This window comes from Eubalaena glacialis, chromosome 5, assembly GCF_028564815.1.
Source record: "Eubalaena glacialis isolate mEubGla1 chromosome 5, mEubGla1.1.hap2.+ XY, whole genome shotgun sequence".
Classification (NCBI taxonomy): Eukaryota; Metazoa; Chordata; class Mammalia; order Artiodactyla; family Balaenidae; genus Eubalaena; species Eubalaena glacialis.
In genome coordinates this window covers 121,253,312-121,397,490 of record NC_083720.1, presented here as the reverse complement: position 1 = coordinate 121,397,490, position 144,179 = coordinate 121,253,312, and the positions used below count along the sequence as shown (strand labels likewise).

At 40.3% G+C, this 144,179-nt stretch overlaps 1 protein-coding gene across 7 annotated transcripts; it reads left to right on the top strand.

Annotated features, from left to right (window-relative positions):
* Positions 1–33,278: 33,278 nt before the first annotated feature.
* SMAD1 (SMAD family member 1) lies at positions 33,279–120,356 on the top strand. Of its 7 annotated transcripts, none has more exons than XM_061192561.1 (7): positions 33,279–33,572; positions 63,976–64,553; positions 98,436–98,693; positions 101,325–101,441; positions 108,285–108,506; positions 114,319–114,575; positions 119,020–120,356. In XM_061192561.1, the coding sequence occupies exons 2-7, from the start codon at positions 64,154–64,156 to the stop codon at positions 119,161–119,163; spliced, it is 1,398 nt and encodes a 465-aa protein (XP_061048544.1). In that variant the 5' UTR covers positions 33,279–33,572; positions 63,976–64,153; the 3' UTR covers positions 119,164–120,356. The 7 variants fall into 7 exon arrangements, with proteins under 7 accessions (XP_061048544.1, XP_061048547.1, XP_061048548.1 ...); XM_061192564.1 differs by lacking the exon at positions 33,279–33,572 and adding an exon at positions 34,313–34,382; XM_061192565.1 differs by lacking the exon at positions 33,279–33,572 and adding an exon at positions 34,423–34,742.
* Positions 120,357–144,179: the final 23,823 nt, after the last annotated feature.

The following is a 144,179-nucleotide window of genomic DNA, read 5'->3' as shown; positions in this document are numbered from 1 at the left end:
CCCATTATGGCCCTGAGTCCCCCCACAGTGATGGAGGCTGTAGTTCATCTCACTAACCAATCACTTCTATGTTTGCCCCAGAAAGAAAGGCTCGTGGAAACCCTGGAGGAATTTCTTTCTGAACCTGCACAGAGAGGTAGATCTGTGTGGCACAAGGGGTGACTGTGGCCGTCTGAGAATTTTGCTGCAGGGAGCATCAGTGACGGACACCCCAGCTCCTGCCCCTCTGGACTCAGCACTATGTGCTGAGGCAACACTACTGCAGACCATTCACAGCCAATGACTGAGCACAGTGAGCCCTAATATGGACTAATTCTGGTGAGATATGGGACTCTTCCAGTGGGTCGCTCGGCTTAAGGGCTCCCCATCAGCCTGGCTGAACCTCCTTGGAACTGCACTGGAGTCTGAGAATCTTTCTATCTTCCTTCCTTCCCTCTCTTCTCCCAGAACTACATCACAATCGAAGGCTCTCCCCTCCTTCTCCTGCTCCCCCACCCCCAAATAAATCTTTTCACATCTACCTGGCATCTGTTTCTCAGTGGACCTCAACTACACACAATGGAATAAAACTGATCAGAATTCCTATCTTTGTAAGCGATGCCACAAACTATACAACTATGTGAAGCTGTACATTTTATGCATCCCATCTTCCTGACACATCTGGTCTTGTTGCCGATCTAGAAGTTACAGATGAAAATTGCCACTACCCTGGTAAAATGGCCTGAAGATGTAAGTATTCCAATGATGAAACAGTTTCTCATATTCATAATAGTCAATGTACATATTGTAAAATTAATTTGATTATATATTGTAAAAGTAAAAAGCAATTATAGCCCACCATATTATGGTAGCAATTTTAAAATACATTAAAAATTCTCTTATGTATGCCTTAATTTCTGATTATTTACACTTTCCAGAAATATTGATCATGCCAAAATACGAATATGATGGGAAGTACCCTAGAGAAAACCCAAAATAATTATTTTATTATTCTCTTATAAATATCATAGCAAAACTAAAATCTTTGGTAATCAAAATCACATGGAGAAAGAAAAGTAACACGATAGACAAGAAAATATAAGTAATGAAAATGACAACAAAAAAGATAAAGATGACTGGGAGAATGATAATCCAGACACTCCTAAAGGGAAAAAAAATTGGAAAGAAGATAAAAGTAGTAGTAAAGAAAAAACAATTTCTTAGTTAACAGGGAACACGCAAAGATCAGCAACAGCTTTATTTTGTTGAGAACCATGATCTTTCAATTTGGTGATATAGCCATTAGTTAATCAATAGTGAATGAAATTATTAGAGACACTCCCCCCCCCCAAAAAAATCAAGATCCCAATAATATTTGTAGACAGTCATATAGGACATACAATGAACAAAAGGAATGCTTCTCAAACAGGTATTTGAAAAAATTTTAGAAGTGATAAAACTGTTGTGAGATCCTGGCTTACTCCAAGACTAAAAATTAAATATTTTGTTTTGTTCACAAACATTTTTCAACAATATGGATATACTTACATCTGACACATTTTTCTGACTGAATGTTATATTGAGAATCCGCTCAAAAGTCATTTGGGTTCCACAGAGCAAAAGAAAGCAAGTTCACCTGGATTGCACATAAATCAAATAAAGATGTACTGAACAGATGAACAGACCAGGAAGAATAGCCAGTTCTATTTTAAAATAAAAAGAGTAGTTGTGGTTATTTAATTTTAAGTGAAAGAAGTTTGCCTTTCAGACATCATAAAGTAACATGGTGTACTTTGAACAATGGAAATTTCATGGACTACATTAAACATTGCTAAATTCGATCTTTTTTCCCCATGGTCACATGGAAACGTCAAAATTAAAAACTCAAGTGATCTACTTATCCAAAATAATTTATGGAGAATTAGTAAAAACAGTGTGGAAACACGTACAAAATGAAACAGCAAATTCAATAAATTAACCAGACAACAGATACTATTCCATTCTTGTAGATGTCACAACAGATGTGACAAATACCAATCAGATGGTAATTGTGTGACACAATTATGATGGGAAACCCTAAAAACTATTTTTAATCTTTTTTGCCAACTGAAAATCATCTTTCTGTTATTTTATTCAACAAGGTAGAATTCTGGACGATTATAACCTGCCGTTGAACAACAGCCATTGTCAGTCTTAGGACAACACTTCTATTAAGCACGACTTAAAACATTAATATGTTTGCATATATGTCGTGTAAGGCTCATTCCTTTCACATCATTTGTGTTTTGCAAAGTTATGTCTTTCCAATTTGCCCCACAGATGGACTGTTTTAAATATGTAGGCTGCTATGGAACTGTGTCCCCCACCCCCCAAATTCATATGTTGAGCTCCTAACCCTCAGAATGAGGCTGTATTTGGAAATAGGGTCTTTAAAGAGGTGATTAAGTTAAAATGAGACTGTTAGGGTGGGCCCTAATCCAACTGACTAACGTCTGTATAAGAAGAAGTGATTAGGACACACACACACACACAGGAGGATGATCACATGAGGACACAAGGAGAAGACACCATCTGCAAGAAAGGAGAGAGGCCTTGTCAGAAACCATCTCTGCCAACACCTTGGTCTTGGACTCCAATACTGTGAGAAAATAAATTCTGTTGTTTCAGCTACCTAGTCTGTGGTATTTTGTTATGGCACCCCTAACAAACTAATGTATATGCTAACCTGGATTTTTCTTTAAAGAAACTAAATGTAGTCATATGGTCTATCTCATATAGGGTTGTTCAAGTCTTGCATTTTAAGGATAACCTATATTTTCAGAGATTTGGAAGAGAAACCTGTATCCAAGTCCATTTTCCTTTTTGAAAAATCTTTATTCAAAAAATTGATACAGCCAGTTATGCCATTTTAATTGCAATTTGTATAGCCACTTGGAACATTAAAAATGCTTGATTTGGACATATACGAAGGGTATTTTCTTTTGTCATCTATAAATTTATATATTTAACAACAGAAGTAAAACTCATTTAAAATTACTAGAATCTTAAAGTGATAAAGATGATTGATGAAATCAATAGGAATTATTTTGACATAAAGCAAATTGTAACCAAAAACTTTTAAGCTCATACCAAAAACCATAATGCATTAAGAATTATAGATCCATTTGTATGTCTCCTTTGGGAAAATGTCTATTCAGCTTCTCTGCCCATTTTTAAACAAGGTTGTTGGTGGGGGGGCGAGGGGGGGGTTGAATTGGATGAATTCTTTAAATATTTTGGATATTAACCTCTTATCAGACTTTTTCCAAAGAAGACATACAGATGGCCAACAGGCACATGAAAAGATGTTCAACATCACTAATTATCAGGGAAATGCAAATCAAATCCACAATGAGATATCACCTCATGCCGGTTACAATGGCTATTATCAAAAAGGCAAGGCATAACAAGTGTTGGCAAGGATGTGGAGAAAAGCGAATCTTCATACACCATTGGTGGGAATGTAACTTGGTGCAGCCACTATGAAAGATGGTATGGAGATTTATCAAAAAATTAAGAATAGAATTACCATATGATCCAGCTATCCCACTTCTGGGTATTTATCCAAAGAATATGAAAACACTAATTCAAAAAGAGATATGTACCTCTATGTTCATTGCAGCATTATTTACAATAGCTGTGATATGGAAACAACCAAAGTGCTCATTAACAGATGAATGGATAAAGAAGATATGATGTATATAATATATACTATATAAGGTATGATATATATTATATATGCACACACACTGGAATATTACTCAGCCATAAAAAAGAATGAAATCTTGCCATTTGCAACAACATATATAGCTCTTGAGGGTGTTAGGCTAAGTGAGATAAGTCAGACAGAGAAAGACAAATACCATATGATTTCACTTATACATGGAATATAAAAAAACGAACAAAATAAATGAACAAACCAAACAAAAAACAGGCACACAGATACAGAGAACAGAGTAGTGGTTACCAAGGGGTAAGGGATAGGGGGTGAGGAAGGCCCAAATGGGTAAAGGGGATCAACTGTATGGTGACAGGTGGAAACTAAATTTTTGGTGGTGAGTACACTGTAGTTTATACAGAAGTAGAAATATAATGTACTTACATAATGAAACTTACTTACATGAAACTTACATAATGTTATAAAACAGTTACCTCAATAAAAGATAAATTTTAAAAAATAAAAGTTTTTTTTAAAGAAAGAAAAATAGATTCATTTCAAACAGAAATAATGAATAGGTTCTTTGATTGTTTGATAACACAATTAATGAAGACAATGAGACATAAAAATACATGGGAAAAATATAAATTCCTGCTGATTTAACAAAATTCTGATATCATCCAAGATACTATATAAAATTCATATTACTCTGCCTAAACAAGTACATCACTTTTCAGTGACAAACTACCTACTGAGTGTTGTCAGTTCAAAGATTATTTAAAATTTGCCCTGCACTAGAAATCTTGAAATGCTCTGATGTCTTATAGCCCATACATGAGAGAAACTGGATTGTGGTTTTCCCAAATTAGTCAACAATAAAAATAGATGAGACAGTGTTGATAATGAAAAGATGAATAAAATCCACATACACTTAGAAATTAAAAACAGACTATTAAATCATAGTTCAAATATCAAAATTAAATTTTAAAACACTTAGAAATGAATAAAACAAACACAACTTGCGGAGTGAGGTAAAAATGACCCTTCAAATGAGGGAGTGTTGTAGAAAAGAAGAGTGATTGAAAATGAATGTGTTAAATGTCCAACTAACAAGTTAGAAAAAACAGGATAAGCCTGCAGGAAGGAGATAATAATGATAAGAGCAGAAATGAACAAATTAGAAAACAATTACAAAAGAGAAAATCAATAAAACCAAAGTTGGTTCTTTAAAAATATTTATTAAAAGGTCAACCTCTTGTAAAATTGAGCAAGGGAGAGAAAGAGAAGGCGTGCCCAAGTGATCAATACTAACATTGAAAAGATTGTATCTCTGTTGTATGCATGGTTATAATATTAAAAGTACTATGAACAAGCTTATATTAATATAAACTTGAAAATAAAGACAAAATGCAGAAATCCTTAAAAAAAAATCCCAAAAAGTGACTCAAAATAAGTATGTACCTATTATATATGCAATAGGCAAGTTATACCAAACTTTATGAAATAAATAATTCTAGTCTCATACAAACTTAGACAGAAATGTAAAACGGGGGGAAACTTAGGAATGCATTCTATGGGGCATTTTAACTTTGATACTAAAACTAGAAAAGAATGGTATAAGAAAATTATAGGTCAATCTTACTTGGGAACATGACTCTAAATTTTTAAATAAAACATTAGCAAACTGAATCTAGCATGTACAGAAAAACAAAATATACCATGACCAAGTTGTATGTTTATCCCAAGAATGCAAGAGTGCTTCAATATTATAAAATCTATATATGTCAGTTACCACATAAAATATATTAAAGGAAAAAAACCATGTGATCATTTCAACAGATGTAGAATAAAAATTGTATAACTGTATCACTCATTTTTATTAAAATCCCTATCAGATTAGAAACAGAAGAGAATTTTCTCACACTAATAAAGGATAACTACCAAAATTTTGTATAAACTATCAGTTTAAGTGGGGAACATTGAAAATATTCCCTTTAAAATCAGGAACAACACAAAAAGTTCCACTGCTATTCAACATTGTGCTAGAAAACCAAGCCAGTACAATAAATTGAGAGAAAAAAAATGGGATACAAGGAATAGAAAGAAAGGAAGAAAAACAGTCATTTTTCACAGATGCTATACAGACATAGAAAACCCAAAAGAATCTATAGATAAATTATTGGAATTATGAGTTTGATGAGGTAGCTGGCCAAAAGATCAATACATGAAAATCAATTGCATTTATATATACCAGCCCACAAAGGGCAAATGGACTCTAAATACCCATTTACCATGGCAACAACAAGAACCAAAAATACTTAAGAACAAATCTCACTCCAAAAAATGTTTACAATCCTTATGGACAAACTATAAAATGTTATTGAACGACATTAAAGACCTAAAAAAATAAGATCCCGTATTCATGAACAGGAAGCTTCAAATATTCTAAATATGTAAATATGTCCCCAAATTGATCTATAGGTTCCATTTTTAGCACAATTAAAATCCCTATATTGCTTTTGGTGGAACTTGACGATCTGATTCTAAAATGCATACAGAAGAGCAACATGATAGGAATCATCAATACTTCTGATGAAGAGGAATGAGGTGGATGTACTTGCCCACCAGATATTAAGACATCATCAAACTTTAATAATTAACACAGTAACGTCTTGGTGCAAGAATAGACCAATTGACCAGTGGAACAGAATAGAGAGTTCAAAAACAGGACATCTGCTACATGGCAGAGGTTCTAAAGCAGTTCTGTGGGGAGAAGATGTGACTGTCAATAAACACGTTATCTGGTTATCTGTAAGTAAGGCTGGTCATCTATAAATAAAGTTAGATCCCTACTGTCTTTGTCTGCTAGGGCTGCCACAAAAAAATACCACAAACTGGGTGGCTTAAACAACAGAAATGTGTTTTCTCACAATTTGGAGTGCAAGATCAAGGGGTCAGCAGGTTTGGTTTCTGATGAGACCCACCCCCCCCCCCCTTGGCTTGCAGGTGACACCTTGTCCCTGTGTCCTCACATGGCCTTTCTTCTGTGTGTGCATGCTCTCCTGGTGTCCCTTCCTCATCTTATAAGGACACCAGTCCTATTGGATTAGGGCTCCACCCTTATGACCTCATTTAACCTTAATTACCTCCTGAAAGGCCCCATCTCCAACACAGTCACATGGTGTGGGGGGGGGAGGCATTAGGGCTTCAACATATGAATTTGGAGGGGACACAATTCAGTCCATAACACCTACTATGTACCAAAGAAAAATCTGTTCCAGATTGATTGAGGACTTAAATGTGAAAAACAAAACTTTAAAACTTATTAAAAGTGAACATAGGTGTGAAGTAACAGTTTTCAGACATTGGACATCAGGCGACACAGGTCCACCATCCCTGAGAAAATGGAAATTAACAAAGTAAGCCCTGGAACTGTTCCAATTTAGTGCCTAAAGAAAGTTTCCAGGTCACAGTGCAGGAAGGAGGAACCCAAACAGAGCTCCTAGAGTTAAGGAGACAGCATTGAGGATTGAGGGAGGCCAAGGCAGCTGGGATTTATGGGTAGAGTGCCAGAAAGATGGCTGCAAAGAGAGCTCTGGAGATGCACAGAGGTTTCGCCTTGAACATTCAGCTGATTATTGATCAGCTCATGTATGTGCTGAGAACCAGGGATAGAATACCAGAAAGGAGCAGTTGGAATAATTCCCGAGATCACACAGGGCAAATGCAGCCCAAATGGAAAAACCTCGTACTACACAGGACAACAGAGTACTCAGAAAGGTACTGCTCCAGTAATGGGGCTAAATTAACCATAGACTAAAGGCTGCTTTGGTTCCATCTAGACAAGCTTAAACGCAAGCTTTGAAAAGACAAAACTATTTCCAAGTAGCTTAACTGCATCCCAGAATAAAGTTCAAGACTACTTAAAGGAATATAAAGATATAATATATCCGGCATGCACAATATGAAATTCACAATGTCTGGCATCTAATAGCAAATTTCCAGGCATGCAAAGAAGAAAAATATGCCAAAGAAGAAGGAAAATATGATCTGTAGTGAGAAGAAAAACCAATTAATAAAAACAGATCCAATGAAACGAAATACAGAATTAGTGGATAAGGATGTTAAAACAGCTATCATAATATACTCCAAATATTCTAGAAAGTAGAGGAAATCATGAGATGTTAAGAAAAGACATGAAAGAGATTTTTTTGAAAGACCCAAATAAAACTGCTGCAGATGAAAAATACAAAATCTGAGATGAAAAATACACTGGATGGGATTTTAAAAGAATAGATGTATTTTAAGAAAAGATTAGTAAATTTGAAGACATGGCAATAAAAACTATCCAAAATGCAACACAGAGACAAAAAAGGCAAAAACCAAAAACAAACAAACAAAAAACAAAAAACAAAAACCCACAGAACATCACAGGTGTGTGACAATACGTAATCAGAGTCCTGCAGGAGAGGAGAGAGGAAGGAAAGGGGACCATCAACAGGAATTGAAGAAATAATGGCTGAAATTATCCCAGATTTCATGAACTGTATCAAAAAATTATTCCAAATTTAATCCAAATACCTTCAATTTAAGAAACTCATTCAGTGTCCATGAATGAATGAATGGATAAAGAAAATGTGATGCATTAATACAGTGGAATATTATTCAGCCATGAGAAAGAAGGAAATCCTGCCATTTGTGACAACATGGACAAAACTTGAGGATATTATGCTAAGTGAAATATGACAGAGAAAGACAAATACTGCACGGTATCACTTGTATGTGGAATCTAAAAGAAACCAAAAAACAAAAACGAACTCACAAATATAGAAAATAGATTGGTGGAGGTGGGTAGTGGGCAGAATGGGTGAAGGTGGTCAAAAGGTACAAAGCCTTGTTTGTTTTAGAAGCACAAAAGTAGATATTTCAAAATTTAAGTCCTGGGAATATAATGTATAGCACAGTGACAGCATAGTTAATAATACTGTATTGTATATTTGAAAGTTGCTAAGAGTAAATCTTAAAAGTTCTCATCATAAGAAAAAAAATTTGTAATTATGTGTGGTGATGGATGGTAACTAGACTTATTGTGATGATCATTTTGCAACATATACAAATATTGAATCATGTTGTACACCTGCAGCTAGTATAATGTTATCTGTCAATTATATCTTAATATTAAAAAAGGAAAAATTTAACAAAGGTTCCAGTGGGTTCTTTCTTGAAGCCCTTCAAGACAATCATTAGAAACTGCAAACACAGAGAACCTGATTTTTTTATGCATTCATAAAAAGACAGCAGTTTGTAGTTAACTAAGGGCAGGGATATACAGAAGATTGGAAATGGCAGTGTTTCCTACTTCTTCAGGATAGACTGCAGGTGATTTAATTCCAGATCATTGATGATTTCAGACTTGGAACAACTCCCAGACATTATTTTATCTATGTCCTCTGGTTACACATACAAGAACTGAGAACCAAGGCGTTAACCAAGTTAAATGACTTGTCCAAGGTGATGTAAAATGTTAGTTACAGAATTGCCACTAGCATTTAAGTTCCTTGATTCCCAGTCTTGAGTACTTTCCAGTAAGTCAGAGAAAAAATCTTTTTCTTTTTTTTTTTTTCACTAAATCCCGGTACCCTGGAAAACCATAGGGTACTCCCAATAAACAAACAAATATTTTTGGCTGAAATACTTTCAGAGAAGAGCCATGAAAATGTGAATATGTTTGGGGGTAAAGAATAGTTTAACTGGAGTGTGAGGTTGATTGAGGAGACATGAGGGAGAAGACATAGCGTGGTTCTCAATGCATGTTCTGGGGACCTGGGGCACTTTCATAGGGTCTGTGAGGTCAAAACTATTCCCCATTCATACCGACATGTTATTTCCCTTCTCACTCTCCTTCTCTCTAAGTATACAGTAGAATTTTCCAGGGGCTACATGACCTGTGATATCACAATAGATTGAACACAGAAGCAGGTAGGAGAATACAGCTGTCTGCTATTAAGTCAGACACTCGAGAGATTTACAAAAATGTGAAACAATGCCACTTTTCTCACTATTTTTTTTAAAAAGTTATTTTTTTCACAATACGTGTTATGTTAACATTATGTTAACATGTTTGTTACTATTATTTTTACATATATAAGTAAATATTTAAAATTTTTTTCAGTCTTAACTTCCAATAACAATAAATAGTGACAGATGTAGCCCGTGTAAATAAAAGCTTTTTGGGGTTCTCAAGAATTTTTAAGAGTGAAAAGGGATCCTAAAACAAAAAAAGCTTGAGAATCACTGTTATAGAGGATTTCTAAAACTACATTGAAGAATTTGTCTTTCACTCACAGGCAGTGGCTTTCACTGAAGGGTTTTGAACAGGGAAGTACAAGGTTAGAGTCAGGCTTTGGGGAAGACGTATCTGACTTATCTGTGGGTAGATGGACAATAAAGGCGGGGGGGGTGAAGATAAAACAATCAGGAGGCCATAAAGATGCAGTTGAGAAGCAGTGAGATGGTGGGATTAGGTAGAAGAAGCAGGCAAAGGGATATAGCAGTAGGATTCATGAGCGAGACAACTGATGGGACGCCAGGGGCACTGGAGAGGAAAATGACCAATGTGTCCCCTAGTTGACCAAGAGAGTGGTGGTGCCATTAACAGAAGCAAGGAAGTGGGGAAGAGGCTGTGTTTTTAGGTGGTGTGAGTTTAAGCTCTGACACTTTAGCCCTGGGGCAAAATTGTGAATCTGACGAGCAGATAGCTGGAAATGTGGAACTGGTATTTGAGAGAGGTCAATTCACGTTGGACATGTGGAGTTGAGTGGTGTTTGAGATTATGAAGACATTCCCCAGGGAGACGCTGGGAGAGATAGAGATCGGGAGCAAAAGACCCAGAGGGGCAGTAATAAGGTGAGGGAAGCTCAGATCCTAAACGCAGAGGAAGAACTTGGATTTTGCAATGTCTCAGAAGCCAGGAAGGGAGTGCTTCCAAAAGAGAGTAAATGGCACCCAGAAGCCTATAGGGTGGGGGCCTAAGGGAATTTCTCTGATTAAGAGATGTCTCCGGAAATTTGAAATGTAATTTTATTGGAGTGGTGGATGTGAATCAGATCACAAGAGGATGCCTGTGGGCTGAGAAAGTCTAAAAAGAAGTTTAGCAGCAAGAGAACAGAGTGAGAGAAGATGGTAGCCCACTCAGAGAATGGAGAAACTCTCTGAGGATGAAGATATTCAGAGAAAGAGCAGAGATCCCAGATAAGCTCACTCTTCGGAGTCGGAAAGCAGTCTACAAAAGAGGAAAAGTATTGATTCGTGTCTAGAAAATGAGTGGCTAGGATGTGGGAAAAAAAAAGAATGCATGACAGTGTCAAAGGCAGCAGAAATCTAGGGACACCTGGACTGGGGGTGATCAGAGTCACAGCACATGCCGGGATTCTATTCCTGCCAACAACAAAAACAAAACACAAAAAGCGTCTAGGTAGAGAAAAACTTCTGGAGCTTTCACAGTAGTAAACTTTCAAGAGCAGTTTCCTCTGAAAAGTAGGACTTAGGGAGATTTTATTTTTGCATATTCTTCTGTACAGTTGGAAAGCTTTCAATTTTTAAATTATGAGTTTGTATTTCTTTTTTTTAATTAATTAATTTATTTATTTTTGGCTGTGTTGGGTCTTCGTCTCTGCGCGAGGGCCTTCTCCAGTTGCAGCGAGCGGGGGCCACTCTTCATCGCGGTGCACGGGCCTCTCACCATCGTGGCCTCTCCCGCTGCGGAGCACAGGCTCCAGACGCGCAGGCTCAGTAGTTGTGGCTCACGGGCCCAGCTGCTCCGCGGCATGTGGGATCCTCCCAGACCAGGGCTCGAACCCGTGTCCCCTGCACCAGCAGGCAGATTCTCAACCACTGCGCCACCAGGGAAGCCCTGTATTTCTTTTATAATTAAAAATATTCATAATTTTTAACAATCGGTGTCAAGGCCACAATTTTAAACACTCTATCCCTGAGGAATAGGAAGGAAAAGAAGGTGGCTCTCACTTATTTCTCTAAATTTATACTTTAGAATTTCAAATGTGCATAAACTTCTTTTATAATTAAAATTTTTTAGGACTTTCAAAATATTGTCACAAAGAGGAAAAACAAACAGTTGGTGTTCTATGATGTTCAGTGTTTAGTACCAGACACAAGGATATAAAGTCCCTGCACTTGGAGTGTAAAGAGATGGGACACAATGCAAAATAGCTAAGTTCTAATCCAGTGTGCAAAATAAAAATGTCATGGCTCAAGTTATAAGGCCATTGGAACTGATAAGAAAAAAAGTAATTTGACACTTTCAAGAGCAGTGTCAGTGGGCTACTGGGGACACCTTGTTTCAGAAGTTAGGGAAAGGCTGAATGATAGTAAAAAGAAGGCATCAAGTGTAAACCACACATCTGAAATCACTGCTGGGACAAAAAGCACTTTAAAGTGACGTGGTTAGGAATGTGTGCTTTAGAGCCATAATGCTTGGGTATGACTCCTGGCTCCATCTCTTCACGTTGTATAGTCTTGGACAAAGCACTTAACCTTAAACAGGGACGATTGCAGTATTTGCTACATAAAGTTTCATGAGAATTAACTATGATGCTGCATGGAAAACATTTAGCCAGGTGCCTGGTGTATGGTCAGCATTCAATAAATATTAGTTATTTTTATTTTGTCAAGTTGCATTTATATCTATTATATTATAAAATATAAATGTAGTAAACCTGGGCATTTAAGAATTCAATTAATATTTACAGTCTACTCCTAATTGTTTATGCTAATGGTAAAATAATATAACATGAAAATAAAAATTCATTACCAATAAATGCTTTTGAGAACACAATACCTGCAGATATGCCACAAAATGAATGAGATATTATCCTTGCCTTAAATGCTAATTGGCAAACAAAATAGAAAAAGATATGTAACCATATAGATCCAACTCCGTGTTTCAAATATGTGATTTGGACCAAAGTGGTTCTGGAGTTTGAAGGTTAGAGAAATCATTCAGGAGAGAAGGAATTAGGAAAGATATTGCAGAGATAAGATTTGAATGGATTTGAAGATTAGGTAGGACTTAAGTAAGTCAGGAGAGGAAAGGGCACCCTGGAGAGGGAAACTGTGATGAGCAGGGGCTAGAAATAAAAAATGTGCCTCATCTAAATGAATGTGGTGTCCTGGATTGTATACTGGGACAGCCAGAGGACATTAGCAGGAAAACTGGTATTTAGTTAAGCGTAACATATTGATGTTGTTTTCTTAATTTGGAAAAATGGACCGTGATAATGTAAGATGTTAACATTAAGGGAAACTAGGTGAGGAGTGTAGTCGTTCATCAGTATCCCAGGGAGATTGGTTCCAGAACACCTGTGGATACCAAAATCTGCAGATGCTCAAGTTCCTTATATAAAATGACGTAATATTTGCACATAACATGTGCACATCCTCCCATATACTTTAAATCATTTCTAGGTTACTTGTAAAACCTCATCTAATGGAAGTACTATGTAAATAGTTGCCAGCTTGTGACAAATTCAAGTTTTGCTTTCGGGAAGTTTTTGGAATTTTTTAAAAAAATACTTCCATCCACGGGTGGTTGAATCCAAGGTTGCAGAACCCCCGGATTCAATGGGCAAACCATATTATAGGAACTCTCTCTACCATCTCTGCAGCTTTTCTGTAAATCTAAAATTATCCCAAATGAAAGTTTATCTTTCAAAATGAGTTCATGAAACCATGAGTAAACAAATATAACCAAAGCACAGAATTCTGTTAGGAAAATAGTGACGAATTAAGATGAATGGGTGGGAAAGGGGCCAAATCGTAGAAGACGTTGCATGCCCGGCTAGAGATTTTGGACTTGGATTCTGCGATCCATGTAATGTCACTGAATGTAGGAGGATGGTGAGGGGTTTGAAGGAGAAAGGAGCAGAGCAGAGCCTTGAAATGGGTGCTCTGTCCCCAGAGAGGCTTGAATGTCATCATTCGTTTGTGCTTGTTCAACATCAGGCTCCCTGAAAAGCAATTCAAATAACACAGTAACATTTTCCCTATCATATTTTCCTCAGTTATTAAAATGCGAATGCTGGGTTAAAGGGAACCAGAGAGCACAGAACCTTCCAGAGTCCATGGAGCAAACTCTAAGTTAAATGGAACCAGAACTCACAGAACCTTCCGGAGTCCATGGAACAAACTCTGAATTAAATGGAACCAGAACACATAGAACCTTCTGGAGTACACTGAGGATACTCTGAATAAAACAAAACCAGAACTGACAGAACCTTCCAGAGTCCATGGGACAAATGCTGAATTAAATGGAATCAGAACACATAGAACCTTCTGGAGTCCACTGAGCAAACTCTGAATTAAATGGAGCCCGAACTCACAGAACCTTCCGGAGTCCATGGAACAAACTCTGAATAAAACAAAACCAGAACCGACAGAACCTTCCAGAGTCCATGGGACAAATGCTGAATTAAATGGAACCAGAACACATAGAACCTTCTGGAGTCCACTGAGCAAACTCTGAATTAAATGGAACCAGCACTCACCGGCAGGCTCCAGGCTCAAAGAACCTTCAGGAGTCCACCAGGCATCTTTCCCTCGCCAGGCTGGGCCCTCGGGTTGGTCACCGCAGTTGCGCTGGGCTGTGCTCGCCCGTCCCCGCAGCCTGGCTGCGCTGGCCCCTCCTGCACCCCTGGGGCTGCTGCCTCTGCGCTGGTTTGTGTTGCCGCCTCTGACCGCTGTGGGGGCGGGAGCCGAATCCTCCTCCTCACCGTGGACCACGTGCTGGGCCACTGGCATCACCTGGATCTTGTTAAGGCGCCGAATCCTAGCCTCCGGCAGTGGATGGTTAGAGAATCTGCATTTGACAAGGTTTCTCAACAATCTGTAGCTACATAACCCATCACTCTAGACTGTAGGTGCTAAAAACAGTAAACATTTATGATCTCACGCCCTTTCTTGTTTTTTTAATTAATTTTTTGACTGAAGTATAGTTGATTTACAGTGTTGTGCCTATCTCTGCTGTATGGCAAATGACTCAGTTATACACATACAGAAATTCTTTTTTTTACTCTTCTTTTCCATTACGGTTTATCCCAGGATATTGAACATAACTGCCTGTGCTCTACAGTAGGACCATGTCGTTTACCCATCCTATATGTCCGAGTTTACATCTGCTAATCCCACACTCCCGGTCCTTCCTTCCCGCACCGCCCACCCCTCCACGCCGTTTCCGAGGGTCAGGGAGCAGCTTCACTGGATGACTCCGGCTCAGTCCTTCCTAAGGCTGCAGGAAGACTTGGCCAAGGCCTGCCTGGGCCCGGAGGGCCCACTCACTGCCCGGCCAGTGAATGCAGATGTGGCCAGAGGTGACAGCTCCTCGTCATGGGGCCTCTCCACCCCACGGGACAACTCGAGTGTCCTGACAACATGGCAGCTGGGGTCCCACAGCAAGTGGTCCAGGAGAAGCAGGAGGAAGTCCCGGTGCCTCCAAAGTCACCTGTGTCATTACGCAGGTTGGCCTCACTCAGACTGGGAGGGACAACTGAGGTCCTGACTGCCAACGGGCAGGCTCACTGGGACGGACGTGAGGCTGCCCACCATGCCCGTTACAGTTGGGGAAGCACTAGCTTCTTCCCAAGCTCACATGCATGGGGGCTGGGAAGGTTTTTGAGATTCATTGGTGTTGGTGGCACTGGGCCTCCTTCAGGGCAGTGGGCTGCTCACTCCGGCCAGTCCTGGAAAGGCCTCGCTGGTCCCCCGCTGCAGACGCCTGTTGGATGAATGCACCGCAGCTCACTGACCCACTGACACTTGGGGCTAATTGAACACCATGGTGCCTCGTGAGCGCCACTGTCTTCCCAAGGAGTTGAAGCGACTCCCTCTCCCACCAGCATCTCCATTCCTCCACATGCCATCAGCACTTGGTTTTGTCCAATTTCTATTTTTTACCCCTTTGGTGGGTGTGAAATGGATCTCATAGTTTTCATGTGAATTTCCAAGGTTACTAATAAAGGCTTATTAGCCATTTAGATTCCATTTGTGTGAAATGCCCATTTTTCTACTACACTGTTTCTTTCTTGACCATTGGTGTCCTTTGTATATTTTGGATATTAATCCTTTGCAGTTACATGTGTTAGAAAAAAATTCTAATGCTTGGTAAAACTACCAGATGCTGGGGGAGATGCAAATGGCTGATTAACTCTCCCCCAATGAGCATTCAAGCCCTGAATGATGATTACTTGGCATCACTCAATAGCCATAGTCTTGGAGCAGACTTTTCTTTATGAAAAATTAGTATTGGAATGGGGTGCCACTTCTACTGTATAGCCAAGAACAGTCCCTTGGAGGTTATTGCTTCATTGTAGAGAAGGATTTAAAAGACCCGCAAAGTTATGAAAATGTAAGCAAACAGGCAATCCTTGCCAGTGAAAGGTTGGGTGTAGGTGTAGGTGTAGGTGTGGTTATGTAAAATAGGTGTGTATTTGTTGCTTAGCAACATTTGCCTTTCTCCTTTAGGTGCAAGGGGGAGATCCCTTGTTGGGATGTGTTGAGGTGGTCCCATGCAGGGGGAGCAAACCAGGCACCGCAGGGAAGACTTATTCCAGCACCTCAGGAGGCTGGCACTGGGCTCTTCTCCAGCGTGGCCCACCTGGCACTCTTCTAAGCATTAGGGGGAAATGGCTGAGCGTGTGAATGCAATCTAAAAGAGAAGTGTCCTCAGAGCTCAGGGGGACGCTGCTGGGGTGATGGGAAGAAAAGAGCTGAATCAATAGGAGTATCTTAGCAACCATGAACAAATTTCCTACCATCTGAATGTGCAGGACCACCTGTAACCTCACGTGGCAGAGTCCCAAGCCACGGCATTAGTGAACTGGTCACGCTTCCTGGTTTTCTCTCTCTTCCTGGCTTCTTGCAGTAGCACCGATCTTCTTTGAACTAAGTCCCTAGTATTCCTGCCCAAGGAGGGTGGTTGGGGGAAGCCTTGGGGAATAAGAGGACCTCCCGTCACTGAGGGCAGGTGAGTGCTTGAGCAATACACTGAATAAATAAAAGTGAGGTGACTGTGTTTGTACTCCAAGCTAGTAGCTGTGGATCATTCCAGATACACCGTTGACATGGATTTTTAGCAAGTGAGTCATTTCCCTTACGGTCTTTCTCTAAATTTCTTAAATGTATTCCCACAACACCTGCAGTTAAGCCCAATGTTTCTGGGAATATAAGAAGCAAAGCACACAGCCTATCTCTGAGAAAAATGGACCCAGAGGGTAATAGTGAGGGCTTTGAGAAAGGAAATCTGCATGTGCTAGTCTGGTTCTTTATGCTTCGTCTTCCTTACATCCCAGCATGCTGCCTGTTTGAAGCCATCTCACAAGGACGTTTGCAGGATCTGCTAGGTTGGCCATTCCACAAAAGCAAGAGTTGTGCTTTGCTTATTGACCTATAAGAGAGACAGGTAGAAGCTCAGTAAATATTTATTGAACAAACAAATGAATCTAGTGAGCTAAGGGGCATGAAAGTATCTAAACACTACTATGCACGATTTAAGATGGATGAGGGTTAATTTCTGTCCATTGAAAACACTACTAGGGAGGGAGAAGTTTCCTCAGGGAGGATTGGTGAGAGGAAGGAACACATTAATACAAACACACTGGGGAGAAAGCTTGTGTGATAGGGGGCTTCAGTCTATGTCCCTCAGAGCTAAATTGAGCCAGAGAACATTTGCTTACAGATGAGTATCCCTACCAAGAGGAAATAGAGAGCTTCAAAGAAGGGGAAGTAAATCTCAATACTCTGGGCCTGATGCCAGATATTCCAGCACATTAAAGATGACAGACAAAGGAGACAACACCTTAAGACCTATTCCAGACTGTATATTTTCCTCCCTTTGTGGGTTAGCCGGCGTTGAGTAATGTGTGTCCAGGAAGTAATAGAGAATGTGGGGAAAGATGTTTTCTGCTGTTCTCTCTATAATTCTAGGAGCCACACTGTGAGGCTTGAGGTCTAAGTCATGTTGTGATGTCTAGACTATGCGAGAAGAAATGGAACGATGGTAAGATGTAACTTATCCAAGGATGCTTGGGGCTGAACGTGTACACGTACGTGTACTAATGGTTTGATTCCCCCCAGAGTGACTGAAAAGGTCAGGGTAGCCTCTACTTACTGGGAAAGAAGAATATTTTATCTTTGATTTTTTTAAAAATTTGTTACTTAGTTAGGAAACTCTATTGTTGCAGGTTTCCTGGGACCTTGTACCAGGCTTTTTTCGTTATGCTAATGTAGAAAATGATCTAGTAAATCATCTGTGTCTTGCTACTTGTAGCATGGGAAGAGTTTTGAAAAATGTAGAATTTTGAAAAGGCACAAGGTTTCTCTGGCCTGAAAAGCTTATACTTAATTCAGACAAAAGGGCTTTCTGCAAAAGTTAGAATTTCAAAGCATGACACTTTGAAAGACTGAAACAGCTACAGGTTCCAGAAATCTTGAGTGGAAAAACAAACACATTTAGAAAACTTACTCACGCAGGGCTGGGTTCTCATTACTGTAAAAGTAGAGGTAAGACGGTGGGCAACAAAGTTTTACAATTTATATGCATTTCCTTGTTATCGAAAGGACCATTTAAATGTGTGAAAAGCAATTTTGCCAAAAGAAAAAACTGGCAGTGAGATCGTGTTACACAATTAGCATTATTGACATTTAGGAAACTTAAGTAGAATTGAGTCAACTAAATGATAACATGTATTTGTCATATTTTTCAGTTTTGATTCTGTGTATTGCTTTATTAATAAATGTTTCACCATAAATAGTATATTGATCATTTAGCAACAGAGACTTAGAGACCAGCTATTGAGTTTTCTATCTGAATTGAAAGTAACACTTGGGAAATTACTTCATTTACAAATGTGTACTGAGTGCCGGTTATGTGGCAGATCCTGTAGTAGGTATTTCTAACATGTTGCTGAATAACACCAAGGCATTGCCTTGTTAGCAGGTCATAATCTAGCGAGGAGATGCTCGCACAAAGGTAATTCACAAAAGAGGTGACACTGAGCTCTTACCAAGTGCCAGCCAGCACTATACATAATCTCACAATCTTACCATGGAGGGCCTATTAATCCATTTCATAGATGAAGCAAGGAGCATGAGTTTCTGACCCAAATTCACATGGCTAATCTGGCTCCAGAGCCCTTGAAGCTTTCCTCTGCTTCTGTGTAGCATATACAATGATGGACACACACACAGTATTATAAAAACGCAGAAGTAGGGCTTTTGACTGGGGTGGTGGTAACCATGAGTGAAAGCTTCCTAGAGGAAGCCAGGCCAGAAGGAAGCCCTAAAAGATGAATGAGCATTAAGTTGGTGGTTGAGACGAGGTAGGCAGGAAGCAGATCATGGAGAGCCCTGTGTACCTTCCCATGGAGTTTGGGCTTTTCTCTGTATTCGGGGAGATTCTACTGAAAGGTTTTAAGCTGGGAAACAACATGGCCAGACTTATGTTTTAGATACATCTTTTCTGATGGCTTTTCACAGCAGCGCATCTCAAACTTCAGCGTGTGTACCAGCATCACCCTGCGGACTTTTAAAACAGATGGCTGGGGACTTCCCTGGCAATGCAGTGGTTAGGACCTCGCCTTCCAATGCAGGGGGTGAGCACATGCCTCACGGACAAAAGTAAGTACTTTAAAAATGGTCCACATCAAAAAAATCTTTAAAAATAAAATAAAATAAAACAGATGGCTGGGCCACATTCCCTGAGTTTCTCATCAAGTAGGCTTGGTGTGAGGCCTGAGAATTTGTATTCCTAGCAAGTTCCGGGTGATGCTGTGGCTGCTGGCACCACACGTTGAGGCCTCCACTACTGTTATAGAGGATGTATTTGAAGGGGGCAAGGCTGGAGACCACTCGGAAGACTAATATCAGTAATTTGGAAAGTGCTTTCAAAGGAACATTTAAAGCAAAATCTAGAACTAAAGTATAAGCTCTGTGAGAGCAGGAATTTTGTCTGTCTTATTTAATTCTGTATTTCCACCACCTAGATTAGGTGTAGCACATAGTAAGTGCTCAGTAAACATTCACCGAATGAATAAGTAAATAATAAATTCAAGAAATACTCAGGAGATAAAATCGACATTACCTGATGATGTAGACATGAGATAGAAAAAAGACTGAGTTCCAGGTTTCTAGCTTGGATAACTATGAGTGATACCATGAATAGTGGTAGATACTACAGGATGAAGGGCAGCTTTGGGGTAGAGATGGTGATTTGTTTTGGATATATTGCATTTGAAGAATGTGTGAGAGTCCCAGGAGAATAAAATCATTTGACAGTTGGATATGAGAATCTAAAGCCCAGAGCGTGAGAGCTCTGGGCCAGAGATACCAGTTTGGATTCTAAACTGGAATCCAAGTGGATAGGTGGTAGTTAGAGCCAGGATAGGGCCAGGAGTTTGCTGAATGAAATTGCTCAAGGGGAGCAGGTAGCGGGAGAAGAGCAGTGAGCTAGGAGTGAAGCACCATGTTTTATGGAACAGGTAAGGAAGAAAGAGGACAAAGGTAATGGTCAGAGAGGTAGGAGAGAGCTGGGGGAGTGCACTGTCATGGGAATCAGGGGTTTTTATTGTTTGTTTGTTTTACTTTTTATTATATAAAATTTCAAACATAAAAAAAAGAGTGGAAAGAATAACATGGTGATTTCCCATAGAGCCATCAACAACGGTCAGCTCATGGCCAATCTTATTTTACTTACATCTCCACCCACTCCCTCCCGCCAATTAAATCGTATTGTTTTTTAAACGAATAATAGACATCTTATTGGTCATTGGCAAATATTTCAGTATACATCTTTAAAAGATAAGACCTCTTTTGAAAAATAGCACAATAATATCATTATCTCACCGAAGGAAATCAACAATTCCATAATATCATCAAATTTTCAGTCAATATCCAAAATTTCCCAATTGTCTTATAATTTTTTTTTTGGTTTTTCATTTTTTTTTTTTTGATTGATGCAGGGCCAAATAAGGTCGAAACAATGCAATTAGTTGACATGTCTCTTAGCTCCCTTTTAACCTACAAGTTTTCACCCTACCCACTTACTCTTTTTCTTGGCTACTTATTTATTGAAAAAAACTGGGTCCTGTAGAATTTTCCACATTCTGGATTTTGCAGATTCTACTTTATTTCCTGTGTATTCGTAATTTAGATCTAGAGGTGAGGCTTGACTGATTTAAGTTCCATTTTTTGTGAAGAATAGCTTCACAGGAGATATTGTACACTTCTGGTTATCTCTCTTTTTGTGATATAGCAATCATTGATAGTCATGATCTACATACATAATTTTATTAGAAATTACAATATTCTGATTCTATCATTCTTTTTCCTTTATTCCTCTTTTCATTTATTAATTGAAATACTTTTATAGGGAGAAACTTTCCCCTATCAACTATTTGGTTACCCATGGTGAAGTTATACAAGAAAGGCAGGATAATTGCTTCATCCTTTCTTTTTAGTAACCATTTTTTAATATAATAAGTTGGTTTCCTAGCGTTTAACAAGGACTATTTCAAAGTATCAAAGTATCATGACTATCATAAAGTCATTTATTTAAATTTTTTGTTTCAGTGTATTGCAATTATTATAAACGTACAAATTGTCCCATTTTTAGCTCATAGGAACTTTAAAAATTTGGTTCCTGAGTTTTCTGAGATAACTCCAGTAGCATTTGCTCACTCTTGCTTTCTGGTATGACAAGATGTTCCATAGTCATTTCATGCATTTGTTGTTCCAGATCTGGATTTCCTTATTTCTCCAAAAAGTTCTGTTTTCTTTTAATGGGGAATGGTATTTAGAGACCACAATCTGGATGATGAAGGTGCTCATTGCTATTGCGTTGGTAATTATTTCTAGGATTTTTTTCCTCAAAAGAGCCAGGAATATGTATTTTTAGACAAAATTCATCATGAGTTCATACTGATATTCCCAATTCCAAACTAAGATTAAGCATTTTTAGTTAAATTAGTATTTGTATTGCTTTTTTCTATCATATATTTTATATATTTCAGAATCACATATTTTATAATTTCAGAATAAAAATGCCCAATATTATTACTAATAACAAGACTACTGAAAATAGTTTAAGATTTTGTTTAGTTCTTTTTGTCCTTAAATTATATCCCAGTAGGGATTTATAGTTAAATTACTGTTTGTTTGTTTGTTTTTTTGTCATTTGAAATAATTCACCTCTGTGTGTTTAGGTCACAGTTTTGATTTATACTTAGGTTCATTTGTTTCATTTTGATTTTAATTTTCATTGATTCTTTTTAAAAAATTACTTTTGCTTTATAACTAGGTAAAACATTTCCATGGTTCCAAAACCAAATTCACAAATAGGGTATTTTCAGAGAAATCTAATTTCTATCCCTGTTTTTACCACCTTAGTCTTTCTCTCCCTTATATGTAACTTAAAAAAACCAAAAAAACCCCAAACTTTTGGTTTATCCTTGCATTATTGCTTTGTTATGAGCAAATATCTATAAATATATATTCATAGCTTTCCACTTTCTTGAAATAGATATAACATACTATACATAATTTTCTCCACCTTACTATTTATTTACTTATTTATTTTTAAATTTTATTATTTTTTTGGCCACACTGTGTGGCATGCAGGATCTTACTTCCCCGACCTGGGATCGAACCCATGCCCTCTGCAGTGGAAGCGCAGAATGCTAACCACTGGACCACCAGGGAATTCCCTCCACCTTACTTTTTCACTTAACCAGATATCCTGGAGATTACCCCATGTAGCATATAAAAAATAGTCCTGATTCCTTATTTCAGCTCCAAAGTATTCCATTATGTTAATTCAACTAGGCCTTGAGGAACAGATATTTGGGTTGTTTGCGATCTTTTACAAAGCCAAAGTTTTTGAGAATGAAGGAATGACTAGTTGTGTCCAATGAATCTGAGCCATCCAATAGAAGACATTATTCACTGGATTTGGCAATATGAAGGTCAATGAAATCTTAACCAGGGCTAAGATGTATACACACAACCTACCCAGCAGTATGCAGAACCTAGCTTAGCAAGGATAGTTTCAATGTCATGGTGCAAACTGAAATCAGATTATAGTGGGTCACTGGGTGAAGGTAAAAAAAAGGAGACAACAGGAAGTATAAACTACTCTTTGAGGAAGTTGGACAAGAAGGGACACAGAAGTGTAACTAGATAAGTATTTGGAAACAAGAGGGGTTTTATTTGGGGGGCTCTATTTTATATGTTTATGAATGTTTGTGCAAATGTGTTTGTAGAATAGAAGATATCACAGCATGTTTATTGTTTGGGGAAGGAGCCATAAAGAGAAAGAGTTAAAATGAGAGGAAAAGAAGGTGTTGATTGCAGAGAGATGCTGTAATTCTTCATTTTTGAAGAGAAGACTCTTAAGGTTGTTGAAAGTATGGTTAGAAAATATAACATGTAACAAGCATCTTTTTTAAAATACATTTCCTGAAATTTATAGGAACTCAAGTCACCATGAAAAGACAACTTTCACTGGCCTCATACTTGTCCCCTTGAAGCTTATAGTATAAGAGGCATTTATCCTTATTACAGCATTCTATCCTTTTTGGTCCATCACTACCACTACTGCCTAGTCCAAGCCACCATCTTCTCTTGGGACCACTGTAGTAGCCTCCAAACTGGCCTACCTGCTTTCACTCGTGACGTTTCTGTGGTTCCCACTTTTCTACAGAGAAGCCAGGAAAATATAACTCAGATCCTGTCTCTCCCCTGCTTTAAACCATTCAATGACTCCTTATGGCAGTTAGAAAAGACTCCAAAGTCCTTATGAGGGTCTGCAAATGATGATCTGTAACTTCTTCAGCCTCCTCCTCATTGTTCATAACTTGGCTCAAAGGCACCTTCTCTGGCTGCCCTACCTAAAACAGAACACTGCCTGCTCCTTAAAGTCACTGTCTGTCACAGCACCCTGTTTGATTGTCCTCATAGCTTAAATGATCACATCTTCACTTATCTTGTGCTCCTTAGTTCATTGTCTCCCCAATTAAAATATGTGCCAACTGAAAGGAAAACTTCTTGTTCACTGTAGTAAACCCAATGCCTTAAACAATGCCCAGCACACAGTAGCCACTCAATATACATTTGGTAACTGTATTAATATTGTTCTTTGACTTTTGCAAGGACCTGCTACAGTAATCTTCACATCCTTTTACCTCTAGTTTTCTCTCCTTTTATTTTACACAAAGCATTTCAATTTAACAGCTATGACTTTGGGGAATAAATACAACTGCAGAAACTTTGAAACGGACAAAATTTGAGTTTGAACTCCTTAACAACAAAATGCAAATTTCAGGAGCTTTATATAGGCAAAGTGGAGTATCCCCGAGTTAACTGGAAAAAAACCTGATCACCTTGTCAAGTGGAAAAGTGCAACATTAGCCTCTCTTTTGAAAGATGAGATAACTCAGTGTATATGCTGATGCAGAGTGGAAGAATCCTTTAGGAAACCAGAAGAAGGGTATTCTTTGTGAGGGAGTGACCCCTTCTATCCAGTCGTACAAATAAATTGCAGCCTATGGCTGTCCCACTATGCTAGTGCCTAAGACTGTCTAATTTGGAGGTAAAGTATTAGCAAGCCAATTTGGCCACAGATCTATGGCTAAATATTCCAAGCTACTTTATAGATAATAAAGATGGTGTTTTGAATTCCATCTGCCTGACTTTGGGGTTTGGTTATTATTTGTCTCCATACTCAGGAGACAAAGGAAGTGTTATTTGTCAACCATCCTCCAAAAACCCCTGGACAGACAGTGGCTCAAATGTGGTTGATTCAGTTGGATACCCAAGCCTTATAGATAGATCACTACTGATCACTGTTTTTATTTTCAAATAAGATTCTTCATCATAACCGCTACAGTCAGATAACATTAGCTAAAGCAAATCATAAAAAGCAAGATTTTTAAAAGAAAAATCTCTTGTACAAGAAAAAACTTTACTATGTTTATACAATGGACTCTAAAGGTGATAAAACAACACTAAAAATTCCAGTCATAAAAGATATCATCCAAAGAAATAAAAAGTTAAAGGAAAGTTTAATGCAAAATTTCAAAGGCTTCTCTTTGTCAGTCTTGTTAGTTTATCACAAGAAAAAGATAAAGAAAAATCTAAAGGTACATTTGGCAACTCTAATTTATATGTGACTTTGTTTCTGGTTCTCATTTCTAAATACCCTAAGTTGTATTTTGGAGGTGAAACCCCTTAGATGGGGTCATGTTCACAAGCCCTTGAGATTTACGTTTCAGTTTCTGGCTCAACTCCTGAAATCATTCTTCTTATTTTATCCCTCCAGAGGGAAGGCACTCTTTGTCCCTTCAGTGCTGTGTTTTCAAGCATCTGGTTGTGTTCAAAAGAAAAGCAAAAACAAAACAAACCAAAACAAAACCTACCAAGGAGTCTCCTCCTTAAGAGTGAAAAACTATCAATTCCTCCTTATAATCAGGAGAAGAAAATGTTCCACTGTACACTTTTTCCAGGAATACATTTTGGAAGAAGAAATTATTTTAAAGAAATTTTTTATATCTCAGGAAAGTTATACCTTAACTTAGAAAAGCTGGTCAGTCTTAGCGACAGCTCGATATGACAATTGCCTCAAATACAAAATGCAGGGGCTGCTTCTGCACATGTATGAGTCTTACCAGAACAGAATATTTTTACATAAAACTTTTTGAAGTTCCGGGACAGAAATTTGATTGTTTTATGACATCCCTAGCTTAATACTGAAGAACAACTTTTACAATCTCTGGGAAAATACTAAAACCCAATATAAATGGATATGCCTAACATCTTTACAGAACAAAAAGAGGAAGATTGTTAATATACCAAGTACTTCAAAAGATTACCTGCCTAAGTGTTCACAAGCCTCAACCATTATGGTCAGAGATAAATGACAAATGTAGTAAGGAAGATGAAAAGCCTTCTGTAGCACGGTCTTCTAGCTACTTATCCAATATTCAGTGGTATGGTATATGTCTAACAACAGGCTCTAGAAAAAAAAAAAAAGAAAGCCTTAACTTTTTGGTGTTTGCCAATTTTTGTGCTGTAAGTGCTCCCATTGTGACAAATTTCAGGCTACCAATGTGTTTAACAACCACCCTGTAAAAAAAAACCCTGAAAATTTAACCATTGGCTCTCACAAACCAGAGTGAGCCATTTGGAACACATCACTGCATTCATCCTCCTCTTCTTCGTCACTAGCAGAAATTCCATTTTGTTGCACTGGCAATTTTCTATGATTAAAAAGAAAGAAAGGCATTTCCTAGTCATTCTTGCAAATAGGCCATAAGAGAGCATGTGCTGATGAGAAGTAGGCACATGTCATGGTGGGAGTGGTGCTAGTGATGCATTCCTTAAAGGAGCTTCAGACTCAGCTCACCCTTTTTACCCTTATCTTTTCTTTTTCCTGCCTGGAATGCATACATGATGACTGGAGCTGCAGCAGCCATTTTATGATCAACAATTAGGGAGAGAAGACAAGGAACTCACAGAGATCTTGGCCCTGACATCTTTGAGGTGCCTTACCACCTCTGGAGTTCTTATTTCTGATCTTTCTTAAAATAAGAAATAAAATATATTCTTATATTGCTTAAACCACTGTCATTTAGGTTTTGTGTCAAAGGCAGCCAAAGCCAGCCTTTCACCTTGGGCAAACTCACCAATAGATGCAGACCTAGTAAAGAGAAATTGCAACCAGAAGCAAAACTGTTTAAAATTTTTTTTTTCTGGAAATCACATAGTCATTAAAACTTTTAAAAACTGACCAATCAGGGCTTCCCTGGTGGCGCAGTGGTTAAGAATCTGCCTGCCAATGCAAGGAACATGGGTTCGAGCCCTGGCCCAGGAAGATCCCACATGCCGCGGAGCAACTAAGCCCATGCACCACAACTACTGAGCCTGTGCTCAAGAGCCTGCAAGCCACAACTACTGAGCCCATATGCCACAATTACTGAAGCCTGTGCACCTACAGCCTGTGCTCTGCTACAAGAGAAGCCACCGCAATGAGAAGCCCGCGTACCTCAACAAAGAGTAGCCCCCGCTCGCCACTAGAGAAAGCCTGCATGCAGCAATGAAGACCCAACACAGCCAAAAACAAAAACAAACAAATAAATAAATAAATGTATTAAAAAAAAAAAACACTGACCAATCTACTAAATATTTTGTTGGAATGAGTCTACCTAAAATACTTGACTCTAGAGGCAGAAATTGTATTCTCAGGACAGCACCATGAACCACCAGTGAAGAGAATTTTGGCCACTGTTGTTGAACACATGCAATGTACCAGATACTGTGCTAAGCACTGTAGAGGCATCAGCATACTTGCTGTGTAACACTGAGCAACTCAACATCTTGGTGCTTCATCTCATTTATAAGACGGAGATAACATAATAGTTATATAATAGAGGGGTTTTGAAAAATAAAGGAGTTAATAGTATATGTGTAAGGTGCTCAAAACAATGCCTGGCAAATAGGAAACACTAAGTGTTAGTTATTATTACCATGATTATTATTCCCCACAAACCCTATTGGTTAGGCACTGTTATTACCAGCAGATGAGGGTAAGAGCATCTATCTCATAGGGAGGTTCTGAGACTATGAGGAGATGATTCCTCTCAAGTGTTTAGCATTGTGCCAGGTAAATGCTCAGTAAACTCTGGCTATTATGAGTTCGATACAGAACAGCAGTCAGATGAGGCCCTTTAGTGAGATCTGTGTCACTAATTTAGCAAAATATTGTGTCAGTGTGGAGAAAAAACTAGCTTTTTTTGTGGGAGAGAAGGCTAGTATTATTCATCCATCCCTATAATGTACTTATGGGGCCTTGTGATATATAATTAATATGTCAAAGGATGAGTGATATTTGACATGCAATAGATACAAACCAAGTATATGGGGCACAGCAAGAGCTAAGGAACAGAGAAGGCCTCGGGATGGGGCTTTGGTGTAGAGAAGAGAGAACTCTGGCCCAGGAGACATGGAGTTGGACCTGATTCTGCCATTTACTAGTTTTTTGACCTTGGGCAAATTACTTAACTTTTCATTTCCCTCATTTGTTAAAATGAGAATTCTGAGCTCAATACATCATCTACCCCAACTTTAAAAAGTAATTTTGTTTGTTTGTTTAACATCTAAGAGATGATGTTGGACCTTAAAGAATAGGTCAGATTTTGAAAACTGGAGCTTCTGGTTCATACACCAAAGTATGAACACAGGATATACTATTTAGATGCTTTGGGGGAATACCATTGAAAATTTGCCCACGACTGTGTGAGAGTATGTGTGAGACCAGGCAGGAAATGTGAGTCAGGGTCATACTTTGAGAACCTTGGGTACCAGGCCTTGAAGTTAGAAGTTTATTGGGAGGCACTGCTAAGCCACTGAACTTTTCTGAGCAGGGGAATGACATGCGCAAACCACTCCCCTTGGGAAATTATTTCAGCAACGAGAATGATATAAGTGTTACCTGAGGCATGGAGGAGGGTTGGGGGACCACACTAGAGGTCTAGGCATGAGATCAAAGTAACAAGGAGCATGGGAAAGGAAGGACATGAGAGGGTTTCAAGAGGGAAGTGAATATCTCATGGAAGGGATGAACCTGTGGAAATTCTCCCATATGATTTAATTGGCAAGGAATAGATGTGACAGTTCAGCAGTTTAGTGCAGAGCCATTCATTCCTGGCAGAAACTGGGGGTCTGAACATTTGTTAGGTGAATTTGGAAACAGTTTGAATGATAGGTAGTAAGCTCACAAAATTGGGGATCAGCCTTGTTAATAATGGTTGAATTAATAGAGGTCAGATAAGCAAAAAGAATGCTGTCGATTTATTACAGTTTAGGAGTTCAGTAGCTTGAATATTCACTGTGAGTTTTGGGGAATAACAACATTGAAGTTCTGTGTGGCAGGAAAATGGAGGAGGGAACAGTCCTCAAAGGCTTGTGTCTACATGCTGCAAATACTACCTGACCCTGACTGGAAATGTGGTCTCAGAGAATAATTCTAAGCAAGGATTATAGAATGCCCCACAGACTTCAGAAACTGTTGAAATTCATCTAAAATTCTACTGTCACCATGATATTTACCATCAAATGTTCACATAGAACTTTTACATAGTATACAGACTGTTTTGAAACTCTTAGAAAAAAGGCTAACAACTTTTTGCAAGTTCTTAGAATTATAATTAGATCTGAAATTTAGACTTGAGGGTAAGGACAATAATGAGAAAGAAGCATTACTGTGAAGTATGCTCTACTTTAAGAAAGACACCAGTTGGAATTTTCACAGCCATTCTATTAGAGATTTATTCCTTCAGCAAATATTTGAGTGTCTACTGTGATAGGTCTGTGCAAACTTTGGGGATGTAGTGGGAAACAAACTAGATAGCGCTCCCACCTACACACAACTTAGAAGGCTGATAGGGTCTTCCCACGAATAATCAACAACATGCCTAAATACGTCTATAATTACAAACAGTTCAAAGTTCTCTGGAGGAAAGGGTGTGAGAGAATAAAGGGATTTCAACATCAAAAATATATAATTCCCCCCACCACAGTTATCCCAGGAACACCCCCCCCCCTTTTTTTTGCCTCCTGCCTTTTTTTTTCTTTCTAGTTTTAATGAGATGTAATTGACATCCAACACTGTATAAGTTTCAGATGTACAGCATAATGACTTGACCTACATACATCATGAAATGATGACCATGATAAGTTTAGTGAACATCTGTCCTCTCACCTAGATACAAAAGAAAAGGAGTATCCCTTTTTAATGTGAAGAATACCACACCAGTGATCCTTGGCAGGCTTGTTCCAGGGAAACTAATTCACTTAAATTCATTTAAGGAGCTGATACACAAACTCTACATTGCATTTATTTTTCTGAGTAGAACCATCTCTTTAAATAAGTTTTTGGGTTCACAGTTTGTGTATATAAAATTTGCAGCCAATTTTAAGGGCTCACCTTATTGTAAATGATTAGTAATTGATTTGGGGCAGGGGGAGACAAACTGCTTAAATAGCATCATTAACTTGCTTTCGGTCCCTTGATATCTCCTTTTCCCTGAGGATCCTGTCCTCCTCCCTAGCTCAGCCCATCTACTTTCTCTGATCACACTGCTAGATCTTGGCATTATCCCGCACTGTCCCAGCTCCATGATTTTAATCTCCAGCATCCCATTCTCAGACTGTTCCCCAGCTTTTGGGGGTGGTTCCCTGCTCCAGCAATTCTTGGATTCCCCTCCTCCCACCTTCATTCCTTTGATCTTCTCATCTTTCCATCATCAGCACACTCTCCCGTGTCCTCACCTCTCTGCTTATCACAGTTCCCCAGAGTCACTCCCCTGCCTACACCCTCTGCTCTCTGACCCTCTTTGCCTCCATCACACCCACCTGCAAAACCCCAGCTCTGTCCCTTCAGGCCGACTGAGGCTGGAGGAAAAGCCACAGCCATGCTGACTGGCCTTGCTTTAAATTCATGACCACTAACCTCAAATGGGCACTTAATAGTGCTGCCTGGCAAGCCTACCACATTTCCATGGTTCATTTGCTCTCAAACTCTCCCAAAAGATAACCGTTTCATATGTGCTCTTCTCTTTTCCAACCTCCAGCACCTCTTCCACCCTCACCATTTCTCCGGAAGTAGGGTCTGTGGCTATTTCACCAAGAAAAGAGAAGCAGAGAGAAGAGAAGGTCCCTGTGTTCCCAGCTCCGCAGCCACCAGCCCTTGTGCATCTGGGCCCACACACTGCCTTCCTTTCTGTGCTAGTTTCTCCCTGCTTCAGGGCTCCGGCCCCTGGCTCTTCTGTGAAAGGGGGAAGAAGACTCAGCCTCAGGGTCTTTGCACTTGGCAACCCTCCCTGCAGATCATGTGATATGCTCCATCTTCCTCTAGGACCTCTTGTGAATAAGGTTTTCCCTACCCGCATGGACACAGCAACTGTCCCCATTCTCCATCCCTGTTACCCTTTGGCTTCCATCCCATGTACAGCCACCTGGCATATTTGTGTATTTATTCATTATTTGTCCCCACTGAGGGATTTGTATCTGTTTGCACCATATCCCCTGTGACTTGAACAGTGCTAGATTGATTCATTCACTCATTCCTTTATTCAGCAGGTGCCGGACTCTGCTCCAGGCACTGAGGGTACAGCAATGCACAGAACAGACCAAAAAATCCTGCTGTTTTGGTGAAGGAAGTACTTAGGTAGTGATAAGCGAAACATCCACACCAGGCAGGGAAAGAGGACATAAAGTGTGTGTATTTGGGCGGGATATGGTGGGCGGGGGTGGGGGTGGGGGTGGTGGGGTGAGATTTTAGATAGAGTGGCCAGGGTGGGCCTCGTTGAGAGAGGAATGTTTGAGTGAAGACCCGAGGGAAGAGGCCCACGTGGGCGTCTGCGGAAAGGGCTTTCCAGGGAGGAAACAGCCGGTGTGCACAGGTCCTGAGGTGGGAGTGTGCCCCAGTGGTCCCAGGACTTGTGAGGAGGCCACAGAGACTCGAGGAAAGAGCAAGGGAGAGAGTAGACCAGGTCAGAGAGGTAAAGAAAGACGGGAAGGAAAGTTCATGTAGGCTCTTGTACACATTGTGAGAACTTCTATTTTGAGTGAAATGGGGAGCCAAGGGAGGATTTTTTTGGATACAATGATATTAATATGCAACCCACATTCAAGTTTTCACAACTGTCCCAATAATGTCCTTTTGAAAACAGTCCAATGTTCTATTACCATTGACAGAAATAACTGGCACAAGTGGCAAGATCAAATTTCACAGCATGTGTAGTATTAGTAATTATCATTTGGGGCTACTAGGCTGTGCTGGGAAAGGTCATCTATAGATTTAAAAAAATGAACAGTTCTACGTCTTTTTATAGCTTTTCCCCCAATCCAGAATTCAAACAAGGATTAGTTGTCATGTCTTTTTTTTTTTTTAAACTGCTTTATTGAAATAAAATTCACGTCATACAATTTGCCCACTTAAAGTATACAATTCGGTGGGCTTTAGTATATCCACGGAGTTGGGCAACCATCACCACAAATTAATTTCAGAACATTTTTGTCACCCCCAAAAGAAACCCCATAACCATTAGCTATCACCACCCCCCCCCCCCCAGCCTTTCCAATTCCCCCAAACAAAGGCAACCACCATTCTCCTTTCTGTCTCTATAGGTTTGCCTATTCTGGATATTTTGTATAAATGGAAGCTTACAACTTGTGGTCTTTGGTGTCTGGCTTCTTTCACTTAGCACAGTGTTTTCAAGTTTCATCCATGTAGCATGTGTCAGTACTTCATTCCTTTTTATGGCTGAATAATGTTCCATTGTATGGATATAGCACATTCTATTTATCAAAGGAGGGTTTGAGCAGAGGAGTGATCTGATGGGAGTGGCATTTAACAAGGCTCACTCCAACTGCTGTTTTGAGGAGTAGAGAATGAATAACTGTATCAAAAGTTGATTTTTTGGGAAAATAAGATGAGGCCCAAGAATTGACCTGTAAGTGCTCAAATCATTTAATGAAGAAATTAGCAGAATATTCTGACCTATACATAAACACTATTTTATGTGTTTTGGGGGACTTGTTGCATTTCCTTAGAATAATTAAACATGGAATGCAGAAATTAAAAAATAGTTAATAAATAAGAATTTTAAATGGAATGTGCACGTGTAAAAGTACATGAACAATTGGAGAGTACCATTAATTGGATTTTTAAAAAAATATTGCTGGTAATGGTTCTTTTGGTACATGTGAAATTTATTCCTCAGAATAATTATTCGCCTCTAAACATAACTCAACATTATGGTAATTATCCAAGATTTCATGCCAGCTTCCAAGAGAGCTGGCCAAGAGAAAAATGAAATCTTATAAAAAAATATTTTCAATGTCTACGCAGATCAGGTATCTGGGAGCTAGTTCCTTTTTATTTTGGGAGGTTGGTGTCATCTAAAAGATTGTAGAAACTGGATCAAAAAAATTTAAAGTTCTATTGTGGCATCTGTCATTATTTGGAGCAGCGAGGTAACCAGCTGGAATCATTAGATCCCGAATTGGCATAAAACACACGTACTGATTCAGGGTTTGTTACAAGCACATGCAATAGTTATTAGGTTATCCATTTTTGGGTACTTGCAACTTCTGGGGCTTGAAAATCGTTAAGGAGTAAGCGAGGGGCAAGGAAACTAGACACAAAAAGGCGAGGCTCGAAAGGTAATTGTCAAAACGCACTCCACGTTTATAGAGCGGTTCGGTGGGCCCGGTGGACGTGTTCGAGGAACATTTCAAAAAAATAAAAATTGAACTCGGAACTTCACCGGCAGGTAAGGTACCGAGTCCGCTCCCCCGGGACTAAAGGAGGCAGGGGCTGTGGTGTTTTCTCCTTAGAACCAGCGGGGCGTGGGGCTGGAGGCGCGGGAGGCGGCGCGGGCCCAGCGCTCGCGCCGGCGGGGACGGGAATTTGGAGAGGATCCCTGGTCGCGCAGCCGCGGCGGGAGCGGCGGCGCGCGCGAGTGCGCGTGTGAGCGAGCTAGAGAGCAGGCGGGCGGGCGAGTGCGCCGGGTATTGGCAGCTGAGGAGTGGAGGCTGGGCGGCTCCGACTCCCTGACGCCAGCGCGACCAGATCAATCCAGGCTCCGGGAGCGAGCGAGTGTGCGAGAGGGCGGGCGGGAGGAGGAAGGAGAGGCCGAGACGCTGAGCCCGGGCCGAGGCGCGGGGAGGGACCCTGCGAGCGCAGCGCCCGGCCGGCCTGACCCGGGCCGCGGGGGACCCCGCTCGCCCGGCCAACTCGTGCGCCCGCGTGGACAGGCGCGCAGCCAACCCGGTAAAACGAAACAGACCCGAACCCAACTTTCCCCTCCATCGCGTCCCCGCCCTCCCCTCGGCGCCCCCGGCTTCCCAGCGCCGCCGCTGCTGCCGCCGCGGGCTGGGGCGGGCGCGGGCCGGCCGGGTGGCCACGATTGCGCGCGGGGCTGGCGGCGCGGGCGGCGGCGGGGAGGGGGCTCTTCCCCGCGTGGGGCGGACCGGGGATTTCCCCCCCCCCCATGATGGCGCCTCCCGGCCGCTCGGAGGAGCAAGCCTGCCACCTCCTCCTCTCCTCGCGCCTGGCCAGCCGGGCAAGGCTCGGGCCCGTGTGCCCCCCGCGTCTTTGTTGGGTCTGCGGTGGGGAAGCCGCGTTCCTCGGCCCCCGGCCCTGCCCGCGGCCGGCCCTCCGCGGCCACCCTCCCCCTCCGCCCGTTTCCTTTCCCCTTCCTGCAGCCGAGCCTGGGCCGTCGGCGCGGCCCGCGGGTCCATTGTGTCCCGCGCCGGCCCGGGCGACCCCTGCGGGAGTCGGAGGGCGGCCGCCGGCGCTGCCTTTTCCGCGGAGCGGGCCTGGCGTAAGGGGGACACCCGGTGCCCTGGGTCCTTCTGCGTCCGGGGCGGGCTCCTTCCTGTGCCCCACCAGCGTCTTGGGGGTCGAGGTCAAGGAAAGTTCGCACTGAAATTCCCTCTCATTTATTCAAAGGTTTGGCGGCGGCGGAGGCGCGCGTAGTTTTTTTTTTTTTTCTCTTCCGCCTACACCCCCCGGAGTCTCCGAGTGTCGTCTCATTCCTTTCCCTTTCCCGGATTCGATTGCCTCACTGCATGTGTATTTGTGAGTTCGCTGTGCAGCAACTGTTCATTTACTCTGCGCCCGGTCTTTGTTAGTGTTTCTCGGGGTTGTTTCTGCAGGAAGGGGGGTGGTAGTGTAGGGTGTGAGAGAGACAGACGTGAGCTTGTTTTTCTCGTTGCTTAATATATTTGAAGGTTTCCAGGGAGAGCGTTTCCCTGATGTACTTTGGGAAGGGAGGGGGAACAGATGCCTGCCGGATTTTACAACTACAGTAGCTGCGGCTTTTGTTTATTTTGCGGCGCGGACGATGTTTCAATGCACTTGCAAGATCCCCGGCCGGGCGCTTCCCTTCTGAAAATCGAGGCGCGTCTCCGAACCCTCTCCCGAGAAAACATCGTCGTCGTGAGTGCTGTGACAGCCGGCCTCTTTCTTTCCCCTGAGGTTCTCTTGCCATTGTAGCTGAAATTTCAGAGTAGGTGGAATGATACAGAAGTTGCCTGATCTCTGTATGTGCTTCCTCTTACTGAAACTCCTAGCAAGCAGCTCAATCGCAAAATGCCTTTATTTCAGAACGTTTCTCGCTTTCATTACCTGCCGTGGATAACATGCCTGCATTCAGTAGCACAATGAGAAAACTGTTCTCTGCCCATGTTGATTTTTCATCTTGTTTCTCATTACCACTTGACGCTTTATTGGAGGTAGCTGAGCTGTATTGGAACCACGATTGAAAAAGAATCAGGGCAGAATCAATGTGCACTGCCGCGGGATTTTCAATTAGTATAAATATTTTGCATCAGTGTTAATTCTCATGGAGGTGCCAGGCCTAAATATGCTGTAACTGATTTAAATGTTTGTCCTCCCCTCTCCCTTCCTCTTTCCCATTTGTAGTTATTTGATATTTCTGTGCAGGTGGTGTACATTTGTGTAATATTGCAGTTCTTAGGAAACTGTAACCAGGGTCGTGGGAGATGATTTTCTAGAGGTGGGTGATGTCTGAGCCTCTGGAGGATCCAGGCAGGATCGGGTTTCTTCTGAGGGTAGGGATTTGTCCTTGATTTAGTTTTGACCCCTCCAACCGTAGGTATGTAACCAAATACATTTTTCCTTTTTGCAGTATCCTTTGGTTTTATACCCTTGAAGAGCTGATGACCTTTGCATTTTAGAGAAATGACAGTTTTTAGGCAATATAAAATATTAACTTCTTACACCTCTTGGAATTTAATTTTTTTTTCCTACTAAGTTCATTAAAGCATTAAGAGGAAGTCTCATTTTTCCAAATACATTTATTAGTTGAAAACTAAATTGCAGTTTGTAATTTTGAGTTCTAGTAATTCTGGGTTTAGTAACTTGGTTAGAGTGGAAAAAGAATAAACTTGAATGTAATTAGATGAGTATATTTAAGCTGCAGTCGCCTACATAATCAAGGCCAAGTTGTGTGTGTATAAAAGATCTCATTTGTGTAGTCTTACAAGGCTAATGGAAGCATCATTGAGGCTTTATAAATAATGTAAGTTGTGTATAATGTAGAGTCTCCAGAGACGGCAGAGAAAGCATCATTACCAGCCTTTTCAACCTGCTTGAGATCTTAAATTGATTTACAGCACTGAACTGGTGCAAAATGATACATCAGGATGACATGGGGTCAGCCTGTAAAAGTCTATGATGTCAGCCTATTAGTTCAGTCATCATAATTAAACCATATTACAGGGGCAGCTAAGCAGGAGTCTGGCGTTATCCTTCAGATATGGGTGGTACATGGATTTTGTTTATAGTGGAAAGGCCAAACTGGCAAGGAACGCTAGTGTTTCTGAAAAGGGGGAAAGGCTTACAGAACTCTGAATTTCTGAAAAAATTGAAGCTAAATTAAGGGATGTTCAGTCTGCATTGTCTAAGTAGCTTTGCATTTGGTAGTGGAGAAACAGATGCTTTGAGGGTGCCGATCAGGACCTTTGCAGCTCTGATCCATGCACTGAATCATGCTTCATGTGAGCTTGAATTTAACTTGGCCTTAGGGACCTTATAAAATATCAGAGGACCACATATTTCACATCTCTGATCCTTTTATTAACACCGAGTTGCACTGTATTGATGCAAACGCTGATACGTTATTTCTTTAATCATAGTTACCAGGTCTCCACTGGAAACAGAGATATTTGAATTGAACACATAAACAATTCAGGAAAAGAAGATTCTTATTTTTTGCTGAAATTTCTGGCAATCCTTATTCAATTTATGGGTCATCTAGGGCTGTGCTGTCCAATTAGGTAGCCATAACCATGTGTGGGTATTTAAGTTGAAATTAATTAAAATTAAATTAAAATTAAAATTCATCTCAGTAGCACTAGCCACAGTTTGCGTGCTCAGTAGCTAATGTGGCTAGTGGCTACCACCTTGGAGAATGTATACATAGAAGATTCCCATCATCACAGAAGGTTCCGTTGGACAATGCTGTTCTAGACCCTTCGCCTCTCCTCATCCTCACTTTCTACTCACCTTTCAGCTGCTTCTCTTACTTGTTACCTCTGTGGATGAGTTTGTGGGGTCGAAGGGAGAAAGAGATATGTCAATTAATTTTGCTACTTCCTAGTTGCTCTTGTTAAAAGAGTTTGGAAGTGACAGTTGAAGCTACTGCATAAAATGAGGTTGACTCTTCTGTCAATCATATTTATCATTGGTGTCATGGCTTCTAATTTGATTTAGAGTTTTGGGTAGGAGAAATAATTGTAGCTGATTTTTTTTCTGAGTTTTTACTGTGTCCTTGTCTTTAATACTCGTATCTCATTTAAGCGTCAAAACTTCCCTCAGTACTGTTGTTGTCACGTTTTACAGGTAAGGAAACTGAGTTCTGAGTGATTCATTGTCTTGCCTCAGGCTGCATAACTAGTGATTATATTCTTAGCCATGAAGTGAACAAGGCAAGCTCGCTCTAGAATCTCACTTTTCTAAAAAATTAATTAATTAATTTTTGGCTGTGTTGGGTCTCTGTTGCTGCGCGCGGGCTTTTCTCTAGTTGTGGTGAGCGGGGGCTACTCTTCGTTGCGGTGCGCGTGCTTCTCATTGTGGTGGCTTCTCTTGTTGTGGGGCATGGGCTCTAGGCGCACGGGCTTCAGTAGTCGCGGTGCATGGGCTCAGTAGTTGTGGCTCGTGGGCTCTAGAGCTCAGGCTCAGTAGTTGTGGTGCACGGGCTTAGTTGCTCTGCGGCATGTGGGATCTTCCCAGACCTGGGCTCGAACCCGTGTTCGCTGCATTGGCAGGCGGATTCTTAACCACTGCACCACCAGGGAAGTCCCCTCTCTTTTATATATATATATATATATATATATCTAGAATACCTGAATAATCATTGTTCTGCTGGGCTTTATTATTCTGGTATAGACATGACTTTGCTTTTATTTGTTTAGGCTTTTAGACAACTTTGCCTTCTATTGTGCTTTTCTGGGCCATCTTCTGTTGTCTTCCTTTAAGTGTTTAAGAAAGGAAACATAATGTTAACACTTCTCTAAGCAGAACATAATTGGAAGACTAAATCTGACATAAAAGTAATGCATTTCAAAGCCAAATTGGTTTTATCTCTGCTTTTCTGGATAATTCCTGTCACTTTCCCCTTGCTTTTTTCTTGTATAATCACAAGCTGATGGTACTAAAAAAGAAAGTTCTAGTAGTTCAGTTTATCTCATTAAAATTAGTCTTCTTTAGCTGGTAAACACTGCACCTTGAGATACAAATAGTTCATTGAAAATTCCTTGGAATTTTTTTTTTCTCTTTTTACATGTATGTCTACTTTTGTATAGTCTTGCAGTTTCAGTCATTTTTATTTTTATTTTTTTTGGTCAGGGCTATTTAAGAATTTGATGAAACCCTGGATCCCCTATCACACTCCCATCGTCTAATCCAAAAATGCTTATATGCCCTGGTAAGCTTGTGCGTGCACAGAAGTACCCAAATTTCAGGTGAAGGACATCCATGGGACTGCCTTGCCAAGTGTGTTCATAAACACTGATTTGTAATTTCCTTTACAAAGAATAGAGATATTGAGTGTTAAAAGCTACTTTGATGTTCCTATCAAGTTGAGCAGTCCGAGGCCCAGGGAAGACAGCGGACTTGCCTGAAGTCACCCATCCAGTGATTGGAGGAGGGAAAGCCTGCACCTGGATCACTGTCATTGTCAAGTTCCCATTTGTTTGTTTTTTCCTTCCTCACTCGCTGTGCTCCTGGGCCTTTGGTCTGAGCATATCCAGTGTTAATTGGGGAGGGGAGGAAAGAAGAATTTTTTGGCATGATATTAACTTTTTGTACCCAACATTGTTTGAGCTGAGTATGAATCAAAAAGTCTGACAGCCTCAGAGAGATGTTTTTTACAGATTAAAATTGATTTTTTTTTTTTTTAATTTTAGAGATGGAAAAGAAACGCCTTATGCCTGATTTAGTCAATGGGACCTTACTAGAAAATGGTAGATCCAAGATTCTACGAAGTTCAGATTAAATCAGGCAAGTCTGCTGTACAAATCTCCTCTTTTGGCTATCAAAAACAAATCATATTCCTAACCAAAAGTCAGAGATTGGGGTATTTAGGGAAGGAGTTAGGAGGTACTAGGGAGAGAATTGGAAAGGTCTAAGGAGAAAAGGGATAATTTAAATATAAAAATTTAGAAATGAATATAAAGTTATAAAATGACATTGAGGCTGATGAAGTATTCTGTGTAATTGTACTTCTGTATGTGGTTTTTCTTTTCTTTTTTAAAAACTTACTATTACCGGTTTATTATGAAAGGATATAACTCAGGAACAGCCAGATGGAAGAGATGAACGGGGCAAGGTATGGGGGAAGGGCGCCGTGAGCTCCATGCCCTCTCCAGGCTCCCCATCCCCATAGCACCTTGATGTGTTCACCAGCCTGGAGGCTCTGGTCTTCATTTTTGGTACCAAGATTAGCAGGAAGTGCTTTGATAACAAATAGAGGCATCTCCATTTTGCCTCGAATTGAAAACTCTTGACTCTTTATCCCCCTTTTCTGCTATTACGTCGTATTGCAACTATTTAGGCTAATCTGGTGACCTGTCATCTGATTTGCTGCAAAAATACCTGAAGTATTTTTAACACTTCTGGAGTTACTGCCTTTAAAAAAAAAAAAAAAAAAAAAGCTAAGTTGCATGAATGTATTTACTTAAAATCTAAGTCAAAATCTTCACTATGGTGTTCATTATTAAAATAATGTCAGTTTTAGAGATGTACTACTAGTCCTAGGCAAAAAAGTAACATTTACAGCTATTGCTTGCTGACTTGCAGAAATGAGCGGGCCCTGTAGAACCTTCATTTGCATAAGGAAAGCTGTCTTTCAGATGGGAAAAGCCAATCTTTCAAAAACAGTTCAACTCCAATGACTGCATCGGGTTTTTAGGCTGATACTGGGAACTGCAGTGTTTGAGCAGTTTAATCTAACATCTTTGTGATTTTTAAAAAATTATTATTTTATTTTTGGCTGCGTTGGGTCTCCGTTGCTGCGCGCCGGCTTTGTCTAGTTTTGGCGAGCGGGGGTTCCTCTTTGTTGCGGTGCGCGGGCTTCTCATTGCGGTGGCTTCTCTTGTTGTGGAGCACGGGCTCTAGGCACGAGGGCTTCAGTAGTTGTGGCACGCAGACTCAGTAGTTGTGGCGCATGGGCTTAGTTGCTCCGCGGCATGTGGGATCTTCCTGGACGAGGGCTCAAACCCGTGTCCCCTGCATTGGCAGGCGGATTCTTAACCACTGCGCCACTAGGGAAGCCCTGTGATTTTTTAATAAGCTAAAATCAGAACTTTAGAGAACATTCCCTCTTGAAGATAAAGCATCAAACTCTCTAAGGTTTGAGGGAATCTATACCTGGCAATTCTCCCAAATCTCTCTGCTTGGTTCCTAGTGTTCACATAGGAGCCTTATATAGAACCCAGGTCTATGGTTGGTGGATTGATTTCTTAACTAATTTTCTTGAGACAGACAAGCCTGGATTTCAAGGAACACATACAGCATACACAGCAATTACTTATGCATCTATATGCTTTTGAGCTCACGATGAAAATAAATATTCACTATGTCATGTTTGTGAAAAGGAGGATAGAGGGGTCTAGCTTTTGATTCAAAAATATATTTATATGTGTAATTTTTTAATGCTTTATTTGTAGTTTCCCCTTAATTTTAGGGCAGCTGTACTATATTTTTTCCTACGATTCCAGATAGTTAGGGTATAGTTACTCAAACTATTCATTCATTTTCCTCTCCATGTCTATCTTTTGTGGTTTCTTTGCGGTGTGCTTATGCAAAGTGGAAGTATTTCAGACCTTTATAGTTTTTTTTCTTTCAGTTTCGAATACCACAAGAAGAAAAGGGAACTAATTATCTTTCAAGTATTATAATTAGGCATTAAATTAAGTCATTATTTAGTTAGCTAAATGCAAGATCTTTTGTTTAGATTGAAGGAAAACATGTCTTTTTAATGGAGGAGAGGGGTATTAAATATCTCCTTATTTGATAATTTTGATGCAGTGTGGTAATGAGCATATACTTCACTTAGTGAGTCTGTTAGTTCAGAGTGGCTCAGTAATTAGGAGACCCACAAAAATGAAAAATTAAATGCAACATCACAAGAGTTGTTGCAGGGTAATACAGGGGTAGGTTGTACAGACAGTTCACATGAGGCCCACTGTGGTGTGGAAGGACGTGTGGGTTTGCATAGGGAGAAGGAAGAGACATTTGGGCAGAGTAGCGGTGTGGAAGACTCAAGGTAACAGGAGTGTTGGGAGCAGCGCTGTCCGATAGAACTTTCTGGAGTGATGGAAATGTGCTGTATCTGTGCTGTCCAGCACTATAGCCACTAGCCACAAGTGGCTGTTGTGCATTTAAAATGTGGCTAGTGCAACTGAGGACTGCATTTTAAATTTTCATTAATTTATGTTTAAATAGACACCTGTTTAACAATGAGCTATCACATTGGACAGCACAGATCTGGAGGCCAGTCTGCAGCTCTGCCTGACCACAGAGGGTGTTCCTGATGGGGTCCCGTATGGTGAGCTGGGAGAGGTGTTTGGAAAGGTTGAGTTGAGGATGAGGATTTGAGGACCTCAGCGTGCCAGAATAAGGAAGCATTGGGAGGTCACAGAAGGTGTTTGAACTTGCAGTTTGGGTTGGAGAGGGTACAGCCCATATGCCAGGAGATTGATAAGAAAGCTTTGAGCTTTGAGTTCTCTCTCTCTGATGGGGTGGGTTTTGTGAGTGAAAAGACACCTGGTGGTTATTTGGCTATAGAGTAATGGGAAAGAGGGGTGTCAGATTATTCTTAAGTTTCCAACCTGAGTGGCTGGAAAATTAATAAAGCCTTTACTTAAGAATAGAGAAGAACTGGTTGTGGAAGGAATAAAAATTGTGTGAATGATAAATTAGAATTGACAGGTTGAATTTAAGGTGGGGTATCTAAGTATTCTACGGGCAAGTTGGAGATACATAACTAAGCTAAAGCCTAGGGAAGGGCTCGGAGCTTTACGTAGATGCCAAGTAGTGATCTGTTGGGAATGATGGTGGAACGTCCAGGAATGGATCGGTATTTGGAGAGGATCATGAACAGAGAAACAGAGAGCTGGTGGGTTGAATCTTCCATTGATGCCCACAATTAGGAAGTGGTAGAAAGGAGAGGCATGTTTGAAGTAGACAAAAGAAGGAACTGGAAGAAAGGTGTGGGGTCAGAGGAGAAGTTAAACCAGGAAGCCAAGGGAAGAGAGATTCCAGAGGAAGGTTCAAAGGGGCACATGTTGTATGGTTCAGGGTGAAGGAGAGAAGGTCAGGGTAATCAAGTGAATGCAGCTGAGGTGAAGAGACTGAGTATATTAAGAAATGAGAAACAGAGTCTTCTATGCCCTCGAGTGACTTATGTTTCAAAATTGATGAGATGACTTCTTATTTGAAGGTTGAGGGAAAGAAGTTAATGGACAGAAAGCAATCAAAGATGATGGAGTTAGTGATCTGGAGCGCAGGTGACAAAATATGAGTCATGGTAAGGAGGGAGATTGTCTGAGAAGGAAGCAGAATGGGGTCCGAGAGAGGAAAGCAGATGGCACAGAGCTCCTGTCAACTTGCGCTGGTTTTCCCAGTAGTGTCGGAGGCAAGTCAGTCCCTTCATTGGGATGGTGAGCCGGGAGAATCAGAAAATGGTACTGGAAGTTTAAGAATAATGGACAAGTTTTGGAAGAACCATTGTAGGTGATGTGCCAGGAAATCTATGGTGAATTCAGAGGCTGAACAGTCGGAGGAAGCCTGGGGTGAGGTTTGATGTGGCTGTAGACTAGTAATTGTTGCTTTTTAGTGTAACTTGGTGGCCTGAAAGTAAGATTGGAGAGGAATGTTGACAGAGATGATTCTGGCTGAGGGATAGAAAATAGGCTAAGAAATGAGGTTCTAGAGTCAGGTTGCCTGGGTTTAAGTCCCGGCCCCCAACACTGACTTGCTTTTTTATAACTTTGGGAAAGCTGCCATTAACTTTTTTTTTTCTAATTTTTTTTTAATTGAAGTATAGTTGATTTACAATGTTGTGACCATTAACTTTTGAACCTCACTTTCCTCATCCGAAAAATAGAGATAATAGTATCAGCCTCAGGACTGATAGAAAGATGAGTTATCCTTCCATATTTCATCTAAGATGCTGTTAATCATAAGATGTTATTTCATGTACTACTGAGGAAAAAACCATCATTTAGGCACAACATACCACTGATCGTAAATTTCCTGGTTAGGAGAGGGTACATCGTGCAGTCAGTGAAGTACAGAATACATAAAGGACTTAGCTTAGGACCTGGCACATAATAAGGATTTGGAAAATGTTAGCTATTTAATATTTGTAAGAGTCAATGTGATTGTAGGGTCTAGAATGTTAATATCGAATCCAATCTAGATAAGGGGTTACAGGTTATAAGTCTGATGGATTAAATGAACTGAGAAGGGTTAAGCAATGGGAATCCCGGTAATGAAATTGTGAAATAGCAAGTTTGGGAATTTGTAGATGGAGCGTTTCCCTGACAATGCCAGCTAAAGGTTTTTAAGAAAAGTATAGTAATTGAACTAAGAGAAGAATGCCCTTTAATGATTTTAAAAAGCTATTTAAAGTTGCCTAGAGCTTTTAAAAGTAAGTATTGTGAATTTATCTATGGATTTTTCTTACACTATTCATTAGTGTTAAAAAAATTTTTTTTCATTAGAGAATACACACTCAGTGAAGAAAGATTCCGGCGTGGATTCTTGTCATAGTGTCAGAAGGAAAGGGGGAGATGGATTCTCGATTGTCATTGATTGAGTGAATTGTCATTTTCAAGAGATGGGGATACGGGGGCGGGGGTAGTACTAATAGCTGCCTGTAGAGCTCTTTTGGTTTTTTTTTTGTTTTTTGTTTTTTTGGCCACGCTGTGTGGCATGCAGGATCTTAGTTCCCCGACCAGGGATCGAACCCGTGCCCCCTCCTTTGGGAGTGTGGAGTCTTAACCACTGGACCACCAGGGAAGTCCCTGTAGAGCTCTTTTAAACATGGCTCTGAAGGCAGAAACCATAAAGGAAAAATTTATAGGTTTGACAACATTTATGTGACCAAACACACACTCTTGAATGACCACACACAAAAATACAACCTTTCAAATTTGCAGCAAGTTACTCTTCTTGTAAAAAACTTTTTAAATCAATAGGAAATACCACCCCTACAGAAAAATTGGTACATGGACCTGGAGAGTATCATACTAGGTGAAGTCAGGCAGACAAAGACAAGTATCATATGATATCACTTATACGTGGAATCTAAAAACATGATACAATGAACTTATTTACAAAAGACTCACAGACGTAGAAAACAAATTTATGGTCACCAAGGGGGAAAGCGGGGGAGGGATAAATTAGGAATTTGGGATTAACAGATACACACTACTCTATGTAAAATAGATAAACTACAAGGATCTACTGTATAGCACAGGGAACTATACTTAATATCTTGGAATAACCTATAATGGAAAAGAATCTGAAAAAGAATATGTGTGTGTGTGTACATACACCTGAAACGTAAATCAAGTATGCTTCAATTAAAAAAAAAAAACAAATGAAATTCTGGGCTCCTAAAAAAATTGGTAAAGGACAGAAACAATTCACAAACGAATGAAATGCAAAGTACTAATAGACATGAACTGTTCTGCCGAGTCCTGGAAGAGACTCTTCACTGGAATGGGGACGATGTCTTCTCTTTTACTTTATTGTATCATTCTTTGTGGACCTGGAAGGATCAGTCTGGGGAAACTGGGCTTTTCTCACTGAAGGAAAGGAAGCCAAAATTTCCCTGCCTCCTAAGAGAAGCTGGGGTCACAAGGAGGTACCCAAGGTACCCAATGAATGTAAGCTGGAGTTATAAGAGACAGGCCATCTCCATCCCATTTCCTTGATGTTGCCCCACTACCCTAATGACATTGGGCTGGGAGTCTCCTCATTAGAATGTGAGGTGTTCCCAGCGCTTTAGGGGCTCACAGTTCTATGCAGGTTCTCAACCAGCTGGCACGATCGGTGAACCTTAAGGATACCAGTGCTCCATAGAGCACATCGAAATGGGCCTCTTTCTCTCCCACCTGAGTCGCAGTATTAGATTTGATTTGTAGTGGCATTTTCGTATTCATATGAGACACAGTGATGGTCTTAGAGCATGGTTTTGCTTATTGAGCTAGACTGGTTCATAAGGTATTGAAATAAGAAGTTCTCCCACATAGTAAAACCTCTTATAAAGTGAAGAAAATTTAAAGTTAGGCATTAGCGTTTGATTTCCCAGATTGTCTCTTAAGGGTAATAGTTAAGGTCGTGGGCATAAGAAAGGCTTCTCATGTGCTGCCCGTAAGGTGGTTATTGGTAGGGTCCTTACCTAACCGAAGTACACCCAGTCTTACCTCGGCCTTGAGTTTTTACCTGGCCACTAGACAGAAGAGGATTCATCAGCATCTTCTGCCTCATCATCTCCTCCCTCTTAAGTGATCTGCAAATATTTCAGAGTTGGGGGAAAACAAGGGTTTTGAATTTCACCCCCAGGCTTACCACCAATTTCAGCCACAGGCCAGTTACCCCCGCCTCTTCTTTCTTACGTCCTTTCAGAGGACGGTGACTGGGAGTAGGGGGCTGGAACTGGTATGCATTAGTCAGAGCCGTCCTTCAAACTCTTTAAGCAAAGTTGGGGAGGGAGGACGAATGCTGGCAACACGAGCCTTAATTTTATCAAAATGGGTCTTTAATTTTATGGGTAGCTTTGTGTGAAAGGGAGTGGTAATGCTACAGTGAGTGTTGCTTTAGGAATTACACCTTTAGCCCTGTGACAGCTCAGCACAGCTGCCTGTACATAGCTTGCCATCCCATCTGTTACGGCTTCCTGTTTTGCTTTGTGTCCGTTGCTGGCTTTGCAGTCTGCATAATTAATAACAACCTCTTTATTTTCCCAGTGTTCGTGTTTGTGTGTGCTCAGGACTTCTATTCAGTTTGTTCAAGCTCGAGAGAACGTCTGATTGGTTTCAAATGGCCTTCTGTTAAACTGTGAGCAAAATTAATTTGATTATCCTTGAAATGATTGGCATCCAAGCTGTATTTATAGCATTTATTTGCATGGAAACACTGAAGAGTTCTGTCTTGTCATACTGTGCAGGCTGAGGTGTTGATCTGTATTCCAGGAAAGCCTCCTTTAAAATTGGTGCATCCTCACTGAGCAGTTCTACTTTTTGTTGAGCCAATATTAATCAATTCAGCAAATGTTTCATGCATCCAGCGCTGGGCTCTGTTTCGGGGAGGGAAAGAGAAACATCTGAGTCAGTTTTTGCTGTGCAGAAGCAATCTTACTGGTAAGAGGAGACTATGATTATATGAAAAGCTAAATAACAAGCCATCGTTATTCATGTTATAGCGTCTTATTTTGAGTGTTTTTCTTCAGTAATTGGGATAGCCTTTCAGAATCAAGGGATTAGGAAAGAAATCTGATGTAGTTGGTAGAGCTCCTGCGCCATGCCCACCTCCAGCTTAGTGGATTCTTTCAGCAAGTTTTTGAGCATCTCTACGTATACTTCTGTTCATAGTGTCTCTTATAGAGCTTGATAAAGTTGGAATAAGGGGTCATAAATGTAGGATTTGCACTGAGATTGTAACTTTGAGGAAAAATACGAACCTGCTTGTCTAATGTGGCTTCTGTTTTAATAGCTTTTATTACAGTTATCTTATTCATTCTTTAGACTGAGTTCCTTGAGGGTATGTGGACAGTATCTTCACGATCTTCATGTTAGCACAGTGGTTCTCACTTTGCACATCAGAATCCTGTGACTGACAACCACCGCAAAAATGCCAGGGCCCGCCCCTGGGGGGGTCTGGTTCCAGGGTTACGGTTGGGGAGCTTTTAAAGAAGCACCACAGGTGAGTCTAATGTACAACAGCATTGAGAACTGTCGGCTTGACACATGGTAGTGACGAGTGAATTTTTTCATTTTGATGTGTTAAAAACATGTCAGGAAATAGGACCTGTGGTATGTTGTAGGTCTGTTGTGAATATGAACTACGTCTTTGATACCCAGCAGCACTTGGTGCTGGGTGATACCTGTTCTAGGTGCTCCAGACGACCCAGGTAGTTCTGAGGGTTAACTTTTGCTCCCCCTTTTTTAATTTGAGGAGAGAAGAGATAGAAAGAAAGGATATGTGTGTTTGAGAGCTTTCGCTTTTCCGTTCTTGAAGGAATCAGCAATTCCCTGTGTCCTAGAGTCTAGAAGTAGAGCTAATAAATAAATCTGTTGCGACCTGGGGCACCAAGAGCACAAAGAGAAAAGGAGAGAAGAGCGTCAGCGGAGGTGATAGCGGAGGTGATAGCGGAGGTGATCTGGCGGAGTCTGGAGGAGTGCTTGGGTGTCACAGCTGGGCGGGGGCAGGGCTGTTTCCACCAGCAGGGATGCTGCCAAATGTCCTGAAATGCCGAGGTTGAGAAACCCTGGAATAGGGGATGAGGAAGGGGACTAGGAGGCAGATAGGATACTGAAGTGGTAGTGTCACAGACGGCTGTTTCTGCCACACCTGTATGCTGTTTGCTGTGTTAGCCCCTCTCCCAAATCCTCTAGAGTCAAGAGCACTGTTTTTTGCCCTTATCTGTAGATAGGATTGTGACTGCCAGCTGTGTATGAGCCGTTAAAAATTACCTATAATAAAATATGGTACTTGAAAGAGTCCTTCAGCTATTTTCCATCTCTGCATTTGCTTGAATGGGACAGTATTAATTCACACACAAAGAAATGAGCCAGTAATTTTTGTTCTGTTTTGCTTATGTTTTCAGTAAAGGATACTAAGAATGATCAGTAAAACTGGAAAAAAAAACATTAAAAAAATAAATCCAGTAAAGCAATCAATCAATCCATCTCTGAGAGAACCAGAATAAAAGGAAAATTTCCAATCTTAACAAAGGCTATCTACTAAAATCTTACTTTTTAAACTGCTGTTTCTTACAGCAGCATTTATAAAGGAGGAGTTTGAGGCAGCGCAAGTGTCTCCCTTTTAGGAATGGATAAGAAAATACAGGCCATACGTCTTTTTTTTTTTTTAAACCACTACACAGTAACTGGTAAAAATAAACTAGATTTTAAAAAAAGAACAATCAGTGGGAATGTAAAGAAAATGAATTTCTTAAAAGGAGTTTAATTTTAATATTCCACAGCCTCATCATAAGAAAAGAGTATTAAGAGATGAACACATACGTGGGCTGTTGGTGTGAGGTAATGGTGCCAATTTCCTTGTGTCCTTGTTGAGTTATAGCTTACAACTACTTATCCCTATTCTAGGCTGTTTAGATTAAAATGAATTTAATTTTGTCATCGCTGCCCTGATAAAACTTTTGGTTTTTTCATGTTCTAGGAAGGTGGCAAGATGCCAAGAAGGAAAACAACAACGAAAACAAAAATAAGTTGGGGAGAGAAGGAACCAGGGGGATTAAAGTAAAACCATAAGCACATCCTTGCTTGTCAGTCCCTCTACTTTATGCATGAGACAAAGGAGGAGGTTATTTAGGAGAAGCAGGGTGGTAGAGGGGTTGCCTTGTCAAGCCCTTAACCTTTCTGCACCTCGGTTTCATCATCTCTAAAATAATCTCTACATCATAGGATTCCCATAAGGATTAAAGAGAGGGAATAGGTATAAAGTGCTCAGGACAGTGTTTGGTGTTTCATTGTGATGGTGATGGTGATGACGAGGACGATATGAGAATGATCTTTTATTCCCTCTGAATACTTGAGCTGTGTTGGAAACTGACAGAGACCATGGATACACTCTTGTGTGATGTCACCCATAGAGCCACCTGCGTGACAGTCCTCTCTCCCTTCGAAGTGGGTGGTGATGAGGATGAGAGTTTATGGAGTCCTCAAACTGGGATGTTTCAGACGTTCTGTAAAGATTGTTGCCAATAGAATGAATTTCCAGAGGAGGAGAGAGTGATTTATGTGATGAAATATGTTTTTAAGTTTTTATAACATAATAAAACCATTATAGTTAAGTCTCTGTCATCCACGTATAGATTTTTCCACAGCAATATTTGAATCTTGAGCAGGCATTTCTTTAGAATTTACTACATTCTCAGAGTATATAATAGTTTTCTGGTTAGTGTAAGCAACATGTGGTAAGGAATTAAAAGTGTTCTTTGATAAAAGCATAATACATATTCGAAAAGCAATGGTTAAGTTTTATTAAGGCTGCTTTGGATAATCCATTCCGTGGTTCATCCCCACTGATGCAAGTGGTTGATAGTCAGCTGAACTCGTTTGGATTTCCACATCAGGGTAGGCAACACAAAGCCCAAGATGCACAGGAGATGTAGTTGTGGTAAAGAAATGGCACAGATTTTTGGCCACTGTCCCTTAGATAAACAGCCTGAACACGTCCTGTGACTCTATCACAATCAACCTGATAATATGGTTCTTCAACCCCCCGCCCCCCATAACGGTGAGCAGGGTGATGCTGGGAACTGTTTCATACCCATTTTCTTCCTACTGCACCTTTATGTTGGGGATAAGCACTTAAAGTACTGTTCAGTTACATAGTGAATTGGTGGAGACTGACGCCTCTTAGTAGTTGAACGTACAAAGGAGGAGAACTTGTGTTCTGAAGCCTTCTAAGAGCGCTCTGTTTATTAGGTTTTTCCATCTCGATTGGTCAGTAACTCACTGAGGGGAGGTTAATGAATAGAACTGACTGAACAAGTGATCTGAGGCAGAAGAGATCTAGATTGATGGTGCTGGTCTCACCTAATTCTATAGGTGATGCTTGCTTGTATCCACAGCATTGTTTCCCTAACCCAGTGAAAGACGGAGCATCTGCTTCTTTTCGCTCTTAGTTGGAGGGAGCTCTTACTGTTCTGGAAGAGGGCTGCTTCTCTTTGTTCAGTTTCTCCTCTGAGGTGGCCGAGTGAATGTCTGTAAGTCCAGCTTAGTTTTTGGCAGATTGAAAACAGGATGTCATTGATCATGGAGGAGAGTGAAATCTGGCTGATCTCAATGTTTGTTTCAGTGGTTATGTAAACTTTGATTTTGAGAAGTTATTTTATTCTTCCAGATAACAGATTTACATACTGGAAAAGGAACAGGACCAAATTGCTCTTGAGATATTTGAGTAATACAAAACATTTCTTTGGTAAGAAATTCATGCCCTGAAAAATTGGAAGGAGATTTGAATTGTTAATGGAAAGGGGACCAGGAACTAGAACGGAGAGGAAACTGACTTTTTGTTATAATATGCCATTTTGTAAAATTGAATTTTTTGATCATATGGCTGAATTGTATAATAAAAAAATACATTCCCACCCATATCATATTCACCCAGAATTAGGTCATATATCCCAACCCCATATATCGGAATACATTTCTCTGAAAATCCTAGTTCAGTGATAATTCCATTCTGTGCAGCGACACTTTCTATTTTTTTTTTTCTTCATAAAACGATAAATCTTGTCATCTGTTGGTCATAATACTGTCTCCTTGAGCCGTGTAGAATAAATCTCTTACCTACTTTCAGTTTTTATTTGTTTTTATTGTTAGAGTCTTAAAATTGAAAACCATAATTGGTTGTAAGTAAAAATGGTCTGCTTTCCTGAACTCCCCTCCTGCCAGCTCACTCCTAAAGGTAACCACTTGTTCAGATTTGTTTATTTCCTTCCAGGCTTTTAAAGGTGTGCATATATTATGCATGTGCAGGTTTCGTTTCTATTTGTGTTTTTAAAATGGGATTGTACTATATGTATGGTTCTCTAGCTTTTTTTAACTGAACAATTATCATATGGTTTTCTTCCCATGTTAGACATGAAAGGCTGTCCTTCCCCCCCGCCCCCTTTTTTTTTAGCAGTTACATCATTGTCAGATGTACTATAATTTATTTAATCATTCCATTATTGTTAGATACCTGGGTTATGTGGAACATGAATGATCTTGAACACAGATCAAACGCATCTGAGGATGCTGCTTCCCTTGTAGCTGTTTCTGCGGCTGTTTTCTCTCCTCACCCTCATACCACAGGGCCTGCTGGAGGTAGGGGCCTCCTAACTGTCTCCTCCAGACCATTCTTCCACCATCCTCCATAAAAACACCCACCTTTGACTGTCCTGTCAGGTTATACCACACTTCCCGTCTGTGTTACTCACTTACTGCCTCACTCCCCATCCTCCACCCTCATTCCTACAGGAGTTTAGTGTCTTTATTTCCTTCCTGCCGCTCCTGGGATCATTCCTGGTCTACTTCTCCAGTGACCTTTGACCCCAGCTCAGGTACTCAGTCTCATAGGCCCATAATATGGGATTTTGCACTTGTAAAAATTAAACCGATTTCACCAACTTTATGGTTAATTATTTTCCTCATTTACTTAAGCAATAAAGTGTATTTGTTCATAGGCGTACCTTCAGAATACACAGTAGCTGGGATCTGACCACTTCTGCTGGGCTGATCCAAACCTTTATCACCTTGAACTGTAACAATTGCCATAGCTTCCTAACTGGTCTCTTTACTCCTTCCTACTACTATCACTCCTCCTCCTCCTCCTTCCATCCTTTCAGGCTGTGCTCAGCCCAGCCATACCACAGTCAGCCTGCTAAGCTAGAAGTCAGATGACGCTGGCACCTCTGCTCCCAGCTTGCAGCGGTTCTCGTCTCAGTTCAGAGGGAAAGCTACCGAGTCCTTGCGGCGCTCCTGTCTGTCTGCTCCGACCTCCTCTCCCCTCGCTATCTCCATCCCAGTCACATTGGACTCCTTGCTGCCCCTGGAACATGTCAGGCATATTCTTGCCCCTTGGCCTCTGCCGTTGCTCCCCCGCTGCTTGCGACATGCTTCCCTAGATATCCACGTGGCTCCGTCCCTCACCTTTTCAGGCTTCTGTTGGAATATCACCTTCTCACTGAGGCCTTCCCTGACCACTAGAACGTAGGTCTCATGAAGGCATGATCTTTTTGAAAAAGAAGAAAAGCTGTTTCTGTCTCTTGTTCAGCACTGTGTCCCAGTGCTTAGAATAGTGACTGGTATATTGTGGGTGTTTGTCAAATGAGTTGAATGACTGTAGTGGTCATCAGCCTTTCTTTTTATCATTTTCTTTCCTTTTTTTGTACAAAGTTAGAACTTCACTGGACAGACAAAAGCTAGGACACAAACTTTGTTTTTTTTGTGTAAATATTAGAATTAGCTTATTGTGAACCAGCTCTGTAAATATGTTACATTTTTCAGCATGTTATAATTTTCAAATCAACTTTACCGATTCCTATTTAAGGCTGATACCAGCCCAGCGGGGTAGGTGGTGGAATCAAAATTTCATGGAAGAGGAAATTGAGGCTCAGAGAGGTGTTTTGTTCAAAGAGCAGCTGCCAAGTGGAAAGCTGCTCTTCAGACCTATCTTTTTTCATTCCAAGTGAAGGGCTCCTGCTTTCTCATTTAGAAGCATCTCAAAATGACAGAAACATGGTGGGGGTCTTATTTGAAAGCCTGGAGACTGTGCCCTGATTTCTTACTCTAGATTTCGCCTGCCTTTTGTTTCCATTTGGAAAGCACATAAAATACATGGTTCCCTTTAAAATTCCTGACAATGACAGAGCAACAAGTTTTATTTCTCTCACCTGTGGAGGAAGTGGCCTCCACCCAGTTTTACTGAATTAGGAGGGAAGTGATTTTTTCAAGTGATAAAAAGAAAGAAAATTCCATGCTCTTCCCAGAGGAGGAGCTCAACAATTGGGAGAATGGCGTGAGACCATATGTTGGTTTGTAAAAGGATATAACTTGTAAAGATGTTTCCTTTGATGCCTGTGATGAATATGGATGTGTTTCCCTTCTAGAGGGTCCTGATTAAATTATTCAATTAAGCGCGGAGCTGGAGGATCTAAATATAGGGAGAGGGTTCAGGCTGTCCTGCCTTGTGGGTGTCAGCTCACCCCTACAGATGTGTGTATGTGTTGTCATAAATAACACCTGCCAGATCAGTGGAGAAGGAGAAATGTTCCAAAAAATGAAATACAGCAGGGTATTTTTCTTTTTTAAATGAAAGGGACAGTTTTTTTCCGTCCTTCGGCCTATTCCATTTTCATTTGTGAATTTGGCATTTGAATTACTGATTTTTTTTTTTTTCTTAACCTGATTCATAGACTTAAGTATCTGTTCTGGTTTCAAGTGTAAATCTACCACTTACTAGAATATGATCTTGAAAAGGTTACTTCACCTCTGATCCTTAGGTTTATTACTAAAATTGAGAGAATGCTATACATCTTGAAAGATTGCTCTAAGAAGTCAATACGATCGTGTTTGTAAAAACGACCAATATAATCCTTGCATAAGGTAATAGCTCAAAATAATTTCTTTCATTTTTTAATGATTGAATCATTCCTAACTGGTCGCTTATGGGAATTTACCGCATTTAGCATGCTTTGCAATCAGTAAAATTGCTATACTACGATAACAGTGACTCAAAGCGAAGAGTTTTTTTCTGAGAGACAACTACTGTATACTTTTCCCGCTTATAGTCTGTACAGTTAAATTTGCAAATGCCCCTGCTCTGCAGTTTCCTGTGTTTGAGGAGTAAGCACTTGCGAGCCAAATGAGTCTGTACAATTTTTGAGTTGAGGTGACTGCAGATGAGATTTATCAGAGTGAGGCCATTAGGACCTGGATATCTTGAAAGGCTACCACGTGCTGAAGGACAGCTTTCCATTACAAGCATGAATTCGAGAACAGGGCTTCAGGGGGATTAAGGAATGTTATACAACTTCTAGAGAAGTGGTAAGGAGATGTAGAAATAAGCCAAGCTTGTTTGTTGAAGTTGAGGACAGCAAGAAAACTTTTAAGTGTCTCCAGTCTACTTTAACTAAACAGGTAATGGTCTCGTGAAACAAAACAGAACTGACACTTGTTATTCTACAAGGGAAGCTCTGTGACTAAGAAAAATTGACCAGGTGCCCTGTCAGCAGCCTGAATTTGTCAGGATGGAAGGACTTGTGTATGCAGAGCAGAACCAGAAAGAGTTCTTGTCTTGAAGAATTTTCTAACACAACGAACATATATTAAATAGCATACTTGGTGCAACTAAACGCATAAACTACAGCCCTGTCATTAGAGACGCATCTAAGTGCGACATCCCTAAATTCCTTGCTTCATTGTCCTCAAGGGGATGCTGCTTTTGGTTGAAATGTCACCGCTCACGATGAACTTCCAAGTGGTAGGTGGTAAGCTCTTCTTTTTGATTCCTAAGATTCCTACTCAACACTGTTGAGAGACCACATCACGGCAGGTCTTGCTGGCATGTCCCTCAGGTCACACCTGAGAGACTGGTAGACCGGCTGTTAGTGCCTGTGTTTTAAAGGCACTGGTACCTGCATGACTTCATTATGAAAAATAGCTTTCAAGAGCTGGTCCTCTCTTCCACCTTCACCCCCTAGTTTCTCCAGATTTGGAAAATTAACCTCTGAAGACAATTTTTTAATGAAAAAGAGGCAAACTAGCTATTCTTTGTCATCAAACTGACATTTAGAAAGTTGGGAAATGTTTGGAAGTAACCGAAACAAGGCTTTACAGTAAGAGGCTCAGGAAAGTGAAGTCTGCCTTCTGGATGTTTGTGACAACAGGACTTTGCTGTAAGACCAGCAGATTTCTGTGATCGTCAGTGGATCTTTTTTTTTTTTCTTTGTAAAAAGTATTATTTAAAATATGTTTTTAAATTTTTTCTTTATTCTTTTTCAAATTCCTTTCCCATTTAGGTTATTACAGAATATTGAGCACAGTTCCCTATGCAATACAGTAGGTCCTTGTTGGTTATCCATTTTAAACACTGCAGTATGTACATGTCAATCCCAGACTCCCAATCTGTCCCTACCCGCCAGTGGATCTTCGTATCGCTTTCTTGTGTAGGGACTCGGTTTAAATATATTTTCTTTTTCTGAGGACTCATCAGAGTCGAGTTCCTGTTAGCCCAACTTCTCAGCAAAGAAGTTGGTAGTTTAAAAAGCGCTTTCAAGTCTGTAAAAGAAATGGAGAGAGGTTTTACTCATCCTCACTTTCTTCTTCTTCTTCTAGGATTTTTTTTCCCCCTTTATTTTGGTTAGTGGTGAGCTTTATTTAGCTACATTTGCCCCGTTTGAAATTGAGAAATGTTGAGTGAAGGTCCAGGGCTAACTGCTAGTTTAAAACAGGAAAAGGAAATGCAGAGGGACTTCACCTGTTTTCTCCTTCAAGACAAGTATCTCAAAGCCAAATGAGTTCCTAATTGGAGTAACCAGGGAAAAGAAACATTTGAACAGGTTATTTGTTGAAAGGATGTCACAGAATCACAGACCATCATTGCTTTGGGATATTTTCTGAGACTGAAATAGCTGGAGAAAACCCATCTCCGTTTTTATTTTCATTGTGATGGCATTATACTTGTGTAGCAAATTTTAACTCTTTCCCCCTTTTTGCCTTAAGAGTAGATAAAGGTGTATCATTTTCCTTAAGGAGCTGTACGATCAGTAATTGCTGATGCTTTATTAGGAACTGTTTGGAGTTGGTTCCACTCTGGTTGTGTCCTGTATGTCCAGAGTACTGTCTCTGCCTGTCCTCGTTACTGGTTTCCCTGGGTACCGTTCACAGAGTTGGTTCTCCAGCTGGAAGCCTTCCTATTCAGCCAGTATGTGGGGTGTCTGCGGTTCTACTTTTAAGTAATAAGTATTTTAGCTTTATCAAAAGTTTGGTAGTTCCCAGTTCTTCAGGACTTTGGATTAATTCTGTAGCCTAATTTTATTTAGGCCTAATGAATATGGTTATGGTTTTCACCCCCCCACCCTGCCTTTTTTGTGAATTCTCCATCATACTCTTACCAGCAAAGCTCATTGCAATTCTTGGCTTAATGATGGGTTGCTCTTTATGTTTTAAAATATGTGCTGGCATTGAGTCTCTGGAATATTTTTCTTTGCAGCCTTCATCTTTTTTTTTTTTTTTTAAGGTTTATTGATTGATTGATTGATTGCTATGTTGGGTCTTAGTTTCTGTGCGAGGGCTTTCTCTAGTTGCAGCAAGCGGGGGCCACTCTTCATCACGGTGCGCGGGCCTCTCACTATCGTGGCCTCCCTTGTTGCGGAGCACAGGCTCCAGATGCGCAGGCTCAGTAGTTGTGGCTCACGGGCCTAGTTGCTCCGCGGCATGTGGGATCTTCCCAGACCAGGGCTCGAACCCGTGTGCCCTGCATTAGCAGGCAGATTCTCAACCACTGCGCCACCAGGGAAGCCCCAGCCTTCATCTTTTTAAGCAATTTTAACCTTAATCTATAGTGTGTGTCTGTGATTCTGTGGTTCCTATGAGCATCAGGAATGTTTGTCTTTTTTTATCCTCCTTGGGAATCATGATCTGTTTTGATGATTCTGCTTTTGGTTAGGAGTATACATATGGTTGATGTGGGTACCTGAATGAAATGAAGTACGTTAAAAAAAAAAAAAGTCCATTTTGGAGTAATGAAAAGTTACATTACAGATCTCCTGGTATGTTAACTTTCTGACTCTTTCTGGTGTTTTAATTTAGCTAAGCATCTCGGGGGAGGCAAGAGTTCTCATCAGGCCTTGAATCCTATCTGAAATTGGATGTTAGGCTAGATGACACATACCTTTCCACAGAACTAATTAATATTGCCGCCAGTCACCTTATACAACACACCTCTGATGTACTTGACATCTCCGTGGCATTCTGGTGAGGTATTTGGTGAAATAATTTAGATACAACTACCGAACTACAGAAATCATATAGTTTGCCTGTGATTTCTCTAAGGCCGCGCAGTAGCTCTTCTTTAGGAGCTAGAGTCTTACTTTTTCTGTTTCTTCACAAGATCATCTGTTTAAGAAGAGCTAGTGGTATAAGTCAGGAAATATGCATACAGTTTATTTAGTTACTTGGAAATACTTGTTTCCCCCGCAAAATGGATCAGGCATTTTTTTACAGAAAGATAATTTTTGTAAAGTTTTCGTTTTTCTTAAGTAACATATCCAACGGTTAAACAGTTCCAAAACGAAGTTAATCAATACCCGTGCGTTTAGTTCCTCGATTCTTTTGATCTTTATGCCTTGATGTTTTACCGTTAGAGTTAAGACAGTAATGAACCAAAGAACGAGAAGTCGGGGGTTGGGGAGAGTTACTTGCTTCATTGACAGTAGACCATTTATCTACTTTTTTTAAGGTACTAGCAGGGAGTCGTTGATATTTTTTCCCCCAGTCACTTTTCTGGAGCCTGTATTTCATGCTGATTTTATTGAATCATTTCATTATTCCCTCAGTATTTAAAGGCATCAGTCGTTTTGTCTAGTTCACTGAATTGTGTGCCAGTGCAGGAACTGCAACAGCACTGGTCTGAAGCTGTAGAGGGCGACTGGCCATTGTCTGTCTCCTCCCCTCCTCCTCCTTCTGTTAAAGGTACTTAGTTTGTAGCACTTGGCGCACCCGGCAGCCCCCCCCCCCCGCCCACCTTTTTCTTGTGCTTCAGATACAAATTAGAATAATTTCCTTTTAAAACTTTCAGTGGGAGTCTGGGATCTGAGGTGTTGCATGGCAGAGAGTGTATTTTGTTGATAGTCACACAGTTGGATAATTACATGTTTCTTTGCTAGATGAAGGTGAAGAAAGTGCCCGTTGTTGTGCAATTGGCTAATGAGGTTTCCTTTCAGTACAGAGCGAGTCTCACAGCAGTTAAAGATATTTTACAACTTCTTCCTTTTTTCCTTGTAACATTAAGGAATACCACATAAGTTGCAGAATTCAATAGCCATGTCCAAAGGAGCATTATAAGAGTATTTTTCTCATTTGGTTCTGGCATTGCTAATAGAAATCCTTCCCCTGGGCGAGACTCCATAGGGAAAGGGCCTGACTTTAGAACCCTGTTTTAAACTGCATTTTTATTACTTCCAAAATCGGGTCACACTGTAAGTGCAACCTGATTTATAAGTAGACTTTGTATGTGGCTTGAGTTAATGAATTGAGGTTTTGTTTTGTTTTTTGTGTGTAATTTTCAAATATTTGTATATAGAGGCTTTTAAAAAATTTGAAAGTAACAGTTTATTATTAAAGAATGTTTGAAAAGTTTTAACAAGTAGGGGAGAGAGAGAGAGGTTATTACCCTTCCAGACCCAGCCACCGTTACATGCTTTGGTATATTTACATAGTTGTTCATGCTGTGTATACCGTTATTTTGGTATATTTACATAGTTGTTCATGCTATATATACCATTTTACATTCTGCTTAAGGTTTTTTCCCAGTTATTTTTATGAACATAATTTTTTAAGGGTTACATAATATTCTATCGAGTGGATTATACTACATCTTAACTATTTTCCAACTTTTAGATATTTCTTTTTTTCCTTATAATAAAGAATGCTCTAATGAAAATCATTGTGCAAAAACTTTTTTACCTTTCCAGTGCAGAGTGTTTCCTTAGAGTAAATTTCTAGAAGTGAAGTTGCCGGAACAAAGATCTCCCTATTTTTTAAGGCTTCTAGGGGGTTCTTTACCAGATGCATGCTTTTGCTTCTTTGTCAGTGTGAAATGTTTGTATTTGGAGAAGAGGGAAGGAAATCTCTGTTTGCTGACTCATGTTTTTATTTTGCACTTTAAACTGATAACGCCACTTAGCTTTTGACATAAACTAAAGCAGGAAGTACCAAAAGGGGCAGAAAAAGAATGAGTTGCCTTGCCAAGGCCATAGTGTCATGGACACATTTGAGTTCCTGATGGGAGGTAGGTTACTTGTTTGACTTGAATATAAAAATATGCTTAACTCAAGTAGGCAAAAATCAGTCATCAGCCTGTATTTTGTTTCATATGCACATTTATATGCAAGAGTTTGTGATCTTGTCACTTTAATGTTTTTAGTGGCATCAAACCCCCACAACTGGCCCTGTGGTGTTTGGAGACCGTAGGGGGTTTTTTTCATTTTTCGTTCCCTGTGTGGAGAAGCCTTTTGTATTGAGGATATCACCTTAGCTGTCTTTCTAAAACATAAATCTAATCACACTGATGCCCTGATTTAAAGCTTTCCATTTGTCCACAGGATAAGATGTATGACAGGCCCTTCACGGTCTTGCCCTGCCTTTATCAGCCTTGTATCATCTACAACAACCTTGAACCGTAGCATTTCTCTGATGTCGGTTAGAACGAGCAATTTAGAAAAGTGGTTTAAAAGTTGAGGCTCTAGAGCCAGATACCATGGGTTCACTGTGGCCCCGCCACTTACAACTGTGCGCATAAAACCTAGGACAAGTTATTTAATTTTTGTATTGTATATTCACTTTCCTTACCTGTAAAATGAGGAAAATAAGAGTGTTCACTAAAGAGGGTTTGTCACAAAGATTAAACTAGTTAGTAGATATAAAATGCTTGGAACAGTGTCTATCAAGTAACGATCACTCAGAATATTAGCTCTCCTGTTTTGCAAAATTCTACTCATCCTTTAATGCTTGTCTGATAGTTCTTCTTTGGGAAAACTTCCTGAAATCCCTGGAATTAACTTTTCTCTCCTTTTCTGCTTTTATACGTTATCGTTTATACCTGTCATAGAGCTTTTGCACACAGTGTTATTGTTGGTTCATGGTGGGCAAATGCATGGTACATGGGCCGCCTCTTCTATTCCTGCACTCAGGGTTCACCTTGCTACAGTCCTGGCATTCCTTCCTGCTGAGGTCTGCACTTGACCCAAGACTCCGCAGTACAGTCCCTTAGCTTGGGATGCTGGGGAACCAATTTGCTTCAAGAGAGTTCACTGTTTACACACTGGCTCTTCAGGATGGAGACATCTTTGCTTCCATCCTCTGTGGATAGCATAGGTACTTAGCAGGCACTCAGTGCAGCTTTGCTGAATGAATGTCACTTTGAGCAGTTAAAGCAAAGGTCTGAAATGGTGGTCCTTAATCTCCCCAACCCCCCACATACTTACCTTCTATAACAAACCCATCAGTGCGAGAGTTTGAAACAGCCCCAGGTGATTTTGATATAAACTCACCCCCTCTATTTGAAAACCATTGACCAAAATATAAAAAAGCAGTTTTTGGAGTCGAAGAAAAGAACATACAGAATAAGAAGAAATGTATTCCTTTTATAAATTGCTAGAGGACAAGGAAAAGAAGTCTTTCTTGTTCTTTGGCACAATTAACCTTTAGTAAAAGTAAATGATCATTTCAGGAGGTAGACTCTGACCAAGTGTGACTTTTGATGGTAGCATAGTTTTGTTTTCTCTTTTTCTGTTCAATGGAAATAACGCCAGCTTCAAAGCACTGGTAAAACTCTTTACAAAAGGAAACAACTGACCCGCTACAGCCTGTTGAATAAGTAAAGCTCCACATTTGGCCTTCTGATTCCTTCAGGGAGCTAAATCATTCATCAAACATTTATTGAGACTCTGATATGTGCCAGCTACAGGGCTAGGTTCCAAAGCTAGGAAGACAGTAAGATAGAATTCCTGAGTCATTTTCCTCTAGTGAGGAAGTAGCTATAGACATGCACAGCTGTATGTCTATACCACAAAGTAGCTATAGACATGCACAGTTTGCTATGATAGCTGTTCATAATTATTATCCCTTTGAGTTCTGAGGATCAGTAATGATTTCCCCCTTTTATTCCTGTTATTGGTAATTTGTGCCTTCTCTTTTATTGATTAGTTTTTTTTAGAGGAATATCTGATTTTATTCGTATTTTCAAAGAGCCAACTTTGATTTTATAGGTTTTCTCTATTTTGTATATATATATTTAATTTTTGCTCTCATTTCCTTTTACTGTCTTTAGGTTTAATTTGCTGTTCCTTTTTTTTTTCTTTTGATAGATACATAGAAAATTAGTTTTCAGCTTTTTTTCTTTTCTAATGTATGCATTTAAGACAACACATTTCCCGCTAAGCATGGATTGAGCCACATCCTACAAGTTTTGATGTGTCTTATTTTTATAATCATTCAGTTTAAAATATTTTCTAATTTCTCCTGTAGTTTCTTTTTTGATCCATGCATTATTTAAAAGTGTAACTATTTTCAATAACAATACTTTTGGCATTTATTCTTAGTTATACTATGATCAAAGGACATATTCTGTATGGTTTTATTCCTTTGATATGTGTTGAGATTTGCTTAATGGCTCATTATATGGTCAATTTGGATAAGTATTCCATGTGTTTTTGAAAGTATTATGTATGTTTCAGTTGTTGGGTGCATACATGAATTGAGTCAAGTTTTTAAACATGTTGTTAATCTTCTATATCTGTTGATTTCTGTTTGCTTGTTTAGTCATTTACTGTGTTAATCTCCCACTAAGATTGTTAGTCATTTTAATTCTGTCAGTTTCTGCTTTATGTGTTTTAAAACTGTGATTACTTGGATAAAAAATTGGGATTGTGATGTATTTGTGGTGGATCAACTCTTAACATTATGAAATGTCCCTCTTTTATCCCTGGTGATGCTTCTTACTTTACAGCCTCTTTTGCCTGATATGATAGCTGTGTGAGCTTTTTTGGTTAGAATATGCATACTATATTTCTTTCCATATTTTTTTTTCTTTCAGCCGTTCTCTGTCTTTATATTCGACGATGTGTGTCTCTTGTAAGTACAGTATAGTTAAGTGGTGTCCCCACCCCTGCCCCCGTCTTTTGCTTGACAGATTTAGTCTCTTGATATTTAAGTAAGTCTTGAGACTTTGAGGATTAGATCTGAATCTTACTGTTTTCTATTTGTCCCATCTATTATGTGCTCTTTTTTCCTTTTAAGTTTTTTTGGATTAAGCATATTTTAAAAAATAATTCCATATTTTTAACTCCTCTATTACCTTTTTATGGTTTTTAAATTCTTTCAGTTGTTGCTTTATTATGACATGAATTCATAACATATCAACAATACTTTAGTGCTTTACCACAACCTGGGTAATACAAGGACCTTAGAAATCTGACTTCATTTACCCCTTCTGCTTTTTTTTGTTATGCATTTTAATTCTGTATTTTAAACACCACAAGACATTGCTATAATTGTTCTGTAAAGTCAGTACCCTTTTGGAGCTCTTCATTCATTCCTGCAGTTCCTTGCTTTTCCCTTGTGCCTGAAAATTCCTGCTGGAAGCCAGTTCTCTCAGATTTTGTTTGTTGGAGAGCGTATTTATTTCACAGTCATTTTGAATGATTTTTCTCCACTAAGTATAGAATTCTGAGTTTCCAGCTATTTATTTGTAGGCTAAAGATGTCATTTCACTGTCATCTGGTTTCCATTGTTTCTGTTGAAATGTCAGCTGTCAGCCTTATTGTACTCATTTTGAAAGTATTGTGTCTTTTTAAAGATTTTTGTGGTAGGTTTTCAGCAATTATACTGTGATATGACACATTAAAACTTGTGGATACCTTTCTATTTCTCCTTCTTTGGATTTGTAGGCCTTCATGAATCTGTGGCTAGACATCTGTTGTCACTTTTGGAAAATCTTTGGCCAGTATCTACAAATATTTCCTCTCTCACAGTTTTTCTCTCCTCTTTTCCCATCATCTTGTTCCAGTCTAGTATTAAGATGATTCTAGGCTGTGTTTCAGTGTTTGTAAACACTGGTCCATTTCAATTTTGCCCTTGCACACTAGGGCATACCGCTTCAGGGATCTCAACTGAAAGCCTGGTATGTTTACCAGGCCCTCAACTCCATTTTTCTTTTTTCTTTTCTTTTTTTTTTTTTTTGGTCTCCTCAGCACTAGGAGACTACTGAAATCTCTGTTTGGTTCTTTAGCCTCTTTCTGCTTGGCTACTCACAGCACAGGCATTGGCAAATGCCTTGAGAAGAAAAGCAATGAAGAGTGTTCAGCTTATTACTTCATTGCTTTTCACATCTCTCCAGCATCTTGGCCCCTCATGTCCTGTGTACTTTGGTTGCTCTTTGATACCTTTAAAAAGTTGGGGTTTTTTCCCCCTGATCTGTTCGTTTGTATTTTATCCAGCTTTTATAGTTATTTTGGGGAGGAGGTTGGTTTGATACCTGCTACTGAATCTTAGCCAGACTTGGTACAAAGTTACCATCTTTAATCTTTTTCACTGTTTGTGTTTTTATCTGGTGAAGAGTAACTAGAAAGTTTAAATGAGACAACTTGACAAAAGTATTTGGTACAGTATGTGTTCACGTGCTTCATTCCTTTCATGTCAATAAAAAGCAAATTTGAAAAAGTAGGGGGTGTATTTCCTACCTTACTTGCCTGATAGCCCATAGGCATAGGCTTGTTTACTGGTTTACTGAATAAATACCCTCAAATGTTGCTACACTTATATAGTGTAAATATAACTACCCTTTTTATAGCATAAGACATACTTGAGGAACAAACCAAAAATAGATGTTAAGACTATTGCATTTTTATTTCTTCCTTTTGGTTTCAGTTTTTGTTGATTGAGGTGTATTTTGAAATATATATCTTAGAGCCTATAAATGAATCTAAATATAAAACATCACAATATCTGTTGAGAACTTGAACTTTTTTTGCTTTAAGGGGTGTATTGCTTCTATCAGAACTCATGTAAACAGTAACATACTCCTTTTTAAACCTGCATCTCAGTTTATTCATCTATAAAATGGCAATGATGGTATTACCTAGTTGAAGGAATTATTTAAAGGATTAAATACTGTGTTAGTCTGCTTGGGCTGCCATAACAAAATACCACTGACCGAGTGGCTTGAACAGTAGAAATGTATTTCTCACAGTTCTGGAGGCTGGGAAGTCCAAGATGAAGGCTCCAGCCAGTTTGGTTTCTGGTGAGGGCTCTCTTCCAGGCTTGCAGACAGCTGCCTTCTCTCTATGAAGAAGGCCTTTCCTCAGTGCGTGCACATGTAGGGAGGGAGAGAGAAATCTCTCCCTTCTTCTTATAAGGCCACCAATCCAATTAGATCAGGGCCCCATCCTCATGACCTCATTTAACATTAATTATTTCCTTAGAGGCCCCATCTCCAAATACAGTCACACTGGGGTTGAGGGCTTCAACCTGAGTTTTAGGGGGGACATAATTCAGCCCATAGCATAGTGTAATACATAAAAGTGCTTAAAATAGTATCTGGCCCATGGTAATTGTTTAATAAATTGTGATTTTGTGCTAGAGATGATTTAAAACATCTTTTTCCCTTTTTTCTTTTCTAGGTGCTGACTTTGGGTTACTTTTGGAAACACTAGGAATGGTGATTTCTACTTTTCAGGACCTCAGCACGAAGAAGCTAAGGAGAATCCTATGTAAATAAAGTGAAACCTCTTCTGCTGTCCTTTCACATTTGGGGACGTCTTTCTTTCTCCATCCGCAAGGAGTGTACGTGGTGCCATCATGAACGTGACAAGTTTGTTTTCCTTCACAAGTCCAGCTGTGAAGAGACTTCTTGGGTGGAAACAGGGTGATGAAGAAGAAAAATGGGCAGAGAAAGCTGTTGACGCTTTGGTGAAAAAACTGAAGAAAAAGAAAGGTGCCATGGAGGAACTGGAAAAGGCCTTGAGCTGTCCGGGGCAGCCCAGTAACTGTGTCACCATTCCCCGCTCCCTGGACGGCAGGCTGCAAGTTTCCCACCGGAAGGGGCTGCCTCATGTCATTTACTGCCGTGTGTGGCGCTGGCCCGACCTTCAGAGCCACCATGAACTAAAACCACTGGAATGCTGTGAGTTTCCTTTTGGTTCCAAGCAGAAGGAGGTGTGCATCAATCCCTACCACTATAAGCGAGTAGAAAGCCCTGGTAAGTGAGTCCTTTTGTGTTGATGCGTTTAGCAGATTTGTATTGTTTCTCAAAATCATTCCTTTCCATGTTTTTAGTTGTAATTGTCAAATATTAGGGGAAAAGGTACGTTTGTCCGCCCTTGAATATGTCATACGTTCTAACAGCGTAGTCTCTAGTTAACCTTATTTCTTAGGAGCAGGGCTGTGAAACCTGTTATCCCGGTACTAATACCTCTAACTTGTAATAAATTGTTTTCTTTCTAAATTTATTCTTTATGTTTCCCTTTGGCTCTGTGCATTTCTCTAGACAAATTTAGCTATGATTTTATTGTGAGGGAAGAAAATCAGGAAAGGAAAGAAGCATGGCGTTGCCGTCTACCTACTTGAGGGCAGTTGCCAGTGACTTGAATCACTTTATCCTTAAAAATAGCAATTTTTATCACCTCCAGTGGAATTTCGCTATGGCATATTCCCTGTAGAGGATATGAAGGAATTATGTTCTGCTGTGGAATCATTTGATACTGTTACTTTATAAGATATTCTTAGTTTTTACATATATGACCTTGGCCGGTGGGCAGGGGGAGAAGCACAGTAAAGGATATACTTTAAAATTTACTTGGTTTTACCCTCAAATTAGAGTCCACATTCTAGACAGTTACATCAGTTGGAAAGTGATTAGGCAATCTCAAGACCTTAAATATCTCATTGTCAGATTGGAACCAGTTTTGTTGATGGATTAGTTATTAATAGCTGGTGGTTACCAAGGGTTCCCAAATGAGGCTGTGCATTAGATTCACGCGGCTCCCCCCCGGAAGTTCTGATTCTGGCATAGCCTGGTAATCCGTGTTTTTAACAAGTACTCCAGGTAGGGCTGATGGGAACTATTGGATTGGTGTTTGGGAACTACTAAGCTAGATCCTGTAATAACATGGCTCTCAAATAAAAGGCATTCTGGTTTCTTATGGAATATTTAAGAAGAGTTTAAGGACTAGGGAATAATATAATAAACATCTTTGTATCCACCACCCAGTTGCCTTCAGTAACTACTGTCCTGAATTTGATGGTTAAATTTGAAGTTCATCATTCCCATGCATGCTTTTATACAGCAATTCTGTATGTGTTTGAATCCTTGACAGTATGTACTGTCAATTTTGTATATTTAAAGGTGTTGTATAATGATATTGGAGTATCCTCCTACAAGTTGCTATATTCATTCAATATCATTGATTTGTGATTTCTATATTACACACTTTAGGATTACCTTGTCAGGCCTGTGAAAAATCCTCTGGAGATTTTATTGGAATTTCATTGATTTCATTTGGGGAAGGATTGACATAGTTCTCCTCTTGAGCGCAGTATTTTTCTAAATTTATTTAGGTCTTTTAAGTTTCTTCCATAAAGTTCTTGCACATCTTTTCTTAGATTTATTTCTAGGTAACTGGGTTTTATTGTATCCTTTTAACTTTTTTTTTTTTTTACTATTTTTTATTTTATTTATTTATTTTTTTGGCTGTCTTAGGTCTTCGTTTCTGTGCGAGGGCTTTCTCTAGTTGTGGCAAGTGGGGGCCACTCTTCATCGCGGTGCGCGGGCCTCTCACTATCGCAGCCTCTTGTTGCGGAGCACAGGCTCCAGACGCGCAGGCTCAGTAGTTGTGGCTCACGGGCCTAGTTGCTCCGCGGCATGTGGGATCTTCCCAGACCAGGGCTCGAACCCATGTCCCCTGCATTGGCAGGCAGATTCTCAGCCACTGCGCCACCAGGGAAGCCCTATTGTATCCTTTTAAAAGTTACATCTTGTTACAGTTGTTCATGGCTAGGACTATACTTGCTTTTTTCCAGCCATCTTGCTGAATTCTCCTTGTTCTAATCTGGACATTCTTTACTGCTTGTCACACCCACTGTGACGTAAATTTTAGCGTGTAATATGTACAAACAGGATTGCTTAGGTACATGGTTTTTAGATCCCCATAGTAACTTTAAGAGGTACACAGGGAAGATTCTAATCCCACTTCACAAACGGTAAAACTGAGGTCCCTATAAATTAAGTGACCTGTGTGTCAGACAGCCAAGGTTCAGTATTGAGAAAACACTGTGGCTACATTTTCTCCGGCCACCCCTTCCTCCACTCTGCTCCGTTTCATCTTACGCTGCAGCCGTTGGGGACCAGCGCACTACAGAGAGTGTTCTTTGAAGATGCGCACTATGGCCATGTAATCTTCCTGCTTCCCATTGCTCTTACGCACAGCTCTGTGTTCTGGTCTTCACCTACCTCGCCAGCTTCTTTTCCCACCTTCCATGCTTCGTGTGCTTGAGTCATATGGGGACACTCAGTGCACTCTTCCTCTGTACCTCGTTTCTCCTCCCTCTTTGCCTAGTTCACTCTTCTTTATCCTTCAGGCCTAAACTTAATGGAGGCCGACTTTGCTGAGAAGCCTTTGTTGATACCTCCTCCCCCCGCCCCCCACCCCCTACCCCCAGGCCTGTCTGTGTTTCCCATAGCAATTTGAATTTCTTCCTGATGTTCTTCACACTTACATTTACCATTGTTAGTCTTCCTTGCAGGATAGTAAATCAAGCTCCATGATGGCAAGGACCATGTTTATTATTAACATCTCTACATTTAGTAGTGAGCATGGTTAAATACATTTTTGCTGTTAAATGAAAATACTTCTTTTAATTTCTCTGTGTGGTCTTTTTGTTTGTTTGTTTAGAGATGAGCTTTCAATTTGTTTAGGTCCTCCAGCGATCATCTTCCCTTTCGTGTTCATTTCATTGCCGTTACTATCTGACATAAGATGGAAAGGCTTTTTTAAAAGTTAATGCTGAGGTGATTTTGTCGCTCTTAATAATTTACATGTAAAAGGCTTGAGAAGGAGGAGGTGGAAAACAAGCTAAAATAGGGCATTCTGAGACTCCACGAGTATCATTCCGTCCTCCCCTTTAGCCAAGAATCTGGTGAGCAGCCGTGCATAGACCAGTTCTCAAAAACCGTGAGGCCAATATCTGTTGAATTTGAACATATCAGGATTTTCCTTATATTTTTTATATTGTAAAGTGAAAATATGGTGGGAATAAGAGTAACTGGACTTCTTCTGGAGACCACTGTGAAGCAGCCCCTGCACCTCATGGGGAGAAGCCCCTCTAAATCCAAGTGCAGCGGGGCCTCAGCCCCTCACAATCCCAGAGTTAAGTAGGCATTTTCCCTCTGTAATGCAGCTTGGAGCACACCTGGTTATTGTTTCCGTGAAATAGGAAAAAAGGGGTCTGGAAGTCTAAGCTGCGGACACGCAGCTCAACACTGAATTACTTTGAACTCTGTAACTATTTTACCTCAGATAAAGTATTTCAAAGAGCAATTTAACAGTTTAAGCATAAGATAGTCAGGTCTCCCAAACTTGTTATTTTCTGCTAAGGCCCCTTTGGGGATCTCTAGAGAAAAATTCAGCCGAAATTGGGAGTCTCTAGATTTAGAGCAGTGGTTTTCAAAGTGTGTGGCCCTCAGACTAGCAGCGTCAGCATCACCTGGGAACTCGGTAGAAGCGAATATTTTTATTTTTTAGATCCTTCCACAGACCTGCTGAATCAGACTCTGGGGATGGAGCCAGCAATCTGTTTCGACAAACTCTCCAGGTGATTCTGATTCAGGCTAACGTGTGAGAACCACTGGTTTAAGGTATCCAGGCAGGTCAAGTCCAGCTGGCAAGATGAAGTCTCTTATTGAAAAGAGATGCTAATGAGTTACAGTTTGAAGTCCTTCATCATTTTGAACTTTGCATCTTGTTAGGGGTATGAAACTGACTTGCTCTTTCCAGAATTTCCCTTCCTGCTGATATTCATTAAGGTTAGCATTCTGATACAATGTGATAAAGGTGTCTTTAAGGGAGTGGAGGAGTGAGGGGAGAAAGGAATGCTTTGTTGTTTGGCCCAGTGGAAGTTTTATAATTGTTCTTTGGGGTATCTTTTACTATCTCTGTTTCTTTGACCAAAAATAATTTTAATGGATTTAAGTAAAGGTAGTTTTTCTTTAACCTGTGCCATTAATTTTGTTATAAATAAAAGAGTCTAAACATTGTGGCGGGGGAAAAACCCGAAAGTTACAGAAACACTTTGCAACAACTTGTGTTCATCATAGGCAATGATGGCAGAGAGTGTGAGAGGGACTAACCTTCCTTTTGGTGAAAGGTAGTAAGTACCTTGGCCATTACTGAAAAATGCATCTTTGGGAAAGTAGAAAGTGGTAAGAATTTCTTTTTCTGCAAGTGTGTGGATAGTTATAGGAAAGAGGAAGTTTGTTTGTACAGTTTCTGAAGACTGTGCCCCTGCTGATGATGTAACAGGTGACTGTTTACTTGGACTTTTGGTAGCCTTTAGAGTCCAGGCTACTTATTAGTGGTTGGGTTAAATGGCGGTTTTCTTTTTCTTTACCAAAGCAAATGCTGACAGGGTAAAGTCAGTCATCTCAATGTGGTATGAGAAGGCTATTCAGTTGCTCTCTGCCGCCATTAAAATGTCTTCATGGAGACTTCCTGTCATTTGGCCTTTTTTTTTTTTTTTTAATGTTTTTCACATGGTTCCTGAGAATTATCTTCTGTACTTTGAACTTCGTCCACTTGCAAGGCCATATTGATCCTGAGCTTGAAATTCTGAGATTTCAGTTTGATCTTTAAAGTAACACCCTGCTGTTCACTTCCTGGTGCTTCTTCCATTTTCAGCAGCATGGCTCCCAGCTGTTTAAAATACACCTAAAATCCTCTTCACCTGTTGACCGAATGCAAGTTTTGCCCCTTTGGCTGCCTCGGTCACCAGGTAATTCCTGGCTTGGTAAATTTTACCTTAAGAAGAAGGCCTTAAAATCGTAGAAATAGAGAATGAGTTGGTGGTTGCTGGGGGCAGGAGGGGAGTGGGTGTGGCTATAAAAGGGCAACATGGGGGAGGGACCCTTGGGTTGATGGAAGTGTTCCGTATCTTGGCTGTATCAGTGTCAGTGTCGTGATTGTTATTACGTTCTATAGTTTTGCAGGATGTTACCATTTGAGGGAACTGGGTAAGAGGGTAGGCAGGATTTCTCTGTTACTTCTTACAGCTGCCTGTGAATCTGCCATTATTTGAATTTTAAAAACGGTGATTCCCTGAAAAAGCAGCTAGTGCAGCTCGTGACTCAGTCACATTGAGTGCTTTTCCTCGACAACCATTGTGTTTTGGCATGTAGCAGAGGTGCTCTGTGAGTACTTTTATATTGTCACACAGAATATTAGACAGACATATACTCAAGGATCAAGATTTAATAAAAGTAATATTTAAAAAATTAAAATCAAAAAATTTTAATGTTTCTTCATGTTGTGAATGTGTTTTTACATGAGCCAATGATGACAAAAACCTCTAATTAAAGTGCCTTTTTTTTTTTTTAAGTCTTTGTATTAGTACATCCATTCAGAGGATGGTGATGGGTGGGGGGACGTATTGACTTTTCCTTCAAGTTTATCTGAGTGGCTGTATCTAGGAGTCTGGTGACTGAAGCTGTAAACCAGATACCAGGATACGATGGTGACAAGTGTTTTGAAGATTTAGGATTAATTAGCAACAAAATCAACTATAAAAATTAAAAAGCATTATGACATGTATATTATAGTCAGAGTTCTCCAGCGAAACAGAACCAATGGGATCGATCGATCGATCTATCTATCTATATATATACATACACACACATATATATTATATATATAGATCTTATATATTATATACATATGTATTATATACCTAGATCCTATATATTTAATAGGATCCTATTAAATTTAAATTAATTTATTATTCTATTTATAAGTCTACTATTGGGACTTCCCTGGTGGTCCAGTGGTTAGGACTTGGCGCTTTCCCTGCTGAGGGCCCGGGTTCAATCCCTGGTCGGGGAACTAAGATCCCACAAGCCTCACAGCCCAGCCAAAAAAAAAAAAAGAGTTTTTTAAAAAAGTCTGTTATATATTATAGATTTATTATGGGAGCTGGCTCATATGAGTATGGAGGCCGCAAGGTCCTATGATCTGCTGTCTGCAAGCTGTAGAACCAGGAAGTCTGATAGTGGAAGTCCCAGTCTTAGTCCAAAGGCCTGGGAACCAGGAGCACCGTATCCAAGGGCAGGAGAAGATAGGTGATCCAGCCTTTTTGTTCTGTTCAGGTGCTCAGCAATTGGGTGATGTCCACTTACAGTGGTGAGGGTGATCTTCCTTACTCAGTCTACCAATTCAAATGCTTATCTCCTCTGGAGATACCCTCACAGACACAACCAGAAATATTGTTTTACCAGCTCTCTGAGCATCCCTCAGCCCAGTCAGGTTGACACATAAAATTAACCATCACACCGTGTGTTCATCATCTACATTTAAATTCCTCTTCACTCAAACATCTGTGGCCCATGTACAACTCCTCAGGAACTGGGTCTGCCAGAGAAAGACGGGCATGTGAGTACAGCACAGTGTGCTAAATTGAATGGTAGAAGTGTGGACGGGAGATGCAGCCAACTCTTAGAAGCCTGAGAGTGGCCACAGAAAAGCTCACTGGACTCCAGCGCATCTGGACATTGTGTTCCAGCCTATGTGGTGGTTCAGTTATACAAGTATATAGTATATTTCATTGTACAAAGGATTTAAATTGGTTTATAAGAAGACTTACAGTAAAGTAGAAAGTATAACTAATAAGGTAGGCCAGGGAAAACAAATTCAAAAGGAAGGTCAAGACTAAGAGGAAAATTAGCACATACGCGTCCATGACTCACTATGATACAGGTGTACTGCTGTGCATCGTTACTTTAAGTTTGTGATCCTAGTCTGGATGGTTCTCTCCTACTTTTGGTGTGGGAGAGAGATGTGTATGACATTGAAAAGAAGGAAGAAGGCTTTGAAAGCTGTCAAAGGTAGTTCAGAACATTTGTGCCTGAGGGTGGGTGGTGGGTAGAGCCACAGAGGCAGTTTGCAGAGACTTCCTGCAGGAGGGATCCTTGGGGCGAGGGCAGTGTCCCTTGACTTTGCAGTTGCTTTTCCATGGTCCACTCAGGGCCCCGTTCTCCCATCCATGTGGAAGTTTTGTTTTGCAAGAGCATTTGGTTACTACTTTTGCTTCCGTCCGAGTTCAAGGGACAGCCAAGTGGACGTGGAGTTTAGATGTTGAACTTACTTCCCAAATATTATCGTTGGCATTTGGCTTGTGTTTGATAATTTCATCACTGTCATCTCAAATATTATTAGAAACAGATGAAGTAATGTAATCATGTGTGGGATTTTATACCCAGATCTCTTAGTGGATTCCATTTTCTCAAATCCAAGGCAAAATGTGAAGTTTATTATTCCGATCTTTTTTTTCCCCCGAGCAACTGTTCCTAGTGCATGATTTGGGCAACTGGTTTTGTGTTACTTATTAATTGATGAACACATGGTAAGTTTTAGCAGTTACTGTATGTTAACTTTTACATAAATTGTAAAAGTACATAAATTTCGTAAGTTGAAGCAGACATGGAGGCCATAATTCTGTGATTTGTTTCTGGGTAGCATTTTTCTATTGCCAGGTCTACTCCAATCTGAAATTTTAAGACCATACTCCATAGGTTATACAAAGTATCTTGCTCATACTTTTGCTTTCCTGACCATTATCCCCCACTTCATTCCTTTTCTATCTCTGCAACATTAGGTGGGCAAGAGAAGATATTTTCAGACCTTTTGGATTCACTTAAAGCTCAGCACTCTTCTCTCTACCCCTGCTAGTTTATAGGGCTGAAGGAACACTAGCCGGCTGGCAGCTGTTAAAAACAAAGCACACACACACAGAACCATGGCTGATGAAAAAGCAATTTTGAAAACCACAGAAAAACATTTGTCTTAATAAAGTAGTTCACTGATTGCAATTGTGTGGAAATAATGTTTCAAATCAAAAGGGAAAGCCTGGCTAATAACTTCCAAGACTAACTTTGGGTGAAATAACATTGAGACCTGTGAGTACTGCTTTTTGGCTTTGTATCCCCACGTGTGGAAAATCCTCAAACAGTGATGTCTTGTCGGTCTGGGAATGTTCTGTGTGATTGTGGTGGGGAGCCACAGGTGACTTGCCCCAGGTTGGTAGTGCCCTAGGCTCTTGACAGACACGATAAGTGAGAGAAATGGAGGGGAAGCTGGCTTTTGTAATGATCTCAGACTGATTTTCTCGGTTTTACTTTCAGCCTCCTTGGTACTAGCTGTTCAAAGGCTCAAGGAAAGGCCTGGGCATTTCTTTTCCAAAATGTATGTCCCATCCCCTTGTCTTTTTCCACTTTGAGGTGCAGATATTCTCTTGAAAGACCCAGCATCATGCCTTATAATCATGAATTAGCCAAATCATCAGACCTCTGCCCTGTTATTTGGAAAAAGGAGATTTGTTTGGGGAGGAGATGGGGAAACAAAGAGTGGATACTTATTTATTTTAAAGAGCAGAGCTGGGGGACTTGGGGCAGCTGGAGGCTACCCTGAGCACTGTGTTAAAAATCGCAGAGGGCCTGGAGAAGGGGAGGACTGAAAAAAACCCAAATTTTGTTCATTTGCTAGCTTGGCTGGGGATTCGTTGCTCTCAGATACTGGTCTCAGGACTCGTTTGAAAAGCTGCAGACTTGCTTCCCCTGCGTTTAGTCTGGGCTGGGCTTCCACCGTGTCAGCAGCAGTTCTTTCCCGTGGGTGGGAGATGGGGAGGTAATGCTGAACTTGCCACTTACCCATTTCACTTACCTAACTACCAGTGCCTCAGCTGGACTTCTCCATTCCCATGACCTTTAGCACCGAAGCCTGCTCGTAACGCTGCATCCAGTCGGCTCTTCATAAAACTGCAGTGCAGGGTCTTTAACCCCCGGGCCGTGAGCCGCGGTCCGAGGCCTGTTAGGAACCGGGCCACGCGGCAGGAGGTGAGCGAGCAGCGGGCGGGCGAGCGAGGCTTCATCTGCCCCGTCGCTCCCCACCGCTCTCATTGCCGCCTGAATCATCCCACCCCCACCCCCCCCCCCCACCCCGGTCCATGGAAGAACTGTCCTCTGCAAAACTGGCCTCTCGTGCCAGAAGGGCTGGGGACAGGTGTGCTGCGAGCCACGTGGGTTGTGTAACTAGAAGTAACGGTAACCTCCCCGAGAAAAGAGTGAGAATCTGGAAACAGAGACTATGTTTAAATAAAGAGAGTTAGGTCCACAAAGGACTGTTTGGCGCTTTTTCCCCCGGTTCTTTAAATGGTCGTTTTTATACTCTGGCATTTTAGCAGCCCTTACAGCGGAAGAAGAGGTTTGCGTACTACTGCATCGCTACGTCAGTTCTAAAACAGCTCTCCCAGATGCCGCTGTTCTCAGTTCCCCGCTCTCACACGGAACGAGCCATTTCCTGTCTAAGCGCGAGTGTCTGGCTTACGTAGTCCTGCGTCACCTGACCACCTCCCACTTGCTCCTGTATGGGATCTTCAGTCAGAATAAGACAAAAGGAGAGCCTGTGATTTTCTTTTTAATATATACATTTATTTATTTATTTATTTTTGGCTGCGCTGGGTCTTCGTTGCTGCGCGCGGGCTTTCTCTAGTTGTGGCGAGTGGGGGCTACTCTTTGTTGCAGTGCGCGGGCTTCTCAATGCGGTGGCTTCTCCTTGCAAAGCACGGGCTCTAGGGCTCACGGGCTTTAGTAGTTGCGGCGCAAGGGCTCAGTAGTTGTGGCTCACGGGCTCTAGAGCACAGGCTCAGTAGTTGTGGCGCACGGGCTTAGTTGCTTCACGGCATGTGGGATCTTCCCAGACCAGGGCTTGAACCTGTGTCCCCTGCATTGGCAGGCGGATTCTTAACCACTGCGCCACCAGGGAAGCCCCCAGCCTGTGATTTTTTGAGTGGTATTTGGGCAGCTTTTTGTAAACTAAAAGTAAACATATATATGACAACAGAGTGGAATTCCCTTGTATGTTTTTTCCTGTATGTTTCCCTATAAATTCCTGACAGTTACATCTGACCAGCTCTGTAGCAGATTCAGCAGTATTTTTTGTGACAGTACCCTTTCTTTGAGCATCTAAAAAGTGTCTCCAGGTTATGGTGGTGTACCAGGACAGGTATTTAAGTACGATGGTCAAGTTAGGAAACAGTTGTGGGTAAACGCTTTTGAAACATCAAACTTAACAGCTTTTAAACAGGAAATAGAACAGCTGATTTTAAAATGAGTTATTTTTAAAAGAGAAAACTGGTGGGAGCAGGTCACAGGGACACAGAGGTCAGCTTGAAGGGGCTGCTTCTGGCTAAATCAGACAGTTTGATCAACAAGATATTTAAGGGCAGAAATGAATTATCAGCCACTGGGGGATAAAAACAGGGATCCATGCTGATAGCACTCATTGTACTCTTGCTCCCAGTAGAATGCTGATTGCTGACTGGTAGATGTGGAGTGGAGTTCTTCAGGAGAATCAGGACAAATGGGGACTATTAAAGGAGATACTTCTCTGGAGCTGTAAGGTTAAAATATGGTGGGGCGGAAACTCAGGTGAGTTCAGGACTAAAATTTTGGCACTTGGTATATTTGACCTCGGGCCAGTTGCTTGTCCTCTTTGAGCTTGTGTTTGCTAACCTGTGAAATGGGGAGCGATGGTATTTACCTTCCAAGGTCGTGCTGAGGCTTAAATTAAATAATGCACATGAAAAGGCTTTATGCATTCTGGAAACATAATGTGGCTGAAACAGTGAAACAAAGAGCATAGCTTTTGTGCACATCTTCTTTAGAATAAAAACAAAATTTGTAATGTTAAGTTTTCACTAAACAGATCTGCAGAAAACTATAATACAGTTGACCCATGAACAACTCGGAGGTTAGAGGCACACACCCTCCATGCAGTGGAAAGTCCACGTGTAAATGTATAGTCGGCCCTCCATATCCGTGGTTCTGCATCCTTGGATTCAATCACCTGTGGATCGTGTAGTACTGTAGTACATATTTAGTGGGAAAAAATCCGTGTATATGGATCTGTGCAGTTCAAACCCATGTTATTCAAGGGTCAATTTTTACAGTATTAATAATAGTAACAATAGAAATTAAAATAGCTACTTTTTATGCTTACTGTGTGCCAGGTACTGTGCTTATGGATTCACGTGTATTCTCATTTCATCCTGACCGAGCTGTGAAAGGTAGAGAGTGGTACCCACTGACAGGGCCACTTAGCTGCAATTTAAGTAAGTTGTCACATGGCTTGTAAGGGGAGAGGCGGGATTCATATTGAAGTCTAAATGCAAAGTCCACGCTGCTACCCACCACACCACTGCTTCCCAAAAGAAGTCGTTCCCCCTCACCCACCCTAATCAATTTTCTCTCTCTGACAAAGGGGAAAGGTATCCAAAATTTTCAGTGGTAGAGCATTTGGTCTGAAATACATGTGTGCAACAGCTGCTTGAATTTGGGGTTGCTAATGGTAAATTGAGAGTCCACACCTGTGCTTCAGATGCTTCTGGAAGCTTTATTTGTGTTTATTTCCCATTGGTCAGTCTTTATCATTAGATAATAAGTGTCTGTTTCCTAGAATATATTTGAACTCCGAAAGAGAACTAATTACATTCAGCTGCAATTACAAATGAAGCCCAGCTGCCTGGTGTGACACCTGGGGATGGCCATTTCCACATCAATAGCGTCTGATAGATGATTAGGCGCGCTAGGCCGAGGGCTGACCAGAGCCCAGGAACTTGCTAAAACTAACCTGCACCACATTGAGAGACACCTGCCTCCCTCCACTGGTTCCTGGTTGTATACTTACCGGCAAGTCACTTGATCTCTCTCTACCTCAGTATCCACCCTAGGTCAGAGTTGTTATGAGGATTAGATGAGTGAACATTTGGTACAGCCCTTGGCATATGTAAGCACAATGTAAACGTTAAATGAAAAGGAAATCTGGGAGAAGTACTACTCTTCCCATTTTACTAGTAAGAAGTTCAGTGCAAAGAGTAAATTCCCCGTTAATCGTCTAGTAAATAACTGAACAAGACTTCTGTCCAGAAGTCCAAAACTAAAGCCCGCCTCTAACTGTTCCTAAACTTCCGGTGTACCTTATGAAGGACTTTTTCCTCTCCTGGTATTTTTAGCGGACACCCTGAAGTTTTTCTACCTCTAACAAACTATGAAGTCTCTAATAATATAGCATCTTCCTTCTGTGGTAGTTAAGCAAATAAGTATTTGGCAAAGGAAAGGAACCTGGGGTAAGGATGGGAAGAGGAGCTATAGGGAGGAGCCAGCATTTGCGAGCCTGCCACATGCCACCTGCCAGAGCTTGGTCACTAGCCCTGCAGGGAGACAAAGGCCTGTGCTGTCTGATTCATGCAGGTAGGACCCTGGGCTTCTTGATCCAAAGCCAGTGCTTTTTCCTCAGCACCAAGACACCTGACCAAAAGAACCGGACACTTTGTGAATTTTCTTGTCAACTTAGTTTAAGGCCATGCTGGTCTTTTCTGTATCATTCTAATTTAATCTGTATACCTGAGAATTGGGACTGATGCTGTATGGAGTTTTAGAGGTGAAAGGGATGATTTCTAGACATCTGACTTAAGGTGAGAAAATTGAAGTTCAAGCTCCACAGCTAGTTAGAGACATAGACAGGGCAAGAGGCCTGGGGCTGTGTTGCCCACAAATATGGTAACCCCTCATCTTCCCCACCCAGGCTGCATTCAGCCAGACTCCAGGAGGCCTGATTTATTGTGTCTGGGATGAGGTACAGGAATCTGCCTTTAAACAAGTGTCTTGCTAATTCACCGAGGACTATACTTTGAGCAAGACTGGTCTATATTAATCAGGTTATAATAAGCAATCTAAGAATAGTAATATAGTTCACAAACATACATTAATTGAAAAAGCACTTATTAGGGATCTATTATATGCCAGGCACTGGATGATACAGAAGAAAGAAAACTCAATTCTGCCCCCAAGGGGCTTATGGTCTGGGTGAGGTAAAGTCAAATTAGCAATAAAATGTTACAGATGCCATGATGATCTAAGCCACAATGGGGCACAAAGAAAAGAGGAATTCATTTCTCCTGGGGGTGAGTAGAAAAACCAAGAAAGATACCATAAAGGAGATGACATTAGAACTGAGATTAGAAGGATGCCAAGTGAGCAGAGGTACAGGAGTATGAAACCAGCAGGTGGAAACTGCAGGAAGCTCCGGGTGGCTGGGTGAAGAGTGGGGTGAGAGGGCAGTTACCCCAAAAGATAGGTTGGACCCTGAATCTGCACTAGATCCTGGAGTCTTAAAGGACGTACTGTGGGCACGTAATCTCTCAGATGAGATGTATTTCAAAGGAATCACCCATGGTGTACAAAAAAAGAGAGAATCCCCAGCCTAGAATTATCTAGGAAGTTGGGTTCTCAGAAGTTGATTTCAATTCAGGCTCTTTTTAAGTCAATTTCATGTTGTTTTGCAGATACTTTTATTGAATACCGTTCATTTCTCTGTTTATATTTAAATTTTGTTCACATATTCATCTTCTATTCATGTATTTGTACTCAAGAGTAATTGATATATTCCTAGAAAACAAATACTACAAAGTTGCTATCGTTAGGCAAAATCATCTTAACTTTTAAAAAGATGTTCCCTCAAAAAACTAAACAGAAGATTGGAAACAGAATTTTAGATCCACAGTCTCTTTCCAGTTTGGCAGTACTGAGTAACATAGTCTGGTGGTTATTATGTACAGACCTTGATTCAAACCCTGGCCCTCCACTTAGCAGCTGTGTGACCTTGGACGTGTCATGGAGCTGGACTGAGCCTGCTTCCTCATCTGCTGTGAGGGTTCAGGGATCTGTTATAAACTCCGTGTGGGCAGGGACAGTGGCTGTCCCGCTGACGTCTGCACCTGCCATGTCCCACCCAGAGCCTGGCCCTGAGGTCAGTATTCGATGGGCATGTATGTAGTGCCCAGTGAACAGTATCTAATATTACTCAAACCCTCCCTTCTGCCACCTCACCACCAATAAGCATGCAAAAAGATAAAGGGCCACCACTCGGGGATGTGGGGCTATATTTGCATTAAAATTTAACCTCGATTAAAGGTTATGAGAATCTTTTCTTCAGTGTAGTTTCCCTGACATATCCTGAGGTTAGGAATTTTATTTCATAAATGCATATACTATTAACTTTTAAGTAGTCTTACCCTCTCCTCCACTCTCTCCTGGAAACGCTTCTATTTAGAAGGTCATGAACACACACCATATTTAGGGACATCTGTCTAGTGTAGATATTATATTGGGCACAGCTGCTCTGGCAGCTTGGCTGCCTTTCCCCTTTCCCCTTTCCCCTTCCCTCCCGCCCCCCCCACCTGTTTTCAAATGAGAATGGTGGCCGCTGGGCCAGCTCTCAGGCTGTTCTCCCATTAGCCCTGGGCCACCTTCCTGCTCTTGGGTGACCTCACTGGCTGTCCTGAGACCCGAGTGAGATGTGGTCTGACACCTGTGCACCGCGGCGCTCCAGATGTCCACAAGCAGCAGCGGCAGGCTCACACAGTTTAGGGCAAGGAGGGCCCTCGGAATTCAGACCCCTTGCTCTTCGGAGTGAGGAAATTGAGACCCTGGGAAATTAAGTGACTTGCTCAAAGTGACAGAACTAATAATTATCATAGCTAGGCTAGAACTCAGGCGTCTCGACTGTTACCTCAATTCATTTCCCAGGTCTTCGGAACTAAAGGACGTTTATGTACCACTGGGTCACAGCCAGCTTATTTGCCATGATGTCTGTGTGGACAAACATAGGCAACAGCCTGGCAGCTTTGTTATCAGAACTCTCTTGTGTGTTAAAAAAAAAAAAAAAAAGTCTCGTCCACGAGCATTTGGCAGGTCACAACCTCGTCAGCCTTAGTCTGGTCACTAGACTACTTTACACTGATGACTTGGTGATAGAATTTCAAACAATACTTCAAAATCTTGAAGATGTTCACAAATCTGGAGGGTGTACAGGAATACTTTCCACAACTCAGCCCCTCTTTGCAATGTTAGCTGTTTCTTTTTCATTCCTTTTCCTTGTGCCCTGGTAACGCAGAAAAGCTGAGTCCAGTAGCAGAATCACAAGTGTCTTCTGAAACTCGCTTCCTGAAATGAAAATACCTCCTGAAACTTTCTTAGTCTGGTTTCCCTATTGACTGGAAAAGGGATTTTTTTTTTTTTTTTTTTAACTAAAAGAGACACATAAATACTTTGAAAAGCAGAGGTATACATCACTAAGAAAAGGCAGAAATCTGACCTTTTTCCTCCCGGGAGGTCAGGAAAAGACGGGAAGAAAGCTCCCTCCTTTAAAGACATACAGCAATTATTAGAGATTTTCAAGTAGGTGGAGGGAGGTGTAGTGAAATTACCTAGGAGCCTTGCCCTCACCCCCTACTAGAATACACCTGAAGAGGTGGTGTGCAACCAGCTCAGGTTTTTTCTGTTTTTTTTTTTTTTTTTTTTAACCAGGGGTACAACTCCTAGAATACAGGAATGACACAACACAATCTGATTTTTCAGTGATTCAAATCAAAAAGAAATTTATGTGTGTAAAGAAAGTGTTTTAACACTGAGCCCCTCTTTCAAAGGAGATTCTTGTAATTCAAATTAACCAGTAGGAGCAGCCCTTAAAGGGAAGCCGCAAACTTCTCTCAAGTTGCCAAGTAGGAGTAACCTCATCCGTTGCCGAGGAAAAGGGTCCCCAGAAGCGTCAGTGCTCCCATATTTCTGTTTTCCATAAAATGGAATAGACTGAAACGTGGAAAGAAATATTAAGAGGAAGGCATTCCTCACTCTCTCTCCCTTCCTATTTCTGACCTGAGTCAAGCAGAGTTTGCAAATCCTACTTCTTTCAGCTGGGTAATCAACCTCTCACCCAAGAAATAAGAATTGCACATAGGGGGACTTCCCTGGTGGCTCAGTGGTTAAGAATCTGTCTGCCAATTCAGGGGACACGGGTTCCAGCCCTGGCCCAGGAAGATCCCACATGCCGCGGAGCAACTAAGCCTGTGCGCCACAACTACTGAGCCTGCGCTCTAGAGCCTGCGAGCCACAACTACTGAACCCACGTGCTGCAACTACTGAAGCCCACACACTCTAGGGCCCGCGCACTGCCACTACTGAACCCGTGCGCCACAACTACTGAAGCCCGCGCACTCGAGGGCCCACGTGCCGCAAGTACTGGAGCCCACGCGCCTAGAGCCCGTGCTCCACAACAAAGAGTAGCCCCTGCTCGCCGCAACTAGAGAAATCCCGTGCACAGCAACAAAGACCCAACACAGACAAAAAAAAAAAAAAAAAGAATTGCACATAGGTTTACTTACACTAGATAATTGGTCTGGATGTTTATTCTTTCCTTTTCCCCCAGTAGAAAACATACCTTAATATTGAAATATTGCTGAAATGAAAGGAACAAGGACTGGGGATGGGGAGTGGGGAAGACAGCTGGGAGGGAAGTGCATTTTCCTTCAGGATTCCACACAGGCGAGGTGCCTGGGCCTTGTTGTTTTAGAGCAGTTTGTGTATATAGGCCTAACCCTGCCTAGCTAGCTCCCCCCACCCCATCTCTTCTCTTCCACATTAATACTTCTTTCTAGGACTAGCAGCTGTTCCACACCCCAGACCCATATCATTCCTCTCCTTAATTTAATCAGTTATTGTTTATAGTTTCGATGACCGTAAAACTTATTGTCTAAACCAGAACACTTTTGAGAGTGACAGGGTCACCTATTAATAATTCCATCAGACAACAGGTACAGACTGGGATTGTCCCAGGCAAGCCAGAATATACAGATACTCTACTTATAATCTTAAAACTACACAAATCAGTTTTGATAATGATTCATCTCTTAGCATCATCAAGGAGTTAGAAGTGTCTCATAACTGAACTTACTCAACCGGACTGGAGTTTTCTCCTTTCAATTGAGCGGACCTTTAATTTGTCCAGAAACACTTCTAGACTTTATTCCACTCACCCATCCCTTAAACAAACTATATCAGACATAATTTAACATTCTTGGAAGTTAGTAATCGAGACAGCAGAACCTCAGTGGTTGAGAGTGCTCATTGCCTTTGTTTGAATCTCAACTCTCGCCCCTTTCTCTGTGACCTTAGGTAAGTCATCCCTCTAGAACTCTTATTTGCAAAGTGTGATAATGTGCTCGGTATGGTTCCAGGCTTAAAGTAAATATTAGTGGTGGTAATCTGAATTTTGTAGATTCTGGTGATCACCTGAAAACCAATTTGATGAACATCTCCTTGCTTCTACGAACATGCTCTTAGTTCTAGAGTCTAGCTTTATATCTTATCTGCCTCCCTCCTTGCTGTGACCAGTCACTTTTTGCTGTAATTTTCTGAGAAATTAGTAACTTATTAGAATTGTGACGCTGAGGAAATAGGAAATCCACACATTCAAACCACCCCAGCACAGTGTCCCACACCAGCTACTCAAAGCCATAGGTAACATGGCAAGCACATCTTCCTGGAGGATCAGTTTTACTGGATTGTAAATTATTTAAGATATCACTTTTATATTTGATAAATAATGAAGAGCAGAGTGTAAAATGTATATGAGTTGGTGAAGATAAATCAACATGTCGATGTAATTTCACTTCCAGTGGTGCTGCTGGGACCCCGGGTGAATTCACTCTCCTCTGTCACTGATGCTTACCTTGGTGGAGAATGTTGAGAAATACTGGGAAAATGTCTTTCAGAAACATTCTACGGGTAATTTGAGAGGGTTTGAAGCACTGGTTGCTGCTATTGTTAGAGGGTTAAGTTGAACTTCAGGTAAATTTGACAGAAATGTCTTCTTCCAAGAGTGTATAGGAGGATATCCATTTATTTTTTTACGTTGCAGTTCTGCTTATTAACTTTGAACAGCCTGTAGGAGACATATGTCTTAAAGATTATCACCCCCTTCAGCATGAGACTTCCTTGCAGCTCTTTCCTTTTGGTATCTTCAGTTGGTTTTCCCTGTAGGATCTGGTGTATCTGTGATAGCAAACTGGAATTCCTTTCCTGAATGGGGATTCTGAATTGGGAGATATACATCTTATATATAGCCCCAGAAGAAGAGGTGGTAGGATAAAACTGTTTTAACTGGGAATGTAGTACTGTTGAGAGCTCAGAATAATGGTTTGCAAACCTTGAAGATGGGATTGGGAAAGGAATAGATAATAGAAAATTTTAGCCGTTTTTTTAGATTAGCAAAAGACGATTTTAAATTGCCTCTTCACATTCATTTTTTGAACAGCTCTATTGAGGATTAATTGGCTTAGAATATACTGCACATGTTTAAAATGTACAATGTGATTAGTTTTGACATACATGTGAAAGAATCACCACAATCAAGATAATGACCATACTCATCACCCCACAAAAGTGTACTCCTGTACCTTTTCAGTCTCTCCCCCAGCCCCGACTGTCATCCCCAGGCCACTACTGACCTGCTTTCTGTCACCATACATTGGTTTGCATCTTCTAGATTTTATTTGCATGGGATCATACAGCGTACACTCTTTTTCTGTCTGCCTCCTCTCAGCATATTATTTTGAGACCGATCCATGTTGCTGTGTGAATCAATGTTCCATTCTTTTTTATTACTGAGTAGTATTCCATTGTATGGATGTACCATATTTGTTTATTCATTCATGTGTTGATGGACATTTGGTTTGTTTCCAGTTTTTGGCTATCACAAATAAAATATACACGCCTTTGTAAATACATGTTTTCATTTCTCTTGGGTAAATACCTAGAAGTAGAGTGGCTGGGTCATATGGTAAGTGCATGTTCAACTTTACAAGAAACTGCCAAAATATTGTCCAAAGCGGTTGTGCCATTTTACATTCCAGCCAACAATGTGGGAGAAAATCCCTGTTGCCATTACTTGATATGGTTAAGCCTTTTAATTAAAAAATTTTATTGTGGTAAAATATACATAATGTAATACTTATCATTTTAACCATTTATAAGTGTACAATTCCGTGGCATTAAATACATTCACAGTGTTGTGCAACCATTATCACTATTCATATCCAAAACTTTCTCATCATCCCCAACAAAAACTTGGTTCTCATTAAACAATAACTGCGTCTTTTCCCTTTCCCCCAGCCCCTGGTAACCTCTATTCTACTTTTTGTCCGTGAATTTTTCTATTCTAAGTCCCTCATATAAGTAGGATATTTTTCCTTCTGTGTTTGATTTACTTCACTAAGCATAATACTTTTAAGAATTTCTTTGATGAAGAGTGTGTTCATATCTTTTACCTAATTTTTAATTGGATTATTTGGATTTTTATTAATGAGTTTTGAGAGTTCATTATATATCCAGGACACAAGTACTTTAACAGATACGTGATTGCAAATATTTCCTTTGAGTCTATGGCTTCAATGTGTTAAGTGTAAGACAGTACTTCAAAATAAATATCCTTAAACAAGCATTAGTGGGGAAAAAATCAGAAATTCAGAAACTAAATACAGAAATGGATAAAAATTGGAAGAAAATCAAAGAGAATTGATGGAATTCAGTAAATAAATTTAAAAGAAAAACATTTCATAAATACAGAATAAATTTCAATGTGCCAAAGAACAGTGGATTTGTATTAAAATGTAGTAAGGTTCATTGAAGAATGGCAGGAAAAAAACTAAAGGAGTGAATAAGAAATTTAAAATGAGATAAAAAGTGTCTAAGAGAAAGTGATTGGAAAGGACAAAAAAGAAGATCCAAAATATATATAACTGGAGCTCCAAAGTCCCCAGAGCCAGTAGAACAGGGCTAATACTTAAAACTTTCCAGAAGTTAGTGAAGACCTAAATCTACATATTGAAAGAACTCACTTACACTTGGGAAATTTCACCTAAAATGATCAACTTTGAGACATATCCTAGTAAAACTATTAGACTTTAAAGACAAAGGAAAGTCCTCAGGGCTTCCAGGTAAAAAGAGCACATTACTTGTAAAGGCAAGAAAGTAAAGCTAAAATCAAACTTCTCAAAAGCATCATCTAGAAATAGGCAACAGTGAAAAAGCATTTCAAGAAACAAGGAAATCAGGGACAAGCCAAGCTCTCCTTCAAGCATCAGGGCTATAGAAAGTTTTAAATGTGCAAGAAGTCAGAGGATACTGTAACAATGAGCTAGCTCTTCCTGAGGCATCTGCCGGGGTCATTTTATTCAACTAAGATATGACTGGAGAAAGTTTGGCAAAAGGACAGGTGGTGAGCATTTAATATATTCAGTCATAGAGATAAGGCTAAAATAAGTGTAGTGATATGGATGAAAGAATAGTATATAAACTCTAGATATTCTGACAAAGTAGAAAGAGTACAACTATAAAAATGGAACAGAAGAATAGGGAAAGGGGGAAAGTAAAATAAGATCATTGACTGTATAGGTGATAGATGAGAATTAAAAGATACCATTTAAAACTGACCAACTAGACAGTATGAGGTTGAGTAAGGAAAAAAATAGAGATGGAAGACCTTAAAAGATACAAATAGAAAAATAACCATAGCACAGCAATATAAAACTATCTTTAGAGTTTCCTTTAAAAAAAAATCAAAGACAAATAATTACATCACATAGAGAAATATAGTAAATATAATATTACAATAACTCTAATAAAAAATAACATGACAGAGTTGAGACCAAACATCAGTCATATCAATAAATGTAAATGGGCAGGAATTCCCTGTGGTCCAGTGGTTTGGACTCCACGCTCTCACTGCCAAGGGCCTGGGTTCAATCCCTGGTCGGGGAACTAAGATCCCACAGGCCATGTGGCATGGCCAATATATATATATATATATATATATATGGGTTTAATCACCTATTAAAATTAAAAGGTTTTCAAGTTGGTTCATAAAGCAAAACTTTATGCTGTATTCAGAAGACCCATCCGCGCCCCCCCCCCAAGTGATTAAAAAGCTAAAAATCAAGGAATTGGCAAAGGTATATCAGGCAGTTGTAAACAATAGGAAATGGGGGATTGTGATTCTGATATCACACAAAATAGAATTCAGAAGACTAAAAAGCACTGACACAGAGAACACTTTAAAATGAACATATATGCACCAAACATCACAGCAACCTCCTATATAAAGCAGGATATGGCAGGGAAAACGAATAGAAACACACCAATAATGGGAACTTTAATACACCAGTCTAAATACAAGACAGGTCATGTGGGAAAAAACGTAAGTAATCATAGCAGCCAGAGGTTAGGTAACTGCCCACAGGCCAAGTCAAATCTGTTACTTGTTTTTGTAAATAAAGCTTTTTAACACACAGACACATCCACTTGTTTACATATTGTCTATGGCTTTCTTACTACAACAGCAGAGTTGAATAGTTGTGACAGAGGCCCTGTAGTACACAAAACCTCAAATGTTTACTCTCTGATCCTTTACAAAAGAAGTTCACTGACCCCCCCCCCCCCCAATGCTGGAGACCTAAGCAACATTATTAATTAGGTAGTTTTTATGGAAACCTATTAAACACTGCATCCTAATAATAGAAAATATACCTTCTTCTCAAGTGTGCAAGGAACACTCACAAAAATGTATAATATTGTAGATCACAAAGAAAATATCAAGTTCCATAAGTTAGAAATACTGCAATCAGCATTCTTATCACAATGCCATAAACCTAGAAATTTGAAGCAAATAAGCTCTTCTCTCTGGGAATTTTAAAACTTTTTCTATTAAATGACCTATTGGCAAATGAGAAAATATAAAGATAAATTATATAATTTCTGGAAAATAATGATCAAACAACTACATATTAGAATCTGTGGGATGCATTTAAACCAGTGATCAGAGAAAAATTCATAGCGTTGAACACCTATATCAGTAAAAATGAAAGAATAAAAATAAAATTTAAATTCCCAATCAAAAGGCTAGGAAAAGAACACTGAAGTAAGCCAAATAAAAACCAAAGTATGAAGAAAAAGATAATAAAGATAAAAAGCAAAAAATAATGAAATAGTAAAAATAAAAACACAGATCAAGTCAACAAATCCAAATCCTGGTTTGAAAAAATAACAACCCAAGGGTCAATTTAATAAAGGAAGAAAAAGGTGTTGCAAGAAGGAAGCACAAATATAAAATAAGAAATAAGAGGGAAATAGATATTGATAAAGAGAATACAAAATTTTACTGTAAGGTTACTTAGCATACCTTTATGCAAGTAAATTTAAAAACCTAGATGAAATGGATAATTTTCTAGAAGAAAGTATAATTTACCAAAATTATCCTTAATAGACATAGAAAGCCTACATTTACTTACAGAGGACAAATAGAGAAAGTTTTAAGGAACTACTCCACAGGAAAGCACCAATCCCAGACAGTTTAAGAGAGGGAGTCTACCAAACATTTAGAGTCTGTTTAGAAACATAAACTGTTTCTGAGCACACAAACATTTATGAAGCAAGTGTCACAGTGACATGACAACCTGCTAATGATAGCACACAAAGAAACTTACAGATCAATATAGTTTATGAATATTAATATAAAGATCTGAAATAAAATATTAGTTATAAGACTCTAATGCCCCACATTAGGAAAATAATACATCATCACCAAGCAGGTCTTATGCCTGAATGCAGGGATAATTCACCATATTAATAAGTATAAGAAGAAAAATCATAATATCTTTAGAAATGCTGAACAATCTTCTGACAAAAATTCAACACCTATTCCTAGTAAAAGCACTCAACTATAGGAATGGATGGATACTTCCTTAATATAATTTATATATGTCAGTCCTAAAGTCAGCATCTTACTTAATGGGGAAACACTAGAGGCATTCTTACCAAGGTCAAGAATGAGTCATGGAAATTCACTATCTCCATTACTTTTTAATATTGTATTGGCACTACTAGCCAGTGCAATCAGACAAGAGAAAACAATTCAAAAGGAAAAAGTAAAACTAGTTGGAGACATGATCATTTGCTGGAGAACTAACTCTATAATGAGTCAATGATAAAAATAACTCAGACAACAAAAGAATTCAGCCAGGTAGTAATATATAAGATAACATGGAAATATCAATAACCATATATATAAATAATTACCAGATAGAAGATATAATGGAATAGAAAACTCCATTTAAAATAGCAACGGAAAAGATAAAATACTTAATTTTATAAGAAATGTTTAAAACCTAATGCTGTTATAGATTGAATTATGTCCCTCGCAAAATGTATCTGTTGAAGCCCTAATCATAAGTATAATACCTAAGAATGTGACTGTGTTTGGAAGTAGGGTCTTTAGAAAGTTAAAATGAGGCCATTGAGCTGGACCCTAAACTGACTGGTGTCCTTATAAGAAGAGGCGATTAGGACATACAGAGAAACACCAGGGAAGTAAGCTACGGGAGAACGCAGCAAGAAAGTGGCCATCTGCAAACCAAGAAGAGAGGCCTCAGGAGAAACCAGCCTGCCAACACCTTGGTCTCAGACTTCTAGCCACCAGAACTTTGAGTAAATAAATTTCTGTTGTTTAAGTCCCCCAGTCTGTGGTACTTTGTTATGGGCAGGCCTGGCAAATTAATACAGACAGTAGCTATGGGGCAGTCCTGAAAGATGCAAAAGTATAGTTGACAGACATTCCTAGTTCTTGAATAGAATATTTTAATATCATCAAGATATTCTTACTAAATTAATGTTTAAATATAAGGTGATCCCGGGCTTTCCTGGTGGCGCAGTGGTTGAGAATCTGCCTGCCAATGCAGGGGACACGGGTTCGAGCCCTGGTCTGGGAAGATCCCACATGCCGCGGAGCAACTAGGCCCGTGAGCCACAACTACTGAGCCTGCGCGTCTGGAGCCTGTGCTCCGCAACAAGAGAGGCCGCGACAGTGAGAGGCCCGCACACTGTGATGAAGAGTGGCCCCCACTTGCCGCAACTAGAGAAAGCCCTCGCACAGAAACGAAGACCCAACACAGCCAAAATAAATAAATAAATAAATAAAAAATAACTTAAAAAAAATATATATATAATGTGATCCCAATAAAAGTACCAATAATCTTTTTTTCTGGAGGTCGACAAGGTGATAACCAAAGTTCATATGGAAAAGTCAGCGTATGAGTACAACACTGAAAAGGAAGAACTGTGAGAGGGGACTAGCCCTACAGATATTAGCATGTGCTATAAAGTCTCTATAATTAAAACAGAGTGATACTGGGGCACAGACTAGAATGGAATGGGATGGAATGTCTAAAAATAGACCCTAACATACATGGACATTTATGAGAAAGGTGGTATCTCCAACCACTAGGACAGGGGTGGGCTTTTTTTTTTTTTGGCCTCGCCACTTGGCTTGGAGGATCTTAGTTCTCCCACCAGGGATCGAACCCGCGCCCCCTGCAATGGAAGCATGGAGTCTTAACCACTGGGCCGCCAGGGAATTCCCCAGAGTTGGGCTTTTTAATTAATGGTATTGGGGCAACTGGCTAACCATTTGGAAAAAGAGAAAGTTAGATCTCTTCCTCATACTGTAAATAAACTGAACTCCAAATGGATCAGAGATTTAAGTAAAATATGAAACTTTATATGCACTGGAAGAATGGATGAATTCCTCCTTACAGTCTGGGTGTAGAAGAAGGCTTTTTATCACTCAAAATCCATATGCAATAAAAGAAAACATTGATAAATTTGACTACCAAAAAATAAAAAATAAACTTGCACATAAGCAGAGCCAAAAGACAAATTGACAGATTGTGATAAGATATTTGTAACATAATATATCATGGGCTAATATATATATATAAATGAAAAATGGGGAGCTGGGAAGAAGATGGCGGAAGAGTAAGACGCGGAGATCACCTTCCTTCCCACAGATACATTAGAAATACATCTACACGTGGAACTGCTCCTACGGAACACCCACTGAACGCTGGCAGAAAACGTCAGACCTCCCAAAAGGCAAGAAACTCCCCACGTACTTGGCCGTGTGGATGAAAGGCTCTTGGTGCTCCAGCCAGGCATCAGGGCTGTGCCTCTGAGGTGTGAGAGCCAACTTCAGGACACTGGTCCACAAGAGACCTCCCAGCTCCACGTAATACCAAATGGCGAAAATCTCTCAGAGATCTCCATCTCAACATCAAGACCCAGCTTCACTCAACGACCAGCAAGCTACAGTGCTGGACACCCTATGCCAAACAACTAGGAAGACAGGAACACAGCCCCATCCATTAGCAGAGAGGCTGCCTAAAATCATAATAAGGCCACAGACACCCCAAAACACACCACCAGACGTGGACGTGCCCACCAGAAAGACAAGATCCAGCCTCATCCACCAGAACACAGGCACTAGTTCCCTCCACCAGGAAGCCTACACAACCCACTGAACCAACCTTAGCCACTGGAGACAGATACCAAAAACAACGGGAACTACGAACCTGCAGCCTGTGAAATGGAGACCCCAAACACAGTAAGATAAGCAAAATGAGACGACAGAAAAACACACAGCAGATGAAGGAGCAGGGTCAAAACACACCAGACCTAACAAATGAAGAGGAAATAGGTAGTCCACCTGAAAAAGAATTCAGAATAATGATAGTAAGGATGATCCAAAATCTTGGAAATAGAATAGACAAAATGCAAGAAACATTTAACAAGGACGTAGAAGAAATAAAGAGGAACCAAGCAACGATGAAAAGCACAATAAATGAAATTAAAAATACTCTAGACGGGATCAATAGCAGAATAACTGAGGCAGAAGAACGGATAAGTGACCTGGAAGATAAAATGGTGGAAATAACTACTGCAGAGCAGGATGAAGAAAAAAGAATGAAAAGAACTGAGGACAGTCTCAGAGACCTCTGGGACAACATTAAACGCACCAACATTCGAATTATAGGGGTCCCAGAAGAAGAAGAGAAAAAGAAAGGGACTGAGAAAATATTTGAAGAGATTATAGTTGAAAACTTCCCTAATATGGGAAAGGAAATAGTTAATCAAGTCCTGGAAGCACAGAGAGTCCCATACAGGATAAATCCAAGGAGAAACACGCCAAGACACATATTAATCAAACTGTCAAAAATTAAATATAAAGAAAACATATAAAAAGCAGCAAGGGAAAAACAACAAATAACACACAAGGGAATCCCCATAAGGTTAACAGCTGATCTTTCAGCAGAAACTCTGCAAGCCAGAAGGGAGTGGCAGGATATACTTAAAGTGATGAAGGAGAAAAACCTACAACCAAGATTACTCTACCCAGCAAGGATCTCATTCAGATTTGATGGAAAAATTAAAACCTTTACAGACAAGCAAAAGCTGAGAGAGTTCAGCACCACTAAACCAGCTTTACAACAAATGCTAAAGGAACTTCTCTAGGCAAGAAACACAAGAGAAGGAAAACACCTACAATAACAAACCCAAAACATTTAAGAAAATGGGAATAGGAACATACATATCGATAATTACCTTAAATGTAAATGGATTAAATGCTCCCACCAAAAGACACAGACTGGCTGAATGGATACAAAAACAAGACCCATATATATGCTGTCTACAAGAGACCCACTTCAGACCTAGAGACACATACAGACTGAAAGTGAGGGGATGGAAAAAGATATTCCATGCAAATGGAAATCAAAAGAAAGCTGGAGTAGCAATTCTCATATCAGACAAAATAGACTTTAAAATAAAGACTATTACAAGAGACAAAGAAGGACACTATATAATGATCAAGGGATCGATCCAAGAGGAAGGTATAACAATTGTAAATATTTATGCACCCAACATAGGAGCACCTCAATACATAAGGCAAATACTAACAGCCATAAAAGGGGAAATCGACAGCAACACAATCATAGTAGGGGACTTTAACACCCCACTTTCACCAATGGACAGATCATCCAAAATGAAAATAAATAAGGAAACACAAGCTTTAAATGATACATTAAACAAGATGGACTTAATTGATATTTATAGGACATTCCACCCCAAAACAACAGAATACACATTTTTCTCAAGTGCTCATGGAACATTCTCCAGGATAGATCATATCTTGGGTCACAAATCAAGCCTTGGTAAATTTAAGAAAATTGAAATCGTATCAAGTATCTTTTCCGACCACAACGCTATGAGACTAGATATCAATTACAGGAAAAGATCTGTAAAAAATACAAACACATGGAGGCTACACAATACACTACTTAATAACGAAGTGATCACTGAAGAAATCAAAGGGGAAATCAAAAAATACCTAGAAACAAATGACAATGGAGACACGACGACCCAAAACCTATGGGACGCAGCAAAAGCAGTGCTAAGAGGGAAGTTTATAGCAATACAAGCCTACCTCAAGAAACAGGAAACATCTCGAATAAACAACCTAACCTTGCACCTGAAGCAATTAGAGAAAGAAGAACAGAAAAACCCCAAAGCTAGCAGAAGGAAAGAAATCATAAAGATCAGGTCAGAAATAAATGAAAAAGAAATGAAGGAAACAATAGCAAAAATCAATGAAACTAAAAGCTGGTTCTTTGAGAAGATAAACAAAGTTGATAAACCATTAGCCAGACTCATCAAGAGAAAAAGGGAGAAGACTCAAATCAATAGAATTAGAAATGAAAAAGGAGAAGTAACCACTGACACCGCAGAAATACAAATGATCATGAGAGATTACTATAAGCAACTCTATGCCAATAAAATGGACAACCTGGAGGAAATGGACAGATTCTTAGAAATGCACAACCTGCCGAGACTGAACCAGGAAGAAATAGAAAATATGAACAGACCAATCACAAGCACTGAAATTGAAACTGTGATTAAAAATCTTCCAACAAACAAAAGCCCAGGACCAGATGGCTTCACAGGCGAATTCTATCAAACATTTAGAGAAGAGCTAACACCTATCCTTCTCAAACTCTTCCAAAATATTGCAGAGGGAGGAACACTCCCCAACTCATTCTACGAGGCCACCATCACCCTGATACCAAAACCAGACAAAGATGTCACAAAGAAAGAAAACTACAGGCCAATATCACTGATGAACATAGATGCAAAAATCCTCAACAAAATGCAAGCAAACAGAATCCAACAGCACATTAAAAGGATCATACACCATGATCAAGTGGGGTTTATTCCAGGAATGCAAGGATTCTTCAACATATGCAAATCAATCAACGTGATACACCATATTAACAAATTGAAGGAGGAAAACCATATGATCATCTCAATAGATGCAGAGAAAGCTTTCGACAAAATTCAACACCCATTTATGATAAAAGCCCTGCAGAAAGTAGGCATAGAGGGAACTTTCCTCAACATAATAAAGGCCATATATGACAAACCCACAGCCAACATTGTCCTCAGTGGTGAAAAACTGAAACCATTTCCACTAAGATCAGGAACAAGACAAGGTTGCCCACTCTTACCACTATTATTCAACATAGTTTTGGAAGTGTTAGCCACAGCAATCAGAGAAGAAAAAGAAATAAAAGGAATCCAAATCGGAAAAGAAGAAGTAAAGCTGTCACTGTTTGCAGATGACATGATACTATACATAGAGAATCCTAAAGATGCTACCAGAAAACTACTAGAGCTAATCAATGAATTTGGTAAAGTAGCAGGATACAAAATTAATGCACAGAAATCTCTTGCATTCCTATACACTAATGATGAAAAATCTGAAAGTGAAATTAAGAAAACACTCCCGTTTACCATTGCAACAAAAAGAATAAAATATCTAGGAATAAACCTACCTAAGGAGACAAAAGACCTGTATGCAGAAAATTATAAGACACTGATGAAAGAAATTAAAGATGATACAAATAGATGGAGAGATATACCATGTTCTTGGATTGGAAGAATCAACATTGTGAAAATGACTCTACTACCCAAAGCAATCTACAGATTCAATGCAATCCCTATCAAACTACCACTGGCATTTTTCACAGAACTAGAACAAAAAATTTCACAATTTGTATGGAAACACAAAAGACCCCGAATAGCCAAAGCAATCTTGAGAACGAAAAATGGAGCTGGAGGAATCAGGCTCCCTGACTTCAGACTATATTACAAAGCTACAGTAATCAAGACAGTTTGGTACTGGCACAAAAACAGAAATATAGATCAATGGAACAGGATAGAAAGCCCAGAGATAAGCCCACGCACATATGGTCACCTTATCTTTGATAAAGGAGGCAAGCATATACAGTGGAGAAAAGACAGCCTCTTCAATAAGTGGTGCTGGGAAAATTGGACAGGTACATGTAAAAGTATGAAATTAGAACACTCCCTGACACCATACACAAAAATAAACTCAAAATGGATTAAAGACCTAAGTGTAAGGCCAGACACTATCAAACTCTTAGAGGAAAACATAGGCAGAACACTCTATGACATAAATCACAGCAAGATCCTTTTTGACCCAGCTCCTAGAGAAATGGAAATAAAAACACAAATAAACAAATGGGACCTAATGAAACTTAAAAGCTTTTGCACAGCAAAGGAAACCATAAACAAGACCAAAAGACAACCCTCAGAATGGGAGAAAATATTTGCAAATGAAGCAACTGACAAAGGATTAATCTCCAAGATTTACAAGCAGCTCATGCAGCTCAATAACAAAAAAACAAACAACCCAATCCAAAAATTTTAGGAGAAGACCTAAATAGGCATTTCTCCAAAGAAGATATACAGATTGCCAACAGACACATGAAAGAATGCTCAACATCATTAATCATTAGAGAAATGCAAATCAAAACTACAATGAGATATCATCTCACACCGGTCAGATTGGCCATCATCAAAAAATCTAGAAACAATAAATGCTGGAGAGGGTGTGGAGGAAAGGGAACCCTCTTGCACTGTTGGTGGGAATGTAAATTGATACAGCCACTATGGAGAACAGTATGGAGGTTCCTTAAAAAACTACAAATAGAACTACCATACGACCCAGCAATCCCACTACTGGGCATATACCCTGAGAAAACCATAGTTCAAAAAGAGTCATGTACCAAAATGTTCATTGCAGCTCTATTTACAATAGCCAGGACATGGAAGCAACCTAAGTGTCCATCATCGGATGAATGGATAAAGAAGATGTGGCACATATATACAATGGAATATTACTCAGCCATAAAAAGAAATGAAATGGAGGTATTTGTAGTGAGGTGGATGGAGTTAGAGTCTGTCATACAGAGTGAAGTAAGTCAGAAAGAGAAAAACAAATACAGTATGCTAACACATATATATGGAATCTAAGGAAAAAAAAAAAAGGCCATGAAGAACCTAGTGGCAAGACGGGAATAAAGACACAGATCTACTAGAGAATGGACTTGAGGATATGGGGAGGGGGAAGGGTGAGATGTGACAGGGTGAGAGAGTGTCATGGACATATATATACACTACCAAATGTTCAATAGATAGCTAGTGGGAAGCAGCCGCATAGCACAGGGAGATCAGCTCGGTGCTTTGTGACCACCTAGAGGGGTGGGATGGGGAGGGTGGGAGGGAGAGAGATGCAAGAGGGAAGAGATATGGGAACATATGTAAATGTATAACTGATTCACTTTGTTATAAAGCAGAAACTAACACACCATTGTAAAGCAATTATACTTCAATAAAGATGTTTAAAAAAAAAGCTAAAAAAAAAAAAAAAATGGGAAGACCAAAAATGGGCAAAAGGCACAAGCAGACAATTCACCAAAAAAAGATAAAAATACGTCTTCTGAAATACATGAAAAGATGATCAACTTTCACCATAATACAAATGTTAATTAAAATTGCACCACAATACCTACCATTTTCCACCCATCAGGTTGTCAAAAAAATTTTTTAAAAACCTGTCAAAATAGTCTGTTCAGGAGGCTTTGAGGGAAAAGTCACTCTCATTTGTCGCTGGTAGCAATACAAAATGGTACAACCCCTATGTAGGGATACTTGACAATAACAAAATTATACCTGCATTTACCCTTTCACCCAGTATTTCCACTTCTAGCAATTTACCCTGAAGATACACCTTTAACAATACTGCAATATATGCCTGGAGTTATTCATTGCAATATGGTATGTAATGGTAGAATATTGTAAACTACCTAAATGCCCAGACATTGGAGATTGGTTGAATAAACTATGGTACTATTAGCTGTAAAACAAATAAGGTCAATCTCTATAAACTAATATGAAGTTAATTCTAAGATATAGTTGAAAAAGCTAAGTGCAAAGGCTGTATAGTAGGCTGCCTTTCTTTTTAGTAATAAAGATGAAATAAGAAAACAAACATTTATCTGCTTAATTTCTTCAAAAAGAAACACAGAAAGGCTAAAACAGAAAAAAAAATGAAATTGATTATCCTCTGAGGAGGTTAGATGGGCGGACTGATAAATAAATTGTAATATATACATATGATGAGATGCTACACACATTGGATGAATCAATCATACAGACATAATGTTGAACTTAAGAAGCCAGACACAAGAGTATATACGATTTCATTTATACGAAGATTTCTGCATTTTATTATAGGTGTGTGATACCTCAATACCTTTTTTAAGTTCATTAAAATATACCTGTACCTGTATCAGCAGCAGCAAAATCATCTCATCTTAATAATCAGAGGTGAGAAAAAGGTATCGATCTCGTCAAGTTCATCTATAGAGTGCTGCTTTGTTGTAGTTGGTGGCTGACATCCCAGGTCATGTACAAAAGCTGATTGATCTCACCTGTGGTGTACACTAAGGGCAGCCCGGTGCTTTAGAGCCAGACCACTGCACACCACGCAACAGTTACACAGGAACACGTGTGCGTAGTATCAGCCGGAGGTACAGAAATACATTGCCTTCTGCTGCCGCTGTCACCTGCAAGCAGTGGGAAGAAGTAAATTCCCAGTTCTAAAACTCTGTTAGGCAATAAGAGTCACTAAAACAGGGGCTCCAGTAAAGGGGTGTGGGTGGGAGGGAGAAGAGAGATGGAGAATTGTTTTAAGTTGCTGTCTGGTGCTGTAGTTGGCAGGAGGGGTTTAGAAGCCAATATTATCCACCTTTTAAAGGAGGCTGTAGCTAGATGACCATAAAAGGCAAGCTGGGAAGCGGTAATTCAAGCTGCAACAGTTGAAAGAAAAAGAAAAGTGTTTGATTGCATAGGTAATTTAAAGATATTGCACTATTTCAGAGCATGTGTTTATTTTGGAATATAGATTTCTCTTGGTGTTGGGGGAGCCTTTGTGACTGTTGGGAACTTTGTCGACAACAAAGCAAAGTGGTTTACATTTCAAATGACTACTGAAAGGTAGGAGGAATTAGGCCTTCTTTTCCCTTCCCCCCACTTTTTTCCTTCTTGGGTTTTTTTGGGGGGGGGCATTGGGTTTTTGGAGTGTAATTGATTTACAATGTTAGGTTAGTTTCAGGCATACAACAAAGGAATTCTGATATATATATGTATTTATTCTTTTTCCACTATAGGTAGGAATCATGCTTTTGATGTCTTGATTTGGACAGATTCCATCACTGTGTGAAAAAGGAAATACATTTATTATACTAAAAAGATTTGTTTCTAAGGGATCAAATAGTAGGGGAATCAGCAAATCGTATTGCTACAGGATTATGGAGAAATTTACGATATAGCACATGAGAACTTTTAATACCTTCAAAAACTTTTTTTTTTTCTTAAACAATTTTCAGCTCATAAATTAGTGATAATCCAAGCATTAAGAGTACTTTTTCCTGTAGAAATGGTATCAGTCATGGATAGATTCCCTGGAAAGCCCTCAAAAATCTACTTAATTCCTAATACCACTAAATATGGTTTCTTTGGGAAAATGTATTCTGAGGCCTAACTCCCAACAACAATAACAGATTTTAAATCTCCTCCTCTCTCCTCCCATGTAGTTTACCAGATGGCTTGTTTTTCTCCTTCCAGCCAAGGCCACAAGAGCAGTAGGGATTCCAAGGACCTTTATTATGGGGAGGAGCCATCTGGTGACCCTGGCAAGAAGCTTAGGATCTAACCCCAGTTAGGGCTCTGGAAGCCAGCCTGCCCTTCCCTTTATCATTGCCTTTGTAGTGGCTTTGCCTCTGGAGGTTTCTGGAGGTTGAGGACCATGCTAATTATTAACTCCTTAGGTTCCTAACATACGGAGCTTTTAGGAATGGCTTGAGTTGTTTTATTTCCTTCTCTACTGGTGTGTATGTTTTCTGGCCTTTGTACCTTGAGTATTCATTCAGTTAGCAAAATGTGGATTGTATGACCTGTTTCTTCCTTTGCCTATCAGGTAGTGATAAGGATTACTGAGAAGTGGGTAAATACATTAAGATCCTTAGAGGAAAAATGTTCATAAAGTATGACTGCTAGGACACAACATAAAGTCTGTCCCACAAATAATCATATTTTATCTAATTAACTGTTTTCATTGGCCTTTGGATTTTATACAGCTCACTGTATTTACCCTCTCAACTTTATTTACCACACTTCCTTTGGTTTAAAGTGAGTTAATGTGTCCATTTAAAGCATTTGTGGTGAATAACTCGTAGCATTCAATAAATATTATTAACTCTTAAATGTGAAATCTTATCAGCCAGGGATGTAAACTGGAATTGTCAGTGGTGATATATGTTCCTAGTTGTGCTTTGGTTTTTAGTGAATGAAAAAATTAAGAATAAGGGAACCTTAACATTTTTAACCTAAAAGAATGTATTTTTCAGACTTTCCTTGGGTAGTTTGTCAATGCTGCAGGTCTCAGGCATAGGCCATCAGTGATTCTAAGGAGACCGTAGTTTTTACTGCATTTATTCCTGAGTGAAAAATGTCTTTTCATTTGAATGGTGCTTTTGAGTTGGCAGCATGACAGTGTTCGAATAATTTGTTGTTACTTACAGATTATGATTCAACTTTATTGTGTTTTATTGTGACGTTATTAACGATTTTCATCATTCTCATTTTTGTCCCTCTTTTCTTTTCTTTCCCTTTTTCCAGTTCTTCCTCCAGTACTGGTTCCAAGACACAGTGAATATAATCCTCAGCACAGCCTCTTAGCTCAGTTCCGGAACTTAGGACAAAATGAGCCTCACATGCCACTCAACGCCACTTTCCCGGATTCTTTCCAGCAACCCAGCAGCCATCCGTTTCCTCATTCTCCCAATAGCAGTTACCCAAACTCTCCTGGGAGCAGCAGTAGCACCTACCCTCACTCTCCGACCAGCTCGGACCCAGGAAGCCCCTTTCAGATGCCAGGTAGGTTGCAGTGTTCCGTGATGTTCTGTGGTCAGATCCAAATTGTCATCACAGTGTTAAGGCGAAGCTGGGTTCCCTGGAATGGAGAGCGCTTTCCAGCCCTGGTACGTGGCACTGCTGCCTCTAGAACTCAGGATGCAACTTTGAATGAAAGGGGACTTCTAGCCAAGTAAGCCAGTGTTCTGTTTGTCTGGCACAGATGCTTGAATACATTTTCATTTTTGATTTTTGAAAGGTTTTAAAACAGCTGCATCCTTCTGGGAGTGGCATAGTTGTTCCAGCCTTTGCGCTTGATAAAAGAAAGAGGGAAAAAAAATAGCATGCTGCACGCATTTGCTGTTCCCATGCAAGGAAAAAACCCTGTCGTAAGTGCAACCTCAGAAAAGATATTTCCTGGGGGATCACACCCCACCACACAACTTAATTAAATTCGTTTAAGTGGTGATGTAATCCCCAGAAACATATACTTTAACAACAAAAGACTTGCATCAGGAGTACTGTAAACCATCTGCTTGTTTAACTTAACAAAGACAAAAAAACCATTATCCTTCTTTTTTAGACTTCTCTGGTGGTGTAATGTTTGTCAAATTAAATGATTAGTTAGGACATTATATTTTTCGAGTTATAGGTTCATAAGCGAGCACCTCAAAAAATGATTAGTGCCCAATTTCTCGCCAGCAGACCTCACAAAGGATACGCTAAGCAAAGATACACTTGACATCTGTTAACATTGCAGGAAGGGAAAATGAGTGGGCAAGCATGTTTAATGTATCACTTGAAATGTTTTCGGGCAGATTTGAATTCGACAGCAGAGCTGGTATGTCCTCAAGAATTGAAAAGTGGTCCACACTTGATATTCCTATCTTTTATTTATATATTTATTGCTTTTTTACATTTTTTAGCCTATTATTTTGCACTGTTTGTTTTTCAGTCGAAAACGGTTTAAGATGAGGGTGAGGGATAGACTTGTTTCAAAATCAAACTAGTATCATCTGGTAATCTGCTATCCACCGCACTCCCTCCTGGACCTGCTGGGTTTGAGGAACAGGTTAGTGGCAAGGAGGTTGTTTCGGAAGGCTGTGGAGCGGTGGCAGACCCAGGGTGGGCCCAAGAGTGAAAAAACTGAAGATTACTGCTTGAATTTACACCTTGTCCCCGGCTGTCAGGGTAATTTAAGGCACAGGCCAAGTAGAGGAAATACGGAGCAGAGAAAGCTGAGGGGGTGGGAGGAGGACCTTGTGGGGAGAGCAGAGCATCACTCAGAGTATCTGGTGCCTCCCAGGGACGCTGATGCCTGAAGCCGTTGATGACGTTTTCACCAGCTTGATTGCAGAAATGGTATTGGATGTGGTCTCAGAGGAGGCTCTTTGTCTTCATTCCTGGCTGGAAGTAAAGCAGAGGCAGTGTTACAGCTGCAGGGAAGAAGCTGAATTTTAAAAAGCTGGAGAAAGGGTGGAAAATACATCCAGATCAGGTCCCCATAGTCCTGTCTTTGTGCTCTGAGGCCTGGCTTGTTAGCACCTGGACGGTAGAAGTGGCCAGGTTGTGATTCAGCTGGAAAGTCAGTCTGGGAAATCTCTTGAGAAACTCTGAAAGAGTAGTGTTAGCTTTTTCTATTTGATGGTTGCCCTGAGTGGTCCAGAGTACCTATCCAAGCTATTGGTGGTTCTTTAAGGTGAAACTTTGTTCCCTGCTCTGTTGTATGTGCTAAGTGGTACGAGGTGGGCTCACCATAGCCCATGAGGAACTTGTTTTTCCATCACAAAGGATTGTTTGTGGGAAATCCTTATTTAAGAAAGCACAAGACTTGTGTTAGTGTTCTTTGTGTCAAAAATCACACTGTTTGCCTCTTATTTGCCAGTTAGCTGTGAGCTTTCCAGGAGAAACATGTATGCAAATTCTGAAATAGAAGATAGTTGTGACAAACTGATTTCTTTCCTATTATTCTGCTACTAGGGATTTCGAAACTCGTGATTATTTTTTTTTTAATATGGGTATAGAAGATTTTTTTAAAAATTTTATTGGGGTATAGTTGATTTACAACATTGTGTTAGTTTCAGGTGTACAGCAAAGTGAATCTGTTATATATTTAAGTGGGTAGGGAGAAGGTAGTCCTAGCAGATTTCTTGAAGTCATGGGAAATTCACAGTTGGAGTCAGTAAGTTGGCTGTAATGAAACTCAGTTGGTAAATTCCTAAGAGCCCATAGATTTAATGCAAGAGACCCTGAAGCTCCTTTTCTTAAGAAGTCCTGCGTAGCTTTCGAAGGTTTTCCGTCCACCAGGGAAATGATGAAATGCAGAGGTCCTTTTAAAGTGGGTTGGGTGAAAGCATGTTTAAATGCCCTTCTGATTGTTTTAAAATGGCATGATCCTCGGTAGGCAGACAACTTCTAGAACTGGCATATGGTGCTTTCGTCCCACTGAATCTTCACTACAATTGTATAAGATTATTTATTGCATAAGATGGTAGTAATTTTCAAAAAGTGTACACCAAGTCCAGCGCCTGTAGCATCTAATCTTCCGATGGGGAGGTTGAAATGGCAACTTAATCTCTTTAAGAATTTCGGCACCGAAGAGAATATATGTTTTAAGCACGTGTGTTTACTAAAGCTTTTTTTCAAATTTTGTAGCCGATACGCCTCCACCTGCTTATCTGCCTCCTGAAGACCCCATGACCCAGGATGGCTCTCAGCCCATGGACACAAATATGATGGCGCCTTCACTGCCCTCAGAAATCAACAGAGGAGGTAAAATGAATTGCTGCTTATTCCCTTTTAGAGTCTGAAGTTTATCTGTCCAAGTGTTGCTTTCTCTCACAGATTTTTATTAGTCTTTAAAAAGATAGCTATTTGAAAAAGATAGAGCACTTATAGTAAGAGAAGCTCAATAGAAAGAATTCTTTGGATTACAGATAAGCCTTTTATATGAAGAACAGGCACACTGATTTAACTAATGAAGGCCTAGATATAATTGTGCAGTCATCTGTTTATAACTTCAATACTCAATACTTTTGAATTGGTGATAAAAGAGTATTTTTAAGTGAAAGACAAAGGATGTTGAGGGAGAAAAAAGAACATAAAACTAGAGTTTTCACCAGTGATGTCCAAAATTTATAGTTCATATAACAAGGCTTTCCAAAAGGTTCTTTGGTCGTTGGGATAGATATTCATAAGCCCCATCTATTTTCTAGGCCTCATCTATGTATAGCTGCAGCTGAAACAAACTAATAGCTTTTGTTCCCTTCTTGCTCTATTTATTTGTTTCTTACCTTGTTACAAGAAGGGATGGGAGGCACATGTTTTTCCTATCCTTACCCTGAGGAGCCGACTTCTTTTCCTCTCTAGTAGAGGGTGGGTCTTTGTGATCTCTGGCAGTGTCTGAGAGGAGGATGCATCATTCTGCCAGGTCTGCAGAGGCTTAAGCGAGCAGGGAACTCGGGTAAATAAGCATTGGGAGAATCCCTGAGCATCTGTAAGAAGTCATGACCACACGTTGAATGAAACTGTCCCCAGGTAACCTCCCCTGGAGGAAAGTGCTTCACTGGCCCGCTCAACAGCGGCAGAGATGGATCATTCAATTTGTATTCATTTAATGCAAATTGAAGTTAAAATGCCATTTCATTACTAGGTATGTCTTATCGCATTCTTATCACTTTTTTAGTAAAGGTCTGGAGATACCTCAGACTTTGTCAGAGTTGCTGATATTTTTTAACTTCTTAAAAGTTGTGGATGAACTCAAAGAACCTTCCTTCAGTGTGCAGTGTAATAAATTGGAATTTACACCTTTTTAATCTATAAACATTTCTTATATCTTTTTTATTAGCTCTGTATTTTGATAATCTCTAGAATATACTCTCAAACATAAAATTATGAGTTGACAAAGATTTTGGTTGGGGAAAATAACTCCTGTCTCACACATCTTTGGAATGTGTATTTGGGGAACAGAATAGCAGGAGAGAATGGGCACAGCACTGTGAAACAGTTATAAGCCTGTGGACCTGCAGCCATGGTGGCTAAGCCCAAAATGTCTGATTTCAGGAAATAGACCTTTAATTTGCTTTAAAATTTTTCCTTTAAATGGCTTAAAATTCTCTCCCCATTAGAATAAGTTTACACTTAATATTTTCATGAGGACGGGCTATTGGCCTTGTGGTTGTTATACTTTGGTGGTTTTCCTGGAGCAGGGGTCAGCAGACTGCAGCCCACAGGCCACTTCAGCCTGCTGCCTGTTTTTGTAAATAAAGCTTTATTGGGACACAGCTGTGTTCTTTCATTACATATTATCTGTGGCTGCTTTTGCACAGCTAGGGCACAGTTGAATAGGGGCCATAGAGACCACGTGGCCCCCAAGACCTTTCTGGCCTTTTACAGAAAAAAAATTGTCAGCCTCCAACCTGGATGAATAGTCCTGTGAGCAATCCTGATAGCTGATTGAAGCCCTCTCTTGGACTTCCCTGATGGTCCAGTGGTTAAGACTCCGAGCTTCCAATGCACGGGGTGCACGTTTGATCCGTGGTCGGGGAAGTTCCGCATGCTGTGCAGCACAGCCGGAAAAAAAAAAAGCCTTCTCTTAATGATGTTGCAGTCTTCCTTAAGATTTGGCACCTGTAAATCACTAAAACTTTGCTCTTTGAAATACAGCTTATTGACATGGGGTAACACTTAGCAAACAGGGAAGATGGTGTATGTTTGTGTTCAGCTTACCCGCTTAAGTGTATAAAGCAGTTACTGTATGTGTGGATTTTTTTTTTTTCCACACACACACACTGTATTTTATTTTTACAAGAGATAAATAGACTGACACCAAGCATTGTACATGGATGACCACAACAAAAGCAACAATGATTGCAATTACCAAACACGAAACACACTCATACTATGTCATAATATTGACATTCAGTCCGGTAATCCTCCACTGTAACAGCTCCTTTACTTTGCAGTGAAAATTGATTTGTATATTCTTTGCCTCTGAGTCCTTGTGGGATTTTTTTTTTTTTTTAATTCAAACAGAAAGTCACAAAAATTATACTCATCCTCATCAGTTCACTCAGTCCCATGTAATTAATTTTTTTTTATCTTGATCTTTTGTTAGCACTTTTTTGAGTTCATCAGTTTTTCATTAGAGTTCTGAAAATGCTTATTCATTCAGTTCATCAGTACAGTCAGTTACCAGAAACCTGTACTTGTCAGAGTCTTTTCCATGAATTTCTTGAAGATGAAACCCTTTTATAGGAACATATTTGCAAAAGCATCAGAGTACACCCAGAACTGTCTGTAAATGACAAAAGACTTAAAAATGACCACGGTTAAAGATTTGATGAAAGTTCATAATAATGCAGTTGACAAGAAAATTAGTTATTTCTGAGATATACATTTTAAAGTAATAACTAGGATTATGACTTATAACATTATACCAGAACATATAAGATTTTTAGAAATTTTATGTAATGTCTGAAACATTTATATTAACATATTTCCATACAAATAACCCAATGAAAGTTTAGTATTAGTTGTTTTGTTTGTTTGTTTTTTTATACTGCAGGTTCTTATTAGTCATCAATTTTATACACATCAGTGTATACATGTCAATCCCAATCGCCCAATTCAGCACACCACCATCCCCACCCCACCGCAGTTTTCCCCCCTTGGTGTCCATATGTCTGTTCTCTACATCTGTGTCTCAACTTCTGCCCTGCAAACCGGCTCATCTGTACCATTTTTCTAGGTTCCACATACATGCATTAGTATACGATATTTGTTTTTCTCTTTCTGACTTACTTCACTCTGTATGAGAGTCTCTAGATCCATCCACGTCTCAACAAATGACTCAATTTCATTCGTTTTTACGGCTGAGTAATATTCCATTGTATATATGTACCACAACTTCTTTATCCATTCGTCTGTTGATGGGCATTTAGGTTGCTTCCATGACCTGGCTATTGTAAATAGTGCTGCAATGAACATTCGGGTGCATGTGTCTTTTTGAATTACGGTTTTCTCTGGGTATATGCCCAGTAGTGGGATTGCTGGGTCATATGGTAATTCTATTTTTAGTTTTTTAAGGAACCTCCATATTGTTCTCCATAGTGGCTGTATGAATTTACATTCCCACCAACGGTGCAAGAGGGTTCCCTTTTCTCCACACCCTCTCCAGCATTTGTTGTTTGTAGATTTTCTGATGATGCCCATTCTAACTGGTGTGAGGTGATACCTCATTGTAGTTTTGATTTGCATTTCTCTAATCATTAGTGATGTTGAGCATCTTTTCATGTGCTTCGTGGCCGTCTGTATGTCTTCTTTGGAGAAATGTCTATTTAGGTCTTCTGCCCATTTTTGGATTGGGGTGTTTGTTTCTTTAATATTGAGCTGAATGAGCTGTTTATATATTTTGGAGATTAATCCTTTGTCCGTTGATTCGTTTGCAAATATTTTCTCCCATTCTGAGGGTTGTCTTTTCGTCTTGTTTATGGTTTCCTTTGCTGTGCAAAAGCTTTGAAGTTTCATTAGGTCCCATTTGTTTATTTTTGTTTTTATTTCCATTACTCTAGGAGGTGGATCAAAAAAGATCTTGCTGTGGTTTATGTCAAAGAGTGTTCTTCCTATGTTTTCCTCTAAGAGTTTTATAGTGTCTGGTCTTACATTTAGGTCTCTAATCCATTTTGAGTTTATTTTTGTGTATGGTATTAGGGAGTATTCTAATTTCATTCTTTTACATGTAGCTGTCCAGTTTTCCCAGCACCTCTTATTGAAGAGACTGTCTTTTCTCCATTGTATGTCTTTGCCTTCTTTGTCATAGATTAGTTGACCATAGGTGCGTGGGTTTATCTCTGGGCTTTCTATCTTGTTCCATTGATCTATGTTTTTGTTTTTGTGCCAGTACCATATTGTCTTGATTACTGTAGCTTTGTAGTATAGTCTGAAGTCAGGGAGTCTGATTCCTCCAGCTCCGTTTTTTTCCCTCAAGACTGCTTTGGCTATTCGGGGTCTTTTGTGTCTCCATACAAATTTTAAGATGATTTGTTCTAGTTCCATAAAAAATGCCATTGGTAATTTGATAGGGATTGCATTGAATCTGTAGATTGCTTTGGGTAGTATAGTCATTTTCACAATGTTAATTCTTCCAATCCAAGAACATGGTATATCTCTCCATCTGTTGGTATCATCTTTAATTTCTTTCATCAGTGTCTTATAGTTTTCTGCATACAGGTCTTTTGTCTCCCTAGGTAGGTTTATTCCTAAGTATTTTATTCTTTTTGCTGCAATGGTAAATGGGAGTGTTTCCGTAATTTCTCTTTCAGGTTTTTCATCATTAGTGTATAGGAATGCAAGAGATTTCTGCATTAATTTTGTATCCTGCAACTCTACCATATTCATTAATTAGCTCTAGCAGTTTTCTGGTGGCAGTTTTAGGATTCTCTATGTATAGTATCATGTCATCTGCAAACAGTGACAGTTTTACTTCTGCTTTTCCAATTTGTATTCCTTTTATTTCTTTTTCTTCTCTGATTGCCGTGGCTAGGACTTCCAGAACTATGTTGAATAATAGTGGTGAGAGTGGACATCCTTGTCTCGTTCCTGATCTCAGAGGAAATGCTTTCAGTTTTTCACCATTGAGAATGATGTTTGCTGTGGGTTTGTCATATATGGCCTTTATTATGTTGAGGTAGGTTCCCTCTATGCCCACTTTCTGGAGAGTTTTTATCATAAATGGGTGTTGAATTTTGTCAGTAGCTTTCTCTGCATCTATTGAGATGATCATATGGTTTTTATTCTTCAATTTGTTAATATGGTGTATCACATTGATTGATTTGCGTATATTGAAGAATCCTTGCATCCCTGGGATAAATCCCACTTGATCGTGGTGTATGATCCTTTTAATGTGTTGTTGGATTCTGTTTGCTAGTATTTTGCTGAGGATTTTTGCATCTATATTCATCAGTGATATTGGTCTGTAATTTTCTTTTTTGGTAGTGTCTTTGTCTGGTTTTGGTATCAGGGTGATGGTGGCCTCATAGAATGAGTGTGGGAGTGTTCCTTCCTCTGCAATTTTTGGAAGAGTTTGAGAAGGATGGGTGTTAGCTCTTCTCTAAATGTTTGATAGAATTCACCTGTGAAGCCATCTGGTCCTGGACTTTTGTTTGTTGGAAGATTTTTAATCACAGTTTCAATTTCATTACTTGTGATTGGTCTGTTCATATTTTCTGTTTCTTCCTGGTTCAGTCTTGGAAGGTTATACCTTTCTAAGAATTTGTCCATTTCTTCCAGGTTGTCCATTTTATAGGCATAGAGTTGCTTGTAGTACTCTCTTAGGATGCTTTGTATATCTGTGGTGTCTGTTGTAACTTCTCCTTTTTCATTTCTGATTTTATTGATTTGAGTCCTCTGCCTCTTTTTCTTGATGAGTCTGGCTAATGACTTATCAATTTTGTTTATCTTCTCAAAGAACCAGCTTTTAGTTTTATTGATCTTTGCTATTGTTTGTGTGGATTTTCTTAATGATCATTTTCCTTATTTTCTTTACCGAATTCTACAGTAAAGCTCATTTTAACATTCGTGGAGGTTGATGTTAAGGACACAGAGGTCATTCTCCCTTAACAGTTAGAGTTCGTGCTTCCAATGTGGATATTCTCTTTTTTTTTTTTTTTTTAAGATTGTACACTCAAGTCTTCATAAACCTCAGATCATTGCATATTGGCATACTAGATAAATATGGTTTGTATTCCTGGAATTGCTAAAGCAGTGGTATAAGAGGTTTTACTACAGAAGGAACTTATCTTTAGAACTTTTTAGTTGCAAATGTTTAGAAGCATGTTCTGTTTGGAGATTTGTTAGTCTTAAGAGATTTGACTTAACAAGCTGCATCCTGTCAGTAAAGTTGGGTAATTTCCATTGTTGGCCCATTCTGGGAATGGAGAGACAAAACACACCTGCTCTGCATGACTTAAAGCAAATATAAGGAAGTTAGCATGAAATCTGGATGAGAGAGATATGATTCATCCTGTAAGAATGGCCAGCTGGCAGGATTTCTTCCTGAGCTTGAGGACTGGAGCAAAGCTGTAGCTGTGAGAGTTATTGGCAACCGAATGTGAAGTAAGGTAACTTCTTATCAATAATTAGAAACTGATTTTCATTGCTTTGAAAAAGCATCGGCATACTGAGGCATTGTCCAAAGTAATTCCTCTTTGTGCCAGCGCCTTTGGCATATTTCCTGTCCTCTATTGTTCTCTCCGCACTTGTTATTTCACTTGCCACTTGTTGCATTTCTTTAGATGGTGAGCCAGGGTCAGTGGTGGGGTCATTTCCATTTTGGTGAATTACAGGGCGTTCAGCACGTGCTGCTCGTGTGCTTGCTTAGCCAGTGTCTCGGTTATCTGATAGCCATTGGAGAAAATATCTTCCAGTGAAAGGTGAACGTCGCACTTAGCAAGGAGTACCTGCATCCGAGATCAGAGATAAACTCTATACATTGTAATAGCAGTGGCTTTTTCACATCTTCATTCCACGACCCTGAGCCAACTTCACGACACAGTTTCAGTTTTTGAGAGCCCAGGGCACTCACCATGGTTGACTCTAAGCTTTTCTTTCTTAAAGATGTTCAAGCAGTTGCTTACGAGGAACCAAAACACTGGTGCTCTATTGTCTACTACGAGCTCAATAATCGTGTGGGCGAAGCTTTCCATGCCTCCTCCACGAGCGTGCTGGTGGATGGTTTCACCGATCCTTCCAACAACAAGAACCGTTTCTGCCTTGGGCTGCTCTCCAACGTCAACCGGAATTCCACTATCGAAAACACTAGGCGACATATCGGGAAAGGTGAGTTTTCACTGGAACCTCTCTCAAATGTTTGTCTGTCGTGTCCCTCTTCCCCCAGAACTCACCAGTCGTTCCTGGAGTCAATACCAGATGATATACACTTGCCGCTACAGTTTGTAAATATTTTTTCAATTTGTATTATCAGGAAGTTCTTCATTTTCCAATCAGCAATTTTTGTGGTTTGCTGACTCGTAATAATTATAGCTGGAATAGTGATTTGCTATCTGGGGACACCATTCTATCACATGTTTTGCCGAAGAATGAAATAGCTGTTAAAAAATTCTTTACAACCTAAAACTAAAAGCAAAAAGCAAATGAAAACAAGTAAACCGAGTGTATTTCAAATGAATACCATAACTCACTGGGGAAAAAAAAAAGAACTAATTCAAAAAAACTTATGAATATATAGTATTTGGCTATAGAACCTCAGCCTGAGCCAGGTAAGGTAGAGCGACTGCAAACAAATCCTGAACTCTTTTTAGTAGACTTGATTATTTAGTGGCAGTATGAAGGAGACAGTTATGAAATTTTAAGATGTATTATAGTATTAAGCAAATGACAAAATGTGTGGCTGTTGTGGGAAACCTGGGTTTTCACTGTGGAATAAGAAGAGACATACAAGTGTGGAGGAGGGTAAAAAATAAACCCTGTGGAGGTATCAGTGTGAGATCGTGATTTTAATAATGTGTATATGCATGTTTATGTCCTCCTGTACACATGTATGTATGCACGTGTCTGAAGGCATATGTAGATGTGTCTCTGCATGCATATAGTTTCTGATCTGTCTGCTGAGAGGGCCAAGAGGCAAAGATACCCAGTAGTAATATGCACATACAGTGCTCAGACCATCATCTCTTAACTCCGTGGCCGCTAAGAGGAACCGGGGCTTTTGGAGAAAGGGCTGACTGCAAGGCTGGGACAGGTAGACGCAAGATGAGCCGAAACATTCTGTTATGTCCGGAAGTAAACAAATACTTATGCATAAGATGGAGGCATTTCCCAGGAGCCAACTTGGAGGGGCTTCCACTGGCCAACTCTGGGACAGTTCGAGCGCCAAAATAATTAAATACAGTAGTGAGTTTTAAACCACTGGAAAACCATAGTAATTCATAAGTCCATGCCGATAATCGATAAATAAATGAATGGGGGAGGCTGACTGGTAAATGCAGAGTGAGTTGGTGGAGTTAGAAAGTCCCCATTTTGCAGCCATCAGGCAAGAATAGTCAGTGATGCTAAATATAGAGAGAATTTTTTATGAGAATCAGGATATTTTCATGGTCTTTAAGCATCTCCTCCCAGGCTGCCTATTACTGACACGGGAGAATAAAAATCAGTAACTATTTAGTGGAGAAATTGGACAACATCTTGACTAGGCGATGAGAATTATCATCGCCAGTGAGCGGCAGATGGAGGTCGTGAACCTCCAGCTGTGGTGCTCTGAGGAGGGAGTAACGTCACCTACACAGAAATCCAGCTGAGCATGCAGATCTGAATCGAATCTCAGGGTGCCTTCAGACAGACCCCAGACACAAAGGGTGAAGAGGGACTGACTGTATTCTTCCAAAATACTGATGTCGAAAGACAAAGGTGTGAGAATGTTCCACATTAAAACGGCTAAAGAAACACGACAGCTCTATGTAATAATCTGCCCCTGGTCGTGATCCTGCAGCAGACAGGGGGAAATACTACAAAGAGCATTACTGGGCTCAGCAGACAGAATTAGAATATGAGTGGTAGATAAGATAAAAGTATTACATCAGTGTTAAATGCAGTCGCATTGCTGCTTATGCTGTGGCTTGCAAGAGAAGACCCCTATTCTTGGGAAATACACACTTAAGTATGTAAGGGTAAAGGACCATGATGAAGTGGTTCAGGAAGAAATTATATATGTATCTTATGTTTATAGATAGAGATATCTCTCCACCTAAAACAATCCTGTGTCCGAATGTATACACGTATGTACCTGTGTGTGTGTATATGAGGGTGTGTGTGGAAGAATAGAGAGGACGGAGGTACCCATGATGAAGCATATGGAGTGAACTGTCCCAACAGGTGAATCTGGAGAATGGTTGTGTGGGTGTTCTTTGTTCTGTTTTTCTTTGTTGTTTGTTCTATTTCTGTAAGTTTTGAAATTATTTCCAGAGTAAAATTTTTTTAAATGACCTACTATGAAATTTAGACCAAATTAAAAGGTTATTCAGTATGTGCTTAAAAGACATTTGAGAAGAAGTTTAACATTGAATCCTGGAAACACAAACAACAACTCTTAAAACAGGAACTGATAGATAGTTCCTTAGTATGCTTAAGGAAAAAAAATAAGCCTAAACTACACATCTAATGATGAAATGTCAGAACTCAGGTTCATATCGTATGGGTATCTTTCTGCGGTCTGTAAACCCCTGAAATTGTATATAAACACAATTTTGCATACATTTGGGACAGAGGGACAGTTTTCATTATATTCTAAAGTTGACCATTACTCCAACGTAGTAAAAAGCCATTGTACTCTGGAACATTCCTATTAACAATTAGGAAGAAAGTAAGGATTCTGGGAATGCTGTTATTTCAAATTGTTCCAGATGCCTCGACTCTATTTTTATAAATTATATGTCAGTTTTCTTTAATCTGGCAATAACCAGTTAGAAAATATAATGGAGAGGAAAATTACATTCTGAGTAGCAACAGAACGCATAAATAATCTGAAGCAGCAATATATGAGAATTATGAAAAGAAAACCAAATTTCACTGAGAGCGAAAGAAAATTTGAATAATAAATAGGTAGTCTGTGTTCCTTAAAGAAAAGGCTTAATATTGTGAGAACATTTTAAGGATATTCATTCTTCCTAATTTAATTCATAGTTTAAACAATCCATGTCAGAATCACAATGTTTTGTTTTTTGAAAGTTGGAAGATGTATTCTGCATATTACCCAGAAGGATAAATAAGTGAAAGTAGCTAAATTTTTTAATGGAAGAGTAAAGAAAAAATTCTCAAGGTGAGGATTAATGAAAGATTATGAAACTACAATTAAATCGGTGTGTAGACAAAACAATAGAATAAAGTAAACTCAGACTATACTGTGTTTAAAAATTTAATGTATGATAAGTGAAGCGTAACAAATTAGTAGAGTCTTCCAGTGGTCCTGCAATAACAAAGTTAGCTTTGGGGTGAGGCTGGGGGTAGAAACCCTGACCTCATTCCACATATGCAAATGGCTTAATGAGTTGAATTATTTTTTAAGGCAAGCTATTGAAAAGCTAGAAGAACATATATTGATCAAGAGTGGCAGAGATTTGGACTTCCCTGGTGACGCAGTGGTTGGGAGTCCACCTGCCAATGCAGGAGACACGGGTTCGATCCCTGGTCCGGGAGGATCCCACGTGCGGCGGAGCGGCTGAGTCCGCGTGCCATAACTACTCCGCAATAAGCCCATGCACCGGAATGAAGAGTAGCCCCCGCTCTCCGCAACTGGAGAAAAGCCTGCACGCGGCAGCGAAGACCCAACACAGACAAAAATTAAATAAATTAAATAAATTAAAAAAAAAAAAGATGAGATAGACTGGAAAATGCTTTTAAAAAAAAAAAAGAGTGGCAGAGATTTTCTAAGCATAAAAAGCAACAGAAAGATTGCAAGAGATTTGTCTACTTAAAGATTTCAAACTGTAGGTTAAAGAAAAACGATACCGTGAACAAAATTAAAAGACAAAGGACTAATGGGGAAACAAATAAGAAATAAATTATTTATATCTTTCCTATATGCACAGCTCATTAAAAAAATAATAAAAATACTAGAACCCCAGAGGAATAAATAAGTAAGAAATATGAACAGTAAATCCATAAGAGAAACACAGATGGCTAGTAAACAGAGGAGAGCATATCAAGGCTCATGTGCAAATTAAAACAATATTGTTTTCTAGCTATAAATTAGGGGAATTTCCTTGTTTTAAACTCAGACTCAGTACTGGCGCAGGTGAAGTGAGAAAGGCACTCATCTGCTGGAGAGAGAGTATATTGATACAAGCACTCTGGCAAAGTGAATCAAGAGCCTTCGATCCAATGACTTAACTTGCAGGAATCGCTCCTAATGATATTATCAAAAATTATGCTGAGACACTGATCATGGCATTGTTATCATAGCAGAAAATTAGTATCAACAGAATGGTCCAGTAATGGGAGAATCCTTTAAATAAATTGTTGTAGTCATTCAATGGTGGAGATTTGTTAAATGTTTGCAAAGAAAGTTTAATGATAACTCAAGACCGAATACGATGTGTATTCACAGTTATTGCCTCTGGGCCACTAAAGGAGTGATAATGTTTTCTGCTTCTTTATATTTTGCTTTACTTTCTAAATTTTCTAAAATGAAAATTCCTCATTTTTATAATCAGGAAAAAAGTAGCAAACACACACACCCTTAAATTGTTTTCTCTACATCAGACAGAAAAATGGGCTTCTGCTCCAGCGGCTATTTAATTGTTACAGCAGTCTTAGCCATTGTGTATATGTATCAACACAGCACATAGTATTTTTTTTTCATTTTTCTAAAATACTTTAGTTCACTCAAATCCTGACAGCCCTGTAGACACAGCCAGCAGCTCAACTTGGATTTTTTTTCCTTCTTCCTTTTTTTAATATCTTTATTGGAGAATAGTTGCTTTCCACTGTTCTGTTAGTTTATGCTGTACAACAAAGTGAATCAGCTGTACGTATACATATATCCCCATGTCCCCTCCCTCTTGAGTCTCCCTCCCACCCTCCCTATCCCACCCCTCTAGGTGGTCACAGAGCACTGAGCTGATCTCCCTGCACTACACAGCAGGTTCCCACTAACCATCCATTTTACATTTGGTAGTGTATATATGTCAGTGCTACTCTCTCACTTCGTCCCAGCTTCCCTTTCCCCCCACTGTGTCCTCAAGTCCGTTCTCTACGTCTGCGTCTTTATTCCTGCCCTGCCCCTAGGTTCATCAGTACTGTTTTTTTTGGATTCTATATATGAGCACATAGTATTTTGGATGAGACAATAGTTCTAGCATTGACTAAGCTTTGCCAGAGTTACCTGCAAGGTCCATCACTGAAAGCCACATGGGATGTGACTCTGTTTGCTGGGTGGCCTATAATGGTGTGGGGGTTTTGTGAGAGTGGTTTTTTCCCCTTTCATTTTTTTTAAAGGCTGGGTAAGATCAATTTCCTACACTCCTGGCACTCTGTGTCTCACAGGAAGAAGTTTGGAGCAGATAATAGTTGAGTGAGATCAGATTCCACACAGTATGAATTATTTTTTCTAGGTTTTTTTTTTTTTTCCTGGACCTTACATCTTACACTTCTCAGCAATACTTCCTCCACCTGTGGTTTTCTAGTTCCTTTACTCCTCTCGATCCTCCCTTCCCCTACCCTAAAATTTTTCGAAAAGCTTAGCTGCAAAATAAATACAAGAGAGCTTATGTAACGAATATGCGTAGGATCCCATGGTCAAGTTCAGCTTTATTGTGCTATGTTTTTAAAGTGAGAATTTGCTCTCAATCCATGGCCAAATAGGCATTAAATGCTTTTCAAAATGAAATTGCTGCACTCTGTTACTTATTTTTAAGAGACTTTGTTGTGTTATTTCCTGCAACCTTCTAGACATGCATGTTGACATATGGACATTGTATTAACTAATACAGTTAACTAAGATTTTATCAATTGTGCAAGACTTGGAGAATGTCTGTTTATCGAATCAACCATGTAAATTTACATTCTGAAGCTACATGGATGCTTTTCAGCTGTGAAAAGCGATAATGACCACACTCTATGCTTTGTCTCCCTGCAGGAGTTCATCTTTATTATGTCGGAGGCGAGGTATATGCCGAATGCCTCAGTGACAGTAGTATCTTTGTGCAAAGTCGGAACTGCAACTACCATCACGGATTTCATCCCACTACTGTTTGCAAGATCCCTAGTGGGTGTAGTTTGAAAATTTTTAACAACCAAGAATTTGCTCAGTTACTGGCACAGTCTGTGAACCATGGCTTTGAGACAGTCTATGAGCTTACAAAAATGTGTACTATTCGCATGAGCTTTGTGAAGGTAAGTGATCTCTGATTCCTCTGGTCAGGGTTTAACGCACTTCCATGTTATATGTAAATCTATATCCTCTTGATATGTGTCCATAGACACCAACTTATTATCTAGACATTTTTAACCTCTAACAAGGATGTCAACTATGAGGAAAGTATCATTGGAATATAGGAGTGTTTGTGTTAAATGTTAGTAGTAGCAGGCTTTAATAACTTTTCCTTATTCAAGTAGCACTATTTTAGCTATTGTAATACTATTAGAATATGTTATGTATATATATATAAAGTATATGCTTTAAATTCACGGTTGTCTTATGAGATCCATTCTTTTTCTTTTTCTTTTTTTGTTTATTTATTTTTTGGCTGTGCCGTGTGGCTTCAGGGCTCTTAGTTCCCTGACTAGGGGTTGAACCTTCGCCCTAGGCAGTGAAAGCGCAGAGTCCTAACCCCTGGGCCGCCAGGGAATTCCCAGAGATCAGTTCTATAAACGCACCCCTCTTTTTTTTTTTAATGCTATGCTTGTTAGTACTTTTAGGACGGTGACACTTGTTACTTTTGTTTCAACAATAAGCAAGTGGTCTTTTTTTTGTGTGAAAGTAAAAGTTCATCACACTGGGATTTATTTTTGATTGGTCAGTTTTTTAGTGGTTCCAGTAAAGCTTGTGATTTTCTGTTTTGTTTTTTTTTTCAAAAAAACAATAATTTATTCTCAGGTACGTATGGGTGGGCAAGGGATGCACTGATCTAGTATGAGTGCCACTGGGGGTGGCTCTGTCCCATATGACACTCATCCTTTTTTTTTTTAATACATCTTTATTAGAGTATAACTGCTTTACAATGTTGTGTTAGTTTCTGCTATACAACAAAGTGAATCAGCTGTACGTATACATATATCCCCATATCCCCTCCCTCTTGCGTCTCCCTCCCACCCTCCCTATCCCACCCCTCTAGGTGGTCACAAAGCACCGAGCTGATCTCCCTGTGCTATGCAGCTGCTTCCCACTAGCTATCTGTTTTACATTTGGTAGTGTATATATGGCAAGGCTACTCTCTCACTACATCCCAGCCTCCCCTTCCCCCGATTTTCTTATATTCAAGAGTTAATAAGGCCCTTGCCTCAGCGCTAGGATCGTGCTCTGAGGTTTGAGGAGGGTGAAGGTTACAGACATTGCTCACAAGAATTGATCTCTTTTTTGCCTCCTCTTCTGCCTCTGAGAAATAAAAAGTTTTAAGATGCCATCGAAATGGGAAAAAGAAACTCATATGTCTGATTAAATTTATGAGTTAGAAACTTATTCTAGTGGCTGACTGACTTGGCTCTGAATCCTCAAAGATAGATTTTCCTCCTCTGTTACTCTGAGAAACAAAACTAATTATATATTTGGGCGAGGCAGTCACCTTTCATATCCTCTCTTCAGAAGCTTACAGAACTTGTTGTTAAACCTGTTCTGTGATGTATTTATTACAGAGGGTAACTTTGGAACCTTACTTTGTTAATCATCCTTTATGTCAAAGATATCTTTCCCTGAATATCATTTTTTCCCTACTTCTTTGAGTCACATTAGCAGATTTTCACTGTGTTTTCTTAGTGTTTGTTTTCTTGAAACACAATTCAACAGTTTCTTATAGCTGAGTCTGGAACCTTTTTAGTATTGAAGGAGGTTTTTTTTTTACCTTTTAAAGAGGTTTACCTATATGCTATATGTACCTATGAGACTACAAAGAGCTTTCTCATCCATTATTAATGTGCACTGTTTAATTTTTGACTTAGCATTTTGACTGAAATGAATTTTAAAATGAGAACAGTGACTTGCCAGCATTGTTTGTGTTTGTTGTTTTTATTGATATGGAGGAAAGAAGACCTCTTGAGAGTCAGGAGATCCAGGTTCTAGTTCTGTGTGTGTGATTAAGGCCCTGGGATTCCTTCCTGATCCCCACTTTCATTATCTTTAAAATGGGTGGCTGCATTTGGGGAACTGTGGTGATCATTACTGAGGTCCCTTGATAAGTCCATTGCCACTGAAGGACCACTCTAGGAGAATTTATGACCCGAATGCTCCAATTGGCTTTCTCCTCAAACTTCTTTCTTATGGATTACCCAATCAATTTTAATGATTTTACTTTTACACATTTTTAATTACTGACTTCTACACAAGTAAAAACCACCGTTATGCTGATAAAAAGTGTTTATAAGGCAAAGATATGCATTAAAAATGTATTAGATTTCACTTATTCAGCGAACATTTTTAGCACCATTCCAGAGAATTAATACAAAGATGAAAAAGCACCTAAAGTTTCTAGCTTCAAGATGCTGATGGCCCAGTCTGTGTTTAATTATAATATAAAGTGGTAAGTATTGGAATGAAGGGTTATACAGGCTATAATGGACATAGCTAGGAAGCTGGATTTGGAGAGTTAAAGATAAACATCTTATTTTAAACCCCCTGCTGACATGATAAAGGGCAGCTACTTTACTACACATTAGCAACAAAAAATTTGCACATGGTACAACATTGTTCTTTATTAACATAAGGACTGCATACTTTGCCCTCTCACACTTAGCATCTTAGAGAAAGGATATAGAACGTTTTACTAATATTAATAGCCAATTTTGTACTATTTTTTAAAGATGATCATTTTTGGACTTTAATATAAAACACATACTTTATAAATTATTTGCACAGTAAACTCCACATATCTGAAAAATCCAAGTCATTTCAGCTGAACAATTGTTTCTAGAGCTTCTGCTTTGTGCCAGTCACTGTGCTAGATGTTTGAGGTCAAAGATAAATAAGATCTGGTCTCTGCCTTCAAAGAACTTCCTATCTAATGTAGGAAACATGCACATACATCTTTCGATTAAACTTAGCAGTTTGTTGATATATGGACAAATGCTTGGATGTTTATACATGTTCATGTATCACAACTTTCTCCTGAAAGTTCTGATATTCAGATACATTTCTTGAAATTCCTGGGGTAGGTAGATAGCAGAGATAAATAGAACCTGGCCTTCTCTGACATCCCTCAGGAAACAAGGTTTATCAGGACCTTGTATGCCATCGTCCACCATACCAGTGAGGTTTTGATCTTTGCAATGGCAAAACTATTTTCCTCTTTTGTACAGGGACTTGCTTCTGTCAGCTTTCATGTCCTAATTCAGTAATCCTGAAGATGCCTGGCAAGCTACCCTCTTGTACAGATGATTCAAGGCAATGGTTAGGTGTTACTAATAGATTCAGGACAATGGTTAGGTGTTACTAATAGATTCAAGACAATGGTTCGGTGTTACTAATAGATTCAAGACAATGGCTAGGTGTTACTAATAGATTCAAGACAATGGCTAGGTGTTACTAATAGATTCAAGACAAGGTTAGGTGTTACTAACAGATTCAAGACAGTGGTTAGGTGTTACTAACAGATTCAAGACAGTGGCTAGGTGTTACTAACAGATTCAAGACAGTGGCTAGGTGTTACTAACAGATTCAAGACAGTGGCTAGGTGTTACTAACAGATTCAAGACAGTGGCTAGGTGTTACTAACAGATTCAAGACAGTGGCTAGGTGTTACTAACAGATTCAAGACAGTGGCTAGGTGTTACTAACAGATTCAAGACAGTGGCTAGGTGTTACTAACAGATTCAAGACAGTGGCTAGGTGTTACTAACAGATTCAAGACAGTGGCTAGGTGTTACTAACAGATTCAAGACAGTGGCTAGGTGTTACTAACAGATTCAAGACAGTGGCTAGGTGTTACTAACAGATTCAAGACAGTGGCTAGGTGTTACTAACAGATTCAAGACAGTGGCTAGGTGTTACTAACAGATTCAAGACAGTGGCTAGGTGTTACTAACAGATTCAAGACAGTGGTTAGGTGTTACTAACAGATTCAAGACAGTGGCTAGGTGTTACTAACAGATTCAAGACAGTGGTTAGGTGTTACTAACAGATTCAAGACAGTGGTTAGGTGTTACTAATAGAATTTTGGATACTTACGTGCTCCTGCCAGTTTTGCTTAGAGATTGAAAGGTCAAGCTCTGTGTTTATAGAGACTTCAGTGGCTAAAATAGGAAGAAACAGAATGTCAGTTTGTCTTACATACCTTTTTCCTTATTTTCTTGATGGTGAATTGAGAATTTAACAACATCTGTCACAATATTATCGGTGAGATAATGGGCAATAAAAATGAAAGTTAGAAAGTGTCTTTATTACAACAGCCTTATAATGTAGTTTAAAACTTTCATTCCCCAAGACCAGTACTTCTTAATCTGGAATCCATGTATGGACTTCGGGGAGCTGTGAAATTGCCTGCCAAATCATGTGTGCACATTTGTGCACGTTTGTCTTGTGGAGAGAACCAGATCTTTAATCGGAGTGTCTGACTGTGTGAGCTCTTTTTACTTCATAAGTTTAACCACTGAATCAAACAAGTTAAATGACCTCCAATGTTGTTTCTAGGGTTGGGGAGCAGAATATCACCGCCAGGATGTTACTAGCACCCCCTGCTGGATTGAGATCCATCTGCATGGCCCCCTCCAGTGGCTGGATAAAGTTCTTACCCAGATGGGTTCACCTCATAATCCTATTTCATCTGTGTCTTAAAACGGCCTCGGGCTTCTGCCTCTTGAAAACTATTGAGCCTTGCATGTACTTGAAGGATGGATGAGTCAGACACCATCTGAACTGACAAAGGAGCCTTGATAATACTTGACCTCTGTGACCAACTGTTGGATTCAGAAATTTAAAAACCTGGGTAACATACTGTTGATATCAAGAACCTGTTTAGTTTACATTGTAACATTCTATTGTAAAATCAACTAAAATGCATACTTTTAGCAGGACTTCGTGTATAGTTAAAGGAGAGATGGCCAAGCCAGGGACAAATCATCTATTGGAAAAACGGTCCTAAGAGATTCTGTTGTGTTTGGCACTTTAAGGTCATCGTTTGGCAGAAGCTGAGCATTAATAGTCTTTCTGACGTGTGTTTTTATCAGGTTTAGAGCCCATGTGGAGTCTTCTCGCATGGGTTTTCATAATATTTTAAAACTATTTGTTTAGTAATGGTTTTTGTTTGTTCGTTTTTTTAAGTAAAGGTTAATCTTGGTGATATACATAGTAATCTTTCTAAAATTGTATGCTGACCATAATGCTGTCAGAATAATGTTAGGCATATGCTCTTTGCTAAATATATATGTACAGAATATTTGGAAGTTAAGAATTGATTAGACTAGTGGATTTAGGAGTATTGGAGGGGGCGGGGGGAGAGGGAAATGACAAATGTAGAATATACTGTAAAAATTCAGTTTGTTGCTTTAAAGAAACAAACTGATGTCTGAATTTTGCTGTGTTTCAATTTTTTAGAGATTTTATCCTACCTTTTTTATTTTTGCCATCTTCTATCCCATCCTCTCCAAAAAACAGTTATGCAGCTGGTTAATTCATATAACTGTGAGAGCAAATGAATAATTCCTGCTATTCTGAAATTGACTGCCTGTATGTTTCAGTACCGATTGTATGGAGTGCTTGAATTTAATAAGGAGTTTTTATGGAGTTTACAATACAGAAATAGGCTTTAATTTTCAAGTGAATTGTTTGCCAAACCTAGTAACTCTGTTAAATATTTGGAGGATTTAAGGAACATCTCAGTTTAAATCCATTCCAAACTTTTTAAGTTTTTTTGTACTATGTTTGGTTTTATTTTTCTTCTGCTAATCTTTTATATTCACTTACGCTCTCGTACATTGAGTACTTTTATTCCAAAACTAGTGGGTTTTCTCTACTGGAAATTTTAAATAAACCTGTCATTATTGCTTACGTTGATTAAAAATTTGTTGTTTCCTTTCTTCACACACAAGATTTTAAGATTAATAAAGTTCACCACTCTCTTGAGAGATTTTTCTCAAATATTCTTTGCCAAACATAACACACTAGATGACTGAAAACCTAAATTGCAGAGACAGGGAGACTGAATCATGAAAAGAGCAGAATCCCTTTGAATCAGAAAAGAAAGGACATATGGAACTTGAAAAATTAAGAAAAAGCTAACTTGCACAACCTGGAATTCCAGATCTAAACGTACAGGCTTTCTCGTGTGAGCAGGGGCAGCAGCAGCCATTATTGGTGGATGCCTCTGAGTCCACCAGAAGTCCCAATTTCTAAACTTCAGATGAGGATGCAAGGGTGAACGTGAAAGGATGTAACACTGGGGGAAGAAGGAGAACTAAAACTGCAGCGAGACAGGGTGATCGCTTCTGCCATCTACTTGTGACTGGGATGAGCCCATCCTCTCTCTCTCAGCCCCACCTCACCCCCAAAATGGAGTTTGCCCACGAAGGACACAGATTTGGGAAGACTCAGATTCTTCCCTGGCCAAATAGATGCCACTGTTTCTCCTGTACTTTTTTTTTTTTTTAATTTTTTTTTTTTAAATTTTTGTTTATTTATGGCTGTGTTGGGTCTTCGTTTCTGTGCGAGGGCTTTCTCCAGTTGTGGCAAGCGGGGGCCACTCTTCATCGCAGTGCGTGGGCCTCTCACCATCGCGACCTCTGTTCTTGCGGAGCACAGGCTCCAGACGCGCACGCTCAGTAATTGTGGCTCACGGGCCCAGTTGCTCCGTGGCATGTGGGATCTTCCCAGACCAGGGCTCGAACCCGTGTCCCCTGCATTGGCAGGTAGATTCTCAACCACTGCGCCACCAGGGAAGCCCCCTCCTGTACATTTTTATACCTCTTTCCCAGAGTTATTTATCAGCCCCTTCTACTCCCCAAACTATGACCAAGCAGAAATTTCTGCTGCATCTTGCTGTCTCCAAAAGCATCGTGGTGTAAGTGTAGAAAGCCCTGAATGGAAGACCTCCATTACGACACACATTCATGCTTTGCTAGGGCATTTCACTTCTGTGAACCTGTGTCCTCATCTGTAAAATGGAGGTAATGTCGTTGTGTCCTCATCACAGGTTGAGGGGAGGATCTATTGGAAGAAAAATGTGTTTGAATATACCTGGCAAACATAACTGCCGTGCCAGTATGGGCTCACTGTTTTCTTTGACGCCCCCCACGCCCCCCCCCCCCCCGCCCCGTACTCTGTTTTCTCACTTAACTGCTATCATTCCTGGCACAGGTGATCTGGATACACAATGGGGATTGGTGAGCTGTAATAAAAGGAGATTAATAAAACTATCAGGCGCCAGCAATGAAGTATAACTGGAAATTGTCTAAGAATAAAGAGCTCAGGTCAGGATTTCTCACCTTGTTCCTAGTGGACAGCTAGTTTTTGCTTTCACCGAGTTCCTGGGGCTGCCTGCTAAGACAGTTATGCAAGGGGTTAATTGGTGTAGCTATGCTGGCAGCCAGCTTGGAGATCTATCAGGTGAAACCCCCAGATTGTCCAGGAGATTGAAACGTACTGGGTCCACGACCCTAGGAGTTGGCAGTGTGGTCCTCATACAACTGCAATTATTTGTATTTTTGGTGAAATCCTAGGACTGTTGTCATCAGCCATAGGAGGCTTTTAAGTCTCCTGGAAGTTTTTAATTAAAGGAATGAAAAAGTCAAAGCAACCATTTGTTTGGATTACTAGAAAAAATTTAAGCTAGTTCAAACAAACAAAAAAGGCGATGTGAACTGTTTCATAGTAGACATGTTTTCTGCCCCTAAGAAAGCACTAGGTGGGATGATTAGAAGTGGAGGGCCCTGAAGCCACTGCTTCACTCCACTACTTCATAGAATTAGACCTCCAGCAAGTTTCTGAACTTTTCTGCACCTATTTCCTCATCTGTAAAAGCAGGCAATGGGACTTCCCTGGTGGCTCAGTGGTTAAGAATCTGCCTGCTGATGCAGGGGACATGGGTTCGAGCCCTGGGCCAGGAAGATCCCACACGCCATGGAGCAACTAAGCCAGTGCACCACAGCTACTGAGCCTGCGCTCTAGAGCCCGCGAGCCACAACTACTGAGCCCACATGCCACAACTACTGAAGCCCGTGTGCCTAGAGCCCACGCTCTGCGACAAGAGAAGCCACCGCAATGAGAAGCCCAGGCACCGCAACGAAGAGTAGCCCCTGCTCACCGCAGCTAGAGAAAGCCTGTGCGCAGCAACAAAGACCCAACACAGCCAAGAATAAATAAATAAATTTATTTTTTTTAAAAAAAAGGCAATAAAGCCTACCTCATGGGTTATCACGGAGATTAAGTACATACATTCAAAGCACTTAGGGACCTCTCAATGAGTATTAATACTACTGATTAAATCTGGCTCAGGAGACAATCCAAAAGGAGTTCAATTCAACGAACATTTGAGGAAGACCTACTTACCTTTAAGGCATTTATTAATAAGCACAGTGGGAAATCCTGACCTAAAGGATTTTACAGCTCAGTGAGAGAAACCCGAAGGGAGAAAACTAGCAATTTGTGAGTGTCCACTGAGCCAGGCTCTGTGCCTGAAGTTTCCAAACATACTCTTTCATCCTCACAAGGATGTGTGAGCTACAATGTCCTTGACTCCTTATGTCCTTTTTTTTAATAAATGAGAAAACTAATTCAGAAGCTAAATAACTTGTCCAAAGTCACCTAGCTAGGTAGTATGGGAATCAGAATTTCAATTCTGGTCTGATTTTAAAATCTAGAGTTGGGACTTCCCTGGCAGCCCAGTGGTTAAGACTCTGCGCTTCCACTGCAGGGGGCACAGGTTCGATCCCTGGTCAGAGGACTAAGATCCCACATGCCACGCGGTGCAGCCAAAAAAAAAATTAAAATCGAGAGTTAATTCCATTATATTCTTACTCTTGTCAGTTTGCAGACATGTAAACTTACTATAAAATAAGGCAAGGACTTCCCTGGTGGCGCAGTGGTTAAGAATCCGCCCGCCAATGCAGAGGACACGGGTTCGAGCCCTGGTCCGGGAAGATCCCACATGCTGCGGAGCAACTAAGCCTGTGCACCACAACTACTGAAGCCCGCGCGCCTAGAGCCCGAGCTCCGCAACAAGAGAAGCCACCGCAATGAGAAGCCCACGCACTGCAACAAAGAGTAGCCCCCGCTCGCCGCAACTAGAGAAAAGCCCACGCACAGCAACGAAGACCCAACGCAACCAAAAGTAAATAAATAAAATTTTAAAAAATAGTAATAATAAAATAAGGCAAAATGAAAAGCATAGAAGAGAACAGAGGAAAGAAAAATGTTCGGACTTGGCTGAGTGGAGATCAATGAAGGTTTTATAGAGAGTGGTGTTTAAGGTTGAACCGTGAAGGATGAAAGCATTTTGAAACTTTGAGGCAAGAGAACAGTCTGAGTAGAAGTGTGTGTGACAGTCACCTGTTGTTTGGAACACCCCAGCATCTGCCCACCAATTTCTAAAGACCCGTCTCCAACCCACAGGGTTACTGTGGGATTTACCATACAGTATAATGTGATGTCTCTTCTGGCTACTGTCACATGGTCCAGGCAGGGGCCTGTTCTGGGACTGGAAATAGGGAAGAGGGTTTTTCTGTGCCTGGCTGAAGCTATGGTAAACCTTGGGAATTGTCTCCTGCCATCTCTTCTGCTACCTGTGCTGGAGACAAAAAGTGAGAGAGATAGGGTTCTCAGGGAATCTTGGTTCCTGGGTCTAGGATTTCCCAAGTGCTGCCATGTTCCTGTTCTTGGCTATCCTGGGACACACCAGAATCTTTAGGGAGAATCCCCTCTTCTGCTTCATGTAGTTTGATTTGCGTTTTTGTTACCTGCAAGCAAATGTGACTTAAGCAATACAAGTAAGAACACATTTGACTTTTTAAAGATAGATCATTTTTATAGGTAATTTTAACCAAAGCAATTCTTGTTCATGCAAGATTTTAAAAGTCCAAGAAAAACAAAAAGAAGAAACAAAGTCACCTGTACTAACCCTTTATAAGTAAATTTATCCTTGAACTAGGTGATTATGATAACCTGGCAGAGAGATACTCAGCAGGCTATAGGAAATTCAGGTCTAAAGGTTGGTCTTATTAGAGAGATGATGATTGGCTCCATTTGTTAAGCAGTTACTGGCACCAGTCCTGTGCCAGCCACCGTGCAGGATGATAAAAGTAAACAAATCCTCAACCCTGCCCTCAAGGAGCCTGCACTCTATTGATAGAGGCAGACAAGTGAATAGGCAACGACACAGTGCTGTGACAGCGAGGGGCCCAGAAGGGGATATAAACGGGACCAGAAGAGTAAGGGAAGACTTATAACAGGAGCTCGGTCTCAGTGTGCTGGCTAGGAATGATATGGGCATGGGATGGGTGGGGAAGGATGTGTGCCAGGCAGGAGGGGCAGAGGGTAGGAGAGCCTGCTACCTTTGGGGGCAAAAATGCAGTGTAGCTGGAGTGTAGGGCAATTTGCAATGGTAAAGGAAAGAATGGAGGGGAAAGAAGGGGCCAGGTCATTAAAGATCTTGTATATGTAATACTAAAAATGGGATTTCCCCCCTAGAATTTTAGCTCCTAGAGATCTCAACCTAGAAGTGGTTATGACCGTCCAGAGTCCAGGAGAGAATCTACAGTGAAGCATACACACAAGGAGCAGAGAGGAACTAACCACGTAGAAAAGAATCGTAGAAACCAAGGGGAGCGTGTCAATAAGGAGGGTTTAAAGAACAACATGAAGAGAACAGATGCAGAAAGGTGAGAACTTAGAAAAAAGTTTACGCTTGGTACTTAGGAAGTCTCTGGCGACCTTAGAAGTTCTGGGGAGTGGTGCATAAAGCCAACAGATAAGGGTTAGAGAGTCTGGACTAAAAAAGTGGAGGCAAAGAGCATTGAATCTGGAAAAGTTGAGTGGTGTGGAGGAGACAAGGAAGTGGATATGGTGGCTGGAGAGAGGAGGATGTGAGGAAGGCTGTGTTAGAACAAAGAGCTATCGCACGCCTGTGAGATGATGTGGCCTCTTTGGTGAGGTCATCCACCACAAGAGGATGAGGCTGGGCTGGGGAAGAGTGGAAGGGCCATGGCAGGTGCTGAAGAGAGGACTCAACCAGCAACAAGCTCGAGCCCTGGGAGAGCATCATTGGCACAGCCGAGGTGGGGGACATGGCCTGGAAGTCGATCCCATCTTCATGGTTCCATAAAGGCTCTGGAATCGGGGGCAGGATTAGAGAAAAAGACTGTGGTAAGATTCCCAGAGTTGATTATTGACAAGGCAGTCCTGGGGAAACTCAAGGGGACTAATGACCATCATTGGAACGGTGGCCCAGGTGGTCCAGGCTGAGAAGCAAATGAGGAATGAGAAACCAAGCAGGAGTTGCTGGGAAACTGGGATGAGACCAGAGAACATGTTTGGTGTGAATGACCACAGCCTGCTCTCCTGCCATCTCTCAGAGAAATTTGAAAATGCTGCATCTCAGACAATAAATCCTGAACCAAGGCCCTTCATAAATGGTGCTTTGTGGGGTAGAGCTGTGAAAGTGGTTGGAGGAAAGAAAATCAAGGAACCAAGAAGTAGGCTGAGAGGAGTTAAGTGTGTCATAGGGAAGAACAAATCTGACTCCATATTGGATCTGTTTCTTTGACTTTGTATTCTGTTGCTGTTGCTAGGAGTTAAGAACGTTGCCTAGAGCCTGAAATATACAGGATAGCTCATCCTCAAGGCTCTGACCTTTAAAGGGATAACACCTTTCTATTCACATAGAGAGAAAAAGTGGCAGAGCAGAGAATAATATTTGTCTTGCTGCAGGTTTATAGGAACACCATGACCTGACCTACGTGGACAGCTGTAAGAACAAAGGATTCCGGCACCAAGAAGTTTGTAACAACCAGCCACAGCCCCTCCCCTTTTAGTATAAAAGAAGCCTGAGTTCTAACTTGGGGAAGATGGTTCTTTGGGACACTGGTCCACCATCTACTTGGTCTGTCGGCTTTCCTACTAAAGTCACTATTCCTTGCCCCAACACCTCGTCTCTCGATTTACTGGCCTGTCGTGTGGTGAGCAGTTAAGAGCTTGGACTAGGTAACAAGTGTTTTCGCCCATCATTGTGTCACCAGATAGTGCTTAACCCGTGATAGGTACTCCGTAAAAAATGAATGAATGAATGATATGGTCTAACAGCATGGACACTGAGGTCATTTAGGGTGATGGAGGAGACAGTATAGGAGCTCACAGTGGAATTAGGGCAAGGGACCAGCAGAACTACTGTAGTGAGAAAAAAGAATCCAGAAGAACATCAGTCTTCAAGGGAAGACAAATGGGAAAGAAAGCCAGAGAGACTTAGGAGCGTCTATCAATTCATCCCAGGATCCGAGAGGGAGCCAAGTGGAAGGTGAAAAGCTTCCTTCTCCCCAGTGCTTGGCATATTTCACACACACTAATTTACGTCATCTGTGTCTTTTGAAGATTCCCTGTGCCTGAGGTTTTGGAAAGGATTTCTGAAGAATTTCTTGCTCAGTTCATAGGGTTCGTGTTACAGTTAAATAAAATAGGAACTCAAGAAAGAGGAAACAGGTGTGGGGAGGAGTGAAGTTGATGAAGCTCATGGGGTAGAATTCTGGGCTCCTGGGTGTCTTATTTCTTGTATTTCAGGTTATAGACTAGTTGCTTCCCCAGATGATACGATGTCAACGATAATGTGCATAATAAGAGCAGGGTCAGCAAGCGGAATGAATGGAAGGCAGTGGGACGGACACAATAGCAGGACAGGAAGATGGTGATCCTAGCTGCTCTAGAATGTGAGGGCAGTCTCCTCCACTTCCCAAAGCACACCAGATTTCCAGCAGGCGAAAGAAGAGTAAAGTAGAAGAGCTCCTTGCCCCCTGCCAGCTCTAGGGACCATGGGTGTGGAAACTTCGGGTAATTTCTGGGCTGATACAATACCAGCTGAATCATTTAGAGCAGTAGGTTTTTCTTAAAAGAATGTGTTTCGTTGGGGCTTCCCTGGTGGTGCAGTGGTTGAGAGTCTGTCTGCCACTGCAGGGGACACGGGTTCGAGCCCTGGTCCGGGAAGATCCCACATGCCGCGGAGCAACTAGGCCCGTGAGCCACAACTACTGAGCCTGCGCGTCTGGAGCCTGTGCTCCGCAACGAGAGAGGCCGCGATAGTGAGAGGCCCGCGCACCGCGAGGAAGAGTGGCCCCCGCTCGCCGCACCTGGAGAAAGCCCTCGCACAGAAACGAAGACCCAACACAGCCAAAAATAAATAATTAATTAAAAAAAAAAAAAAAAAAGAATATGTTTCGTGTATTGCCTGCATTGGGTCTACAGTGTTTTCTTACACTAGCAGAACTTATTAAAAAGAAATAATTTGCCCAAGCCTTGCAAGTTATTGTACTAGATTTAGATTTCACTAGTAGGTTTCCCCCAACATAGTAGCTGAGCTGTTAGCCTCCATGTTAGTTGATTTATTTGTTCCATACACGTTTCTTATTTTTTTCTGGGAGAAGTGGGATTGGAAAAATTGTAGGCAGTTTACTGCAAAGTCTGTTTTTATTGAGTCTGGTGACTTTTATCATTCTTAAGTGGTTTTCAAGGCAGTGGTGCCCAAAGAGGGTGCTGTAGGGAATCCTGAGGGCTGCAGTTTCCAAGCAGTGGAACTGAAAACCTCTTCGGCAGATCTGGAAGCTTGGTGCTGGCAATTGAGAGGCCATAATCCACTCCAGTTGAAACGTAACATGATATTTAACAGGCAGGGCTGTATTATATTTAAAAGGTAGAGACTGACTTCTTTAAGGAAGACTTTGTGAAAAGCTGACAATGTGTAAATTCCGCCCCCCTTGATTGGAAAACCAAATAAATCCAAGTAACACAGCTCAGCTCTCTTTATCCCTTAACATAGAGTAAGTTTTAAAAAGGAAAAAAAGAGAGGAGAAAAACATTGAAATTGAGCTGCTGTTACCCTTTAGGACTAGATACCCTTTGAGAACCTGAGGGAGAAAATGTTCTTCTTTCCCTTGGTCTTGGGTCAGAGTCGCCCCCACCTTATTTCCATCCCATGTGGATGTGATTGTTGAGTCAGGGCACCTGAGTTATAGGGACCTGTTTTTAATGCCGGCTCCATCACTTTCGAGCTGTGTCATTTCAGGCAAGTGAATGAATGTCTGAGCTTCAGTCTCACTGTCTGTAAAATGGGAAAATAATAGCCATGTTCTCGTAGGTTGTGTGATTCACACTGAATGTTTGGTGCAGAGCCAGGCACGCTCTGAATGCTTAGTAGTGGCTTGGTGGCATTGGTGATGCTGACCCAGTGGGCTTCATAAATGCAGGCCTCTCAATAAAGGGGGGTGGTAGGCTCTTTGGCACCTCTGGGAGTTGGTAGATGACCTGAAACGTGTAAGAATTTTTCAAATCCCCATAACAATAATAAACATTCTAGTAAAGAAAAATGCAGTGAGTTCTGGCAAAGGAAAAAAAAAAAAAAAAGAAATGCCCAGTGTGTAGCATAACTAATGTTAATAAAACATAAATCTTGTCCATTTTCCCCTGATGCTTCCAACAAGAATCCTGTCTGTGGAGTCTTTGTTTTGTTTTGTTTTTCTGCATTTTTTTTCTTTTTTTAAATTAAATGAAAGAGTCTTTAAATTCTATAGTGCTTTACAATTTTCAAAAGTTTCACACACATGATTTCATATAATCCCATAATGACCCCCTTTTCTCCTCCACCCCTGTGTTGCCCCTCCTCCTCTCCCCACTGGTAACCGCTAGTTTGTTCTCTGTATCTATGAATCTGCTTCTTTTTTGATTTATTCACTAGTTTGTTGTATTTTTTAGATTCCAAATGAGTGATATCCATCTGTGGATTCTTGACTGAAGAAGCTTGAGGTGACTATATTGAAAGTTTTATCCTATTTGCTAAATACTTGTGCTGTCGAGGTGCTTATAAATATTGATTTTCATTTACATCACTCCCTACGTCACCCCTAATTTAGAGACTAACTCCTTGGTAGGACATCTCTTCTAAAAACATTTCTAATTTCTAATTCTAAAAACATTTCTTTATTCCTGGTTCCATTTCTACTTGAATGTTTGCCACGCCTGATCTCAGATCTGTAACTTTCACCACCAGTCTTAGGGTGCTGCTAACCCCAAAGGATTCAAGCCACTCTTCCGTGCTTGCTTTCACCTGGATTCTACTTCATCTGCTGAAAGAACGCTCCACTGGGAATTCTCATCCTTTGCCACAACTTCAGCCATTGTCCTTCTGTGTAGTGCCACATTCCAGATTCTTGTTTATCCCTTTGTAGGCAAGGATTTATTTTGGTAGTGTAATTTTGTCTCTGCTGGTCGGGACATGGAAGGCTCCTGTTCTACTTCTGGAAGGGTATGATTCCTAACTGGTTGAACTGGCAGCCACTCTGCCCTGGGTGTCTGCCTAAGTACACAGCAGATTCTACCCTTACCAGTCATCAGATATTAATAGCTCACTTGTATCTAGTAAAATCCATTAACTCAGGGCCCTACCAATTTTCCTACCCCACCCCCTTGCTTTCCTAAATATATTTAGAAACTTCAATTAACATAGGTCCTTTTGAGAGGAAGGAGACAAGATAAACCCAATTTAACCTTTATAGGATATGTAATTCTACTTAAGCATAAGGCATTAAAGGTAACGCCATTAAGAAGTGTCTCTGAAGCTAATCCCTGTAGGACACTAAAACGCTTTAAAATTTGAGCCCTTGAGAAGCTAGTCCCGATGGGGTGTGACATTGATCTATGTTTAAAATGGGTGGAGGGTTTCTATATATATATTCCAGCCTCTAGCTTCTGTTTTTGGGGAGACTGGGTGCAGGATGAAGTAAGGGAGAGAGAAAGGCTTTGAGTCAGAGAATTGCTTCCTGATCCTGGCCCCGGAGCTCCCTTCGTGGTGACCTCTGTGAAGTTCTCCAGATCCTCTGAGGCCAGATTTTCTCTCTGTAAAGTGGGAAACAAACTCTTCAGGGATGTTGTAAAGATTAGGAATGATTATGTAAAGTGCTGCTTGCCATACCTGTCACCTGAGTTGATGCCCAATAAACAGTAGTTGCCATTATTATGTTTGGTTGAGCCAGCGGGGTGATTTATTTTTTAATTTATTTAGGTTTGTTTGACAATTCACTGTAACTGCCTTCAAATTCAAAAATATTAAAGTTGTATGGTATGAAAATTGTATATACATCTCAATAAAGGTACAAAAAAGAAAGAGTTTTAAAATTTAGAAAAGGGGATCTATCAAATTCCCTTAGAGAACATTCAAGTGATTTTTCTTTAATAAATTTATTTATTTATTTATTTGGCTGCATTGGGTCTTCGTTGCTGCACGCGGGCTTTCTCTAGTTGAGGCGAGCGGGGGCTACTCTTCGTTGCGGTGCGCAGGCTTCTCATTGCGGTGGCTTCTCTTGTTGCGGAGCACGGGCTCTAGGCACGTGGACTTCAGTAGTTGTGGTGCACGGGCTCAGTAGTTGTGGCTCATGGGCTCTAGAGCGCAGGCTCAGTAGTTGTGGCGCACGGGCTTAGTTGCTCCGCAGCATGTGGCATCTTCTCAGACCAGGGCTCAAACCTGTGTCCCCTGCGTTGGCAGGCGGATTCTTAACCACTGCGCCACCAGGGAAGCCCACAAGTGATTTTTAAACCAAAAAATCTCAGGGCATATTCTGTAGGTGACCGGTAAATAAATATTGATTAATGGACTTCATCTGTAGTTTTTCATGAGAACAGGAGCCCAAGTTGTCCCTTATGTATCCTGCCCTTAATGCAAACATTAATTGCTACTTTTACGATACAAAAGTAGTACTTTGTTATAAACTGCTTTTTAAAATTATTCCTTTAGCATGAATTAGTCATTGGTTGATGACACCAGTCCGGGCTTAAGAGTAAAAATTTTGGACTAATTATATTCATCCATTGAGGGATGAGATGAGGGCCCTTGGATATGAAGCACAAATTATTTCCCAATGCATGGAGTATGGTTGTCATAACAACCTTATAACAAAATGACCGATAACTGACATGGGCCACATAGGAGGGGTCTTACTCTTCTCATGAGAAAAATTGTGGATGAGGTCCATTAATTTATGGACCACCCACAAACTAGGGGCTGGAATTTCAGTTTTAACATCACTTTTGTTTCCTAGGAGAATTAGATAGCTTTTGTCTTCTTAATATGTTTTTAAATTTAAACAACAGTTAAGGTGGAAAAAAACCCATATTATCTGGGAACTTCATTTTAGGGCAGGAGGAAGGGCAATATAAAGTATATTTTTTTAAGGAGGCATTGGGTCTCGCGTTTGAGAACCAATGTCCTGCATGCACTGGCTTCTGCTGACCTCTCCCACCTCACTTCATCCCACCCCAATCCAAATCCTCAAACACACCCAGCTCCTTCCCCCTGAGCTCCTCTGCACCAGCGCCTCCCTCTTCCGCGAACGCTTCCTTCTCCAGTGCTTTCTCCCTGCTGTTTGCAGGATGGCGCCTCCTTGAGTTTTACTTCCAGGGTCCTTGCTGACCTCTCTGGCAGGCGTGGCCCCGAGGCACTCGCTGTCACACCACCTACTTGAATTCTCTTTAGCCCTTGTCACCACCTGATTAGGGACCTTTTCTGTCTATGCCACAGTGTATCCTCCGTGCCTTGAACATTGCCTGGGATATGGTAGGGGCCCAGTAAATATTTGTGGAATGAAAGAATGAATAAGATAAGGCAAGGTAAACCATCTTGTTGGTGATATATAAAGAGCATTCATCATTTGATCATATCTAAAACTGTAAGGTTTTGCATTATGAAATAAAATATTGAGACACTTGAACCAATATTGTGGCAGGGATGACACCCACGCTCACCATTTCAGAGACTGCAAATTAGTGCTAACTGAAAGTGATGTTCACAATATTTTGCAAGCTCTTTTTTTTCCGATTAGGTGTGGTGTTTTAGTTAAACTATTACATATTTGTGGGCATGTGTGTAGGGCATAAAAGCTCATAAAAGTGAGATCTTGTTCAAACTGGGGTTAAAACAAAATGATAATGGATGAACATGAGGTCAGATGACTCCCAGCAAACTATTACTAACAAGCAAATTATCATCATCAATAATTGGAGTATAAGCATCGGGCTTAGGTGAGTAAAAATGTATCCAGAGAGTATGCAAAGAGAGCTGTGTGTGAAGGGTGGTAATTAACTTGCCTCCAGCCTCCCTCACCTCCAATCCATCCTCTACACCCTCTTTCTAAAATACCAATGTTACCTCTCTACTCTGACGGAAATCCTCCGGTAAGTCCTTATTGCCGCATATGATGTGCATAATCACGAAAGCAGTAAAGTGCCACTATTTGCAGAGCAGGCAAAGACTCTTCATGGTCTCGCTCCGCCCATCCCCTTGTATGTCCCCACACAGGCCCTAAGCTCCAGTCACACTGGAAAACTTGTCATCCTCACTCATGACAGTGGCTTGCTCTTACACAGCCCCTCCCTGAGAGGCCCTTCTGCTGCCTGCAAAATCCTAACTCATCATCAAGAAATAGTGAGGCATCACCTCTTCTGTGTAGCCTCCCTGATGTCTGTCTCAGGCAGTGCTGGGGGCCCCTCTCTTATTCTCCCATTGCACTACCTCAACAGGCCCCCATTTTAAGCAGTAAACATTTCTAGTGTAATTTTCATCATACTTCTCCACTCATCTAGCTGCTGTTTGCTTACAGGACTGCATCTTACTTATATTAGGCCCCCCGGTGCTACTATCCCCAGGCTTGGAATATAATCGCCACTCAGTACGTGCTTGTCTGAATGAAAGAATGAATTCACCGAAAGCTTCATAACTCTTCTTGCTGGAGTAAACTGATATCCCAGAAGCTGCTATTTTAAATATGATTTTTATCCTTTGAGAATTGAACACGATTCCCTTGGGAAAGCTCACTGACTCTGAATGTGAGAGCTGGACTTTCTTTCCTTGGGATTCACATGTTCTACCTCTTTCAAATATTGTTTAGTAAAAAGATGAATGAAGGCAAGTGAATATTTATGGATGTTAAATTGAACAAGCTTTTATGGAGGGTGTTTGTGACCATAACACTATAATGGGGCTTCCAAGAGTGGAGGCTGTGGCCCAGCCTGGCTCACAGCTAAGCTGAGGTAGCCCAGCAGACAGTCACAGGGGAGAGAGCTCGAGGGACCAGGAGATCACGTAGCCCCCAGGCCCTCAGATGGTCCAAGTATGGGCTTTAGGTGTACGGTGATGAACCCCTGAAATCGCGTAGAAAATGCTTTGTGTATGCACCAACATATGTTTTTCCTGGAAGGGTGTATTTTCCCTGGGGGTAGATGGGCTTGTAGATTTCACTACATTCTTAAAACCATCTGTGACCAGTAAAAGGTTAAGATACAGCCCACTATCAACCCCTCTCCCTTTATGAAATAAACTGAGGCCTGAGCAGTTGGGTGATTTGTCCAAGGCCTCACAGCCCCTTGGTGTCATACCTGCATCTAGAACCCAGTCTCTGGGATCTTCCCTCCCCTTAGCCACGTTGCCATCCCTTCAGAGAGGCCTGATGCTCTGACAGTCTCCTTAGCAATGCTTCTCCAACTGATGGCAGGAACCCATTTGTTCTAAATTAAATATAATATCAAGGGGTACCACTTTAAAACTGGGGGTAAATAATATGTTCATTACATTTGATCTCTGTTTTTCACCAAGATTATATAACTGTACCACCGTTAAGTGCTATTGGATACCTCCATTTTTTTCCCCACACAAACTTTGGAGGCACTTTTAAATTTCATTTCTATTTGTCCTACAGGTCAGAATGCAAATTTTGTAATAAAATTACTGAGCTGTGTTTGAGCTTTTAAAATTGCAGTTTCATAGGCTCTTGGTTTCTAAAATTGTGATGACTTGCTTTATTTATACATGAGCCAAACTATTTAACTCTTTTAAAGGGCCTATGAATTTTATTACTTTGTTTTCTCTGTTGGAAATTACCATGAGAAGTTCCCAGGAAAATTCTTGTTTTGACTCCATTTTTATGCTTTTAGAAAGAGGAGCATCATGGCTCTTTGGCTGGGGATGGTAAAAAAGAGGTTCTGTGTTTCTGTTCCTCGTGGAATGGGACCCTCTTTAGAATTACTGCCCTGGTGCAATTGCTGTCAAAAGCGACAAGAATGGTCTATCGTCACATGCTGGTTTTCTTGGCTTTTTTTTTTTTTATTGAAGTATAGTTGATTCACAATGTTGTTTAATTTCTGCTGTACAGCAAAGTCATTCAGTTATACATACATACATATATGTATATATATACATTCTTTTTTTATATTCTTTTACATTATGTTTTATCATAGGATATCGAATATAGCTCCCTTTGCTATACAGTAGGACCTTGTTGTTTATCCATTCTCTATATAATAGCTTACATCTGCTAACCCCAACCTCCCACTCCATCCCTCCCCCAACCCCGTTTCCCTTGGCTTTTAAATAATACTAAAGAACAGGAGTTCTTCCCGGGTTGCACAACTCCTGTGGTGATTCTACTGAAAACTTGGAATTACTGCTGAAAAAGTCTCACTCAGAGGGCTCAAATCAATCAGGGGAGGGAGAGAGAGAGGGAGAAAAAGCTCCCAGGTGCAGAAGAGCTCAATGAGATATGTCACTATCATTCTGAAACACCTGTCCTCTCTCTCTAGGGATCCCTAAAAATGACTAGATGTTTCGGAAGAAGAAAGGCCAGAAGGAAATGATAGGAACCTTATGTAAATATGGAGAAATGAAGTTAGCATCACATATGTAGGAGGGACAGCTGCGTGTACATTGCAAATGCGGAACAGAATGGAGTAGAACACGAGGGGGGCCCTGGAAGCCCAGGCCAGGGGCAAAGCCACCCAAGGCAGGAGAGAAACAGGAGCTGAGTTCAGAGCTGACAGCAAAAAGAGGAAAAGGAGAAGACTCTTGTCTGCCCCTCACTCCCTGTTCCCCGCGGTACGCACCTCGCGAGCCTACCAGGTACCCACAGCCTCAAAGGGACTCAGGTTCCCACTTGCTACCCTGCTTGTTTCCAAACCCCTCTTGCAAGCTTCTTCCTCTAGCTTCGAATCAATCATTCATCCATTCATGTAGGCGAGCATCTACCCAGCAAATGTTTACTGAAAATGGCTTCTGGCAAGTCAGGATTTCATCTAGCCTTGGAGCAGGGCTGCCGGGAAATTGCAAAGAGGAAGTAAAACCTGGGACAGTTTCAAGGAGAGCCTTAATCACCTGCAGTGTGGGGTGACACGCTAAGAGAATTGGGGTCACTGACAAAATGGTCCCCTCTCCCCAGGTTCCTTCACACGGTAGTCAAGTAGCTGTTTGCTCTGAGGTAACTGTGTGTGTGAGCAGTCAAAAGGCAGATGGCCTGAGAAGCCGGGAGATTGGAGAAACGCCCTCTGATACTGCTTAGGGGTCATGTATTATGTTATTACCACATTATACTTGACGTATTCTCTGGTATTCTTCCCCATTCTCCAGGCTGGGTGTGTGCACCACCGTGCTGAACCTTCACCCCCAAACACCAATCCTGGGGGTCTTCATTGAGGACACAGGCAATAGAAGACTGGGCGGTAATCCTGGATTCCTGTTATAAATACTGTGATCACCACAGTGCCCTCTTGTGTCTAATTTCATCTCTTACAAACCTCACATGGCCCTTTGTTTTGGTTTGAGATTCTGTTTACAGATACAATTGTTTAAATTTTTCATAAAGTTAAAATGCACATGATTAATTAACAATCAAATAGTCCAGAAGGACTCATCATTGCGAAGCAACTATCCTGGACTCTGCTCTCCCCTTTCTTGATTTTGCTGCCCAGGCGTAACCACTGTTCCATCTGTTGTTTTCTCTTGGTTGCCATCTCCACAGCTCTAAATCATAAGCTTCTACTTCTATGTCTTGATTTATCAATTCTAGACCTCATTTATTGATTCCCTCCCGTTGAAACTGATGTAACTTAGATTGGGACTTGAACCCATGGTCTTTTCATTAGAATCACTCACCTGATGTCTGGACTTGCTGAGGCTCAGGCTCTTTGTGTCTCAGCGCAGAAAGAATTCAGCGAGAGGCAGAGTGATGGATAAGAAGTGATTTATTAGAATAGGACGATTGTGAGGCTTACAAGCGGGCAGGCAAGCATTGCACTGCCCCCGAGTACTTAGTGGGTTACATTTTTATAATAAAGGAAGAGAGGGGAGGGGGAGAGGACCTTCTTTGTCTTTCTTGAGTAGACATCATGCTTTCAATGTCAGCTCCTCCTCCAGGTTGGGTGTTTTGTCCCTACATGGTCAGGCCAGGACTGTCATGGCACTTTGGAAAAATTATTTCAGGTCTTAGTGCAATGAGGGTCTTTCACTTTGAAATGTCACCTTGCCATAAATGATGGTTTTTTGTGTGCACAGAGCATGTCCTGGGGGTCATTAACTTGATGACACCACTGGGCAGGTTGTAGGCCTTATTCTCCACTATTGTTTTCTTGTTTATAGGGCAGTGTGCAAACAGCATGTCCTAGGGGTCAAAGAGCGTGTTTTGGGGGTCATTAACTCACTGAGCTCACTGCGCAGGATGTAGGTCTCATGCCACCATTGTTTTATTGTTTGGGGGCATGTCTCGTGCTTCTGTTGTGCGATTTTGTTGCTAATCAAGTTAGCTTTATTTTGTTGTTAAGCAAGCCAATCTGGCTTTGATGCTAAGTGACTTGTTCTGCTTTATGAGTCAAGCAAGCCCACATTGTTTCAGGATTTTGCCATTACTTTCTTGAGTGATCATTAATCTTACTGTGGTCTCCCAAAGCCCCCTAAAGTTCCCTCCCTATCTGCAATCCCCTAACGGGGTTTCCAAGCTGACTATTTGATTATCCTACTGAATCCCTCTCACTGCGATAGAGGACTTAGCTAGTCTACATGGCTCCCACATCCCCTTCCTGCCTCCTCTTGTTACTGAGTCCAAGCTCGTGCTGCCCACACGACAGGCTGATGAATTGAGAGACAAGTTGCTGGGGCAAGGGATAGCGACATTATTCGGAAAGCCAGCAGACCGAGAACATGGTGGAATAGTGTCCCAAAGAACCATCTTGACCAGGTTTGGCTGCTAGTTTCTCTTATAGAGCAAAGAGAGGGTAGTGAGGAGGTAAAGTAAACAAGGTGATAAGCTGTTGCAAATGTTTCCTGGCTCTGGCCAGACTCAGGAGGGGATGTGTTAATTTCTTCTTTCCTGCAGCCATTCGCAGGTGAGCCTCCTGAGGATGTTTCCTGTGAGCTTAAACAAAGGTATTTTAGCTTAATGCTCAGGCACGGGAGGAAGGGTTCCAGGAGATGGGCCATTATGTATACTTTAAATTATAGGCAACATCCATTTAGTGATTAACTTGTAGCAAAAGCAATAGAATACAAAGGTTAAAGTAAAAGAAATGGATCCAACATGGAGTCAGATTTGTTCTTCCCTATTACAGTCCCAGTGTGGCAATTTCACGATTCTTGTTTCCTTCACTTTGCCCTTAACTTCTCCTCCCAGCCTTGTTACCTGAACCTCTGTTGGTAAGATGTCAAGGTTGATGGCATTTACACTGTGTTCCTTAAACAGAGTCAAGTCTCCTGTGATTTGCCCACAGGTTGATTCTACATGTTCCAAGTCAATAAACAATGTTTACTATCATAACTAGGTAAATAGTATCCATCCAGAGCCAAGTGGTGAGCCTAGATCACCAGGCTTCCTCCAATATCACAACAACTGTGCCCCTGAATGGAAAATGTTTCTACAGTCGACTTCAAATGGAGTCTCCTTTTCTGTGTTCTACCATGTAATCAAAATAACAGTTAATATTAGTTTGATTTTTACTTGGACCATAACTTTCTTTGTTTTTTTTAGATAATCAAAATTTTATTTTATTTTTTAATTTTTATTGGAGTATAGTTGATTTACAATGATGTGTTAGTTTCAGGTACACAGCAAAGCGATTCAGTTATACATATACATATATCCCTTCTTTTTCAGATTCTTTTCCCATATAGGTTAATACAGAAAATTGAGTGTAGTTGTCTGTGCTGTACAGTAGTAGACCATAACTTTCTGATGATGTGAATTTTTTTCTTGTAGTTTCTGATTGCTTTTCTTCTCTTTTGTTTTGCCTACATGGGATGAGGTTTTTGATGTGTCAGCTTGTCTAGGCTAGAGTTCTGTTATTCAGACTCTAATCTGGGTGTTGCTCTGAAGGGATTTGGATCATTAAAGTCCCCAACTAGTTGATTCTAAGTAAGGGAGGTTAAAGTGGGTGGGGTGATGTTTCCCTCAGAGAAAAAGAATTTCTTTGGACCTATGGACAACAGTTTCAGTCTGTGCCTATGGTTTCAAGCCTGCCATGATACTTTCTTCCCGATAACCTGGCCTATGGATTTGAGACTTCTGTAACCAGCCCCCACAATCATGTAAGCCAATTCCTTTGTAATCAGTCTATCTATCCATCTCTCTATCTCTCTATCTATCCATCTCTCTCTCTATCTATCTATCTCTATATCTATCTATCCATCTCTCTATCTCTCTATCTATCCATCTCTCTAGCTATCTATCCATCTCTCTATCCATCTCTCTATCTCTCTATCTATCCATCTATCTATCTATCCATCTATCTATCCATCTCTCCATCTCTCTATCTATCCATCTCTCTATCTCTCTATCTATCCATCTCTCTCTATATCTATCTATCTATCTATCTAATCTGTCATCTGTCAATCTTCTATCATCTCAAACTGGTTCTGCTTTTCTACTTGAACCCTTCTGTTCCTTTATCACAACTTCAAAATTTACCAATGTCTTCATCCGACTGTTTAGTCCACCAAATGCCCCGTTTTCTGGAGCCCTCCCTCCTGGAGCTGTTTCCCTCCCCTTCCAACCCACAGATATCACTCTCTAGCTCCTAACAGACAGCCACTTTCTCAGGACTTCCCTTCACTGCTCTCTCAAGTTGAACTTATGTTTCCTGGATTCATATCATCCTGTCTATTGGTTTATTGCCTCAATTTGTTGGAGTTCTACTACAAGTTATTTCCTTTTAAAAAAAATGAAGGTAAACTTTGAGAAAATGTTTTACATTTTGCTCTCCCCCTTGATGGAAAGTTTGGGTACAGAATTCCAGGTTGAAAATAATTTCCCCCTAAAAACTTTGAAAGCACTGATAGAGTTTTTCCTTGTTATCTAGGACTGCTGGTGAGAAACTGGTACCAGCCTGATTATCAATCTTTTTTAGATGACCTGTTATTTTTCACCACTGGAAGCCTTTGGAATCTTTTATCTTTGTTGTGCTAAATTCACAATGATAGTTCTAGGAGTTATTAAATTTATTCCATCAATTTTGCTAGGCATGTCCTAATCCCCAGAACCTGTGAATATGTTATCTTACAAGGCAAAAGGGACTCTGCAGATATGATTAAGTTAAAGATCTTGGAATGGAGAGATTGTTCAGATGGGCCCAATGTAATCACAAAGGTTCTTATAAGGGAAAGAGAGTCAGAATCAGAGAAGGAGATGTGACAATGGAAGCAGAGGTGAGAGAGAGCGATCTGGGTGGGCATCATCTGAACTGTTGAGGGCCTGAATACAACAAAAAGGCAGAGCAAGGGTGAATATGCTCTTTTTTCTTGAGCTGAGACATCCATCATCTCCTGCTTTTGGACACTGGTGCTCCTGGTTCTCAGATCTTCAGATTGGGACCAGATTATACCACCAACTTTCCTCGTTCTCCATCTTGCAGACAACAGATCATGGGACTTCTTGACCTTCATAATGCATGAGCCAATTCCTATTATATATATATATTTATGTATAAAATCTTCCTATTTTATATATAATATTCCTATTATATATAAAATAGGAAGATTTTATATATATATATATATAGAGAGAGAGAGAGAGAGAGAGGAATATAGATATATAATTATGTGTGTATATGTTAACTCAGCATTAATTTTTTTAACCATTAGCACAAATGATCACCATTCATTCAATAAGTAGTTAATTAAGCATCTATTTTGTGCCATATAATATATTAAGATCTATTTTGTGCTGGATGCTTGGGATATAAAGGTGAGCAAAAGTAGGTGTATTTCCTGCCCTCATAGAGTTTACATGCTTATGATCAGACAAGTAAATGTAAAATTACATCTGTGGTTGGTGCTTCGAAGGAGTGGGATGTCAATCTATGACAGTGAATGGGAGCTTGCTGACAAAGTCTGAGAGGTAGGTGAAGGTTTCTGTAAGGAACGGACTCATGAGTAGCATAATTTTCAATAAATGCCTTTGTATATTATTATTGCATATATAGATTTCATGAAACATACACTGCATGAAAGATGATAGAGTAGGAGTGAAGAGTGTTCAGCATGGGTGTTGGGAAACCTGGGAGGCCTGGGGAGTTTCAGTGTCAGCTTTGCCAACAGATGGCTGTATGGCCTTGGGCAGCTCAACTTAGCTTTCCTGGGCAGGAGTTTTTCATCTATACAGTGAAGGAGTTGGATGAAAGGATCTATTAGGTCATTACCAGCTCTAAAAGTCTCTCAAAATTTATACATTTTCATTAAAAGCCTTGTCTCTCTTAAGGGTCTTGATTTAAGAAATAATTCTGCTCAGGTAATGTGCATATACTTTCTTACCCTAAGAAAGGATCATTTATTCGAGAAATATTTTGGGGGTACTTATTATCTAATTGTGTGTGTGTGCGTGTGTGTGTGGCGGGGGGAGAGAGAGAGAGAGAGGAGAGAGAGAGAGAGAGAGAAAAGAGAGAGAACTAAGCACATGTGGGACTTCCCTGGTGGTGCAGTGTTTAAGAATCTGCCTGCTAAGGCAGGGGTTTGAGCCCTCATCCAGGAAGATCCCACATGCCGTGGAGCAACTAAGCCCATGCGCCACAACTACTGAGCCTGCATGCTGCAACTAGTGAAGCCCTCGTGCCTAGAGCCCGTGCTCTGCAACAAGAGAAGCCACTGCAATGAGGAGCCCACGCACCGCAACGAAGAGTAGCCTCCACTCGCCACAACTAGAGAAAGCCCACACGTAGCAAGGAAGACTCAATGCAGCCAAAGATAAATAAATAAAATACATAAATTTATTTTTTTTAAATGACTAAACACATGTGAGTAAGATGGGTCATTTTAAGTGAAAATAGAAATATATTTCTATGTCAGCAAATACATATTTTTTGTTGTTTCTGGGAGATGCGTTGACTGAAGAACAGGGTTTCAATCAACAATTACTTTTTGGAGCATAAATTAAGTATTACTTTGGGACTTTTTCAATTGGGACTTTTTAAATGAATCCTGGCTTCGTTTTAAATTGTGAAAGTTTCTAAAATGTTAGCATGCAACAGTGTTAACAACTGCTCTGGAAATATTATTGGAAACTGGATGGAAGCTTGTGTGTGCCTGTGTGCATGCATGTGTGTGTGTGTGTGTGTGTGTGTGTGTGTAGTTCATTTACTGGTAACAAAAGCCCTCTTTTGCAGGAAAAACAAGATCTATTTTCTAAGTCCATAGAAATATCCTAAGAAATGGCCTGCATGATTTGGAAAATTGAAAGGGGAAAGTTATATGTGATAAATAAACCAAAATAGATTTTAGAATTAGACTAGCTCTGTTTCTTGAAGTGTGTGATCTTTGATCCTTTGTTTATCAGTTTGTGCTTAGTCTGGTATGTGATTAGAAATGCTTATGGTTTAGAAACAGTAATATCTCCCAGTGAATCTATTGCCTATATATTTTAAAAAGTAAAGATATACACTCCATTTTTAATTTAATTTAATTTAATGTCAAAATATCTTTGATTATGTTCATAATTTTAATTTCTACCTCGGACTAAACCCTCTAGACTTCAGAGCTTCTAGCTGGTGGCTGACTTGGTCCTCAAATTGAAGGGAACTTTTTCTTTCACCAGCGGAGTGGTCCCTCTCACCAAGGATGGAGTGGGAACTCAGGTGTGGTTTAGCTGAACTCACAGGAAACGTTGCTCTACCGTGATTTCTTTGCGTGATATTGAGGCAGTGAGAAAAGAGGAGACATGATTGACAAGGGGAGGAGACTCACTGGGGTCACTGAAAAAAGTCAAGAGAAAGTCCTTTCACCGACATTCTTTGTTTCCCAGCAGAATGCAGTCCTCAATCCCTTTTGATCTCTGAGGGCCTTTGAAATATGAACATAATTACAGATAGGCTTTGGGTAGCAAGTGGAAATACTTAGGTAGCATCATCTTTGGAAAAGTGCTGGTGTTCTCTACAGGTTTCAATTCAAAAGCCAAATTCCTTTCCTGGCAGAAGTTTCATATTTTCCCCATTTTCCATTTTGAACTTTGCGTTTCAGTTGCTAACCACCATCTATAGTCCTGAGTGTACAACGAGATGATGATCAGTGCATAAATAAATACACGTGAACTGCTAACAGGTGTCTCTAGAAACTATAGTCACTTTCCATGATTCATCTGAGAACCATAGTATAGGCAAAAATAGCAACATACATAACCTTGATCAGCTGTGGCTATATCCAAACAGTCAAAATGCAGCTGTGGAGGGATTAGGAAAGGTGGATGAAATCCTTTCTTTATAATTGCATTAAAGTGCAACACAGAAGAGACAAAATAAATGAATGCATTTACGTATTTCCTAAACCTACAAAGTCTGTGCCAATAGTTCAGAAATGCATTTTAATATTATGCATATATATTTATAAATATGGAATTTTTTAGCCATTAAAAATTATACTGTGGATGGATATTTATTGGAATGGGAAGAAGTTTGTGGTAGACTGTTAACTTAAAATTCAGATTTAAATAAATGTGTACCGAATGGTCTCTTTGTAATAAATAAATGTGTATATATTTATAATAAAAAGAGAGTTGAATTGATAACTAGGAGTTGTTAACAGTGATTACCCCTAAATGGGTGTTTTATGTACTCTTTTTGCTGATCTGTGTTTTACAATTTTTCTTCAATAAGATTGCATTGCTTTTTCTAATAAGGAAAAAAACAATAAATGTTACTTTAAACTTATGATATAACAAAATGTGTTAAGATATTTGAGAGCAACTGAGCCACTGACAGATAACCTGCAGTGATCATATGAAACAGGAGTGAGAAACAAAGAAATAACAGTATAAATGATTCTCTTGATTCTGACACCAGTTCCAGCGTATGGGTTTTGCGCCCACCAGCGAGCAATTCTCCAACACCAGCTGTGTGTACTACAACTTAACTCAGTTCTGACACTTATCTACCAAGAATCCCACAAGTTAAGGGCTCAGTCCCTCAAGACTGCCCCTCACTTCCCTTCACACACACCCACGAGACACAAGTGCAAGTCCAGGTCGTGTCCTGTGCTTCCAATTGACCAGCTGTATATTAGGGATTCCAGTGACCCCACCCCCGACCCCACTGCTTAGATTCAATTACTCTGCTAGAGCGAGTCACAGCACTCAGAGAAACATTTTACTTACTGTATTACTGATTTATTATAAAAGGGTATAACTCAGGAACCGCCATATGGAAGAGATGCACAGGGCAAGAGACCAGGAAAGGATGCAGATCTCCATGCCCTCCGAGAGCACCGCTATCCCCAAATCTCCACATGTTCACCAACAAGGAAGCTCTCTGACCCTGTCATTTTGAGGCCTCATTACATAGGCAGGGTTGATTAAATCATTGGCCATTGACAACTGATG

Coding starts and splice junctions, on each gene's coding strand:
- SMAD1 (XM_061192561.1), top strand. CDS start 64,154: ATGAACGTGACAAGTTTGTTTTCCTTCACAAGTCCAGCTGTGAAGAGA. Junction 64,554..98,435: donor TAAGCGAGTAGAAAGCCCTG/GTAAGTGAGTCC, acceptor CCCTTTTTCCAG/TTCTTCCTCCAGTACTGGTT. Junction 98,694..101,324: donor AAGCCCCTTTCAGATGCCAG/GTAGGTTGCAGT, acceptor CAAATTTTGTAG/CCGATACGCCTCCACCTGCT.